The sequence below is a fragment of the Aricia agestis genome, chromosome 14, assembly GCF_905147365.1.
Source record: "Aricia agestis chromosome 14, ilAriAges1.1, whole genome shotgun sequence".
In the NCBI taxonomy this organism is placed as follows: Eukaryota; Metazoa; Arthropoda; class Insecta; order Lepidoptera; family Lycaenidae; genus Aricia; species Aricia agestis.
In genome coordinates, this window is record NC_056419.1 from 13258896 (window position 1) to 13403074 (window position 144179).

General features: G+C 35.6%; 2 protein-coding genes across 2 annotated transcripts; one reads left to right on the plus strand and one right to left on the minus strand.

Annotated features, from left to right (window-relative positions):
* The first annotated feature begins 4190 nt into the window (after positions 1-4190).
* On the plus strand, positions 4191-85011 carry LOC121733571. Its single transcript, XM_042123865.1, has 9 exons — positions 4191-4245; positions 30225-30485; positions 59167-59267; positions 65072-65268; positions 65758-65898; positions 67133-67332; positions 70271-70455; positions 75189-75312; positions 84763-85011. The coding sequence occupies exons 2-9, from the start codon at positions 30318-30320 to the stop codon at positions 84877-84879; spliced, it is 1233 nt and encodes a 410-aa protein (XP_041979799.1). The 5' UTR covers positions 4191-4245; positions 30225-30317; the 3' UTR covers positions 84880-85011.
* A 1542-nt stretch (positions 85012-86553) lies between these two features.
* LOC121733572 lies at positions 86554-91980 on the minus strand. Its single transcript, XM_042123866.1, has 2 exons — positions 90659-91980; positions 86554-86949 (listed from the first exon to the last, which is right to left on the minus strand). The coding sequence occupies exons 1-2, from the start codon at positions 91617-91619 to the stop codon at positions 86942-86944; spliced, it is 969 nt and encodes a 322-aa protein (XP_041979800.1). The 5' UTR covers positions 91620-91980; the 3' UTR covers positions 86554-86941.
* Between the last annotated feature and the right edge of the window lie 52199 nt (positions 91981-144179).

Below are 144179 nucleotides of genomic sequence, written 5' to 3' on the forward strand. Positions count from 1 at the left end.
ATGATATTTATTTAGAAAAAGTTCTTCATCGTCAACTTAATCACTGCCAATCCATACCTACTAACATTATAAATGTGAAAGTGTGTCTGTCTGTTTGTCTGTCTGTTTGTCTGTCTGTTTGTCTGTCTGTTTGTCTGTCTGTTTGTCTGTCTGTCTGTCTGTCTGTCTGTCTGTCTGTCTGTCTGTCTGTCTGTCTGTCTGTCTGTCTGTCTGTCTGTCTATTATGCTGAAATTCGGTAAGGAGATACTATGAGTCCCGGGAAAGAACGTAGGATACTTTTTATCCCGGAAAAATGTACGGTTCCCGCGCGATAAACGAATTTTGGCGAAACGGAGTTGCGGGTATCATCTAGTTTCTTATAATTTATTTTAATAACTTTAATATGGAAGTAGGTGATTTGGGTGAAAATCTTTTTTAATCCTTTGTATTTTTTTTTTAAATAAGGGGGCAAACGAGCAAACGGGTCACCTGATGGAACGCAACTTCCGTCGACCATGGACACTCGCAGCATCAGAAGAGCTGCAGGTGCGTTGCCGGTCTTTTAAGAGGGAAATAGGGTAATAAGGGTAATAAGGCGAGAGTAGGGGTGGGAAGGAAAGGGAATAGGGGAGTTTTCTGTGAGAACGAGGTATTTCTCCGGTCGAGCCGGCCCATTCGGGCCGAAGCATGGCTCTCCCACGTCTAAATTACGTGAGCATTACAAAAACAGAAAATTCCCCGTTTCCGAAAAGCATTACAACGCCACAATTAACTAATCAAGCTCTTGTGGTATGTGCATTGGAAAAAGGAGGGTATTTAATGTTTAATTAAATACATTTTTTCAGAACGAACAAAACTACAATTGTCTTCAACACAAGTTTCTCTAGGGATTACCTACCAAAGTACTAGAGTCTAGACTCTAGACCGACAAAGGGCGAAGGGTCCATAGATATTATTATTAATTCAAGTTGACGAGTGGCCCACTCAATTTCATCTAATCATCACATCTAGCGCCAAGTTTTTTGCAATCTCACAAATTCGTACTTAGCCAAGTCCTCGACAAAAACCCTATTTGTTGGGGAAGCTTATTTTGACAAAGGACCGTACACGGGCAATCTATCTTAATTCCCTGATTGGCGTTTAGGTGGCCTATCTTAGAGGAATTTATAGGGTGACAGCTCATACGCCCAAGACCGATACGATAAAGAACAGTTGCCCGGGAAATTTCAGCGAAAATGTTGGCACTTAGAAGAAAATTCCCGGCAATGATGAAGCTAAGTAAGTTAAAAACATTTAATACTTATTTGTAACACAATCGTTGACTGAAAAAGAATTTTAAATGAAATATTTGATTACTAACATTGTGTTAATGTAGTGGGAATCATAAAAATGCTGCTAAACACACAAAAATAAAGAAAATAAATTCTTTTAGCCATTCGGAAGCTTGATAATAAAAAAAAATAACAGAGAGGCATACTAAACGTTCTGGTACTTACAAACAGGTATTTAGGCATTACAAGCTAGACACCAATAATTATATCTATCCGTATTTATGTATATCTCTCTTTCATCATTCATCATAAATTTCATGTCATAAAAAGCCCCAACCACCCTAACTTTTATATCAATTAATGCCAAAGAACTGGAAGCTCCAAAACTATTTTAATTAAAGCAAAACATGCCCTTTTGCGATAATCATAATTTCCGAGATTTCCGACGATACGGCTAAGTTAAATATCTTTAGCATTCCTATTACCATATTTTACCTTTATGGCGCGCCCCGGGCAGGCAGATGATATACGTACGTATTAGCACTTGTAAATATTTTATATCTCGTATTTAACGTGTTTATGGTGCACATAGATTAGGACGAAGACTTTGTGAGCACAACAGGGAATTGAGAACCGCTCTACCATGAGTTTAAAGCTATAGTATTTATCGATACTCGATACTACGTAAACGCCTCTAGCGGTCATTTGCGGAACTAAAATCGCCATACTAAAAAATTACGTTGTCGGTACCGAGTATCGATAAATACTATATAGCTTTAAACTCATGGTAGAGCTACGAACACTTTGCAGCAATGAAAAGTAGCTTATATTCTTCTTCGAATTTTTAAGTATGTCTGAGCGAAGTTTTATCAAAATCAATCCAATCCAGTTTTTTCACCTTCACCAGCTTTGTACTATCAGAGAAGTTGATTCCTATGCAAATCGGGGACCTAAGTAGTTTGGTTGCGTTACGTCAAACCCAGCTGACAGATCACAATTAACATTGAATTGACATATTCGACCAAATAACGTTGGTCTTTCAATTGCATAGGAATCAACCATAGACTTATAATATATACTATCAACTTCCTCGATGGTACATTCCGAGAAAACATTTTCGAGATTAATGCCCGCAAAAAATGTGGCCTGATAACGCAGAATAAACTATCCAAAAATACATTTGCAAATTGTTTCTTGAGAGAATGACGATTATATTCATCCTTACATCCTCACAATTTCAAATGTCTAATTGTCTAATAAAGTTTATGTAATAGGAATAAATTTAAAATTATTTAAACTGTCTTTTCTAATATTATATGAGAAACAACACGACTATATTATTGTTATACAATATCCATATTATTATGTAGGCCTCTCGTATTTTAAGGAGGACCAATTAAGGCTGGCCGCATACACACTTTTCCCGCATACGATTTCCGAATTCGTTTTCCGTATTCGGTAATCCGAATGCATAGAATCAGTAGAAAATAGATTAACTGGCGCACACGTTGATTTTTTTCCGAACGGAACGAATTCCGCACGTACGTTTCAATTTCAAGCCCGCACGTTCCGTCGTGAAAAAACGAACGTTTGCACTTATTTCACGGAAATCTGAATACGGACAATGAATTCTGAAATCAAATACGAAGGAAAGTATTTAATCCTTATTATTGCCAATTAACATAAAATGAATGTAAAAAGAAACAACTCTGTCTTATTAATTTTAAAATTGAATAGCATTTACCAATAATATTGATCAATTAATTGAAATTTCAGTAATAAAGCAAATTATCTGAAAATTTTCGTACAAATAAAGCCAAATTTCAATGTGAAACATCCAATTATGGTATACAAAGGTATTTTTAACATTAAATTACTGTTTAAAATGAGGATCAATTACAAGAGTAAAGTAGCCAAGGGCCGTGTATGTTTATGCTTTTTAACCGATTTCCAAAATGGAGAAATTATTCAATCATTGGTTGATTCCGCTGTTAAGGATCGAGAAGATACCGAATAAAACGTTTACAATATATATATATATATATATATATATATATATATATATATATATATATATATATATATATATATATATATATATATATATATATATATATATATATATATATATATATATATATATATATATATATATATATATATATATATATATATATTTTTTTTTTTTATTAAATAAGGGGGCAAACGAGCAAACGGGTCACCTGATGGTAAGCAACTACCGTCGCCCATGGACACTCGCAACATCAGAAGAGCTGCAGGTGCGTTGCCGGCCTTTTAAGAGGGTATACGCTCTTTTCTTGAAGGTTTGCAGGTCGTATCGGTCCATACAATATGGCTATACAATATACTAGAAGGTGCAATTTATAACGGTAAAAAGCGTTACGTTATACATTAACGCTTTATTTTGAGACTTAAAAAAAGTATAGCTTTTGAGCGTCACTTATTGCCTCCTCGTTTTGGTATGGCCCTATCCCAAAATATTTTATTATACTAGCTGTCCCGGTAAACATTGTTTTGCCATTATATAAAGTATTTCACCCATATTATTTTATTGAAGTGACTAAATAAGTATGGCACCATGGCAACGTCCATCGCTATTCCGTCACACTAACAATGGTCGCGGTCAGTCTTGAGTTGTAATAATTTACTATTATTTATTCAACAAATGCACTTATCGATATAAAAAGTAGCCAGTAGCCGATTCTCAGACCTACTGAATATGCATATAAAATTTGGTAAAAATTAGTAAAGCCGTTTCGGAGGAATACGGTATCTAACATTGTGACACGAGAATTTTATATATTAGATAATTTCATAAAATAAACCTGTAATCCAGCTTTTAAAGTGCCAACAGGTGATGTTTTTTCACAGCCCTAATCTCGCTCCCTTATAATCTGCCCTCAGTCGTCAGTCGGTCTCCGTCGAGACCGAACGTGTGCTGTAGTGTTGTGTTTTTGGATTTGTGATATTGTTGTGAGTATTTTTTTTACCATGAAAATAGTATACAAGAAATTAATTTTACAAGGATATTTCTAATTTTTTTTTTATTATTGTTCTAGAATAGTTTATCAAATTTTTACTCCTTACCGGCTTTTTCTGGCAGTGTTTTTATACGATCAAAATTATTTAAATATTTTAAAATGTTTAGTCGTCTGAATTGAATTTATGAGTGAAAATTAATAAAGTTGTAATTTTAGAAATTATTCAAAACCGTCAACAAAATTAGGTAAGATTAAATACTTTGGAACTTAACACATAATATGAAATACAATACATTTTAAACATGTTTAAATTGTTTTTGCTTGCTGGAAAAACTTTTTTTTTCTGTTTCTTCGTAAAGAATTGTCTAGCTACAATAACATTTTAACGATACAATTATATGTTACTAGCTGTTGCCCGCAACTTCGTCCGCGTGAATGTATGTTATTAAATGAAATGAACGCCTCCGTGGTCTAGTGGTTTAGAGCGCGGCTCTTGACTCGGAGGTCGTGGGTTCGATTCCTGCGTTGGAAACATGTTATTTCCAAGTTTGGTTAGGACAATGCAGGTTGATCACCTGATTGTCTGATAAGTAAGATGATCCATGCGTCGGATGGGCATGTAAAAAGTCGGTCCTGAGCTGCGCCTGATCTCTCGCCGGTCGTGTCGGTCTTCCGTCCCACTGGGTTATGAGAGTAAAGGAATAGAGAGTGCTCTTGTGTACTGCGCACACACTTGGGCGCTATAAAAATACTCCTGCGTAGCTGGCCTAGTTTCAATGAAACCGGCCACCGTCACCGAAACCGGTGTGGGAGCTATTATATTATTATGTTATTAAAATCGAGATTTACAAAATTGACCACCCATCTACGACTATTTTATTTGGATCTACATTACACACGAAATTTTTAATGCAACACGAAAATAAACTATAATTATAAAAATTGTAACTGTACTAAGTATAGCTCAATTAATATTGGAATTTGTTGTGTTAGACTGTTGCCAATAATAATTATGACAAAAACGTTTGAAGGCACGGATTAATTTCGTGCTGTCCACGATCACCGTAGTATGCGACATCAGATTTACACTGTAGGTTGTCTAGCATTGTAGTTCTTTCGTCTTGGCAGAAAAAACTCTTCCAGAGAACATGATTCCAACATACTGCCTTCGGTCGTACGTATTCTACCATTTTTACATATGTGCTCGACCGATGCTAGTAACTTAGATCCGTAAAGTTTGACTTTAAAATTTCCATGGCTGGTACCGAATTGAGATACGCAGTGGTCAATATCCATCCAGTGTTTGGATAAGCGCTTACGAATATTAGGAAAAGTTTTAAAGATCGACCTTTGCTAGAATTGGTAATCACTAAACTAAACACACAACGACAACCAATGTCGTTGTAAATTCCGAGGAGTTTCTTCAATTCCATTACTTATTAAGTCACCGTTTTTAGGGTTCTGTACCCAAAGGGTAAAAACGGGACCCTATTACTATAAGTCTTCGTTGTCTGTCCTTCTGTCTATCTCCAGGCTGTATCTTAAGAACCATTATAGCTAGAGTTCTGAAATTTTTACAGATTGTGTATATCTGTTGCCGCTATAATAACAAATACTGAAAATAAAATAAAATCAATATTTAATGATTTTTTTGGCCTTTTTTGCTCGATACCAATAATTACAACAGGCAGGCAGTTGAAATTTTCACAGAATCCTTAAATATATGTGTTATTTAATAATTAATAATAAAATTGGAATATAATTAAAATTTAAGGGGGGCTCCCATACAAAAACACAACTTTTCGCCTATTTTTTCTCTATAACGGTACGGAACCCTTCGTGCGTGAGTCCGACTCGCACTTGGCTGATTTTACTGTAAACATGGTATCAAATTCGGGCAATCTATACAACAAAAAAAGAATTTTGAAAATCTGACCACAAACAGCAAAGTAAACATTAACTCCTCCTTTTTTTAAAGTCGGTTAAAAAAAAGTATCTAAGATGTTGACCAGGGATGTAAGGTATCATCTAGCCAAATTTCATTGAAATCAGTCCAGCGGATTCAGAGATTACCTCTACGATTTTATTATAAGTATAGATAAGAAAATGCTTTAAATTTTTATCAATCGTATTCATAATATTTTATACAACTACCTAATACCAACACAAAATAGTGAATTTATTACCTATTTGTTTTGATTTCCTACATAATAATTTTTAGTCAACCATTAAAATTATTATTATAAGATTTATAAAATTATTTAATAAAATATGGCAATTATATTAATATTAATATGTAATTACTAATTACTTTAGATATTATTTTTTGTACCCACCGTGAGTCAGTAGAGACTGACTTTGCATTTTGCACCTTTTAGCTTTGCCCACATTGTGCCTTTTTCTGTTCGTCAAGGGCATACGTTATAGCGCAGTCAACAGCGAACGTGAGGCATGCCCGCGACGCATCAAAAACTTAAAAAATGACAATATTGGCGTTGCGTTCCTTGACGCATTCAATTATTGAATGCGCCAATATGAAAGTTGCTGACGAAAATTGAAGATGAAAGCGCACAGTGTGGACATAGCTAATGACTCATGCTTAGTGTGCTCATGCTATGTGGTCTGCTCGGCTGACTCAAAACCAGGGCTTAGCAGAAAACCGGTGTAAATTATCGCTTACGAGATGTCGCCCACAAATTCGTTGCGCCATAATTCGTTTATTGCGCGGGAACTGTACATTTTTACAAGGGATAAAAATCTCCATCACAAATTTTATTACAATCGGTTCAGTGGTTTAAGCGTGAAAAGGTTATAGACAACATTTTCGCATTTATAATATTGGTATGGATATGTGGATAACGCCTCCGTGGTAGTGGTATAGAGCGCGGCTCTTGACTCGGAGGTCGTGGGTTCGATTCCCGCGTTGGAAACATGTTATTTCCATGTTTGGTTAGGACAATGCAGGCTGATCACCTGATTGCCTGACAAGTAAGATGATCCATTCGTCGGATGGGCATGAAAAAAGTCGGTCCTGTGCCTGATCTCTCGCCGGTCGTGTCGGTCTTCCGCCCCACTGAGTTATGAGAGTAAAGGAATAAAGAGTGCTCTTGTGTACTGCGCACACACTTGGGCGCTATAAAATTACTCCTGCGTAGCTGGCCTGGTTTCAATGAAACCGGCCACCGTGACCGAAACCGGTGTGGGAGCTATTATATTTTATTTTACTCTTATTATTGGTATAGATATTGGTAACTAAGGGGTTTTCCAATAAGGAATTGACTACTTTTTTCAAAATAAAATTAAAACCATTTGAGATATTTCAACAATTTCAGTATCGAATTGAAATACAATAAAAACATTTTTAATGGAACTCGACTTCGCTCATAATATGACGGGCTGCAAACGGGCCTGTTTGCAGCGATGATTCTTTGAACCCAATTTTGTATGACTTTACCACACATTTCGGCTATTTCGCGTTTAAATTTGTCTCTGAGCTCTTCCAACCGCGTCGGCTTATCCAACGACTTGCCGCAGCCCCTAATAAAAAAATCTAAAGGCGTTAAATCGCATGAAAGAGGTGGTTAATCGACTGGTCCACATTTTGAGCTAATACGCTCATCAAACTTGCTCTTCAATAAATCCATTGTAATTTATGATGTGTGGCTTGTGGTGCCGTCCTATTGAAACCTCATGCTGTCCAAGTCCATATCTTCTAATTCGGGCCAAAATAATCCTTAATCATAGCCAACCTGTCTGTCTGCTAGGGCAAGAATTATGATCGAAAATCGGAGTTAACGCTCTTAAAGTAGCGGCCACCGACTCCGAATTTCTGTTGTAAATTTTTAAGATTTGCAGACGTTGTTCTCGCATATGTATCTCGCAGGAAAACAAAGCTTTCCTTTATGTCTATATCTGTACTAAATTTGCACGCACCTGCTCTTCTGATGTTGCAAGTGTCCATGGGCGACGGTAGTTGCTCTCCACCATGGTGACCCGTTTGCTCTTTGCCCCTTTATTTAATATAAAAATTCATCAAAATTGGTCGATCGTGAATCCTTTTAAACAAATTACTCATTTTGCTCATGAAACTAAACTTTCTGCAATAGGTATAATTAGATGACCCGGTAAACTTTGTGTCACATTCCCCTTAATATGAACCTTTCCTGGAATTTTACGAATAATATTTTAAGACTAAAATTAGTCAAGTCGGTTCGGTCGTTCTCGAGTTTTAGCGAGAATAACAAACTTTAAAATTATGACGTTTTATTTTATATATTAAAGACTAGCTGTCCCGGTGAACTTCGTGTCACTTTAAAACCTTCCCTGGACATCTACGAATATTTTAAGACTAAAATTAGCCCAATCCGTTCAGCCGTTTTCGAGTTTTAGCGTTACTAACACAATTGAAAATCCATTTTTATATATAAAAGTGTTGTTTTTAGACTTTTTCAGGAAATTAAAATTTTTTTTTAGAATTTTTCTCTCCGTAAGAACCATCCTCGTACTTCAAGGAATATTAAAAAAAAAGAATTAGCGAAAACGGTCCAACCGTTCTCGAGTTTTGCGCTTAGCAACACATTCAGCGACTCATTTTTATATTATAGATATATTTCTTATCTGAAAGGTCTGATCCTTTTCACTTATATTTTGCTCCAATCAATCCCATCAAAATTGTTCAAGCTAACAATACCTCATATTTTACTCCGTACGTACTAACAACTTTATGCAATAACTAGATAACGCCCGCTACTTCGTGGCACAAAAAATCGTTTATCACGCGGGAACCGTAAATTTTCCGGGGTAAAAGTATCCTAATATTTTTTCCCGGGACTCAAAGTATCTCCATACCAAATTTCATTAAAATCGGTTCAGCGGTTTGGGGGTGATCGATAGACAGATACATTTTCGAATTTATAATATTATTATTAGTATGCATTTTTTATTCGAAACTAAATTCTAACTTCTCGAAGAGGGAGGTTTGTAGACACTTATGGTGTCGAACTTTGAACTTCGAACGTAAAGCGCTGTTTAATGACTGAGACATAACTGCCATTAGTTAACTAATTTTTGAACCGACTTCCAAAAAGAGAGTATAAATGTAAGAATATTTGTGAATATTTATTTATCATTTTGGAAATTGATGTTAGCTAGATGTTTTATTATATTTCCAAGTTTGCCAATAAGGGCCGCGTTACACCGGAGTGGCAGCGGCGAGGCGAGCACTTTCAGTTTTTTAATAGTAACCAACCCTTGACCAGAGTAGACAGAATGATAGAGTATGCCGACTTAGAACTGATGTTGAAATTTTTAAATATGACGTATTATGACGAAAATCGTCGCTAGGGTTGTTAACTTGTTACCTACGAATTTAAAAATATGACATATTCGATGGACGTGTTCCTCTTTGGTCATTTTGTTGTTTGTGTTTTGGCACATGCGATTAAAATTGTCAGAATCCAATTTTGAAATATTTATTCCAAATATTTAAAAATAAATTATATCAGCCAGCGCGAGGGACAATCCATTCATAATCCTAGTGAAACCTGACGAATTTGACAGATATTATAACCTGTCCGTTTCTTTGCAGTCGAACTACTGGTAGTTATGTCTATTGTGCCTTGACTGACCGATGATAACACATCTACATATAAATGAATATTACTATGTTAAAGCACACATCAATAGGCGTGATAGTTTTACCGTAAAGTGTACCACAAAAGTGAGGCTGTGGGATATACTAGGGCTCGCTTCCCTCGCCGGTGAAAAAAAGTATTCTTATGTATTGTGCAGGCACTTGGGATCAATAAAAAATCGGCCAAGTGCGAGTCGGACTCGCGCATGAAGGGTTCCGTACCGATACAGAGCAAAAATAGGCTAAAAATTGTGTTTTTTGTGTGGGGTTCCCACAATACACCTTAAATTTTTATTTTATTTTAATATTATTATTAAATATTGAAGTACAAATATAACAAAATAATGTGTGACAAATTCAAGTGCCTACCTCTTGCCATTATTGATATAGAGCAAAAAAGGCCAAAAAAATCACGTTTGTTGTATGAGAGCCCCCCTTAAATATTAATTTTATTTTGTTTTCAGTATTCGCTGTTATGGCGGCAACAGATATACACAATCTGTGAAAATTTCAGAAGTCCTTTAGATACTCTGTCTGTCTATAACGTCGTAACAGACGAACAGACAACGAAGTCTTAGTAATAAAGTCCCGTTTTTATCCTTTGGGTACGGAACCTTAAAAATAACTCGTCACGTGACACGAGTACGTAAAGGCTTCGTTAAAAATCGGCCACAAACACCAAATTCAGTGTACTGTATAATTTGCAAACAAAACAACATTTCATCTAAGCCTAAAGGTAAATCCTTTTCAAAGTCCTAACATATTGTTAGAGATTTTATCAATTTCGACCTTTCGCTGTTGGCTTTGAGCCTTTGAAATATGGCCGAACAATTTACTACAGTAATTTCCTATACTATACAACATATAAAACAATAATTAAATAATTATTGTTTTATATGTTGTATAGTATATACTTCGGTATTTTTCAACTCCTTGTGACATTTAATGTAATTAACCTATTTTAATTAATTTTAATTTGTAAATTGACCGACCAATTGATATTTTTATTTAATTCCATTTTCTATTAAAATATGACGATGTAATAAATTTAATTACATAATTTAAGTTTGACATATAAGAGTAAAAAAAATATTGACATATTATACGTTTTGTTAACTAATAACTTTAAGAATGATTTTATAAATTAATATTATTATTATAATTTGATAAAATGTTCATTGAATATTTGCACGTCGATTAAAGGAGTGAGCACACTGAGACGCGTAATACACGCGCGTAACACACGCGTAATACACTGGAAGCGGAAATCTGCTGCGCCCCGACACAGTGTGCGATACGCGCATCCGCTTGCATACAAATTGTATGGAGGCGGATTTTTGCGATGAGCCCCGGCACGCTGAGCCCCGGCACGGCCCGTCTCAGTGTGCTCACTCCTTAAAACGACAATAATATTATGTGAGACACTTTTAACATAATATTGTATCATCTTAATTTTTTTTAATGAAATAAGGGGCAAACGAGCAAACGGATCACCTGATGAAAAGCAACTTCCGTCGCCCATGGACACTCGCAGCATCAGAAGAGCTGCAGGTGCGTTGCCGGCCTTTTAAGAGGGAATAGGGTAATAGGGGAAGGTAAGGATGGAAAGGGAACGGAATAAGGGAAGGTAGGGAAGGGAATAGGGTAGGGGATTGGGCCTCCGGTAAACTCACTCACTCGGCGAAACACAGCGCAAGCGCTGTTTCACGCCGGTTTTCTGTGAGGACGTGATATTTCTCCGGTCTAGCCGGCCCATTCGTGCCGAAGCATGGCTCTCCCACCTCTCATGTATTAATGTACATTGTACACACCATAATATTATTGTTGCAAATAAAGATCATAATTTATTAGGTTTCATTTCGGAGCCTGAATTTGCGAAACGCCCAAAATGTTAGGACTCCTAGACTTCTGAGAAATGCGACCAAATTGGTAAATTTTTCATCTCAAGGGCTAAAGGGTTTTTATGGTCAATACCCTATTAGAAATGCTATGATTATTTTATGATTAAGTTTTTTTATTCTAAATTTATTGCATCAATGCAGTCTACAAATTGGTAAATTTCCATCTCAAGGGCTAAGGGTCAAGACTTAAGGGTTTTTATAGTCAATACCCTATTAGAAATGCTACGATTATTTTTGTGCTTAAGTTTCTTTTATTCTAAATTTATTGCATTAATGCAGTCTAATTATTTACATTGTACATAAGTTTAAGTACGAACAGTAACTACTAGCTATTTCACTTAAAGTCCATCCATACTAATAATATTGTATACGTATAATATACATTATAATTAATAACCAAAATGCACAATAGAATCTATAGCTTGACCGCTATAAAGTCGACCCTTGTAGCATACTCGTAGCATATGTAATGTTACTGAGTATAATTATTATATTTTATAGGAATTATAATTATGCACTTAAAATATTTGGCAATTTCCGGTACCTTTATAAACTATTTAATATGATTCTAAAAATTGATTAATATTGTTATAATTTATATTAAAATGTATAATATTTTATGAGATATTTGGAATATTTTAATTTATAATTTGTAATAAGTATAATGATTTTCTTGAACAGGAAACTGCTCTTCTATTGGTCAGATATTTTGACCAATCAGGAGCAACCGCCATTTTAGGTGGTCGAAGTAGAGGGGAAAATAGAGGGAGAACAGAGTCCTTCTCAAGAGATTCATTCTTTGTTGTGCTTTGGTACAGTAAAGTGATCCTTATAAAATTAGTGTGTGTTCATCTTGTTGTTTTATTATAAAATATAACAAGGAATAATGGAAGAAGTTAACACATACTAAATGTATGCTATGAGTATGCTACGAGGGTCGACTTTACAGCGGTCAAGCTTTAAGTACCGAAATATTATGAACATTTACTAAAATACGCAATATCTACAAAGTTCGATAAACGTCCGTTTAATAATAACAAATTCACTCACTGAAGTAAATCTTACCTAACCGTTTTACATTCTCAATCATCTCAAGCATTTTTCATCTTTTAAATATTAAAAATCCAATAAATCTAATTGGTTCAGTCGGGCACATTTCTATTCAGGCTAGATTTCTCGTGTCGCCCACAAATTGTACGTAAGCCCGCCTCTGGGGAGGCCCCAGTTGACTCGCTTTACTTTAATCGAAAGAAAAATAGGTAGTGTAAGTATGCCACTGAAAGCCACGTGAATACTGGAGTATGCGAATACTGAATTAATGGAATTCTCTGTGTATTTTGGTGGCGGGTGTATGCTTAGAATATTTGAGTTTTTGCGGAAACGTAGGAATCCTTGTTTGTTTTATCCCAAAGATTCCGAGATTCAGGATATAGCATAACATTTTTGACGGAGACAATCTTTATTCTAGAAAATGTTAGGTCATTGTCATGTAAAATGACTTCAAGCGACCCTAAAGAGCGAAGCGCATTCTACCGCAATAAGGGTGGGTTGCACCAACTTACTTTAACTGTAACTTTAACTTTAATGATAACAAAATGTTAAATGAGCCGTCAAATCCCTAGTAAAAGTCCATAATGGACGTCATATTTGACGATAACCCTAACTATAACAATGCAACGCCTGTGGTGCACAGTGCAACCCACCCTAAGAAGTAGCCTATCTCCCTGTTAAAAAGTATGAAAAATAGATATTATAAATATTTTTATTTATTTAACACTAGCTGTTCTGGCAAACGTTGTTTTGCCCATAATATTATTTTATTGAAGTGACTAAAATATTATAAGTAGGGCGCCATGATCGTCCGACCTGGTTTTCTTAGGCATTTTCAAATATTTAAGAAAATAATTGAATGCACCAATACGACAGTTGAATGAAAGAAGATGACGAAAATTTAAGATGAAAGTGCACAGTGTGGAAATTAATAGCTATATTATTATAGTATATCTAAAATCCCCCCTCGCCCGCGCACCCTCGCGCCGCCTTGATGACGCCCACTTCGCAACGGGCCGTGCAGTAGAAATCGTAATATTTTAATTTCGCCATAACTTCAAAACCTTAAGAGGATTCCACACCGCCCTTTTTTCCATACAAACGTTGTCCCCTGTTTCCTCCCTGGATAATGCTAGTGGAGTTATAATTTTTTTCCTGAATATCTACGGCCACTAATACAATGTCCCTATGTTTTCTTTTTTTTCATAATTTAATTATTAAATAAGATATGAACGTTCAAAAACCCAAAAAAATGGCCAGATTTTCCACTGTGTTCAAACGTCTAGAAAACAGATTTGGCTAGATTATACAAAAAAAGCAAAACATAGGAACACAGCTCAAGCCTTTTTTTAATCTTTAATGAAAAAAGTACTTAAATCGGTTAAGTTTTGGAGAAGGAATCAGGGGACAACGAATCGTTGATTTTCTAGATTTTCTGCAGTTGTCTCTATCGCTTTCTGCGGTATAGGCTTGAGGTAAGGGAGACAGCTATAGATATTACACGTACTTTTTTTTCATTTCTCTAGCCGCTGTTGTATCCTCTTAAGTCCAATTTTAATCATTCAAAGACCAAATATTATCTACATAAACTATACTTAGTGATGAAATAATTTAATTTGATAAGGATTAATAGCATGAGTAAAATAAACTCGTTTAAATGTAGACCAAAAAAATTCAAGATTTTTTAAATAAAAAATGGTTGTTGTGCCTCACTCGACATAGATAGGTATAGTGTGTCACGGACTTTTTTGTAGATATCTATAAGATCTACAACTAATTGGAACATTTTATGGTTCTATCTTTTATAGTTTAGGCAGCGTACGCAAAATGGGTAACTTTTCTGGTAGATTTTTTACACCTTGTGTCCGAAAAACCCAAATATCTTACGGAAACCTGTTTTTTCCAAAATAAAATTTAGCCTATGTTACTCGTGGATAACGTAGCTTTCGAATGGTGACAGAATTTTAAAATCAGTCCAGTAGTTTTTGAGCCTATTCATGACAATTATACAAACCAAAATATAATATACAATACAAAAGCCAAAGTATTAATCTACATAAATAAAAATGAATTAATTTTTTTTTAGTCTCACTAAATTTGGAGAACAGCTGAACCGATATGGCCAATTTTAGTCTTGAAATATTTGTGAAAGCCCAGGAAATGTTTAAATCTGAAAGAAAATGATACAAAGATCACCGGGTTAGTTTATAATTAGAAAAAAAAACATAAAATCTTACCGCACTTCAGACAACAATATAAACTACACCACAAATATAAGAAAAGGATTTTTTAACGTAAAACATGCCCTTTGAACAAAGTACAAAACAAATCGGATCCAGTAAACAAAACCGACCTTTGGCTTATCCCAATTTAATATCGAAACTTCCCTTTGTATTAACAAAAACCAAATACAAGTTAATTTTAGATCTAACGTCAAACATTCACTATATAAAGTATTGTTCGACCATTTAATTATTGATTCAGAATCGAATAGATTTTCGAGGGTATCAGCTTAGTTTGAAGTATCTATAGTCTGTCATTAAAGTGAAGAAATTAAAAAGTGGCAACATCGTAGTGTCATCCCTTTTTTCTTAGATTGATTTGAAAGGGATGACACTACGACGTTGCCACTTTTTAATTTCTTCACTTTTTTGACAGACTATATTTTTAATTCAGACAATACTTTTTTGGGTTAATGGTTCGTTTGTTTGTTTAAATGTGTGCTGTGCACTGCCTTAATGTGTGAGTAAAGCATTGATCATTATTTATTACTAGCTGTCCCGGCAAATGTTGTTTTACCATCATTATAAAAAGTATTTTGCCATGATTTCGCTAATAATATTATTTTATTGAAGTGACTTAATAAGTATGTCACCATGGCAACGTCCATCGCTATCCCGTCGCACAAACAATGGTCGCCGTCAATCTCGAGTTGTAATAATTTGCTAATATTATTTATTCAACAAATGCACTTATCAATATAAAAAGTACCCAGTAGCCGATTCTCGGACCCACTGAATATGCATATAAAATTTGGTTAAAATCAGTAAAGCCGTTTCGGAGGAGTACGCGGCCTAACATTGTGACACGAGAATTGTATATTATATAAGATTACTAGTTTTTATGGTCCGGTCAACGAACACGTAGAAATACGGCTATCCATACTAATATTATGAATGTAATAGTGTGTCACATGTGTAGGACATAGGATACGTTTTATCCCTGAGAAATGTACGGTTCTTACGCGATAAACGAACGGAGTTGTGGGCGTTATCTAGTAGGTACAGACTACATGAATGCGAAAGTGTACGTGTCTCTGTCCGTCTGTCTGTTACCTTACGTTTTTCTAAAGTTATTTCAGAAATAATAATAATAATATCTATGGACGTTCACACCACGTCAGTCTGGCCCCGTGCTAGGGCGTAGCCGAATGACTTGTGTTACAGGTACCAGACAACGGAAATATATTTAATACTTTTATACTATACATATATATTTTAAGGTTTTTATTATATGATACACATATTTAATACACATCCATGACCCAGAAACTTATGAAAACTTTTTGTTCCGTCGGCGGGATTCGAACCCGAGAGCCCCGGCTTGAGCTACCAACACGCCGGACACCGGTGACCGCGACAACAATTATAGAATAACAATAGATTTCCAAGAATCCGCGATCGAAGGATTAAAAGTACGAAATTATCATTTCGTGTAAAAAATTGAATTCTTTGTATTCTTATTTTTGTCCCAAGACAGTAACAGACTACAGTTACTTCTCCCTAGGGCTTGCTTGGATCAAAAGGATTTTTATAATTGTTGACCTTTGCCATTTCCGACAGGAGCTGAAGCGTTTTCCTAAGAACTTGCAAAATGCTTTTGCGCATATTCTGTATTACTTCCGGTAATTTTTTGTAACAAGTAAAGTCTCGCTAAATCTCGAGAACGGCTGAACCGATTTGGCTAATTTAAGTCTTGAAATATCTTTAAACGAGCAATTCTTGTACATAATATATAATTGGAATCTCTGAATCGGCTCCAACGATTTTCATGAAATTTAGTAAACTAGAGTTTGCCAAATGGTCGAAATTCGACAAGTTTTAAATGAAATCGGCCAAGTAGTTTGGACAAAATGAACAACCCAAAAACCTTTATTGTACAAAAGGCTGGAATCACCAGCTGGCAAATAACACAATAAATATTCAAATTGCCCTTTACATGGTCTTCATTACAAACTATACGCCTTTGTAACTTATCCTCGCTAATTTATTTATTAGTTATGTTAATTTAGGTATTAACGTTCCGTTGACTTTAGCAAGGTCGCGCTAACTTCGTTTACACAGTAAGCGTTGTGGCTTGAGTAAAATATTAAAGCTCATAATATTTTAAAGCGTCCACTTTTGCCATGGTCCAAGCTAAGAGTACAAGTAAACATAATTCATGTCATAAGGATGATGTCGTATAGTATCTTTTGTTTCGATACGTGTCTGTCTGTTTCCTCTTCACGTCGAAACTGGTGAACCGATTTTGTTGTAATTTGGTATAGTAATAATAATAATAGCTCCCATACCGGTTTCGGTGATGGTGGCCGGTTTCATTGAAAACCAGACCAGCTACGCAGGAGTAATTTTATAGTGCCCAAGTGTGTGTGCAATGCACAAGAGCACTCTCTATTCCTTTACTCTCATAAATCAGCTGGACGGAAGACCGACACGACGGCGAGAGATCAGGCGCAGGATCGACTTGTTACATGCCCATCCGACGCTTGGACCATCTTACTTCTCAGACAATTAGGTGATCAGCCTGCATTATCCTAATCAAACTTGGAAATAACATGTTTCTAACAGGGCAATCGAACCCACGACTTCCGAACCAAGAGCTGCGATCTATACCACTCGACCACGGAGGCGTTTTTTTTTTAAATTTAGTATAGAGATACTTTGAGTCTCGGGAAAGGACATATGATACTTTTTATCCTGAAAAAAGTACAGTTTCCCGCGATAAACGAATTTCGTCGTAACGTAGATGCGTCATCTAGTTTCATTATGTTTATTTATACAATTCGTTATCAACGAAGCTTATAATCTATATTGTGTAAAAAGCTCCTGAAACTGCCTCAAGTCATTGAAAAGACTTATAATGGGCATCACAATAGAATTATTCTGTATAAGCCCCGCTTTGTTGATAAAACAATGAACCCTTTACGAGTATTGTGTTTATGTCATTTGTTATGTGTTTTAATAAGCAGATTATTATATTATCTGTCAGACTTTTGCAATCGTTAATTTAATTATGAGCTTAGAATTTAAATGACCTTAATAAATATTTAGATTGTATGTTAATATTATAACTTACTAGCTGTTGCCCGCGACTTCGTCCGCGTTAGCATAGTAGATCGCATCCCAAGTACTTATTATATTTTATTGTACAAAAATATTCAATATACAGAATTGACTTTCTTACGATTTTATTATAATATAATATATAGATGTTCCGCGCGTAATCGCGCTTCGCTTGCGTAATTTAGGAATTTCACGCAACCGTACATTTTGCAGCTAAAAATAGCCTATGTCCCTTCACGTGGTCTATTCTTCATGTTTGCCAAACAACATAAAAATTGTTCCAGTAGTTCATAAGATAATAAGAAATTCCATATGATTTCCCCCGTTTTTTTCCACATTTTTATCTATTTCTTCGCTCTTATTAGTCTTAGCGTGATAAAATATAGCCTATAGCCTTCCTCGATAAATGGGCTATCTAATATTGATTTTTTTTTATCGGACCAGTAGTTCCTGAGATTAGCGCGTTCAAATAAGCCCTTTCATATAATTTCCCACGTTTTTTCCACATTTTTCTCTATTTCTTAGTTTCTATTAGTCTTAGCGTGATAAAATATAGCTTATAGCCTACCCCAATGAATGGGCTATCTAACATTGAAAGAATTTTTCAAATCGGATAAGTAGTTCCTGAGATTAGCACGTTCATATAATTTCCCCCGTTTTTTTCCACATTTTTATCTATTTCTTCGCTCTTATTAGTCTTAGCGTGATAAAATATAGCCTATAGCCTTCCTCGATAAATGGGCTATCTAATATTGATTTTTTTTAATCGGACCAGTAGTTCCTGAGATTAGCGCGTTCAAATAAGCCCTTTCATATAATTTCCCACGTTTTTTCCACATTTTTCTCTATTTCTTAGTTTCTATTAGTCTTAGCGTGATAAAATATAGCTTATAGCCTACCCCAATGAATGGGCTATCTAACATTGAAAGAATTTTTCAAATCGGATAAGTAGTTCCTGAGATTAGCACGTTCATATAATTTCCCCCGTTTTTTTCCATCAGGTGTCCTGTTTGCTCGTTTGCCCTCTTATTTCATAAAAAAAAAGATAGCATCCTCCAGGAGCAGGAACACCGTTGGGGTTTAGTGGGTACTGGGTAGTCCCGGGTGCGTCTTCCGTCCGCCCCGGGGAGTCCCAAATAGGTACTTCGGTGGTCCTCCCCAGGCCTCGAGGAAAAGCATTCCCCCAACGCAAAAGAAGGTGGCGGAACTACGTAATTTGGTCTTCTTATATGAAACCCAGCTTACCGATCATGACTAACATTGAGTTGACATAACCCGACTAAAATATGAATCTGTGCGAGTAGCAGTGCTGTTATCTCGATATTTCGTCACAACGAAAATATATTTTTAAACAATTCAAAGCTGTATAAACTCCGGTGAGCTATTTTGGTGGATATTCAATTTATTTTCAAATGAATATAAATTGACAGGAGAAATATTTCGTCGCTCAGGTCTAACCTAATGAAAACGGCGGCTTTCAAGGTGTCTCCTGGTATTAATTGAACCCGAAACTCTGGTGAACCGACAATTTCTAGAACGTTATTGTTACGAAGAAACGGCATATTCTGAGAATTATGCATTTTGGGATGCTGAGATTAAAGAGACAACGGACAATTTTAGTCCCTCGATCGCGGATTCTTGGAAATCTATTGTTATTCTATTGTTATCGCGGTCGAATTGATAGGTTAAATAACTAGATGTAACAAGCTAGCAGCGCGGGAACCGTACATTCTTCTGAGACAAAAACTATTCTACGTCCTTTTCGGAGACTTATAAGGCGACGCCTTGATAATTTGGCTGTAGCGATATCTGTTTTTCTCAGCAATGACTAAAGCTAAGAAATCAAAGTTCATTGTCAGTATTCATCATGTCTTTGTCTTTGAATTACCCATAGCATAATACGACTGGTCAACTTGTATAACACAGAATAATCAATCGAAAAGACCTCTGTAAAAAAAGTTTCTAATTTTGCCAACAGAAGAGAGTGATTTAAGCTTCACAAATTTGTAAATAGATTGTTTTAAGCATACATTTTAATTTGCCCATAGCTTATCTATACTAATATTATAAAGCGGAAGAGTTTGTTAGTTAGTTAGTTTGTTTGTTTGTTTGTTTGAACGCGCTAATCTCAGGAACTACTGGTCCGATTTGAAAAATTCTTTCAGTGTTTGATAGCCCATTTATCGAGGAAGGCTATAGGCTATATTTTATCAAGCTGATACTAATTATTTGAAAGGGCTTATTTGAACGCGCTAATCTCAGAAACTATTGGTCCGAAATGAAAAACTCAGCGATTGTAGCGTGACGAGGTAATAAACAGAAAGAAACAATTTCGCGTTTATAATTTTGATTGCTAATGCTACACACTACACTATTTTGTTTATATTCCGTTATATTTTCAACTTATCTGTGGCGTATAATTTAAAGTTATATTTCTGAAGGAAATAGTAAACACAGAAATACGTTTTTAAATATTTTCCTCGACGAGTGGCACTCATAAAATTTGGTAAGTTATACAGAACAAAATTTTGTTGCTCGTTTGTTACCGCGTCAGTCTTTTACGATGTCGAATAACTCCCGTAGTTAAAAAGTTGTAAAAACTTGCGGAAAAGCAAAAAGATCAGGTTGAGCGGCTCATTAAGTTTAGTTTGCCTTTTTGAAAAAGAAACAGGGGTCGTTTTAACCGGCAATGGTTGAACAAAAGTTGAGGTATATTAACAACCTATAAAAATAATATTATTGATTCAACTATAGTATAATATTACTAACTACTCATTTAATTTTATTGAGTAATACGTCATTAACGTCTGTAATATTATTTTCGTGATCACTGGTTAGGTTAGATTTTAGTTTTATAAGCAACTACCTAAGACAAATAATGTAAATATTTGCCCAATATATTATACACAAAGATAAACATTTCCTCTTTAAAGGAAAAGATAATTACAGTCGGCTTGTATTTTACTTCTTTCAATTATTCAAAGCACAGCTATTTTAAGCGTGGCAAACTACGTGACAAACTTGTATTCAAATAGCATTACCGCGATTTGCATAAATACTCTTTGAGTTACAAGATTTTCAAAGTAACTAGAGTTGTGTATGCGTTTTCCATGTCAAAAGCCTTATGTAATGCATTATTGCATAAGGTTGCATTAATTCATACTTCCATACTATTACTACTTTTAATATTATAAATACGAAAGTTTGTTTGTCTGTCTGTCTGTCTATTACCTCTTAACGCTCCAACCGCTGAACCGATTTTGCTGAAATTTACTTTGAGTCCCGGGAAAGGACATTGGATACTTTTTGTCCCGGAAAAATGTACGGTTCCCGCGCGATAAACGAATTTTGGCGCAACAGAGTTGCAGGCATCATCTAGTAGGTATGCTATATTGCTTTAGGGTCAATTTACATATCAAGTTTGGTCCTTATATTTCGCAGGCTAAAGCCTTTACCAGCTGTCCCAAAAAAGTGGACTTTATTTCCCAAGAAGTTTTTACTTCACCAACCAATAAAATAATTGAACCTGTCCTTTGTTTTAACTGAAACAACTGTATTTACACGTGTTAACGCACACACATGCATGAAACTACGCGCTTTCCTTCCTAGTTTTACTCACACATTAATAAACCAGCCGCACAGTTGTTAGAACTCTGTCTATACTTTTATTCTGAGCAGAGGTCTGCTCGTTCATTTAATTTAATATCTTCGAGTTTGTTACTTAATCTGGGCACTCCAGAGGCTTCTTATCAATTTCTGTGACGTCATCGAATCAAAAGGTGATCGAAGCCGTAGTAAGAGGATCAAAGAATTATTTTCAATATAAATTGTAACGAAATAATATTGTTTCACGCTGAATTTTGTGATGAAACGCACAGATATTTTCCTTTGAAGTAGAACAACGTAATTGGAAGTGATGATAATAATTTATTGTGTTGTCAGTTTTTTATTTTTAGCAGTATCGGTGTTAACTTTTATAAATGTTCGTGATTTCTGCATTATTTTATTCATTTCTGCATTTAAATTCAATTGTATTTTTTTTTCTAAGTGATTAATTGCGTGTTCACTGTTCATGTTCCGATGGCAGTATTGTAGGTCTGACGACCTTATAGAAGCCTACAGTTGGCTACTTCTGTTGAAATTTAGTTTGTTATTATTTTTAGCAATATTCCGCGAAATAAACTTCCACCTTTAAGAAATGAGTGAGTGTACGCATAGGCATGCGTACAGCACCTCCCTCCTCCCACACTGCCTATGCGTACACTCGCATGCAAGAACCTGCAAACACCACCACCACACAAGCAATAATGTTGGCAAATCCGTGCAAGGCCCCTCACCACCGTGCAGGTTGAAAACCTCGCCCCAACACCGGAGCATCCTCAGGATGTGGACTCTACTATTGCTTGTGTGGTGGTGGTGTTTGCAAGTTCTTGCATGCGAGTGTACGCATAGGCAGTGTGGGAGGAGGGAGGTGCTGTACGCATGCCTATGCGTACACTCTCTCATTTACTTAAAGGTGGAAGTTTATTTCGCGGAATATTGCTAAAAATAATAACAAACTAAATTTTAAGCTATGGATTTCCGCAAAGTAACGCCTGATTCCATTAACTACTTCTGCTGACATTCTGGAGTGTACCGTTGTATTTTTTAACCGTCAACTAATCACAATATATTATATTGGCTACTTTCTCCATAGAATTTAGTTTATTATGCTGATGATAATGATGATCCGTGCTGAATGATGTTATAATTAAATTTCGCGCTCTATGATTCGAAAAGATCATTAAAGCGGCTGGCAATGAGCGCGATAATAGGGGAGGCCCATTAATTGTTCCCGGAATGATGCTGCATTAACCGATGAAAGAAAATGTGTGCTCAGAGGAGGTTCTCCACTGACACATTGGTCTTAAAAGCTCGGGTGGTTTCGGCTAGTTTCGTATAGGTTCGGGATCTAGGTTAGGTAATTTTCGTTAAGGTTAGAAAAGTTTGTCTTTTTTGGAGAGATTTGTCTCCATTTAGGTAGTTACGGCACATGTTTGAAGAGTTTTTTCTTAGTTCAGGGAATTACAGAGAGGCAGAGAGGGAAAAAGCAACCGTGTCACTTAATGGTATGTGATAGCTGTAAAATCACCCATTATGAATTGCATTCCATAAAATTAGCTCTAGTTTAATAGCAGTTTTCTCGAAAGCCCATACAAAATTGATTTGCCCACGGTCTATATCTATTATGCCGAAGCATGGGTCTCATTAATAGTTGTTTCTGGAAATATTTGCCAACTTTGTGCTGAATTCCATTGTGCCTTTTCATGTCTCCTAGTGCGTGCATTCTTAAAGGTCGCTAGGGACTGCCGCATTTCAACGTTCGATTTTTCATTTGCATATTGCCTCGTTCTAGAATTCTTAGAACTTATTAATACAATAGAACTTTTTTCGAAGCAATTTTAACGATCGGCAACCGATCATGAATATTCAACTAAGACCTGTTTCATGAAAAATCCTGTTATTTAAGTTATTTTTCAGTGTCTCCAGAAATAGTTTTGTTAATGTGCGTAAAAATACATAAGAAAATATTTTTAGTCTTTTTAGATAACTCATTACATTGTGTAAAACAAAATATCTATTGATAACATTAAATTCTGTTCGATAGCTTAGGCGCTACTTTGTTCTAAACTTAAATAGTTTTAAATATAATCACAAAATTGTCTACAAATTGTGATGATATTATGAATAATATGAAGTTCAGAGATTCATGATTCCATTTGTCTCAAGGTTCATACCTCATACTGTTTCTTCAGAAAAAGTATACCTACAATAATTTCAGAATCTGAAAATACCGTTTCGTTTCACCGTCGGGCGCACACAGGGTAGTGTTTTCACTCAAGTGGTTTTTCATCTAATCACGCTTAACCATTCAACCGCCTTTCCGCATGCAGCAACAAATTGAACAAATCAATCGAATCAGCCCACGTTCGGATGAAATCCCATTAATCAACGCTTTAATGAGACGGGGCCAAGTGGAACAAACTCTTTTGTTTTCTAGGTTTATGCAACCTTTGTCTCGCGAACAATAATGTGGCCTAGATGATATCAATTTTTTTTCCATAAATAACTCGAAGCTATTGTTTTTATTTCATTCCGGGGAGGCTTTGTTCTCGTCATTTCCTGAAATTCGTTCGGTGTGAAGATCTGGAAATTTCTAGTGCACGCAAAGTTTTTCCAGGAATATAGTTAACTAGATCACACCAGCAATATCTATCAACTAAATCAGTGCAGCCGTTTTAGCATGAAGAGCTAACAGATAGACACACTATCGCATTTATTAAAGTTTCAAAGATATTTAACAATACTAGCTGACCTGGCAAACATTGTTTTGCCATATAAATTATATTTTCTAGTATCAATATAAAAAATTGATACAAACCTATTCTCAGGCCTATCGAATGTACCATCGAGGAAGTTGATTCCTATGCAATTGACAGACCAACGTTATTTGGTCGAATATGTCAATTCAATGTTAATTGTGATCTGTCAGCTGGGTTTGACGTAACGCAACCAAACTACTTAGGTCCCCGATTTGCATAGGAATCAACTTCTCTGATAGTACATACAAAATGTTATTAAAATATGTTGAGCGGTTTGGAGGAGTTCGCGCTCAAACACTGTGGCACGAGAATTTTATATATTAGAAAATTCTATCAGACTTCGCAGTCATCATCATCATACATTGTCCATTGAAATATTATGTACAAATTATTTTCAATTTTCAATCGTCCCTTGCAATACGTCCAAATTATTTTTAATTTTCAATTGTCTCTTGCAATACGTCCAAATTAGTTTCAATTGTCCCTTGTAATACGTTCAAATTATTTTCAATTCTCAATTTCAGTAAGATTTATTCTATCTCTTCCTTCACACGACTCTCCAAAGATAAAACAAAGAGAAATCCAAAGCACTGCATTACCGATTCGACGAAATGTCCGTAAAGCGGCGAATTACGCTTTCCAAGACACACCCTGTAATCACTCACTCCAGAAATGGCCTACAAAGTTCACCAAACTTCAAGCTTAGCCGCTAAAATGTGGCCTACATGCGTTTTGTCTAGGCATTCAAAGGATGCCTAACCTAGATAGAGGATTATAACGTGAAGCTAATCCTAGATCTAAAGCGTAAGCTTTTGTCTGAGGAAATAGTTACGTGAATAAAATATAAATTATAGGAGGTACTACCAGAGAAGATAATTCATAAGCAGATGGAGTATATGTATTTTAGTCGCGTTTTGTCAAACCAAGCAACAGATGACGACAAATAGAAGATTTTCTTACTGAAAGTTTTTATCGAATAGGCTTCGAAGCTACTGTAACGATTTGACTGAAACTTGGCACAGATCATAGAGTAGATCACGAAAAATAGAATGGGCTGAATTTGCAAAAGAAAAAAAAACAGAAACCGTATTGTTAAAAGCTTAATAATATTATTTATTGAGAAACCAATTTATTAATCCTTATTCTAATAGCCAAACGACGGGCTTACCAAATGTTTTGTTTGTTTTGCATATTTCTGTTTTTTTTTGTACCGGTCACTGGTCGTAGATATGGCAATGACATAACGCAATGCAATATGACTTCACTCTGAAGTGTTGCCATAACATTAGCCATTATTCACACCACGTCTATGCAAACTCAGTGCATAATGGCCGGCGCATCTGGCCGTAATTACTAACAGCATAAGCTCGTTGTTAGCTCGTGTCATGACAACCGCCGGCCAATATAAGCTAAGTGTTAGAAATTGTATCAGTAAATTGGACAACGACGTGGAATTGGCTTAAGAATTTTTTTTTTTTAATCAATTTATTTAAGGGGTTTTGTCGGTGACCGACAATGCCACCACATAAAGCTTATAAACAAATCAATCACAACATAAGATACTTATAATTATATATACTATCTATACCTAAATATAATATGGGTAGTATCTAAACCTTATGAGATAGTTGTATTGTGTTTTAGTATTGAAATAGTATTAGTTACTAGATGTTTTTGAAAAACTGTCGGGGAAAATAATTACCATCATAATCAGTTATAGGCCAGGGTGCATAATATACAATATGTATGCGTCCGCATGTACGCGCTATGTTTGTGCTTTGGCGACTACACCGAGAGATGACAAGCAAAATATGTATGTAAATGACAGTGTCGTTTTATTTAAATAAATCGTTACATCCATACTAATTACTAATATAATAAACACGAAAGTGTGTCTGTCTGTTACCTCTTCACGCCCAAACCGCTGAACCGGTTTTGCTGAGGTATGGATATACTTTGAGTCCCTGGAAAGGACATAGAATGCATACTTTTATCCCGGAAAAATGTACGGATCCCGCGCAATAAACTAATTTTGGTGCAATGCAGTTGCGGGCGTCATTTTATTGCCGAATATACAGGGTGTAACAAAAATAAGTGATAATACTTTAGGGTGTGTACGTGTTCCTTGTAGAGACTTCACTGTGAAAGTAGCAGCGCTGAAAGACGAAAAAATTTTTTCACTTTTGTATGGGCAAGGGCCCGAGCGTCACGAGTTTCCCCATACAAAAGTGAAAAAAAAAGTTGGTCTTTCAGGGCTGCTACTTTCACAGTGAACTCTCTACAAGGAACACGTACACATCCTAAAGTATTATCACTTGTTTTTGTTACACCCTGTATAAAATTCTCGTGTCACGGCTCACGGTGTGCGTGGTTGAACTCCTCTGAAACGGCTCGACAGATTTTCGTGAATCTTAGCGAGCATATCGGCTAGGATTGAGAATCGGACAACATCTACTTTTTATATTGATAAGTGCATTTGTTGAATAAATAATAGTAAATTATTACAACTCAAGACTGACGGCGACCATTGTTTGTGCGACGGGATAGCGATGGACGTTGCCATGGTGACATACTTATTTAGTCACTTCAGTAAAATAATATGGGCGAAATACTTTATATTTATGGCAAAACAATGTTTGCCGGGGATTGATTCTTCGATACTATTCACTTTCTATATCCGCTTTGCTCGGAAAAATTCGCTATCTGTACACTACACAGTTATAAACTAAGTAATTATGTTACCTTCTGAGGTGTGAATTTCTTTTCCTTTACTTATTTGAAGTACACCATAAACTTGTTTATGATAATAAACTAAGATTATTATCATAAAGAAGTTTATGGTGCGAGTAATCATTATATCTTATGCAGCAACGTTAGTGTAGTTCCTAAACTTGTATTAGGCAGAATATAAGAAGCCGTGTTATCCCAAAACATGAAATCGATTCAAAACAGCAATTTTAAATCCCATCTCTGTCGAAAAGCAGGTGTAATTAAAAAAACAACTACAAAATCAGGAAAAATCAAATAAAAGTTCTTTGTAACTGCATCTACAAAGTAACAATTCTTGTTTAGCCTTTTGCTATCGGCTTTCTACCTTTGCGATATTGAAATAGCAGCAATTTCAGTTGACAATGTACTGAGTTACAAAATTGTTTTCGACTTTACTGAAACAATTGTGGAGAATCAAATATATTGGCTATGGCAGTTCATACAACTTCTTTTGAAAGAGTAGAATAAAAAAATATACGTTACTATACCCTTTCTTAAAAGAGTGATTATTTTTTTTGGTTTCAAAAAGAACTTAAAAAAAGGATTACTTATTAGGAAATTAAAATTTTAAGCATCGTGGTTGAGGACTTGCTTATGTCCATTAATGCTAAAACCTTTTAGGGGTTTTTTCGATTGTTTTTGGCCATTAAAGCAACAATTTGAAGATCATTTCAGAAGTATTTGCTCCCATCAGTCACTCTGACACTGAAAAATGTTAAGCCATAACGACGAGGAACGTTTGGTGTCGCTTTTACAATCTTTTTTAAATTTCACCCAAGATGGTCACGATAAATTAGAAGTACCGAAACATTTCATCCAAAGATCCGATTTAGTGTAATATAAAAAAGTTTCTATGTAATAACAGGTACAGCTGATGACAGATCAACGTATCGGCCAAACCTTTATGGCCGTTCCCAATATTTGATCTATCTCTGGTTTTGCCCTACTAGAGATAGTAAGTAATAGCTCACAATTGACATAAAATATGTCTCTAATGTCTAATGTGAGCTATTCCTATCTCTAGTAGGGCCAAACCAGAGATAGATCAAATATTGGGAACCGCCGTTAGTGAGTTTAGAGCTTATCATCTTGAGGTTACATAAAGAAAAGATATTTAAAAATTGCACCAACAAGAAGTTAAATAGAGCATCACAATTTGAGTGCCCCGAATTTTCCATTTGAACGAAGTCAATCGTTCGTTTAGATTGAAACTAAGACAGTTATACTACGTAAACACTGTACAATGTAAAACCTACAATTATTAGAGTGTAGAGAAAAAGAAAAAGTGGAGAATGCTCTCCACTTTTTCCACATTTCCGCAGCACACATCACATCACAAAGAAACGAAAAAAAAAATCCTCATTAAAATCCATCAACTGATTACCGTCTGCGCCAACCCTACGCATATTGTTTAGCTACTCAGGCGTAAACACTTCGCTCCATTGTTACACCCGCGCGTGACTGAGGGTAATTCATCAGGCTAATCCATCAAACTGAACTTCGAATCACAAGCTTTTAAGCCTTTAAGTGAGTTCCGCACGCATCGCGTCGGATCACGTGTACGCATTTTTTCATATATTAGGGTTGTCACATCGAAATACAATACAGTATGTAATGGATAACTCTCAAACATTTGAAACTGCAAATATGGTTCTGGTTACTGACATAAAGTAGCTATGGCACCGAGGATGGTATACCGATTGGTCGCACCAGATTTATATTACTGATGTAACTAATCACCTATGTGATGTAAATACATAAATGCAGATTTACATTGAGTCAGTAACGTAACGTAACGTACGTAACGTGTCAGTGCACTACCATACCGTAAATTGATTTCAAGTTTTTTTTTAATGAAATAAAGGGGTAAACGAGCAAACGGGAAACCTGATGGAAAGCAACTCCCGTCGCCCATGGACACTCGCAGCATCAGAAGAGCTGCAGGTGCGTTGCCGGCCTTTTAAGAGGTAATAGGGAAGAGAAGGGAATAGGGGAGGGTAGGGAAGGGAAAAGGGAATTACACTGACTTAATGTAAATCTGCCATTAAATCGCTGCCATGTCTTCAAAAACAATTCCTATAATAAATCTATTTATTAGTATGACAAAAACAAAGAAAGTACACCGAACATTTTTTAACTCAGTTACTTTTCCATAATTCGTAGGATTAATCTTTCAATTTCAAAGTTACGGTTAGCGTTAAGAATTTGAATTCTTTTCATGAATTTTTATGGCCGAATAAATGTTTACTGATTTTAATTACTAATCGTTATATCGAATTAAGGCGAGGATAAACCCCAATTTGTTATTCCGTGACTTCCGTTTTACCTAGTTCCAATATAATAACGAAGTGTTAAAAAATATGAGATATAAAGCACAATATTTAAAATACCTTAAACCATAAACATTTTAATAAAACGTGATACTTTGGCTGTAATTAATTTACAAACTCACTTCCGATAAAAATCTATTTCATCGAAATATAAGTATTAACTAGGATAATTGTACATTTTATTTTAATAAATTGTTAGTAAATCTATATTAAAATGCCCTTAACCGAACAATTTTGTTTCTTAATATTTATTTCCAAAGATATTTAAAAAAAACATGAGAAATAGAGAAGATCCGCCCGAGTAACTGGAGTTTTATGCTAAGCTAAAATTAATCTTATTGCGATGCGTATACGCTTGGTCTTTGGTTGTGTGCAAGGTTATCGTTTTGGATTGAGATTAATCCCCGCCTTAAGCAAAAAGCTCTGCCGTAAATATTTAAAGTAGAAAATGAATATTATTTACATTTTTATGACCGCAATTATTAACTTTTGAATTCAAGCTGCTACTGGGAAGTGGGAACTGGAATAATTAAAAGTAAAAAAAATAACGATAACAATAAACAATTAAATCCTTTATTGTTTCAGGAAAGATGCACAGCAAGAAACGGCAAAAGAAAAGAAGGAAGCGAGTGCGGTGAAAACGAATATGTGACCTAAAGCAAAGTAATAAAGTCCAAAATGGCGAGACAGTTGAAGTCGAAAGATTTTCTTGTGGCCGTGTTGTTTTTGTGGCAGACTATAGTCTGCGATGGGCAGTGCCCGAAGTTTGCTGAGAAGCCACTGGAGACGAGGGTTCAGGATGCGCAGATAGTGTTCAGAGCAGTGGTGGTGGAAGCTCATAGACAAGTGAGTAGCTCTTGATACCTGCAGGTTTAGCATAACAGCATTAGAAACGGGAAAGAATTGACATACTGACATATTTTAATAGTCACTTTATCCATTCTTTTCAAGAAAGAAACCGCTGCAATGGTGACCATGCTAAGCTTACTGTTACTAAACTAGCTTCAGCATGCTTATTGTGTACTCTGTCTTGCTACTCTTCTCGGTGGGTGTAATCCAGAGAAATAAATCAAGATAAAACGGCTAAGCGGGTGTAGTACGCGTGTTTCAATCTTGCACAAGTGAGCAAGATTCGTTGAACATTCATTTAGTCAGCGCGTACGTCTCGATTTGATTACACCGGAGGGGTTGTGCAAAAATGCCACATTGTGCAGTGTTTAATTGTAAAAACAGAAGTACGAAAGTGAATCGGTCAAAAGGAGGTATTTCTTTCCACGGGTTAGTTATTTGTTCTAACTAAGCAAAAATTGACACGATCGATTCCATAGCAACGCACGCGCGTCGCCGTTCTATCTTGATTTATTTCTGTGGTGTAATCAGTCCCTTAGGATGGCCATACTGAAATACTTCTTTGCCTCCAGACGTATCTGTCATTTGTCCCAAAGATAAACGTTCTAGTGTACTAACTGTCGCACTCACAGACAAACATTAATTACTTAATTGTAATCAAATAAAGATTTTGACATAAGCCCCTTAAATTATCCGTCAAACTCTTCATTAAATTAAAGTTCAATCTATATATTAACCCTTAATTCACTTCCTGAGTCCCAGGGACTCACATCGAAATTTTAAACGGCCATAATTTAAAAGTCTTAGTAGCTAGTTTCCCCCACGTCTCAGTACCTTTGAGATATTTGGTGAGTTATTACGCCGAGTGAGTCCCAGGGACTCATACTAGTGAATTACGTTTTGATTATTTTTATACATTGTTTTGAAATGTTGATTTTTCACCGTTATTATAATTAAAATTATGTATGCGTTATTTTTATGTTGTACAATTGTAAAATGGCTCTAAAAAACATGACTTTATCAATCTAAGAGAAGACGGAGCAGATTCCATTCTGGAAGCCTGGCTTCAAGAAGATTTGAACGAAAAAACGAGATTCCTGAAGATGTGAGCCACCCTGAAACAAGTTAGCTAGGAGGGAAAATATGCCACTACAAAAAGAGATCAAAAACTGCTTGTTTGTGACAAAATGTCTGAAGCCGATATATTTTACTTGCTCAAAAAAGATATGCCGACGTATGTTTTAGATAGTGGTAGGAACCCACTGCACGTTTTTTTTCTTTGTATAGAAGCATACATTAAAGTTTATTTTATTTTATTTTATTTTGTGTACGTTTATTAGTTTAAAAACGTTAATTTCTTTTTAATTTTTAGAATATTTGCTGGTTTAGAGAAACCTTAAAAATATCATTCTTTTAAAAGACTGTTAAGTGCCTTTTCTTTAATTTTCAAGAGGATCTCAGAAGTTTGGTAAGTTTTGTTATTTAATCTTATAATTGACTAAGTACTTTAGAAGATTACTGAACAAAATGTTGATGAAATTTGTTTTATTTCATAAAAACATACATTTAAAATATGTGAGTCCCAGGGACTCATAGAAGGTATTTACGTTAGTAAATTTCACTTATAGTTTATATGGTGAAGGAGTGTATCGAGCTAATATTATTTTGAAATTATGCTTTTATCATACATTTTTTTAACAAATAAAACATTACACACACTACAACACACACACAAGGAAAAATGACAGATTTTTGATTGACAAGCCTATGCATACGAATTATACTCTTTTATTTATGGTGGAAGTCTGTTGACAACAAGGTGACAAATTGAAAATGGTAGTTTTTTTTTTACTGAATCTTAATACTATTAAACAATGCTTACACAGCCAGTCTGAGATCGGCTGAGTCCCAGAGACGAGAGTTGAAAAAAATATGATAGAGTCAATATTTTTTTACAAAATATAGGTAGTAGTACTGATGTTGTTGAAATTAAGGTCGAATTTCGACCATTGGGATTTACCTTCTTATTATAGGATGTATAGGGGGTTGAAAAAATAGGTACTTAGTCAAGATTCAACTTTGTAGTTCATAAGGAAACGGATGGGCCGTTTCCTTATGAACTTTAGTTAGAACTATTAAACTGCTTTCAACCAAACCGTTCAAATATAATATAGAAAATAAAATAGCGGTGCCCCGTCATTACAAAGTTTTTGATTACTTTTAAAGTTATTAAGACCTTTAAAAATTTAATCCATAAATATAATCCATTGTCCGACTAAGCATATGCCTACAATAAAATACTGGCGTAAGAAACAACGTGACTATAGTACAGAAAATATTCTCAAATTTAAAAATTGCCTTATTAGTTTAAGTTTTCATGATTTGTATACCACTGAGGACGCTAACCAAGCATATAATTATTTCTTGGAAACATTTTTGTTGTTTTATAATTTATGTTTTCCATATAAAATAATAAGAATACCAGTATATAGTAAGCCAACATGGTTATCTAGGGGAATCAAATTGGGTTGTAAAAAGAAAAGAAAACTATTATGGTTATATAGAAAATTTCCTAACAATGAAAATAAAATGAAATTTAAAAAATACTCAAAGACATTAAAGAAAATAATAAAACTAACTCAAAAAGCGCAAAATACATATAAAATAAAAATGTCTAAAAACAAAACGAAGTCTATTTGGAATATTATTAAACAAACTAAATTAAATTTACCTCGGGATAATATATCAGAAATTATAGTAAATGGCAACATGATAACAGAACCAAAGCAAATTTCAAACGCATTTAATAATTACTTCATAGACAAAATTGACCCCATCCCTGGACACGGCAAAAATATTACTAACAATATTTCATCTACAATGAATTCATTTTTTATCGCCCCCAGCACACCTAAAGACATACAGAAAATTATTCAAGGTCTAAAAAACTCAAAGAGTGTTGGTTGGGATGAAGTATCAACTCCTGTGATCAAAAGCGTTAGTGAAATAGTGTCTGATCCCTTAAGCTATGTCCTAAATTTGAGTATAGTATCCGGTGTATTCCCGGAAAAACTAAAAATCTCCGTCATCACGCCATTATTTAAAAAAAATGACAAAAAATTACTAAATAATTACAGACCTATAGCCTTGACATCCGTGATTTCGAAAATCTTTGAAAAACATATTAACAATCAGTTGTACAATTATTTAGAAAAATATAACCTACTATGTAAGGAACAAAAGGGCTTTCGTCGTAATATGGATATAAATAGGGCCATTTTTGATTTTCTAAAGATAGTACTGAATAATGTAGATAATGGAAATCCGATATGCTCTATATTTTGCGACATGACCCAAGCCTTTGATTACATTGATCACAAAATCTTAATAAAAAAACTTGAGGCATATGGTATTCGCGGAAATGCATTGAAACTAATAGAGTCATACTTATCAAATAGGAAACAGTGTACAAAAATAAAGCGAATAAACACCAAAACACTGCAGGAGGATGTGTTTATATCTGAGATGAGATACTTGATTTATGGCATTCCACAGGGTGGTGTTTTGGGTCCTCTTCTATTCATAATCTATATAAATGACTTCCCTAAAACAACTGACAAACCAATGACACTCTTTGCGGATGATAGTACCCTAACAATAGCTTGTGACATAATAAGTAATTATGAAAACGACATTAATAAAACTTTGACATATATAATATCTTGGCTAAACAATAATAATTTAAAAATTAATTTAAACAAAACTAGCATCATACACTTCACACAAAGAAAATCCCCTCCCGAAATTAATGTGCACTATAGTGATACAAAAGTTATCCGCGTAAATGACTGTAAATTTTTAGGAATTAATATTGATAGCAAGCTAAACTGGAAATCTCACATAGAAAAACTTAGCAAAAAAATTTGTAGCTGTTCTTATGCTCTTGCTCAGTTAGCTCCTATCATGAACACTGATGGAATATTAACTGCTTATCATGGCATGGTTGGATCTCTCTTACGCTATGGTATAATATTTTGGGGAAATTCGCCTGAAAAAGACGTAATTTTTAAAATGCAAAAACGATGTATTCGGGCAATGTTTGGTTTGCAGGTAACGGATAGCTGCAAGGCATATTTTATTAAGCACAAAATTCTATCACTTCCGTCCTTGTATATATTAGAAATGGTACTATTTGTTTATAAAAATCCTGAATTATTTCCTAAAACTTCTGAGGTCGTAAAAAGAAACAGGCGTGACAATGATAAAATATACACAAACAATTATAAAACGTCACTTGTTTGTAAAAGTGTATTAGGTATGTCATCCAAAATTTATAATAAATTGCCACTATCTATAAGAAAAAATAATGTCAGTATAAACATGTTCAAAAAATCTGTCAAAGAACTTTTAATAAGCAAATGCTATTATAACCTTTCTGATTATTTCAATGATAACAACAAAATAATATAAAGAGTTTTAGTTATCATTAATTTTAACCTAGACATTAGAAATTATTGCTATTATAATGAAATTAATGACATCACATACTATTGTTAATGTAATCTCGACTAATTGACAATTGACTTTATTATTATTATTATTTTATTAATTTTTTTTTTTTTTGACATTTTATTTTTATTACTTATTATTGAACTAATTTTGACACTATATTTTATTATCATTATTTTTTTAATTCATATATTTCTTTAACATTATTAACATTTTACTAATTAATGACCAATTTTATACCCATAGGACATTATTTTCATTAATTAATTCAATCTATTGACTTAAATTTCTGTATCTTATAACATTTTGGATGATGACCATCAAAAATATAAATAAAACATTTTATAAAGATGATTAATTACTCTTTAAATGACACTTAGCACTGTATTACTTATTTAAATTTGATTTTGTTATTTTGTCTGAATGTTTATATTTAATATTGTCTTACTCCTTTTAAGAAATTAACATTTGCATGCTAACAATGTATTAGCGAAGTGTGCTGGTACTGTATCATTTTGTCATCCTTTGTAACCACATTTCGAGCAAATAAAGATATTATGATTATGATTATTATTATGATTATAATGCTTCCTCGATAATTTTAAGAGTCGTTAAAATAATTATGTTCATTCAAGATTATTGCTCTTGTAAGGACAATTAGGAAACAATTTGAGCAATATTTAATATTACTCGTCAAATTGACTGAGATTGAGTCGGATGATAAATTAATAAATAATAGAACGGTGTTTTTGCAATTTTTCGTAGTAAGTGAAAGAAAACAACTATTTACATAGAATATTAGAATTATAAGATAGGTATCTTAGCGTGCTAATTCACGCTAAGACTAATACGATCAAAGAAACTCAGGAAAATGTGGGGAAAACGGGGGAAATATTAGAAGGGGTTTATCTCACAAACTACTGGGGCAATTTTTATGACAATAATTGGCACAGATATAGAGTAGACCACGTGAAGGGAGTAGGGGCATAAGCTATTTTTTATGGGAAAATGTACCGTACATTCCGTAAAATTCCTAATTTACGCGGGCGAAGCCACGCGGGACATCTAGTTTATAATAAAATTTAAATAAATTAAATAATTAAGGGGGGCTCGCATACGAAAGACACAATTTTCAGGCTATTTTTGCTCAATTGTGGTACGGAACCCTTCGTGCGCGAGTCCAACTCGCACTTGGCCGTTTTTTTTTTTAACTTTTGAGATTTGGGTCTATGAATATTTTGAGTAGGTAAGTATAGTATAAAAAACATTTTGAAATTCGGCCAAGTGCGAGTCAAACCCACACGAAGTCTTAGTAAATTAGAGTCCCGTTTTTTACCCTTTGAGTACGGAAACTTATTAATTATAATATCAAGGAGTACACTTAATTACCACTTATTAAATTTTTAATTGACTTCAAAGAGGAGTGTAAAATACAGCAAGATATTAGCTTAATATGACTTATTTTAGAAATATATCAGTATTATCCGTAAGTATATTTAATGTATAATATATTTTAATGTTATGAATGCGAAAGTGTGTCTGTCTGTTACCTCTTCACGCACAAACCGCTGAATCGATTTTGCTGAAATTTGGTATGGAGATACTTTGAATCCCGGGAAAGGACACAGGATACTTTTTGGCCCTGAAAAATGTATGGTTCCTGCGCAAATAGCGGTAAGTCATTGCTTCAACGTTTTCAGTAACAAATAAGTAAAAATAAATGAAAGCTAACATTAGAGAGGTGATAGTTTGTCAAGACCTATATAATATATATACTTATATACCAAAAATACCTGGGCTCATACCGTTTTTATCTTAATCCTATTTAAATAAATTCGGAGGTCAACTAACGGTCGTCCGAAACGGCAAAATCAATAGTTTGTGTTGTTTACTTGGATATACTTGTAGATTATGTTTATTATGTGCTACAAAGGAAGTAGAAAGGTATTTAATAATTCGATTCGGAAAGCATTTTTGCGACATATACTTTAAGGGATTACGCTTAAGAGCCTCAAAAAAAGATTTTTCGGTCAGAGTCATTTGTCACAAACTTTTGAGAATGAAAAATTTACCAATTCTTAGACCCGCCAATAAGCACACAAAATTTTAACACGATCGGTCCAGCCTTTTGGAGGAGTTTGGCTTCAAGGTCCGATGTCTTCTTCTGTCATGTTGTTTTGTGTGTTAACAAAGACAACCAGCGGGGCTAACATGGCGCTTTGGACAGTCATATAATGAATCATAATAATATGATTCATTTTTTTTTTTATCGCATAATGGTCAGTGCTGCTTGCAATTCATGTGACCTAGTAATTCGTACAATCGACATTCGTCAGTTTGACAGTTTTGACAATTCATTTGCTGAATTGATTGAGAGGAATTACTAAAATATGTGGCTATGTTAGCCCCGCAGATCTTGTATTTTGCTGTGCAAGTAGGTATCCATACCAATCTTATATCTTTAAACGAGCAATTCTTGTATATATATAATTGGAATCTCGGAATCGGCTCCAACGGTTTTCATGAAATTTTGTATATAGGGGGTTTCGGGGGCGATAAATCGATCTAGCTAGGAATCATTTTTAGAAAATGTCAACTTCATCGAATACCGAGCAAAGCTCGGTCAAATAGCTAGTATTATTATAAATGCGAAAGTATGTATGTCTGTTTGTAATCTCTTCACGCACAAACCTCTGAACTGATTTTGCTGAAATTTGGTATAGAAATACTTTGAGTCCCGGCAAAAAATACACTTTTATCCCGGAAAAATGTACGGTTTCCGCGCGGTAAATAAGTTATGGCGGCGTCGCGCGTCGTCTAGTATTTTAAATTTGGAGAGTTTAAGACAGTATGATTGCATTTCCACTCTCAGGACACAGTATAAATTTCCTGTGTCACCTGTTTTTAATATATTTAAAGTGCAATTGTCTGGCTGTTAGCCAACACCACCTAAGTCCGGTGCAGACACAAACTATGGAACATCCATCACAACAGATTTAGATTGGATTTGGATCGAGCAGGATTTAGTTGTAGAGGTTTTTGCTTGGACATGTGGGCAAGGTTTTAGTGTAAATACCTATTTAGAAAAGCGGATGGATAGCTTTGTTTAGGATTGAAAACTTCTCAGATACTTGGTATATTTATTTCATGGTTTAAAACCTTCAGGTTGTCACCTAGCTTACGAAATATTTTGCACCTTTACCTACGCGAACAAAATATTCCTTTTGTTATTAATTGTAGAGTAAAACTATTAGTATATTCTATAACCAAATGACCCGGTGCACTTCGTATCACATAATATAAACCTTCCCTGAAACATTTCAAGACTAAAATTAGCCAAATAGGTTTAGCGAGACGTAGCAAAACTTTAAAATAATTTTTATTATAGGTTTAGAATATGACAATACGACAAAAAGCAGGAATATTCACACTTCAAATAGCCATATTTTCATGGCTATTGCTGGACCGGGCATACAGCGCCATCTGGTGGATACGTTATAGCCGGCTATCCCGAGCATGAAATATAATATTGTTTTAACTTACACAGATTGTATGGACATAACGACTTATTAGCTAGCAGCATTAGTATTTTCCTGAGGATAGAAACATTTTATTCTCAAACTCAACTTTTTTATTCAGAATAAATTTTTGCAAATGTTCTCTGAACGTCTACATGATACCTACCACCGGTTCGGGAACTAACCCGGCGAGAAGAACCGGCTCGCTATTCTTTGCTCTCTTCTTGTTTACTTTTAAGCATTACAAAGCCAACCAAACAACACACACCGATCATTCCACAGCCGAACATAGAACCTCCTCCTTTTTGGAAGTCGGTTAAAAACAGGGTATTTCACAAGGATTATTACTTTGTTTTATATCAAAATGTACGGTTTTCGTAAGATCATAGAGTCGCGGGCATCTAGATCTTAGATAATATAATAATAATAAATAAATAATATTATGTTAAGACCCAATTTCACCAACCTCTGTTTGTTAAATCCTAACAAGGCATTACTTAACGGACCTTGGAAAATTAAACAGACTGTTAAAATACTTATGTCCCACAGTAAAAATGTAACAGCGGATTAGTAAATGCAATGTTAAGTGAACAACGACTGAACAACTATCAATTCGTTCATTCTTGTTATAAGGCGACGAAATTGCAATGTACAAGATTAATACGACATATTGTTTGCTGCAATGTGTCACTTTCTTCCATAGTAGTATAATAGTAGATAATGCGACCAAATTAAAATATCACTGATCGCATACATTTGTTACGCTATAATAGTTCTAATCAAAATTGTTTTATTTTCTGAATAAATTTAAAATAAATGTTTTCAGAAAGTCCTACATGATGCCTACCACCGGTTCGGGAACTAACCCGGCGAGAAGAACCGGCGTAAGAAACTCGCACGGGGCCCACTTTTTTACCAAAAAAAGTGAGAAAAAAATTAATCTTTTAAAATAAAGTTTACAATTTTGTAACTAAATATTATATACAATATCCACATACATAATTGTAAGTCCTATAATAATTAAGAAGTAGCCTTGCAAGAAGCCATCCTACTCCCAAGGTGTGCCATCGTTTATGAAATCATTGACCTTATAATAGGCTTTGGCACACAAACGTTCTTTAACTACTTTTTTAAATTTATTAATGGAAAGATTTTGAACGTTTTCTGGGATTTTGTTGTAAAGGCGTATACATTGACCTTTAAAAGATTTACTGACTTTACTAAGTCTGATCACCGGCATATCTAGCTTGTGCTTATTTCTAGTATTCCTAGAGTGAATGTCACTTTTAACTTTAAATTTAATTATATTTTTTCTAACATATATTACATTATCCAAAATGTATTGGGAAGCAACAGCTAGAATACCAATTTCTTTAAATTTATCTCTCAGAGATTCTAAAGCAGACATTTTATAAATAGAACGTATGGCTCGCTTCTGCAGCACAAATATTGTATTAATATCGGCAGCGTTTCCCCATAAAAGGATTCCATATGACAGCCTACTATGAAAATAACTAAAATATACTAATCGTGCCGTATCTTCGTCAGAAATTTCCCTAATTTTTCTGACTGCATATGCTGCAGAACTGAGCCTACCTGCAAGATTAACAATGTGAGGACCCCACTGTAATTTACTATCAAGTGTAATACCTAAGAATACAGTGTTGTCTACCAAATTCATCTTCTCATCATTTAATACTACATTGGTTTGAACTTGCCTAACATTGGGCAAAGTAAACTTTATACATTTTGTTTTACTAGAATTTAAAAGTAAGTTATTAACATTAAACCAATGTACTATTTTTGAGAGAGCACTGTTTACCTCGTCGTAGTTCGACTGTTGTCGCTTCACTTTAAAAATAAGTGAAGTGTCATCAGCAAAAAGCACTATCTCATTATTATTATCCTTAACTAGATAAGGTAAGTCATTTATATAGATGAGAAAAAGAAATGGGCCTAATATAGATCCCTGTGGGACACCTAATTCTATTTTGGTTCCTTTGGACCTTTTACTATTAACCTCAACCCTTTGAGTCCTATTTTTAAGGTAAGAAGTCAAAAGGCTGAGAGCAGAGTCTTTAATTCCGTAGTGGCGCAATTTCCTGATCAATGTAGCATGCTCAACACAATCGAAGGCTTTGGAGAGATCGCAAAACACACCTAAGGCAGCCTGCGACTCCTCCCAAGCCTCAAAAATACTGCAAAGAAGTCCTATACCAGCATCCGTTGTGGATCGACCCTTAGTAAATCCGTATTGATTATCATGTAACAAATTATTAGAATTAAAATGTACTAGTAATTGTTTTAAAATATTTTTTTCAAATATTTTACTAAAGGTCGGTAGAATTGATATAGGCCTGAAATTCGTGGGATCCGATTTAGTTCCGGCTTTGAATAAAGGAACAATCTTGCTATGCTTCATTAAGTCAGGAAAAACACCATTTTTTATACAGTCATTGAAAATCATTGCTAAATGAGGAGCTACGATGTCAATTATTGATTTAATAATTTTTGTGGACATGCCCCAGAGATCAGCAGTATTTTTAATACTCAACAATTTAAAGGTATCAATAATATCTCTGTGGTTAATTTCTCTAAACTTAAAATTGACATCACATTCCTTTACATTGTCTCTGAGTAGCTTTTCGGCAGCTTCAGACGAAGAATTTAAATTTTTTGTCGTTGACACCGGAATGTCAGCAAAAAACTTTTCAAAGACCGTCGCAACTTCTTGATCATTAGTAATCTTTTTATTTTCAAAGTATAGTTCAAAATCAGAGCTACGACAGGTGACATTTCCAGTCTCACCCGCTATTACCTGCCATGTTGTTTTGATTTTATTTTTAGAGTTTTTAATTTTATTTTTTATATATAGGGCTTTAGCAACTTTACAAACTTTTCTGAAGGTTTTTGAGTAGTTTTTAACATATGCTTTAAATACTTCACTATTGTTAATACACCTTTCATCATATAAGTCATATAATCTTTTCCTACTTATTTTTATTCCTTTTGTTGCCCAATTAATAAATTTAGTTTTTTTATTACTGTTTCTAACCGTTTTAGAAGTAAATATTGAATTAAATTGAGTTCTCATCACCTTAAATAATTTATTAAAAGCTTCATCAGAGCTATGTGAGCTGTCCAATAAATGGATATTTGAATTTAATTTACTTCTAAATTGCTCAATACGTTTTGTGGTCACAGGAATAAACACAAGATTTTTCTTCGCATCACTGTCACATTTGATATTAAAAGAGGCTATTTGTCCACAGTGATCAGAACTTAGCTTATTAATTATTTCTTTTTTGTCTGGAATAAGGTTAGTAAATATATTGTCAATACAAGTGGCTGTAGTCTCACAGACCCTTGTTGGTTCCTGAAACAAACTGTAAAGGTTATACGATTGAAATAAAGATGTGAATCTAACAGTAGTTGAGGTTAAATCTAATAAATTAATGTTAAAATCATCTTCTTAATTTACCAGGTTAATAATTATTATCTGTCAAAGCTGAAAACATGAACTTATTTACATATTTCGGTTTGGTAATTTTGATACAAGTTAGTATATTTGCAATGTCAAGGAAAATCCGAAGGCTGAATTTTTGGCAAAATTAAGAATTATTGGCAAAAGAAAAAAGTGAAAATAAAGAATTATTCATAACTATGAAAATAAATAATTAAGGACGTAGCGGAAACATGGCGGAAAGACTCAAAAGTCAAAACAGATTCTTTTATTGATATTGCATATTATTGTCTTTGAAAGTTGTTATTTTGACTCATATAACAGCCTGTCAAATATTTAACGGACCTCCATAGCAGGAATTAAATTTTACTCCGTATTAGGTGATTTAACATGACATTAGGGCATGGTGGAACGCTCGATAGCTCTAACAGGCCATTAACTGATTTAACAAGCCATTATTTATTTAACATTGCTTGATGAAACTGGGTCTAAGGGTGGGTTGCACCAGAGGCGTAGTTAAAGTTAAAGTTAAGGTTTAAGTTATGGTTATAGTTAAGGCTAAATTTAGCTTTAACTTTAACCTTAACTTTGACCGGAGAAATTGACAGAGACAGCTGGTCCAAGAAGGTTATAAATGAACGGGGGCACTGCTGGTAAAGGAGAATTGTCAAAAATGGCGTTTTTGTATGATGACAGGACAGGGTTAGTTCCTTTTTTTCGCCACGTGCATTTAAAACCTTGTCGAGCATTATGGTTATGGTTAAATATGGCGTCTTGATGGCGTCAATTTTTTACTTAAACCTAAGATTTGACATTTTGTATTGTAGTTAAAGTTAAAGTTATAGTTAAAGTTACAGTTATAGTTAAAGTTAGTTGGTGCAACCCAACCTTAGAATATTATGTTAATGTTTATTTGTATTACTATCCTTGTTTATACGTATTATACATAAACACATTTAAGAAATAAGTTTTATCAAGTTTCATCGATGATTTTGATAGTGACCTGGAGCTTGCATACATACAGTGTGTAACGAAACTAAGTAATAATACTTTAGGGTGTGTATGAACTATAAGTCACTTTTATAGAAATTTCAAATTATTACTGTAAAAGTATCAGTGTTAAACTTTTTTATACTTGTATTGGGAACATCATGACGCTGGGGCGCTTGCCCATACAAATCACAAGAAAATTTTGCTCTTTCAGGGCTGCTATTTTCACACTGACCTCTATGTAAGGGACACTACACATTTTAAAGTATTATCACTAAGTTTTGTTACACACTGTATAATCCCATACATTTTTTGTTCCTAACATCCCTCTAGAACAGCTATCCCGGCCCGCCAGGATTTTATTTGTGGCCCGTGTGCTGTTAAACCAGTTTAAAAATCACGCCCACCGGCAAAATTATTTTTTAGATTAGAATATTGAAGAAAGTTATTTTTTTCACCCTAAAAAAAATGTTGCAGCCCGCGTTACCAAGTTCAAAACATATTTTGTGGCCCGTATGAAAAAAAGGTTAGGGACCACTGCTCTACAAACTATCAAATGCGCATTGACTCAATACCCTGTATGAAAAAAATATACATACTAGCTGTCCCGGCAAACGTTTCTTTGCCATATAAAGTACTAGCTGTTGCCCGCGACTTCGTCCGCGTGGACCTCAGTTTATAGCGCGCGATGTTCAAACAACAAAATTGGTGTCAAAAGCTTTTATAAAAAAACCCTGGTACCCCTTAAATCAAAACACCCAAAAACAGCTGTGCATTGTGCACATAACTTATTTTATTTTTTTAAATTAAACTTTATTTATGCCAAATTTTAAAGTATATTTAGCCCCCCAATTACACAACTTCACCCATAAACTATTTATCATTGATAGGTTGAAGGTTACGTCACTCAGCAGTGCATAGATAAAGTACAAAGTTATAATTTAATAAAGTTAATAAAGAAATGACAATCGAAAAAACCGAAAACTGAATGTAAGATGATACCACCTCTTATAGAAAGACTTTTGCGCAAGCGTCAGCGCGATGTAGGAGACGGCACGGCGCCATCTATTATGTATTTTTGGAAGTAACTTAATTTGAACAAATTTACGGATTTTTACCCCCTTACAACCCTTTTTTCCAGTTAAAAAGTAGCCTATGTCCTTTCTCAGGCTTTAGACTATCTGTGTACAAAATTTCATTACAATCGGTTCGGTAGCTTAGGCGTGAAAGCGAGACAGACAGACAGACAGACAGACAGACAGACAGACAGAGATACTTTCGCATTTATAATATTAGTATAGATTTCGCCCGTATTATTTTATCGAAGTGACTAAATAAGTATGTCACCATGGCAACGTCCATCGCTATCCCGACGCACATACAATGGTCGCCGTCAGTCTCGAGTTGTAATGATTTACTATTATTTATTCAACAAATGCACTTATCAATATAAAAAGTACCCAGTAGCCGATTCTCAGACCTACTGAATATGCATATAAAATTTGGTTAAAATCAGTCAAGCCGTTTCGGAGGAGTGCGCTATCTAACATTGTGACACTAGAATTTTATATATTAGACTAGCTGTCCCGGTGAACTTCATGTCACTTTAAAACCTTCCCTGGCCTTCTACGAATATTTTAAGACTAAAATCAGCCCAATCCGTTCAGCCGTTTTCGAGTTTTAGCGCGACTAACACTTTTGGAAGTCCATTTTTATATATAAGAAGAAGACTAGCTGTCCCAGTGAACTTCGTGTCACTTTAAAACCTTCCCTGGACTTCTACGAATATTTTAAGACTAAATTCAGCCCAATCCGTTCAGCAGTTTTCGAGTTGTAGCCCAACTAACACATTTGGAAATCCATTTTTATATATAAGATAATCAATTTAGATTATGAAAAGCTTTAACCGTTATAAATGAACTCGCTATTAACGCTAGCCCACATTAGTTCATTGTTAAATGAAAACCGTAACCGAATTCGTCGCCAATAAATCAAAACCAATTTCACACGTAGATATTAATTCCACATGAAATAAATGTAATTTGATGTCAAAGGTGATTTTGTACAATCAATTATATTAATGCAATATAATAATAATAATACTTATTAATAGAGATAGTTGTTCGGCAGAGCGTCCATGGCCTAATGGGTAGTCCTTTGGTTCGCACTCGTAGAGGGTGCAGGTTCGATCCCGGGTTGTACCAATGAGACAATTTCTGATTTCAAGTACATAATACGGGAACTCATACGGTGAAGGAAAACATCGTGAGGAAACCCGCCCATAGTTGATCCCAGACGTACTGACTAGTTCTTTCCTCTGTGACATAGAATTGACAGAATGCATTTTTTGTGCGACGGGTAGTTTTTATTATTCGTAGGCGACGGGATAGCGATGGACGTTGCCATGGTGCCATACTTATTCGGTCACTTCAATAAAATAATATTATAGGCTAAATACTTTATATGGCAAAACAGCATTTGCGGGGACAGCGACATACAAGATGACTCGGTGAACTTCGTTTCACTTCCCTCTAAATAAAAACCTTCCCTGGATTTCCATGAATGTTTCAAGACTAAAATGAAATCGGTTGAGCCATTCTCTAGTTTCAGCGAGCTTAGCAAAGTTTAAAATTAATTTTTATTTCAGTAGTAGCTGTCCCGGTGAACTTCGTGTCACTTTAAAACCTTCCCTGGACTTCTACGAATATTTTAAGACTAAAATCAGCCCAATCCATTCAGCCGTTTTCGAGTTTTAGCGCGATTGACACATTTGAAAATCCATTTTTATATATAAGAAGACTAGCTGTCCCGGTGAACTTCGTGTCACTTTAAAACCTTCCCTGAACTTCTACGAATATTTTAAGACTAAAATCAGCCCATTCCATTCAGCCGTTTTCGAGTTTTAGCGCGACTAACACATTTGAAAATCCATTTTTATATATAAGAAGACTAGCTGTCTCCGTGAACTTCGTGTCACTTTATAACCTTCCTTGGACTTCTACGAATATTTTAAGACTAAAGTCAGCCCAATCCGTTCAGCCGTTTTTGAGTTTTAGCGCGACTAACACATTTGACTTTTATTATTACATTTAATGATATTATTTAAATTATCCTTGGTGCGAAAAACAATACAAAGATAGCAAAAAAGGATATGGGCGCAGAGCCCATAGACGGCCCTAAATTAAATAAAAAAAAATAAAATAAATAAAAAAACACATTTGAAAATCCATTTTTATATATAAGATGTACCTATAATAGATTTTCAAAATCGTTTAATAAAAACTTAAACAAGTTTCATATTATTATTTAACAAATAATATCTATATATATAGTAAAATATTATATTAATTGATGTCGTATTCTCTGTAGACTAATAAATTGTTGAAAAATATTTAAACGGCGAAACGTATTCGCTCACGTTAATTTATACATTTCAACAGCAATAACTTTAATCATCCCCATCGGAAAAGCAATATTTAATTACGTAGCGAAATAATACGGTTCGCGCAGACGTGCTACTTGCGTATAGTTCTGCGACTTGATACATACAGCAAGCAGTCTTACCCCTGAAACTGATCATAAAGTTAATATACCTAGCGGAATAGAGCAACAATCTCGAGCTGTCAAACGAAACCGAAATTGATATTTTACGTCTGTGTGTAAAAATTTGTTTACGTATACACTTGTACGAGTACAAGCATCTTTCTAAGAGATTAAATTGTCAACGTGCCGATTAGTGCCGACTGGACGTCAAACAGATGAAAAAATTGGCTCTGCTGACATGTATCACACGTCTCTTTTTACCACGCAGTGTTACTGATAGTCTATTCTATTCCGCTAGGTAAATTGACTTGTTGAAACTGATACGATTTTGAGTTAAGAGTCTGATTAGTTCCAAATTTAGACGTGGGAGAGCCATGCTTCGGCACGAATGGCCGGCTCGACCGGAGAAATACCACGTTCCCACAGAAAGCCGGCGTGAAACAGCGCTTGCGCTGTGTTTCGCCGAGTGAGTGAGTTTACCGGAGGCCCAATCCCCTACCCTATTCCCTTCCCTACCCTCCCCTATTCCCTTTCCATCCCATCCTTACCCTCCCCTATTACCCTATTCCCTCTTAAAAGGCCGGCAACGCACCTCCAGCTCTTCTGATGCTGCGAGTGTCCATGGGCGACAGAAGTTGATTTCCATCAGGTGACCAGTTTGCTCGTCTGCCCCCTTATTTCATAAAAAAAAAAATTAAGCCGCAACACGATCGTGCGCTAGTATAGCTGTCAGGAGTGGGAAAGCATTTGAGATCGAATTAGTTCCAAATTGAACCGAAGCACGATAAAATATGTCGGAATATGCAAATGCTGTTGGGATCGAGCTGATTCGATACTGATTCTGTCAGGAGTAAGGCAACTGGCCAGAAAATGATATTTTTATTTTGCTGGCGCGTGTTAGTTTATTTCAAACGCGCGCTGCACCAATACGCGCGAGTAAACGCACACAACATAACTAAAGAGCGCAAACAGTTTAAAAAACTCGCATTTAGCAAAGCAATATGAATTATTTGAGAACATCTGAAATTGTATTTTTATTCTTATGCAATGGGCATTGTCCAAAAAAAATCACATGTACTTTTTATATTTTTTTTCGTTAAAATAGGGTATTTTAAGAATATAAATTAAATAATTTTGAAATTCATTGGCTAGTTTTTTCTAAATAAATTTTTAAAGTTTCGGTCTGACGTCATCATCGGCGGCCAATAATTGACCTCTGCAGTATGTTTTTTCCTTTCAATCTTATTTATAATGGCTGGTTCGTCAAATGCAAGTTCTCATTATGTGAAAGCTGATACGAGAAGCTTATCAAAAGTTTGAAACGTAATGTTGGTCGAATTTATTGCTAATTTAACGCCATTGAAGGTCAAACAAAGGTTAAACATATTTGTTCAAAAATATAAGTAACTAATGGGTATTTTTTTCGTTTATATACAGAAAAACGATCACTGACCTTATTCCTCGAAATGTTTTTGTAATGAGCAAAATTAAAAAAAAATTGACAATCCCCATTTTCCCCATCCCCATGAAATTTAGACGCATGCAAGTTACACGTCAAGCCTGAGTTTAATAATATTATAGTCACAACAGGAGCGCAGGTTCGACTCTTTCAAAGTATTTAATATTTTATCATCAAAGTTTGTTTTTCTATTAAATGAAATTCACAAGTGGTATATATTATACTTGGCTACGTCTTTTAGCTAACTGACATGGCTACTCATGTTCAATCTTATATTTCTTCTTCTTATATATAAAATTCTCGTGTCACAATGTTAGTAACCGTACTCCTCCGAAGCGGCTTTACTGATTTTTACCAAATTTTATGTGCATATTCAGTAGGTCTGAGAATCGGCTACTGGCTACTATTTGTATTGACAAGTGCATTTGTTGAATAAATAAATAATACTGACGGCAACCATTGTTTGTGCGACGGGATAGCGATGGACGTTGCCATGGTGCCATACTTATTAAGACACTTCAATAAAATAATATTACGGGCGAAATAATTTATATGGCATAACAACGTTTGCCGGGACAGATAGTAACAATAATAATTTCAAAAACTAAAAAATACGCTTTTTTTTTATTTTTAATTTTTTTATTTTTATTTCGCATTGATAATGGCTCATAATAATTATACGTATCCAAAGTTCGAATTAATTAGACTACAGCTGGAGATAGGTAAAATCGTGCTCAAATATTCCGTTACATACATAAAGCCAAGCTTGTACAATTTGTACACTCTTGTAGGAGGAGTAAATTAAACACAGAATATAGTGTCACTCTGCACTGCCACTCGACTGGCTCGTGGATGACAGAAGAAGTGATCGTCAGACCGAAGTCGAACGACCACCACTACTCTCCCCACTACCTACCCAAGTAGGCGGGGCATATCTTTATTTATCAATACACTACAAAGCTAATAAAAGCGTGTTAAAAATCGCGGTCGTCGGCTATAGCGACCAGTGGCCCGTCTGCGGCGTACACAATACGGCTCGACAAAAACTTGTAATGGCACGTCGTAAATTCAGAAAGTGATTTCGTCCGAATCCACAATCGCAATAAATCCGAAACGCGAAGCCTTACTCGTTACACGTGGACCAAAAACTAGGCTCTCGTGGCTTCTACTTATTACATAGGTCTTATACTTAATATTCTTTACATAAGCCTGTGCTATGCGCGCGGAAACCGTACATTTTCCCGGGATAAAAAGTATCCTATGTCATTTCCCGGTACCTGAAGTACCTCCATCTTTTTTTATGAAATAAGGGGGCAAACGAGCAAACGGGTCACCTGATGGAAAGCAACTTCCGTCGCCCATGGACACTCACAGCATCAGAAGAGCTGCGGCCTTTTAAGAGAGAATAGGGTAATAAGGGAGGGTAGGGATGGGAAGGGAAGGAAATAGGGGAGGGTAGGGAAGGGAATAGGGTAGGGGATTGGTCCTCCGGTAAACTTACTCACTCGGCGAAATACAGCGCAAGCGTTGTTTCACGCTGGTTTTCTGTGAGAACGTGGTATTTCTCCGTTCAAGCCGGCCCATTCGTGCTGAAGCATGGCTCTCCCATGTCTATCTCCAAGTTAAGTGGTTTGGTCCTGAAAAAGTGACAGACAAGACACACTTTCGCATTTATAATATTAGTATGGAAGTACCTACGAATAATAAACATCTGGTTAAAATCATAACCCTCCTTTTTGCTTCGCTATAGTCGAGTAAAAACTAGGAAGTATGGGAATTAGTTACGTAAGCCTATGTAAAACAGAGAAAGGTGATGGCGCCAAAAGGCTTACCGAGGTAACGGGTTAAATATTTTATTACTCTTGTACTATTAAAATAATCGATCCAAAGGCAAAAGTCGGTCCTACGTAATTTGGTTGGAAAATGTCAAGTCAATGTTAATCGCGATCTGTCGGCCGGATTCAACATAATCCTACGAATAATATAGTTTTAATTATTCGTAGACATAATCAGACCGAAACGTAGGTACGACATATTCTGAGAATTTATTTTGTTAGCATTACTGGATATTGCCAGCAAAATTTTCGCTTAAGGATTGACCTATTGCACACAAATACGTAATTAATACTATCCTTAGTATACCTACTATGTCCTTGCCCAATCTACGATGTAATTATTAGGCTTTTATTAAATAAGTAATATTATGTTTGAAGAACATATACTGTTTGGCGACCTTTTTTTATCAGAGAAGGCTTTAAAATAACTCTAAACGCAATTTTATATTGTACACAGGGAAAATTTCATACAAACTTCAAAGACACTGGTATTGATCAGGTAAATACAGGCTAATGGCGATTCTGTGATTCGTAATTGCGATTCGATTTCATGTGAATAAGTAACGAATTCGCTTGAGTTCGATTTGTTATTCTTAGAATTAATAATGTAAAATTGAAATATTATGCTCAATATAACTACTATGCCCAACATACTAACCGCCTGTCATGATGAAATAGTATATGCTATATGATGAAATAGTAACATATCGATATTATAATTTTTATGAAAAACTTTGCACAAAAAAATCAGTCCAGAAAATTTCCACCCGTTTTTTTTTTCAGTATGACTTATGCAGCGTTCCGTAGATAATACAGTAATTCATTACTACGAACAATGAAATTATTATTGACGAGCTTTAGCCCGCGGCTTTGCTCGCGTTAATAAGTATTATTATATACAAACTTTCATTCCCTATTTTAACCCCTTGGAGGTAGAATTGATCAAAATCCTTTCTTAGCGGATACCTACGTTATATCATCTACCTGCATGCCAAATTTTAGCCCGATCGGTCCAGTTGTTTGGGCTGTGCGTTGATAGATCACCATGTCAGTCAGTCACCTTTGAGTTTTATATATATTGATGATGTCTTCACGAATAGATAACAGATATGACATAGACATTGAATAAATACATCCCTCTATTTTGTCACCCTAGATTTTATGCTCGCAGTAATCAAAAAAACTCTGAATCTGACCTTGAGAAGCTTTCACTAATAAGGCTTGTTAGAGTAATGTCGATTTAAGGTTATTCGAGCCCGCTGTACAATTTGAATACGAATTAGGGGCGACGCGAAATCACCTGCTTTGAATAATTCTGAATACGTCTAGTTAATCAGAATATAAAACAAGGGCATAAATTACGTTGAAATCTTTTCTTAAACAATTACTAGAGCTGGTAGTGTCCGCTACATGAGATGATATTATGATAATAAATATTTTATGTTTACAGTACTTGATGATGCCCGAAATCTATACTATTATAATATTATAAAGCGGAATAGTTTGTTAGTTTGTTTGTTTGTTTGAACGCGCTAATCTCAGGAACTACTGGTCCGATTTGAAAAATTCTTTCAGTGTTAGATAGTCCATTTATCGAGGAAGGCTATAGGTTATATTTTATTACGCTAAGACTAATAGGAGCGAGGAAATAGAGGAAAATGTGGAAAAAACGGGGGAAAATTATTTGAAAGGGCGTATTTGGACGCGCTAATCTCAGGAACTACTAATCCGATTTGAAAAATTCTTTCAGTGTTAGATAGCTCAGTTATTAAGAAAGGCAATGGGCTACATTTTATCACGCTAAAACTAATAGGAGCGAAGAAATAGAGGAAAGTATGAAAAAAACGGGAGAAATTATTTGAAAGGGTTAATATGAACGCGCTAATCTCAGAAAGTACTGGTCCGATTTGAAAAATTCTTTCAGTGTTAGATAGCCCATTTATTGAGAAAGGCTATAGGCTATATTTTATCACGCTAAGACTAATAGTGGCGAAGAAATAGAGGAAAACGTTGAAAAAACGGGGGGAAATTATTTGAAAGGGCTTATTTGAACGCGCTAATCTCAGGCACTACTAATCAAATTTCAAAAATTCTTTCAGTATTAGATAGCCCATTTATCGAGATAGGCTATAGACTATATTTTATTACGTTAAGACTAATAGGAGCGAAAAAATAGAAAAATGTGAAAAAACGGGGGAAATTATTTGAAAGGGCTCATCTCACGAACTACTGGAGCAATTTTTCTGTTATTTTTCACAGACTTATCTGTAAGTAAGTAAGTAGACATCGTGAAGGATCATAGGCTATTTTGTGTGGACTAATTTGTCTGTGAAATATTTAATTTACGCGGGCGAAGCCGCGCGGTCACGACATCACGCGTCGGCTGGACTCATTTTGCTGAAATTTGGTATAAATATACTTTGAGTCCTGAAAAAGAACATAGGATATATTTTGTCCCGGAAAAATGTACGGTTACTGCACAATATACTTTTATGATTTGCGCGTAAACTATTCAATCTATTTTGATGGAATTTGCTGTGGAGATACTTTGAGTCTCGGGAAAGGACAAGGAATACTAATTTTGTCTCGGAAAATGTACGGTTCCCGCACAATAAACTTTTATGATTATCGCTTAAACTATTTAACCTATTTTATGAAATTTGGCATGGAGATTGGAGATACTAATTTGAATCTGGGACAAGGAATGTTTTTTGTCCCGGGAAAATGTGCAGTTCCCACACAATATACTTTTCTGATTTGCGCGTAAACGATTCAATCGATGTACGGGAACAACTATTAAAACTAAAGTCCACGCGGACGAAGTCGCGGGCAACAGCTAGTTTCGTTATAAAAACTATCGCAATATGTCAAAAGTGGATAAAAATGGTCGTCATGCTTGACATAATATTAATTATTATAATTTTTTAAAAGCGGAAGAAATCGAGATACGACAGAAACTTTTCCTCCAATGTTTTTCCGGTAAAACTGTCAAAATTTAGATTATCTCGTTTGTCTACTGACGGTGTGCTAGCTATGCTGCTCTATTTTAATAGACTAAGAGCCAGTCCACACGGTGCGTTGCGTCGACGCAGCGCTGCCGTTTGACGCATAGGCGGCCACACGGGCGCTGAGTCATTGCAGCGTTATTACGAAGCAATCTTAACGTCAACACCCCCTCCTGCTTCGTCTCAGGGGCTCCTGTCCGTCATGACAGGTGTGCGTTGCGACGACGCAGCGCGCCGTGTGAACACCTTGGTTATTTGTACTTATGTCAAACAATGCAACTGCAGCGCTGCGTCGACGCAACACTGGCGCAACGCACCGTGTAGACTGGCTCTTACCTAACCATCGCCCGATATGAATATATTGACTTACTCTAATTGCCTATAATAGAGACCCCAATCTCTGCCATGCTGACCCTTCTAGGGAAACCCCATTTACATAAACCCATTACCGTTGCTACCTTCAATTAGTAGGTATTTATTGCTTTATTCTATTAACTGTTACTGCTTTAATTATTGCAAAAAAGGTTATAACTCCCAAACAAAAATCATGGAACTACGTTGGCCCGAAATTTATATCACGAGATCCGTACATTTTGGCCGCACAGTAGATAGTGGAGTAGTGGATAGTGGATACCTTATTAGTAAGGGTGTTTTTCGTATGAATGTTGCCCGCCTTCTGTCACTTTATAGACGTGTTTCCTGCATGTTGTCACCAGCATGCGGACCATGCGAGGGTGAGAACACGCATGACAGGAAAAGCGCCCTAATATTTAGGGAGGGGAAGAGGGGATTTCGTGACAAGCTCGAGCATGTCAGATTAAGCTTGTATAGGCTTCCGACATAATATATTATGTCTAGTTATCATGGTATAGAAATCAGATTTCTCACGTGGTGGCGTAAAAAAAGTTATTTTCTAATTTTGAAATGTCATCGGATCTGTCAAATTAAGGTATGTTCAGTATACCCCAAAGAAGTTTTCATATAAAGCACTGACGATTCAAAACATGTCAATTGACATAACACGTTTTATCGAACGCTTATGTCAATTTCATACATTTTGATCGGCAATTCTATAAAGAAGCGACAAAGAAAACATCTTGAATAAAGGGTCTAAGTGTAACTGGTTGTTTCTTTTTTCAAATAAACATATTTTATGTTATATTAGCAAAAAGCTCATTATATCAATACGAAAAACTCAAGTAATTTAGATAGGAAAACACAATAAATAATGTAATAATTGAGCTATCGCGTGTTTCTGATTCAGTGATGAATCGATAATTATCGACAATGAAACTTTGGTCATGAGGTTATTTTTGGTAAAAATGAGTAGGAAGATCACCTGATTGCAAATAAAGAACTGATGCAGAACTGATTCAAAGTGTTAAAATTCTGTTTTTCCGGCTAAAATTGAAAAAATTGAAAACCCCTGAAGTAATTTCAAGGCCTTAAAAGATAATTTAAAGCTGCGCTCCCACCAAATATGTGTTGCAAGGAATGTGTTTTTATTTTTAACCCTCAATTCACTAGGTGAAATTTACTAACGTAAATACCTTCTATGAGTCCCTGTGACTCACATATTTTAAATGTATGTTTTTATGAAATAAAATAAATTTCATCAACATTTTGTTCAGTAATCTTCTAAAGTACTTAGTCAATTGTAAGAATAAATAACAAAACTAACCAAACTTCTGAGATCCTCCTGAAAATTAAAGAAAAGACACTTAACAGTCTTTTAAAACCATGATATTTTTAGGGTTTCTCTAAACTAGCAAATATTCTAAAAATTAAAAAGAACTTAACGTTTTTAAACCAATAAAGGTATACGAAATAAAATAAAATAAACTTTAATGTATGCTTCTATACAAAGAAAAAAAAACGTGCAGTGGGTTCCTACCACTATCTAAAAGATACGTCGGCATATCTTTTTTGAGCAAGTAAAACATATCGGCTTCAGACAATTTGTGCACAAATGAGCAGTTTTTGATCTCTTTTTGTAGTGGCATAAATAGTAATACTTTCCCTCCTAGCTAACTTGTTTCAGGGTGGCTCACATCTTCAGGAATCTCATTTTTTCGTCCAAATCTTCTTGAAGCCAGGCTTCCAGAATGGAATCTGCTCCGTCATCTCATAGATTATTAAGTCCCGTTTTTTAGAGCCATTTTACAATAGTACAACATAAAAATAAAGCACACATAATTTAAATTATAATAACGGTGAAAAATCAACATTTCAAAACTTTAATGTATAAAAATAATCATAACGTAATTCACTAGTATGAGTCCCTGGGACTCACTCGGCGTAATAACTCACCAAATATTATGGTATGTACGCACTCATCCTCTCGGCACCATGTCGCCCGCTTCACTACATGAAGGTAAACTTGACGGACGTGGGGGAAACTAGCTGCTAAGACTTTTGAATTATGGCCGTTTAAATTTTTTATGTGAGTCCCTGGGACTCAGGAAGTGAATTAAGGGTTAAGATCCAATAGAATCGCTGCGCTGAGCGAAGTCACGTCATAAAGCGATTCTATTGGTTCTCAAAAACACATTCCTCGCAACACATCTCTGATGGAAACACAGCCTAAGTGCCGGGAAAATATCCGGTCCCCACACCATCATCGTGTTAAATAAAGAACTATCATATTACAGAAATTATCGTCGTTTGTTCGACATTTTAGTTTCCTTATTGCTCTTTGGCTTGTTCCACGCCAAATGTTCATTTGCGAGATTGGCTCAGCATAAGAGGCTATTTTGTTAAGCCGAACGGCGGAACTAAATGAGCCTATTGATCGCGTGGGAGCCAAGTTGCTTGTACTATTCACATAATATAAAGATACACAGTACAGTTAGAAGTGTCTTTGAGCTTGGTCATCGTCGTCACAAGTTTTACAATGGGGATTGTCCATTTTTTTTTAATTTTGCTCATTACAAAAACATTTCGAGGAATAAGGTCAGTGATCGTTTTTCTGTATATAAAAGAAAAAATACCCATTAGTTACCTATATTTTTGAACAAATATGTTTAACCTTAGTTTGACCTTCAATGGCGTTAAATAAGCATTGATACATTTGACCAACATTACATTTCGAACTTTGGTAAGCTTCTCGTATCAGCTTTCACATAATGAGAACTTGCATTTGACGAACCAGCCATTATAAATAAGATTGAAAGGAAATTTAAAACACTACAGAGGTCAATTGGCCGCCGGTGATGACGTCAGAGCGAAACTTTAAAAATTTATTGAGAAAAATGACAATGAATTTCAAAATTATTTAATTTATATTTTTAAAATACCCTATTTTAACGAAAAAAAAAAATATAAAAAGTATATGTGATTTTTTTGGACAATGCCCATTATTACTATTTGACTGTTTTGGTCTGATAAATCGTTTGATATCATGCTCATGTATGAATAAATGATGTCCGTAACTCCGTTGCGCCGAAGTTCGTTTATCTCGCGGGAACCGTACATTTCTTCGGCATAAAAAGTATGTTATGTCTGGAGATTCATGTGAAGGAGCTATTAGGAAATATATCTGCTATTGCTATATTTCGTATAAAGCGATCAAATTGAAGCGATTTTAATAACACTAGAGATCGCCTAATGGTCGAAATTCGACCTTACTTGCAAAGACATTAGTACTACTAAGTACCTATATTTTGTAAAAAAAATATTGAGTTCATCATAATCTTTTTCAATTTTTGTCTCTGGGACTCAGCTGATCTCAGACTGGCCGTTTAAGCATTGTCTAATAGTATCTAAAATTAAATAAAAAAACAATAATCCATTTTCAATTTGTCAACTTGTTGTCAACGGACTTCAATCATAAATAAAAGAGCATAATTCGTATGTTTGCTTGTCACTCAAAAATCTGTCATCTTTTTTAGTAGTAGTGTCGTAGTATGTGTAACGTTTTAGTTGTTAAAAATATATATGATAAAAGCATAATTTTAAAATAATATTAGTTTGATGCACTCCTTCACCATATAAACTATAACTGTGCGAAATTTCATGCACCTACGTTTCCCCATTTTTCGTAAAAAGGGTTACAAAGTTTTTCTCTCACGTATTAATATATAGATTTGGTATGGAGTTAACTTGATTAACGAATAGGCTACTTTTTAACATTGAATTGACATGATCCGACCAAAATATGACGTTGGTCTGTCATCTGCCTAGGAATCAATTTCCTCGATGGTACCAAATAAATAGTTATTAACGATTCTCAAATTAAAAACGTCTCAAACGATGACTTTTCACAAAAACGAAGCCAAACACAAGCAATAAAAGCCAAATAAAAGAAAATAATATAACGTGTATTCGCGACCGAGGACTCATTGTGGGATGAATCCCGAAATAAATCAAAGCCAACTTGTCCATGACATGTTATCTTGATAAGTTGCTGTGATACTGCGACTATTACGTAGCGATAGAATCGGTTGCTATCATTCTTGGTGGAATTGTCTTCAATCTTATATATCTTATATCTTTAAACGAGCAATTCTTGTATATATATATATATATATAGTTGGAATCTCGGAATCGGCTTAATGATTTTCATGAAATTTAGTATTTAGGGGGTTTCGGGGGCGATAAATCGATCTAGCTAGGTATCATTTTTAGAAAATGTATTTTTATTCGTGTTTTATCGATAATCGATAAACTGAAAAATATGACTCTTCCTGACATCTATTGGCGAATAATAATACTATTTTGTGAGCAACTAATTGCTTTAACGACACAACAACAGCTAAAGCTATTCCAGCAGATGGCGTTGTTAAGTAACACGAAGTCTATGAGTATTTGCTATACCGAGCAAAGCTCTGTCATCCAGGTACTTTACTTTAAATTACACTGCGAAGTTGAATTTACACGTCATGTCTAAAGTGTATGGGATTTGACATAAGACTCGATTTATATTTTGCCTCCGCGTCAACGATGGGTTTGGTCGTACGAATAATAAAAACTAAGGAAGTCGAGTAACTGTGTAAAAAGTTTGTCCACGAGTCTACAAAATGTGACCCGAATACATGCATACTTTATGCATGTATTCGGTACACAATTTTGTGTAAATATAGAAATGACAATTAATGTCAACGGCTTTATTTCGTAAAGAGTGCTAGTGTTTCGTTGCTATTGCCATATTTCAGTGTTGCCAAAAGGTACCAAAATCAAAACGATTGAAGAATGGGGGTTACGTTTCCTTAGTTTTTATTATTCGTAGGTTTGGCCACTATACACCGAGTTGATAAGCAATTTGATAGTAAGAGAGATCGTAGACTCGATCGCACAAAAAGTCTATCGTCTGCGATCTCCCTAAATGACAGCGGCGCAACGAAATAAATCGTTACATACAATAATTGCTTGTGAGTTGTGATCTCATTGTAAATCAGCCAAACCGCTCGTTTGCGCGGATGCATATCGAGATAAGGATTTTTTTGTTATCCTTTCCATTAAAAAAAAAACGCCTCCGTGGTCTAGTGGTACAGAGCGCGGCTCTTGACTCGGAGGTCGTGGGTTCGATTCCCGCGTTGGAAACATGTTATTTCCAAGTTTGGTTAGGACAATGCAGGCTGATCACCTGATTGTCTGACAAGTAAGATGATCCATGCGTCGGATGGGCATGTAAAAAGTCGGTCCTGCGCCTGATCTCTCGCCGGCCGTGTCGGTCTGCCGTCCCACTGGGTTATGAGAGTAAAGGAATAGAGAGTGCTCCTGTGTACTGCGCACTATAAAATTACTCCTGCGTAGCTGGCCTGGTTTCAATGAAACCTGCCACCGTCACCGAAACCGGTGTGGGAGCTATTACTATTATAATATATTATTATCATTTAAAATGTTAGTATAGCAAACGATTGCTATATTTCGTAATAGTGTCTTTACATGAATCTCCAGCAGAATTATTAGAATCGAAGACAATCTCAAGTGTATTTTTATATACCGTAATCCAGATCGGTGATGAAAGCTAACCAAAATAAAGGCCATAATATTAGGTTAGGTTGGGTATTACCTTTTTGGCTTGTTAACTATTTTTATGTGTGGTTTAATATTTGGCACTTATAATATTACTTTTAATACATTATGAAGTAATCTTTATTTACTTTTAGGCTTGCTAGCTTGGCTTGCTATTTTCTGCAAATTAGTTGTAATATAATAATATCAATTTCTGTATAAGAGAAATACATTAGACTTAATTATATCTGTGAGATAAGTCGTGGATAGCCTATCCGGCACTTATCAGTAAGTGGTGGAATGCCCTTAGCATAGCAACGATTAAGCTCTTACTGGGATCAAAATATTATATAGCCTAATAATTTTTCGCTGCATATTCTGAAACTTCCTTTTGTCCACAGAGGCGGACACTAGACTTGGCGCTGGTGTCTATCTACCATGGGGGGTTGGAGCTGGCGTCCGTCAGTCAATATGCTGGGTCACCCTACAACACTACAGACAGGTAATTAGTAATTACTTGATAAGTGTTAACTTAAGGGTCCCACACATTAATAGTCCGCCTACAGGCTCTGATCCGCAGTCTGCCTGACAGCCATTGACCGTCTATACAAAATCTACAGAAACGTCAGGGGAACTGTGAGTATGTCGTCTTTTCCGATTGACTACCAGGCGACGGCCTGCCGGCGACCTGTTAATGCGTGGGGCCCTTTAGATACCAATATTAAAGGGTCAAGGTTGTGACATTCTAAGTGGTAACCTATGGATCTACTGTCTTGTTTTAAGAGCCTATGCTGTCACACTACTGGGAAAATTCTTATCACAAATTGTTCATTCATCACTCTTTAACTGTCTTAATTAAAAAAGAAATATTTAATATTCACCAATAGAAAGTTACGTTAATAATAATCTGTGAGTGTCATGCAGGGCTCTGTAATCTCAAAATGTTGTAAGTAAATAAAATTTTTACAAAATCATCTAGAGTTCAACAGGAGATGAAAGTTTTTATTTGAATACTATTTCACTGACAAGTATGGGGCAAAATCTACTTGTTAAATACAGTATAAAAAGCCTGTGATATCTATTATGTGCTATTTTTTATCACGGAAAATTATTATACTGTTCGCTGTTCGCGATAAACAAATTTCTGTGAAAACAAAGTTGAGTGCAAAATGTAGTTATTTTTAAAATAATAATATATTGAACAAATCCATCGTACATCGTACTTAATGTATTTAAAATGAAAAATTGGAACATAAAATAATTACACGTGAAATCGTATTTCCGTCGGTAAAAATCATATCAGACGAAATGATCCTGTCGATGTAGAAATTATTTTTATAATAATAAATCCCGGTGTTCCGTCAGTCGTAAAAATAATGTGGATATTTCAAAGGGAAGAATAATATTCCGAGATACCGGGGTGTTCCCGGGGTTTTCGGAGCATTGAATTATGAGTTGCCGGTCATAAAGTGGAATATTAGCTGTTAATACTGTATTAAAATTAGGTCTGACCTGTCGTAAAATATTTTATGAATACTGTGATATTAATGTGAATTTTTTAAAAAAGATTTTTGAAGAAAAAAATACTCATTTTATCTCTTTCTATCTCATACAACCCGTATTTGAGAGATACTGTATTTGATTTAGTTCTTGTTTAAGTATCATTTTAAAAACACTTTAATATAATATTGTAGGTAGGTATATAAATTATTATAATACCTCTTTAATTTGATTGTGGTTTTACAATGTGTGCATCAATATCTTCATCTGCAGACTTCTTCCAAACGTTAATAGTGAAATCATTTTATTTAATACTTTGCCTGCAAAATTGTTTAAAGCGCAATACCAATTATAATATACCGTACTAGCTGACCCGGCAAATGTTGTTTTGCCATATAAATTGTTATTTCTAGTATCAATATAAAAAGTAGATAACAACTTAGGTTTAGGCCCTATTTATATATAATAATATTAGTAAATAATGTTATTTCTACGCATTAAAGAATCTTTATAAGATACTAGCTGTCCCGGTGCACTTCGTATCACTTTAAAACCTTCCCTGGACTTCTACGAATATTTTAAGACTAAAATCAGCCCAATCCGTTCAGCCATTTTCGAGTTTTAGCGCGACTAACACATTTGAAAATCCATTTTTATATATAAGATTATAACACGTGCCATAATATATTAAATCAAACTTTCACAAACCGTACAAAAATACTTCGTAACTTGGATGATATGAGGAAAGTTGGAAGATATTTAATTAAATATTTCGCATTGGCGTGAATGTTACTTTTGTATGAGCCTTCACTCAAAGTAAACTCGAGATAAACTCGATTTGCACTGAGCAAAGTTGTAACAGAAATTGACATTAAGTTCAATAAGATAGTTTGTAAGAAGAAAGTTGTGAATCTTTTACAGATAAAGAAAATACTTTATTATATACTCGTAAATATATAACAAGATGTCGGTCACAGCTTTGTTTATGAACAAACTAGATGTCCCGCGCGGCTTCGCCCGCGTAAATTAGGAATTTTACAGAAACCGTACATTTTCCCATAAAATAGCTAATGTTAACACCCTTCACTTGGTCTACTCTATATCTGTGCTTAATATTGCCATAAAAATTGCTCCAGTAGTTGGTAATTTCTTATATTTCCTCCGTTTTTCCCACATTTTCCCGAGTTTCTTCGTTCGTATTAGTCTCAGCGTGATAATATTTAGCCTATAGTCTTACTCGATAAATTTAAAATGGGTGAAACGTGAAATACTTTATATGGCAAAGAAAAATTAAATTTAAACTTCGAACTTTTATACTTAAACTTAAACTTTAACGTGGGAGAGCCATGCTTCGGCACGAATGGGCCGTCTCGACCGGATAAACACCACGTTCTCACAGAAAACCGGCGTGAAACAGCGGTTGCGCTGTGTTTCGCCGAGTGAGTGAGTTTACCGGAGGCCCAACCCCTAACCCCTACCCTATTCCCTTCCCTACCCTCAACTATTCCCTTCCCTTCCCTACCCTCCACTATTATCCTATTTCCTCTTAAAAGGCCGGCAACGCACTTGCAGCTCTTCTGATGCTGCGAGTGTTCATGGGCGACGGAAGTTGCTTTCCATATTCAGGTGACCCGTTTGCTCGTTTGCCCCCTTATTTCTTAAAAAAAAAAAAAAAAAGAACTTTTGAGAGCATGCAGCGTTAAGTTTGCCACTATGTTTCGATATAATACAATTATTATTGTTATAAAACATGGCGACTTAAATTGTGTAATTTTTTTGCTATGAAGAAGTCGCTTTGCATTTTGAATTATAAGAGCGACCGCAGTAAAGTAAAAGTTGTACAATTTAGTTGGATGCAATGTGCGAGCTCTCATAAGCCGCCATAGCTAACAGACATACTATACGATTTAGTCGGTCAACTTGAAATTGTAAGTCTGCGGGGACCCTAATACGTCCCACATAATGCAAGGTACTCGTTAACAGTGTACACTATCACAAAATCTTTACGATACCACTGTGTTAGTCATTTACAATTTGGCGGCCATCCAAGTTGGCGTGCCAGGGTTTAGCGATCAAGTCTGCGGATTGACTTTTAATTGGCACGGGTTTGTCCAAAACATACTCCAGTTTCGGAAATGTTCGGACAATGGACACGTCGTTGTTTGCTTTGCATCGCGGCTTCGCTTGTTCCTTTTTCCTCTTGGGACACTTGTGTATGTCATAATGTCCAAAGATTACAGAAAAATTTGAATTTGGAAAAATTGGAAAGTTAAACAGAGATATGTTTTCATTAAATCTTTCTATTACAGCGCTCGATAGCGCTGTAATAAAATAGAACTGTGGTTTCTCTTTAGAGTAATTAATGTATCTAATATATAAAATGCTCGTTTCACAGTGTCTGTGCATGAACTACTCCAAAACGGCTCAATCGATTTTGATGAAATTTTGTATGCACATTTGTTAGGCCTGCCGCCTGAGTGACTTGATAAAAAGTAGATAGGTTTGTATCTACTTTTTTATTGATACTAGAAATATTTTAAATGGCAAAACAATTTTGCCGGTTCAGCTAGTAGCTATATAATTTTAATTAATCTAACATATTAAAAAGTGTATTTGTTTGTTAACTCTTCACGTTTTTGATGAAATTATGTGTGTATGTCCAGGTACTACTTATAGTTTTTATCACAGAAAAATGTATGATTCTATGCCACAAATCTGCCGGAAAAATCAAATCTATAATAACTTACATTTTTGTTGAGATAATTAAATATTAGAAGGTTCAAAAATAGACTAGGATCACATAACAAAATGAAGTTTTATTAATGTTTCAATCTACGAGACACCTGTGTAATTGTTCCGAAGAAGCGTCGTCGTACAAAATGTAATCCATACAAATATTATAAATGCGAAAGTATCTCTGTCTGTCTTATGTATAATATTATAAAAAATCCAGAAATATATCGATGCAATGAACATTTTAGTTCTAATACGATTCAACAGATGGCGTTTTATTTTTTACTTTATTGTAACATAGAACTAATCATACTTATTAGTTACGAGTAGTATGTTTTTGTTTATAGTTTTTAATACGTTAGAATATTATGTTTAATAATATAATCACTTGGTATAATAATAATCAATCTATCTTATAGAACTCCTACTGCATTTCTAATATATGTGACAAGTTGACAACAGAAGGCGCTCTAAAATAAAGGAGTACGAGTGTACCGTGCTGGCCTATATTCCATCCAGAAAATATATCAATGCAATCAACATTTTAATTCTAATATATGAAAACAGATGGCGTTTTATTTTTTACTTTATTATTGTAACAGAACTAATCATACCTACTTTACTATATAATATTGTTTTTATTCATAACTAGCTGTTGCCCGCGACTTCGTCCGCGTGGACTTTAGTTTATAGCGCGCGGTGTCAACAAAATTTGTGTCTAATTTAAAAACTTCTTAAAATCCTGGTAAGTGGTACCCCTCTTAGGGCCGCGCTACACCGGAATGGCAGCGCTGAAAGTGCTCGCCTCGCCGCTGCCATTCCGGTGTAGGGCGGCCCTTAATTAATCAAAATACCCAAAAACAGCTGTGCAGTGTGCACATAATCTATACTAATATTATAAATGCGAAAGTATCTCTGTCTGTCTGTCTGTCTGTCAGTCTCGCTTTCACGCCAAACGCCAAAAGTATCTCTGTCTGTCTGTCTGTCTGTCAGTCTCGCTTTCACGCCAAACGCCAGAACTACCGAACCGATTGTAATGAAATTTTGTATACAGATAGTCTAAAGCCTGAGAAAGGACATAGGCTACTTTTTTACTGGAAAAAAGGGTTGTAAGGGGGTGAAAATGCGTAAATTTGTTCAAATTAAGTTAGTTCCAACAATTCATAATAGATGGCGCCGTGCGTCTTCTACATCGCGCTGACGCTTGCTCAAAAGTCTTTCTATAAGACGTGGTATCATTTTACATTTAAGTTTCGATTTTTTTCGATTGTTATATCTATTCTACGGTATTAAATAACTCAGTACTTTATCTGTGCAGTGACGTAACCTTAAATCTATCAATGATAAATAGTTTATGGGTAAAGTTGTGTATTGGAGGGCTAAATAAGCTTTAAAATTTGGCATAAAATATAAAGTTTAATATAAAAAAATGAAATACTTATTGTGTGCACACTGCACAGCTGTATTGATTTAAGGGGTACCAGGGTTTTTTTATAAAAGCTTTTGACACCAATTTTGTTGACATCGCGCGCTATAAATTGAAGTCCACACGGACGAAGTCGCGGGCAACAGCTAGTTTTCAATATATTTTTAATTAACAAGGATGGCAGAACTTAAAAATATCAGGTTGAAATTACTAATGGGTTCGTTCATACTAGGCTCATGTTACGATGTTTTGCAGTGAAATATAATATTTTGTAATAGGTTTTAGCACAGAATATATATTATTAGTTGTACCATTTTCTGCGGCGCAAGCAGGCTCTCTACTTGTATAAACCATAGTCGCGGCATCTCTGTCCAAAAATCCGGTATCCCCGAAGTTACGGTAATAGCAGCCAATTGCGAAACATTTCCCGTCAGACCTTCCATCGGCTTCAATTCACTAGAACCTTCATTCTTTATTGTCACGTATTTGTAATAAAAATATTTAATTTTTAAGACAAAACCCGATCGGCGTCACGTGAGCGTCACCAATGTAAGAGTGTCTCTAGTCACTCATTACAAAGTTTTTTTTTTTATAACTTCGTTCCATCCGGGTGTCCCAAGTTTTAACTTTAACATTTCTCCCTCTAGACAGGTGAACCTCAAAGTTCCATCTCAACTAGAAGTCTGCTTCAACTGGACTCAGATCGAGCTGGTGGTGTTCACGAGGGTCAGTGACCCCGTGGTAGACCTGGAGACTACTCCTCCTGACGGACCTTGGCTGGAGGCCACCAGCGCGGCTGTACCATGGAGCCTGGGTGTCGATATAGCTATATGGAACGCTGTAGGTTAGTGTGTGTTACATAAGATTAGATTTAAATATTATAATCATTAATTAGTGTTAATTTATACTTCATGCGAGTTAATGAGATACTCGACACATATTATAATAATTGACAATCGTAGTTACGCAAGAAAATTAATATTGGTCCGGGTTCCCTGTGACATTTTTTTAAATTACTATCAAGGTAATTTTTTGTGAGTAGCTTCATTTTGATAAGACAAACAACAATTTTATCTGCGAAAAATCTCGAAAGTGGTAGCTAACAGAGATAGAATGGACTTCATACTTTGATTTGATGGTCCTAAAATATGGATTGTTTTATTTATAGGATGAAAACTCGGTTTATTCATAACAAAGATTGACAAAGTACAGAATATGTATAATTTGTTTTTATTATTCTTACTGTAATTGATCATTATTTTAACAGATAGCAAATAAGGGTATTTAAATTGATGATTACCAGAAAGCAACATTAACTATCCTCTTCCCCCAGGTTGGGCCGGATGGGGTGAGTGGGGGGTGTGTTCTCGGACCTGCGGTGGGGGGAGGCAGGTCAGAAGGAGGTACTGCTCTAGAAGCACCTGCGAAGGCTTCGGCGAACAGTACCGAGCCTGCAACGCGTTTGACTGTGAAGGTAAACGACCTTGCTTTGCTTGAAATGGTCGAACTGTTTTACAACCATATTTACAGAACTTATTATGGTGTGAAATCAAATTCAGTATTGTTTTAAAACTAAACATAGCGAGTATAGCCTTATTTGTTAGGCTTTATTATTGGAAAACACTTAGGGTAGGTTGCACCAACTAACTTTAACTATAACTGTAGCTTTAACTATAATTTTAACTATAACTACAATGCAAAATGTCAAATCTTTGGTTAAAGTCAAAAATGGACGCCATAATTAATCCTTTGATCGCGGAATCTATGTGGCCGCTTGGGATTTTCTCTCGAGCCTGTAACACATTTTTTTTGTATTTATAATTTTTTGTAGGGTATTAATGAAATATAATGAAAAATAATTAGTTACAAAATAAAAACATACTCGTAGTTATATTTATCATTATGTTTCATCTGTCATTGCCATTCAAACAAAATATATTGCCAAAACATTAAGAAATTAGATATATTATAGCATTAAATAGTTCTTCAATTTATATGTAAATTTAATGACTTTATTACAAACAGACTAAAATTGTGTGTTTAATTCATATTCCAATCTAAATATTGAGCTTTGTAACAGTTGGAATGGAATCTAAATAATTTGGTGACTCCGTTTAGTCGAGTTATAACCTAAACCTTTAGGTTTATGTAAATAATCTATTTTCCAAGTAGCATTTTGAGAACTGCTTAAATTCTTGTGTGTACCTAAGAAGAATAATTTATGGAATCATAAAATATTATATAGTACGAAATAATCTGGAATTTTACTATTTTATTGCAACACTAGATTACTCAAGCAACTCCGTTGCGCCAAATTTTGGTTATCGCGCGGAAACAGTCCATTGTTTCGGGATAAAAAGTTCTCTAGTATGTCCTTTACCGGGATTTGAACTATCTTTATACCATATTTCAGCAAAATCGCTTCAGCGGTTTGGGCGTGAAGAAGTAACAAAATGCTACTTTATAACATAGGCTATAGGTTTTATTTTACTACGAGTATGCCACTAGCCTCGCCGCCGCCGGCGGCAGCGCTAGTCGTCACACAAAATATATCAGTGTATGTCATAAACTAGTATTTTATTTGAATTTTAATCGGTCGCGGTCGCTCGCGGCAAAGATCCGAAAGCCACCTTTAGATGTATGTTTTCTCGTAGCACCAAAACTACCCACCTTACACTTAAATTGCATTTTTTTTTCTTTTTCCCCAGGCACAATCAACCCCCTAACGCCGGGAGCCCGACGCAACTTCCACCCGGCGCAAGCCCGCTGGGGCGCGGTGGCAGACAGACCGCACGCGTTCAGCCTCACCCCCAACTCGTACATATGGATCGCGTCGTCAGAGCTGTTCCCCACGGGCACCTTCCCCAGGGAGTTCACGTTGTTCATCTCGCTTAGGCTGCGACCTGAGGTAAGAAAGAAGGGTCTGAAACGACGAGATAAGATGAGCCCATGGGCGTACCCAGGATTTCAGCTAGGGGGGGCAGCTCATACCTTCGAGAAAATGATTGGTCTGGTTTTATATTGAAACAAAATTATGAAAATTGAATTTTATTTATCTGACTTAAAAGATAATATTTTATTTCCAACACTTCATTTTGCGCAGAGTAGGTAACACGTTTCTTATTCCCATTTGCCAGAAAATTTACGTTTATTTTGTCTTCCAGGGGGGGGGGGAGGGGACTGCTCCCTCTTGCCCCAACTTGGATACGCCCATGAATGAGCCATAGCTCGTCTCATCTCATCGTTTAATCGTGATATAATGTTTGAAATGTCAGTCATAGTCGCACCATAATATATGCTTTTAATGATATGAAACCTCGCACATTCGTCCGCATCGCACGCGCCGCATTTTGTGTACTATGCAGTTATATGCGGCGCGTAGGGTGCAGACAAAATATGTGCGGTCAGTTCAAATCGTATACAATCGATTCATAGATAAAGCCCACTGTTTTGTGCGTGTGAACTTTATTTAGTAAGCGTGCAAGAAAAAAACACAGGCACCATGCAAAGACTGTCAACAAAATAATTGTGTCTTCTTTTATGGAGTTCCTTAGTTCGTTTTTAGTGTGAGCCGTCTGTAACATCAAAGAAAGTAGAACGAAATATTTCAATTGTAATTTAACCCTTAATTCGACCCTAAATAGCGGGCTATACGTTTACTTTAAAAAATTCTAGCTCGTAAATTATTCCATATTTTAATGACATTTCTGTATTATACTATTAAAAAACTCTTCTTGTTTTTATAAAAAAATATTATTTTATATGTTTCAAAGAAAAATAATATAAAAAATCGAAAAGTGTCAACCAAAGTCGATCGTTTGCAGGATACGTTTTTATAAGATATTATAACGACTAAACAACCTTATTTTTCAATGCAATATTACCTTTGTGGAGTATACTAAAAAGCTTCTTGATTTTTGCATATCCAATAAAGTTCATTAGCTTAGAATCTAACGCTTTATCGAGCTTTTATCGAAAAATTGCTCTCCTTTAGCGCAAAGTGTAAATTTTTAAAAGAAAACCGCATGTTCTAGAAAGCGGTTGCTTCAAAGAAGCCTTGCCTCTTTAAATTTCCAATAAAATATTTACTTTAAATTATAGGAGCTTGCCATTTTTGATGAGGCAAGCCATTTTGTTTTAATAAGTTTTTAGAACCTAGCTTAGGATATTTTCTTGTAATTGGGTGAAGCTTTCAGCCTTGAGACGTGAATAAAATAGCTGATGTTATTTCTCTTTTGATGGCATTATCCTTTATTATTTTGATGGCATTATCCTTTATATTATTTTATACTAGTACTGTCGTGAATGATATTATGCAATTATTGATCTTTTTTTTATGAAATAAAGGGGGCAAACGAGCAAACGGGTCACCTGATGGAAAGCAACTTCCGTTGCCCATGGACACTCGCAGCATCAGAAGAGCTGGAGGTGCGTTGCCGGCCTTTTAAGAGGGAATAGGGTAATAGGGGAGGGAAGGGAAGTGAATAGGGGAGGGTAGGGAAGGGAATAGGGTAGGGGATCGGGCCTCCGGTAAACTCACTCACTCGACGAAACACAGCGCAAGCGCTGTTTCACGCCGGTTTTCTGTGAGAACGTGGTATTTCTCCGGTCGAGCCGGCCCATTCGTGCCGAAGCATGGCTCTCCCACGTAGATTTATAATGTTTAACATCCATTACGATTCTACAATGCAATTTATAATAGACACTATTGCAATGAATTCAACCAAACCATTACACCATGTAAATAAACATAGCCCAATAATTATGTTTATTTACATGGTAAAATTAACGTACTCTGTTGCTCAGTCAACCACAACAATGCTCAAAACGGAGATCATGGATCAGATCAAGCCGAGGGGACAAAGTATAATTTATATATTATAACAGCTAGCTGTTTCGGCGTTGTTTTGCCATATTATGGCAAAACAACATCTGTCGAGACAGCTAGTTAGTATTTTGCCTATATTATTTTATTGAAGTGACTAAATAAGTATGGCACCATGGCAGCGTCATCGCTATCCCGTTGGACAAACAATGATCGCCGTCAGTCTCGAGTTGTAGTAATTTTTATTCAGAATTTTATTCAGAAGACTATTATTTATTCAGAAAATGCACTTATCAACATAAAAATATGCATATAAAATTTGGTAAAAATCAGTAAAGCCGTTTCGGAGGAGTACAGTAACTAACATTGGGATACGAGAATTTTATATATAAGATAAACAATATGTAAATAAATAAATTTTCGCTGTTTAGTGCCATGATACAAGCTCTTCGGAAACTTACGACAGGGCCAACCTTATTAACGGAAACGTCCAGAAATATAGTGTGAATGATTTATAATAACGTTACTTAGACTGGCCATATACGGACCGCAAGTTGCAGTCGGGACCAACTGCTCTATAGTGGTCGCGTTGAAATTTGTACCGACCGCTCAAGAACTGTTCGAGCGGTCCGTGTATTGCGGATATGAATTTAAAATGGAAACTGCAGATCGCCGTACGGCAACCGCATTTTGCAGTACGGTAGGTTTTGATTGCAAAAAGAGGACCGTCTATGGTCAGCCTAAGACTTGGTCGGTTGGTTCATATGGCATAATCCTGCATTTTTTTTTCACACTTCGATTGACGTGTGAATTTTCTATACACATTATATGCACCACTATTTATTCGATAAGATGTATATTGTATACTGCAAAAAATGTGCAGGAAACATGTAGGATCGTGTCGTGTGAAGCTGACCCTAGGGACGGTATTATGCAATGAAACCAATTATTCTAGGAATGATTCATAGTAACGCTATACCCAGGGCTTATGTTATGTTATAAAAGCCTATCTTTGTTTTAGAGTGGCGGCTACGGCCAGGGGACACTTTTCTCTCTCCGCTCCAGACATCGGACGGGGACATTTCTGTCCCTAGAGCTGGCGGGGCGGGGCGCGGCGAGACTCGTCCACGCGGGGGCGGGGACATCCCGGTCTATATATTTAGCTGTCCCGCTATACGACTTTAGATGGCATCATATTGCTATCAGGTAAGGATTTTTGGATGAAATAATAATCAGAAAAGTAATTGGATAGAACGGTCATAAAGTCAGAAGTCTAGTTGTAAAACCTTATAGGTTTGGTAAATCAAGTGTTTTTTATCATGACAGCTGTTCTTATAAAAAGTTATTACTTTTATTAATGGACTCCCAAATAAATGTATCCTTTACACGATAGCTGATTTAGCGTCATCTTAGAAACGCGTTTTTTTTTGGTCGCGTTTTGTCAAACCCAGGCCCCAGCCAACACACGACGACTTACATTAAGTTGATATAATCCGACCAAATGACGTAGGTCCATCAGCTGCCCATTAATCAATTTCTTCGATGGTACAATGCTCATTAAAATATTATGTGTATTTCCACTTTGTAGTAGTTTTTTTTAGACTTTGTTCTAGTTTGCACTGGATTGTCATTGTCGTATTTTAGGCATTTTTTTTTTGCGAATAAATCCAAAAGCTTTATTTCTGAAATAATTTCAGGAATTTCTGTCGCTAACCTAGAAAAAGTATCGCGTATTTAAAACTGAATCCCACTAAACCCTAGAGGGAACGCTGACGCAATTTACCGTCGCTATAAATTATCGAAACTTTTTATACCTGACTAACTCCGAGCTAATCTGATCGCGCGGATCATTGGATCCCGTTTTTGCCGGCCACTCCATCGGCCGGAGAGCTCATTTACCGCTGACGGATTTGAAACTTATCTGATACTAGATGTCCCGCGCGGCTTCGCCCGCGTAAATTAGGAATTTTGCAGAAACCGTACATGTTCCCATAAAAAATATTTCCCCCGTTTTTCCCACATTTTCCTGAGTTTCTTCGGTCGTATTAGTCTTAGCGTGATAATATAATATAGCCTATAGTCTTACTCGATAAATGATCTATCTAACACTGAGATAAGTTTTTAAATCGGACCTGTAGTTCCTGAGATTGACGCGTTCAAGCAAATATACTCTTCAGGTTTATAATATTAGGTAGGTATAGATTTTTTTTAACTATCGCTTGACAAACTCGAGTCTCGATCTAAAAGAATATGAAATGGTATAATATGGTTGTGATGATGATGATGATGAATGTAATTTGCATAGTAGCATATGCTTTCTGTTCTTAAAACAACGTCGAAACTCCCAAACTTGTATCTATAAAGAATCAGGAGTTCTCTCAGCACCTTCCGAACCACGGTATACCAGGTATATCTCGGTGCAAAATCTTACTTGTTGGTAGCATATGTTTAGAATACTTCTCACGAAACCGAAGTCACCACATGTTTCCCTATAAGTTTTGAGGAGTTCCCTCGATTACTTACGGATCCTTCATCAGATCACCACTTTTGTGAATATAATACCAAATTAGGATGATACCCTATACACCAAAAGAAAAATTTTGAAAATCGGTTAACAAACGGCGGAGTAATCGTTGAATATAAGAAAACGAACATAACAGCTCCCCCATTTTGAAAGTCGGTTAAAATTGTAGCCTATGTGTTATTCTGATGTATAAGCTATATTATTGTAAAGTTTCATTAAAATCCGTTCAGTAGTTTTTGCGTGAAAGAGTAACAAACATCCATACATCCACACATCCACACATCCATACATCCATACATCCAAATAAAATTTCGACTTTATAATATTAGTAGGATTGATTACATAGTGTATAATGTATATATTGAGTATAATATACAGGGTGTAACACAACTAAGTGATAATACTTTAAAGTATGTATGTGTCCCCTTTTAAAGAGCTTACTGTGAAAGTAGCAGCGCTGAAAGAGTTACTTTTTTCACTTTTATTTGGAAAAATTCAAGACGCTCGGGCGCTTGCCCATACAAATAATACAAAAATTTTGGTCCTTCACCACTGCTACTTTCACAGTGAACTGTATCTTACTAACTGTATCGTATATAAGGACGCTCGGGCGCTTGCCCATACATATTATGATACAAAAATTTTGGTCCTTCAGCACTGCTACTTTCACAGTGAACTGTATCTTACTAACTGTATCGTATATAAGGACGCTCGGGCGCTTGCCCATACATATTATGATACAAAATTGTGGTCCTTCAGCACTGCTACTTTCACAGTGAACTGTATAATAATATAAGGGATACATACACAACCAGCACCCTTGTATTATCACTTAGTTTTTTATTACAGCTTGTATACAGGGTGTAACAAAAACAAGTGATAATACTTTAGGGTGTGTACGTGTTCCTTGTAGAGAGTTCACTGTGAAAGTAGCAGCGCTGAAAGACCAATTTTTTTTTCACTTTTGTATGGGGAAACTCGTGACGCTCGGGTCCTTGCCCATACAAAAGTGAAAAAAAAAAATCGTCTTTCAGCGCTGCTACTTTCACAGTGAACTCTCTACAAGGAACACGTACACACCCTAAAGTATTATCACTTATTTTTGTTACACACTGAATAGTAGAGACTCTAGATAAAATATACTGTTACGGGTAGAGCACGTGACATGCGCGTTTTCTGTTGTAGCATTTCGGAAAACATGCGACGCTTAATACGCGCGCGCAGAATATACGCACGCCTAAACGATCAAAATATAATAAAGATATCAGGCAACGGCTGAACATAATATTACAAAATACTTAAAGCTCTAGACGGCTAAAATCGTTTCTTTTAGTACTGACTACACCGTAGCCGATTCAAAAAGACCGACACAAGGACGTGTATAAAGTTAATGTGTATCTAAATTTCATCATATCATATCAGCCTATAGTCGTCCACTGCTGGACATAGGCCTCTCTCAATGAACGCCAAGATGACCGATCTCCTGCTACTCGCATCCAACATGGGCCTGCAACTAAGCGGAGATCGTCGTATCTAAATTTAATATAATTATTTTAGTATAAACTTTTATATTATCTTGTGACAATGAAATTCAAATATAGTTTGTACTATTAGAGAAGTTGATTCCTGTGCAAATCGAGGACCTAAGTAGTTTGGTTGCGTTACGTCAAACCCAGCTGACAGATCACAATTAACATGGAATTGACATATTCGACCAAATAACGTTGGTCTGTCAATTGCATAGGAATCAACTTCCTCGATGGTACATGTCAGAATTATTCATATCAGCAATCAGCATGCTACGTCGCTCGTAGAATCTTGCTTTTTATTTTTTTTTATTTTTTTATGAAATAAGGGGGCAAACGAGCAAACGGGTCACCTGATGGAAAGCAACATCCGTCGCCCATGGACACTCGCAGCATCAGAAGAGCTGCAGGTGCGTTGCCGGCCTTTTAAGAGCGAATAGGGTAATAGGGGAGGCGAAACACAGCGCAAGCGCTGTTTCACGCCGGTTTTCTGTGAGAACGTGGTATTTCTCCGGTCGAGCCGGCCCATTCGTGCCGACGCATGGCTCTCCCACGTATAAGCACGTATATATATATATATATATATATATATATATATATACGCTTGAATCTACGTCGTAGCTTAGTTAATGGAATCAGGCGTTACTTTGCGGAAATCCATAGTTTAAATTTAGTTTGTTATTATTTTTATCAATATTCCGTTTTTCGCGGAATATTGCTAAAAATAATAACAAACTAAATTTTTTATATGTAGTAGCTTGCTACGAATTCGTAGAGCGTTGCTACGGCGTAGCTTCGTGGCATGACTTGACGTAGATTGTCCTTAGATTTGTTGATTCAGAATTCGAAATTGGAAATTATCCCTGGAGAATTCTTTGATAGTATATAATAACCTCTAATAACCTCTTTTTCCATTAAAAAACTAACGCTAATCGTATAATCAACAAGTTTTGAAAAGCGCAACATTCTATTTTCTACTAAGTTAGCTATGAATAGGGATTTCTATCGGCATCCACGATTGAATCGCTTTGAAGTCGTTAATCAGTGAGCCAGAAAGTTCTTTCATCGCTTAATGTTAGTTTTAATTAACATAACTTAGTGCATAAATATTTTAAATAATCTCAAAAGAATTGTATTTTAATTCAAGTTCTGAATGCAGCGGGTAATATTGAAATAATGGGAAAATAATTTATTAGGGTTTAAGTCTTTTTTTTACATAGGTATTCATTAGTATTTGCTATACGTGGGAGAGCCATGCTTAGGCACGAATGGGCCGGCCCAACCGGAGAAATACCACGTTCTCACAGAAAACCGGCGTGAAACAGCGCTTGCGCTGTATTTCGCCGAGTGAGTGAGTTTACCGGAGGCCCAATCCCCTACCCTATTCCCTTCCTTACTCTCCCCTATTCCCTTCCGTTCCCATCCCTACCCGCCCCTATTACCCTATTCCCTCTTAAAAGGCCGGCAACGCACCTACAGCTCTTCTGATGCTGCGAGTGTCCATGGGCGACGGAAGTTGCTTTCCATCAGGTAACCCGTTTGCTCGTTTGCCCCCTTATTTCATAAAAAAATTTAAGGAATACCCGATACTTTATTTTATGCAATTTTCTTCAAAGTAATAGCTTTGATAAGATTAAACAAATAAACAATTTCATGCCAATATAATATTATGACTTTCAATATGATTTTAATTTGATGCCAGGCTAAATGTTAATTTTCGAAATCATTTTGTCTATGTACCAATACATTAGACTGTGGTGCTTGTGTCACTGATTCAATTTTATTAACAAAAATGTCAAGATTTGGTTGCTTGGTCAATTTCGTCAAATCCCATCTCATGCCAACTCATTCGTATCGAACTAACCAACCAATCTATCCTCCCCCCTCAGCGTACACGACGACAGCACAGTACGCGTCCACGTGGACTGCCGGTGGCTGCGGACCGACGTGCTCGGCCGGCACGCGCTCGACACGCCGCGCGACGCCGACCTCATCATAGGATACCTGTTCTCGGTGAGTGTACCTGGTTCCCAATACGTGTAGCTGTTCTTGGTTAATGTCACGATTATTTGGAAGTGTAGCGGTTCTTGGCAAGTGTACTTGACGTGGCGAGAGTAAGCTCGACGACATCACGGTACGCGACCACGTGGACTGCCGGTGGCTACGGACCGAAGTGGTCAGCCGGCACGCGCTTGACACGTCGCGCGACGTCGACTTCATTATAGGATACCTGTTCTCGGTAAATGTAAAAGTTCCCGATAAGTGTAGTGATTCTTGGTGGTTCTCGGTAAATATACTGGGTCTGTAGTAGGAAGTGTATCTGGTTCCCGACAAGTGCAGCGGTTCTTCTCCCAATAAGTGCTCGGCTGGCACGCGCTCGACACGCCAAATGACGCTGACTTCATCATAGGATACAAGTTCTCGGTAATAGGCTTGATGACCATTTTTTTTCTTGTTAGTAATTGAAAGACCCTTAAAAAATAGAAACATCGCTGAAAGAATGACTGTGATAGCTTAAAAATTCACCAAGATATGACAATTGAAACATTTCATAAAATAGACCTGCCCGAAACGCTCCATACAAAGTGCTACGAAAGACTGACGTCACTCTTTCGTAGTTTGTACGCATCGGGAGGGATTTTTGTTCGATAGGTATTTTAAATATTGCGTTTATTGAAAGTGGTTTATAACAAAAGTTGCTTTTAATTGCATAAGTTCTCGATTAGATACAAATATTAAGAAATTTAACTAAAAAAAAATTGTCTTGATTATCTAACTTTGAAGGCGCATAACAAAAAAAATTTAAAATGCTATCGAGCTGTTATTTTGGGAACACTTATTTTTCACCGTGAATTCTTTATTTTATTAACAAAATTCGCTAATCTTTGACCTTGTCATCATCCCTGTTGTACAACATGTTCTTGGTGAGTGCAATGGTTCTTGGCAAGTGTGCCGGGTTCCCGGTGAGTGTAGCAGTTCTTGGTAAGTGCACCTTTTCTCGACGAGATATACTCGTTGCCGACGATTCTAATTCTTCGAATGTAGGACAACTATAAGTATTCAGGCTAATTAATACACAAGGGCGTTAAAATTATTCTCAGTAAGTGTAGTATATTGTTCACTAAACTCAACCACAAACGCAATAAGTCTGGTAACTCTCGGTACATATAAATGTTGACTACAAGTGTGAATATCTCCGTGAAAGCTTTCTGGTATTAATATTTAAAGCTAATTTAGTGTGTAAAGACAGCTGAGGTTCCTTGTAATCGTACCTAGTGGTTCTTTGGAACTTAAATTATGTGAAACAATATTATGCTCTTAGATCGAAATTCAACAAGAATCTTTAAAATGGTAACAGTGGTTACATAATACATAGTCTATAATTTATGAGAATAGCTGTAAATATCAATTCTATAGAAACGTAAAAGTCTGTCTGCTACCTCTTTACACTAGATTTTAGTATAATAGTTTGAATCAACGAAAAAGGTATAGGATAATATTATTATTATAGCCAATCGTTAGTTTCCGCGTGAAAGACGACTTTCAGTGAAATGAAATCGTTTAGTCATCGGTCTATGTCACATAATATTTTTCATCATAATTGGAACGAAGTTCGCGCGTTCGGCGTAAATGAGGCTAGACAGAACGATATTTGACTTTGACACTTTTTATTAGTACCTGCATGGTAGGGGCAGAGGGCGTTGATAGTATTCCTGTGCGTCAACTAGATGGCGTTTTTTGACAATAAACAGTGACGTGTTGTTAGTATTTCTGGGCGTCAATAGCTGGCGTTTTTTTTTAATATCTTTTTTGAGTGTATATTATGTACATGAGGTTTTTTGAACATAAGAAATAACTTCGTTCCATTCGCATGTCCCGTGACACCTCTCAACTTTAATTTATATCGTGATTAATCGTTACTTTCCTTATTTTATCAAATATTTTCAATATTAACGAGCGAAGTCACGCGTGGAGCCAATCCAACGCTTGGGATACGGTTAATATTGATTTAGGCTGTGTAAATTCCCTAATATGTCGTTTATTCATATTCCCCATTCCGCGTAATTGAGTTTAGATGTAGGATTATGTGTTCGGGAATTTATTGCGACGTTCCGTGTTATGTGAACATTTTATGTCGACGACTGTGTAATGTTTGCGCGAAGATGTTTTATACGATATCCTTAGTGATGTAGATTATGAATGAGAAATTTTATAAAGACGATCGTATCGACGATGCCTATAGCTTTATTAGATAACGAGCTTTTGCCCGCGGCTTAGCTCGCGCTAAGAAGTATTATTATAGACAAACTATAAAATAGGGGATTTTAACCCCTTGGAGGTGGAATTGATCATAATCCTTTCTTAGCGGATGCCTACGTCATAATATCTACCTGCATGCCAAATTTCAGCCCGATCGGTCAGTGGTTTGGGCTGTGCGTTGATGGATCACCATGTCAGTCAGTCACCTTTGAGTTTTATGTATATAGATAGATTAAGATGATGTCCGCTACTACATTGCGACAAATATTTTTCCGGGATAAAAGTATACTATATCCTTTCCCGGGACTCAAAGTATCTCCATGCCAAAATTCAGCAAAATCGGTTCAGTTTGGGTGTGAAGAGGTAACAGACAGACAGACACACTTTAACATTTATAATAAAAGTATGGAGATCGCCAATTATTGTTGCGAGGCAGCCATGGGCGACCTACTTTTCTCCGCAATAAAAAAAGTCTAGTGTAAAGAACATAGCCTTAAAAAATCAGTTAGGTGTCCTTATTTAACACTAGGCTCATATCTGATAGAGGAACTATGTTTACATCTAAAGAATTTGAAAAATTTTGTACTGATTCAAAAATAAAGCTTATTCTAAATGCAGTTTCCTCTCCACGTTCAAATGGTCAGGTTGAGAGGTATAACCAAACGGTGCTAGGTTCCTTAGCCTCTTACACTGATAAGCTTGGCGAAACTAAATGGGATCAGGAATTAGGCAGAATTCAATGGGGGCTGAATAACACATTAAATAAAGGGATTGGCAAAACCCCATCTGAAGCTTTATTTGGTCGAACATTAAATCACGCAATGAAAATATGTTTAGCTATCTTTTCTTAGAATCCCGTGATCCTAACCAAAGTATTGAAGATATTAGGTCAGAGATAACGGAACACATTGAAAAAGATCAAGTTAGTCAGAAACAACGTTTTGATAAAAATAGAAAGAGTCCTACCATATATAAAATCGGTGATCTAGTTAGAATAAATAAACAAGTGCCCTCGAAAGAAGGCCAAAGTAGAAAGCTTTTACCCAAGTTTTCAGGTCCTTGTAAAATTACGAAAATTCTTGACAATGACAGATATGAAGTTTCCACTATACCGGGTACAGAATTGGGAAAACGCAAATATAGTAACATTTGGGCAGTCGATCAAATAAAACCATGGATAAACATACATATCAATAAAAGTTCTAGTTCTGATAGTGAAGAAGAATAATAAATGATTTGAGAAAAAAAAATAGTAATGAAGTCAAATGAATTGATTTATATTATTAAAAAGTCAAATGAATTTATTTATATTGTGAAAATAATTATTAATGGCTTGAAGAACTTTCCAAGTCATTCATTTAAATTATAGTTGGACTTGATGAACTTTCCAAGTCATTTACTTAAATTATAGTCGGACTTGATGAACTTTCCGAGTCATTTACTTAAATTATAGTTGGACTTGATGAACTTTCCAATCCAACTGTAGAAATATATTTTATTATACTTGATGAAAAGTAAAATAAAATATACCAATACCAAGTTATATCATTATTATTTTTCAAGATATACATAATATAACACTTGATGAATTTTCCAAGTTGTATTGTTTTATTAATATATCGGGTGGAATAGATGAACTTTCCTATCCACATTCACAAAGTTTATTATGATATATATAATTACAACAATATTAATGTACACTTTTTAAAAATATATATTTAATAAATCACGAATAATTAAGTTTGTTGATTTTGAAGTACACATTTTAATTGTTAATTTAAAATTTAATTAGTATTTTATTGCATGTATAAAATTATAACTTATTTGAAACTAATTTTATTGTTACTCATGAATTTAATTTAGGTGAAATTACATGATTATCAAATTTGTTTATTTCTGTATTACTTTTTATGATATTGTACACGATGTATAAGTTTGAGGTTAAACTTTTTGTCAGTATGGCCGATTGTTAGAAACTGTTTATTTTTAACACTTCCGTTGTATTTATTTTTAATAAAACATCCGGTACATCCGGTGTAGATAATTTAATATTAATTTTAATAATTTTTAGTTAGAATATTCTGTAACTGTTGCATTTATGAATAACTAGCTGTTGCCCGCGACTTCGTTCGCGTGGACTTCAGTTTATAGCGCGCGATGTCAACAAAATTGGTGTCAAAAGCTTTTTTAAAAAAAAACCCTGGTACCCCTTTAATCAAAACAGCTGTGCAGTGTATACATAATATTTCATTTTTTAAAATTAAACTTTATATTTTATGCCAAATTTTAAAGCTTATTTAGGCCCATAATTACACAACTTTACCCATAAACTATTTATAATTTATATCATTGATAGGTTTAACTTTTAAGCTTTTGTCACTGCATAGATAAAGTACTGAGTTATTTAATAACGTAAAAAAGTAATAACAATCGAAAAAAATCGAAACTCGAATGTAAGGTGATACCACCTCTTATGGAAATAAGTCTGGGCAAGCGTCACCGCGATGTAGGAGACGCACGGCGCCATCTATTATGAATTTTTGGAGCTAACTTAATTTGAACAAATTTACGCATTTTCACACCCTTACAACCCTTTTTTTCCAGTAAAAAAGTAGCCTATGTCTTTTCTCAGGCTTTAGACTACCTGTATACAAAATTTCATTACAATCGGTTCGTTAGTTTTGGCGTGAAAGCGAGAAAGACAGACAGACAGACAGACAGAGATACTTTCGCATTTATAATATTAGTATAGATTTTGATAAAGAGATAATTTCCCGTGCACAGGAAAAATTTGCAATATATACCTACAAAGAAAGACCATACAGTAAGGTTTGGCCTATTCTTTTTATATCGCATACAGCTGCAGCCCTACGGAGACAGGTGCGATAGAATATAATACTAGATTTGAATATATGGGGTGTGACAAAACTAAGTGATAATACTGTGTATGGATTCCCTAGACAGAGTTCGCTGTAAAAGTAGCAGCACTGAAAGAGTGCCTTTTTATTATGTAAGGAAAAATTCATGACGCGCTCCTACTTTCACAGTGAACTCTAATATACAGGGTGTAACAAAACTAAGTGATAATACTATAGGGTGTGTATGTGTTCCTTGTAGAGAGTTCACTGTGAAAGTAGCAGCGCTGAAAGACCTTTTTTTACTTTATGGGCCCATCGCCCCAGCGTCATGAGTTTCCCCATACAAAAGTGAATAAAAATTTGTGTCTTCCAGTGCTGCTACTTTCACAACGAATTCTCTACAAGGAACACAATATACACATCAAGTATTATCTCTATGTTTTGTAACACCTCGTATACATATTTAAAATATCATATTCATAGATGAATAAATAAACTTAGGTAGTTATTAACCCATCAATCTCCACGCGGCAGCCAGCTGCCGCATAACAATTGAAAATCTATTGTGTCTGCGATACCCACGATGGAGGTGTTAAGTTTATAAATAAACTTAATTTAAGACCTTCAAATAAGTCCCTAAATTAATTATAGTCTATTCAGTATTATGTTTGCTCATCGAAGCAGATACACCAAATCGTCGGAATCAAACGCACAATATCGTCAACAAACTCTGTTTCGAGGTAATTGCTTATTAGGCTCAATTACGTATTTAATTAGCTGATTAAATCCCATTCACTGGGGGAAATAAATGGTGAATAGATTTCATGAATGGCTTTGTGTATTAGCTGTCTATTAGGAGTATATTAGGAGCAAATTTGATCTTTGATATCAATTACGCGACTATAAAGGTGCTCCCTCCTTCGTGCATTCGCTTGTAATGTAACGTTACAGAGTCGAGCATTATATCAGTGAGGGAGGAAAACCGAGCATTACAATGCGCACCTTGTAATAATACCATGTGTAATATCTTGATACAACTTGTAAGATCAATGCTACGTGACAGCGAAGTCAGCTTGCAATGCAAAGCTCGAAGTCGAATCTATAACGTTACACCTTAAGACCATTTTGTTATAGGTAAATTATCTGTGCTAATTGGACGCTGTTAAGCATTCGTGTACTAACCCACAGAAAAATTACGTATTGAGTTATGAATGCAGTTATGTTCTTTAGATGATTGAGAACAAGACTGCATTCAAAATTTAACAACAAAAAAAATTGTGGGATAGGACACTAATGCTTAACAGCGACCAATTATAATGAGCAAAAGTTTGTTTTGCGTTGAATACTGAATAGGCTCTGAAACTACAAGACCAATTTTTATTATATTGGGCACAAATATAGGGTAAGCTACGAGAAAGGCCTTAGAGAGATTTCCGATAAAGGTCTTTTTTTGCACGAAAATATACGATTACTGCGGGATATACTGTTCTTAAACGCAGGCGCGGTCGCAGCCTGAAACTTGGGGGGGGGGGGGGGGTCACTCACTAGTCACTACAATATATTTTTTATCTGCGCCTTCGGACGGTTCTGGGTGGGAGCTGTCTAAGGTCGGACGCAGTGGTGGTTAGGGGATAGCTAGAAATTTCCTGTTATTATTTGGCAAGTTTTTGTTTTGAGATTTTTCAATTTGACCTTAGATTTTGGGGGGTCATGTCCCCTGTGAATTCCCCCTTCGGACCGCGCCTGATTAAACTAGCGCAGCACCTTCTAGTATTACAATCTCGTATTCGGACGTCTATATTGCTTTAAGATGGCCAAGCGCACTATTAGGTATTAGCAGAAGTTGGTACTACTAATACATTATATTCTGTGGCTGTAAAGTCACCGTAAAGTCATAAATACCGTTAGGTCGCATTATTATTAGCGTGGTTTTTAGGGTTCCGTACGTGGGACCCTATTACTAAGACTACGATGTCTGTTCGTCTGTCCGACTGCCCGTCTGTTCGTCTGTCTGTCCGTCTGTCTGTCTGTCTGTGTGTATCCAGGCTGTAACTCAAGAACCGCTATAGCTAGACTTCTGAAATTTTCACAGATTGTGTATATCTCTTGCCGCTATAACAACAAATACTAAAGACAAAATAAAATTAATATTCAAGGGGGGCTCCCATACAAAAATACAAAATTTTCAGCCTATTTTTGCTCTATTGTGTTACGGTACGGTACGGTACGGGACTCGCGCATGAAGGGTTCATGCGCGAGTCCAATTTGGCCGATTTTTATTAAAAGCCGACATTATAACTCGCAATACAATTTCATCAATTGCAGTTTCACTAATTACAAATTTTCATTTTCTCCAAAAATTTCCATTTATGGACGATTACATTTTATTCTAAAACTCTAAGTAATGAAGTTTTAAATTAAAAGAAAGGTGGTTTCAGTATAGTAGTGATTTTTAAAAGTGTTCTTGTACGGTTTTTCTTGCGTTCAATAATTCTTTTTGAATTTCAACCCATTTTAACATCATATTTTAACATCATAGTTTTCAAAATAGTTGATGTCAGAATATCCTTTGTTGTTATAAAATAACTGTGGCCGCCATATATGCACCTGAGCTTCCTTTGACACCGCGTTGTTAGTATTAACATATTCACGTCGTTATTGTCATTACAAAGATGCCTTTTGCATATTATGAATACGGTGGGAATCACAAAACTGATGTAGAGTTTTAAAGTTTGATGGCATTGCTCTGACTGGCGTTACAACTAGATTTTATTTGCAAAATGTATTGTCTTTTTTATTTGGAATTACATTAAAAGGACTTTCTTTACGAATGAACCTTGATTTTGAATACACGTTACCTTTACAATATGTAACCTATCTTGCCATATCGTCAAACACTTTGAATTGATTTTATTAGTTACTAGTCTGTCTTTGCGAGTCTGACGTATGCGGAAAAATCTGCAGCCTCACATTTAAGCCTATGTCCTTTTCAGTGGCTATAACTGTAATTGACCCAAATTTCATCAAAACGTATCCACTGCTTAACCGTTAGCGCATGATATTAATATACGACCAATATAAAGGATAATATTATCATGTTTATAATTTGATATTTGAAAAGCAAAAGTTACCAAGCGACAATACATACATGGCGCTTAGTAATTTTAGCCTTTCAAGCGTTAGATTATTTACGCAAGCATGACAAAAATGTTTCACGAGGGGAAAATAAAATTTGCGGTGAATCTACAGTCATGAATAAAACGCCTATAAAATTACGCCTAACGTACGGCATGGTGTATTTTAATAGCAACAAACATTACAGCGTAAACACTGGCGTGCAAAAAAGCTCCACATTGTTTTTCCAAAACAACAGAAGTAAAACTCAGGAAAAAAATAGTAAACTTTAAAAGAAAGCTTTTAAAGAATTCAGAAGCAAGTTAAATAAATTTAAATCTACATTATTATAATAAGACCCCATAAAATATTATATAAAGGATTCTTCGTTTTGCAGGCTTACGTAAAATTAATGGTTTTCAACAAGTCCCTTTTTATTTTATATTCTCTTTTATACCACTACATCATATTAAAATATTGTACATTTATTTGAAACAAGAGTTTAAAGCGGTTGCTTTTAACAAATAACTGTAGTAAAATTGCACCGTAAAAAGCCGTTTTACTGTAAATGGTTTGTCAGTATACGTTAAATATTTGTTGCAGTTATTTAACATAGTACTTAACCAAATTACTAGATGTTGCCCGCAACTCCGTTGCGCCAAAATTCGTTTATTGCGCAGGTACCATCCAATTTCCGGGAAAAAAATGTCAGAAGTCCTTTCCCGTGATGCCACGGTCAAAATCAAATTTTAGCAAAATCGGATCAACGGTAGGGGTATAAGGAGTTGACAAACAGTATGGATTGAATGCACGATCATTCCACTGGTAGTATGGCACAAAATTAGTTCCCGAACCGGTCGTAGGCTAAATGCAGGACGTTCTGAAAGTATTTGATTCAAATCTCTTTAGAAATGAACCAATTTTTTAATTTTATTTTATACTGTCCCGGTGAACTTCGTGTCACTTTAAAACCTTCCCTGGACTTCTACGAATATTTTAAGACTGAAATCAGCCCAATCAGTTCAGCCGTTTTCGAGTTTTAGCGCGACTAACACATTTGAAAATCCATTTTTATATATAAGATAGATAAACGTAGTTTTACCGAGAATAATTACCGAGAATTATCAAGATCTCTGATGGTCACGCCGTACAAAATAATATTACTACTAAAAATTACCTTACACAATATTACAATAATTATTATAGTAAAGCTTTATTTTCTTTTCAACAGGGAGACTTGGAGCAGATGGTTCTAGTGCCAAAGGCGGGGCAGGCGCACAAGCAATGCTCTAACCAGATATTCGGACTATCACCTACTGTGACAATGCAGGACCGACAAAACGGTTAAGGTAGTAACAAATATCTTCGCTGTGAGTTGAAATGGAACTTATACGAGTAATATGTTGGTTGATATGTCGCGTGATGTACGAAATGATTAGTAGAATATCATTTTGATGTTTTATATCTGTGCTCATAACTATCTTATAACTATCTTATTTTGTTGTTTTTTTTTCGAATGAATACAATTAAGTACTACTAGCGATACTATAAATATTATATCAGGACAAAAATGTTGAATATTATAAAGATAAAAACCCCCATTTCCTACCTACTAAATCCCAAATATATTTTGTCTTGAAAAAGATGAGTATTAAAGTTACAGCAATAACATTTTGAAAACTGTAAAGTACTTATTAAATAACACTAAAATAATATTGCTCTCGGAATTTTGTGTATTAATAATGTAAGATTAATTATTATTTACTAGATCTTGTATGTAAGCTAAAATCATTTATCGTAAAATATAAAAATTAGATCATGTAAACTCGCGCAGTTTTTTTGGCCTAAAGTGTACATACGTTCATCTTCATTGTAACTAAACATTTAATATTAATAATTGTGATAATAATTTCAGTATTGTGTATTAAAAGCCATATTTTCTAGATTGTATTAGACTCATTGTTTACGTGTTGTTTTCTTAAATAATGAAATTATTATAGTATTTTCGAAAATAAGTATTAAAATCGGCCAGGAATGCGGTTGGTATATTATGCGGGATAGCATCCAAAAAGGTTGGTTTTGTTCGCGATTTTTATCATAATTGAGGACTGAGATAGTTTTTCTACTTCTTACTGTGATCACAAAAAAAATGTAATTTGTATGGTGTCCAAACAGCGCACTTAGTGACAAACAATAATAACTCGACGTCATACAAAATTTTCGCTTACGTGCTAACGGTGAAAAGTGACACAATCTCATGCTGAAGGGGCCATGACTCGAATGAAGTGTCGAGCTTGGTCGCAGCTGTCTTAAGATAGCATTCGAATTAAGACGACCGCGACGAGAGACCACGACCCGAGACGGCGACCGCCACCCTGTTGCAGGTCGCGGGGCGAGAGCTACCTACGAATCTACGCGACCGAGTGGTGCGACCCATAAGAAACTCGTAAAAATTTCGTCATCGTCCGAAGAAAACGCGGCCATTTTGTATCTGTCGCGCCACTGCACTGCCTTGTGAGCGACTGGGTCGCGCGACGCAAGTCGCCGGCAGGCCATGCCCACACGTCGCGCGACTCGGTCGCTTGCATCCGTCAGCTTCCTATTAATTCATATAAAGCAGTGGGTCGCGGTCGCCGGTCGCGGTCGCATGTCGCGGTCTCGAGTCGCGGTTTCACGTAGCGGTCTCGCGTCGCGGTCGTCTTGATTCGAATGCTACCATTACCTCGAGTATTAATATAGTCGCAATTGAAGAGACATTCAACTTTCAAGACATGATTTCATCATCATTTAACTCGGCTGGATTTCTCATCAAACCTTTACTTTTTTAAAGCCATAATATTGTATATTTAAATAGATTTACTTACATAGCAACTAGACTGCAAGAATATGTTTCTATTATAAAAGCGATGTTTATATTCAAATGATAAGTAAATAAATTGTAAATGATATTTATTTTATTTCTATTCCCATCTTCTGAGTATATATAGGATTTGGGTCAGACATATTAATAATAAAATGCCACTTAAATTTCAAATTATAACTGTATTTTAATCAATCGTCTAACAGAGTTAGATATAGTTCTAAGATTAAGTAATCTATTGTTATATAATTTCTAATTTACACAAAGTAATTAGAAAGATTAGAGTCAGGGATAAGCTAGCAAGATACAACTAGTGCACCAAGCCTCGCCAGAGCCGAGACTGACTGCCCAAGGCTCGCTCCGCCATTTATAACGACAGACTCAGTAGTGGGGAGAGTGGGGAGACTTGAAGAACCGGCTATGACGTGCTGGGTGCAGGTGTTGTTTACACAAATTCTTGCTATAGGCGCGTACGGTGGTACAGGCGCCGTCACGGCCATACTGACATGCGTGCGTCCTCGCACGCGCCTTATCCCATATCTCTGTTACATCAGTTACCTGTGGATACAATAAAGTATAGTTCGTCAATCCTGACATACACTAACCTCATTATTACTAGTCACTGACATAAATTTTGGTCTGGCTCAAAGCCCTGCAAAACCATAACAATCAGTAATTTCTGCTAGTCCGGAATTTACATTCCCTGTAGCCATAGCCATTGCGATTTGCATTTTTTTTCTTTCAGATTAAACCTCTTTTTTTTTTTACATGTGCCCTGCAACATTATTGGACCGGCCTTATTTCACTACTTAAGCCCTTCAATAATGTTGGACTGGCCCTTATTTTTTCTTTTATGACTCATTAGGCCTATGAACATCTGCTTGTACAACTATATTTAGGTGTTCAGGTTGTACAGTGTATACAGTAGAGTTAGCTGGCATAGTACCTGAATTAGCAGACATAGTGTTTGAGATAGCTGATACTGTGTCTGAATTAGCTGATATTGTGTCGGAATTAGCTGACATTGTGTCTGAATTAGCTGACATTGTTTCTGAGTGAGCAGATATGTTATCTAAGCTAGCTGACATGGTATCCGAGTTAAACGATACAGTATCAGAAGTACTATGCAGGATTTCAGAATTATTTAAATTATTTAAAGGGTCATCAATTTCGTGAACAATATTTTCTGAATGGTCCGCCGTCACGTCGTCATCACTACAGTCTTCGGCAATCTCAAGAAAATCTGAAAGACCTCGAGGTACTTCTCGTAAATGTTCGTGGGAAAATTTGTATATTCGATTCGAACCGTTAATGTGTTTCAATTCATAGCGATCGTTGTCTAGAATAGCAACTATTTGAAATGGGCCTTTAAATTTTCTATTTAATTTTGTTTGGTGTCTTTCCTCAGATTTTACGAAAACAAAATCGCCTATTGAGAAGGGGCGTACTCTTGCTTTGCCTTTATTAAATCGGATAGTGTCAGCCTCAGAGCATTTAGTAATATTATTGGAAGCGCTAGAACGAATGTCAATAAGGTTTTGTCGGGATGTCTCCTCATCACTTGTATTATAACTTATTCTACTGAGCCCTTAGGAATGTCCTTGAATACCAAACATCAGTTCGAGTGGGGTAAACTTTGTGACTCTAGAGCGTGTACTATTAAGGGCTAATTGAATCTCACCTAATTGATCTTGCCATGAGCTACTGGAATCACATTCTATTATGGTTAACAAATTTTTTAAGGTACGCATTATTCTTTCAACCTGACCGTTAGCTCTACTGGTTCCTGTGGCGATGAGATGTAATTGAATATTATGTTCCTTGCAAAAATTCTTAAATTCAGCGTTATCATAAGAGCGACCTCGATCGGCTATGATTCGTTTTGGTGCACCAAAAAGATTAACAAAATTTTTAACTGCCTTAATGGCATGAAATGAATTTAAGGTAGTAACATGCTTTAATACTACAAATTTTGTAAAAGCATCGATGGCCACAGAGCAATATTCTTTTCGTTCGCTTTTTCCACTTAGTTTGCCTGACAGGTCCAAATGGACTGTATGCCAAGGGATGGCTGGTTTTGGAATTGGATGCAATCGGATCTGTTGGGCACCAGAAGGTCCTTTAGAAGCCTTGCAAATAACACAAGAGTCAACATATTTTTTAACAAATTTTGCCATATTAGGGAACCAGTAGAGGTCATACAGTTTATCGAGAGTCTTTTCATACCCAAGGTGTTTCAATTCATTATGAACATGGCCAATTAGGGTCCATGTCAGAGATCTAGGGATTATGGGCAACCATTTTGAATGTTTTCCTCGTTCAATTTTTCGGTATAAAACGCCCTGTCTTATATCGTATGTGTGTGATATTTCGGTGGAAAAATTATTAGATCGTAGTTGGGTAATAGTATCCAGAATTTCGGGATCCCGCTGTTGCTCTACCAGCAACCATCCCTTTTCTAATTCTGTAAAATTAACAGTTATTGGAGCATGTTTTTTTGGAAATAATTTGTCTTGTGCAAAATTACGAGATAAAAAATCGGCATGAGCCATATTTTTTCCTGCTTTATAAATAACTTCGAAATCATAAGATTGAAGGATAGCCCACCATCGGTGAACTCTTGGGGTTAAGTCCTTTTTTAAAAATGAGGCTTTCAAGGAATTGCAGTCAGTGAAAACTGTGAATTTACGTCCATATAGGTAATGCCTGAAATGTTCCACGGCTTTAACTACTGCTAGAGTCTCAAGCTCATACGAATGGTAACGACTTTCTGCATCACTTGTTCGATGACTAAAATAAGCTACAACATGAGGTAAATTTTTAACTTTTTGAATTAGCACTGCGCCATAACCTTCACTGCTAGCATCTGTATGAAGCTCTATTGGTAAAGTAGGGTCAAAAATTTTGAGAACAGGTTCAGATGTTAAACAATTAATAATAGTTTTGAGAATTTTATCGTGATGGGGTTCCCATGTTATTTTACCTTTACCTGCAGCGGTTAAGGGATACAATGGCTTTAACAGTTTTGAGAAATTTGGAATAAACTGACGAAAGTAAGAGGCCAAACCAATTAACTGTCTAACTTGCGTTACGGTACTTGGGGTCGGTAATGATTTTAAAGCTTCTATTTTACGTGGATTTGGCCGAATCTGTCCTGATGATATAACGAAACCTAGATATTCGATTTTAGTTTTCATAAAAGAACACTTATGAAAATTGAAAGAAAATCCAGCTTTTGAGAGGGTTTCTAGTAGTTTATCTAATCTGGCTAATCCTTCAACGATAGATTCCGATGCAGAAAGTACGTCATCCATATAAACGAGAATTCTATCGTCATTAAGTTTCTTAAGGGTATTATTTATAGCTCTCTGAAAGACTTGTGGAGCATTTCTAAGTCCAAACGGCATTTTTAAATACTCGAACTGCCCAGTAGGTGTAACAAATGCGGTTTTTTCGACGGAATCTTGATGAACTTTAATTTGGTGGAAGCCAGATGCCATATCTATGGTGGTAAAGAATTTAGCTCTATGTATCTTATCTACTTGGTCACTAATAAGTGGAAGTGGATAACTATCGGGTCGTGTATTTCTATTTAATTCCCTATAGTCGACACACATACGATCGCTACCATCTTTCTTTTTTACTAGCAAAATAGGGCTTGCGAATGGTGATGAACTTTCTCGGATAATTTTAGCATCAAGAAGTTCCTTAATTTTTACGTTAACAATTTCTAATTCGGTTGGAGAAAGTCTGTAGGGACGCCTATGGACTATTTTATTAGGATCAATTAAATCTATTTTTAAGACACCCGTATTAACTTGTGTAGTTGGCAAATTATCAATAAAGTGGTCTGAGTACTTGTTCAATATGTTAATCAAGGTTTCCTTGTCATTACCTGTTAAGTCAGTGTCTATAGACTGGAAATTATTACTACCAAGAGTTGAACTAAAATGACTACTTTTGGACCTATAGAATATCAGCTTGTTATTACTAACTTCAACAGAAACACCGTCACGCAATATATCACGTCCCAATAGAAAATCTTCGCTCAAGCATTCATCAGGTAGAACGTGAAATAATACATCTAAGGGAAAATTTTGAACCTGAATTTGACATTTCACTTGTAAATGAGAAATTATGTTATTGCCGCCTATGCCTCTCAGAGTAATTTGTTCACGAAATCTTTGGCCCACCAATAACTCACACTTAGTTTGACTTACGAGACTACATTCTGATCCTGAATCAAAAATAAATGAAAATTTCATACCATTCGTTTCTAGGACACCATGTGCAGTTTTACAGCATAAGTTGACTTGCTTGATACCCGAGGAGTCGTCTTCTTTTTTCGTATACCGCTTGGGGCAGCCACTGGCAATATGGTTGGAGTCTTGGCAGATGTAGCAGTAGCTCTTTGCTTTTGAAGAATCCAATTTAACTAAAACAGAACCATTTTTATTACTGCGTAGTCTGCATTCACTGCCCCGATGTCCAGTTTTCCCACAAACATTACAAGCGCCTCTAAAAGGACGGAACTTTTTCCGTTCTACTTCAGTCATAGAAGAATCTTCATGAGTTCTTTTAAGTGTAAAGCTTCGTAGAATCCGAAACAGTTGATATTTGCTGTTTATAATAGCTGAACTCAGTTCGCGACATATTTTGTCGTTGCATTGAGATAAAACTGATATTGCAAATCCAGTTGTAACATTTTCCGGCAAATTTGTGTTCGGAATTTTTTCTATTAGCTGCCATAGGCGCATGCCTGCTTCAGCTGGAGTTTCATCGTTACCAAGGCGAAACTTAATGACTTGATCAAAATAATCTTGCATCATCATTGGTTTTGCAAAGTTCGAAATTAATATTTCCCGAATGCTCTGCCAGGTCATTTGATTAGGCTGTATTTTTGTGAGACATGTCGCGGCACGACCTTTAAGACAGTGGGTAAGAGCAATAATCAAATCAACGCCTTCTAAATTTTTCTTCTCAATAATTATGTCATTTAAAGTGCACCAATTGGTTATGTCTGAATCGGTTTCATCCGGGTCAAATGGCACCAACTTGATAGGTATTGATGAATCCACAGATTGAGAATTTAAACTATCTGCAATTTTCTTAAAAATGGCTTCCATGCCAGAAGAGAAAAGAGACATTTGCTGTTCCATTAAATTAACGGAACCCGGGTTGTGGGGCGGATCCGATCCCACTTCTGATATAGGATTTGGGTCAGACATATTAATAATAAAATGCCACTTAAATTTCAAATTATAACTGTATTTTAATCAATCGTCTAACAGAGTTAGATATAGTTCTAAGATTAAGTAATCTATTGTTATATAATTTCTAATTTACACAAAGTAATTAGAAAGATTAGAGTCAGGGATAAGCTAGCAAGATACAACTAGTGCACCAAGCCTCGCCAGAGCCGAGACTGACTGCCCAAGGCTCGCTCCGCCATTTATAACGACAGACTCAGTAGTGGGGAGAGTGGGGAGACTTGAAGAACCGGCTATGACGTGCTGGGTGCAGGTGTTGTTTACACAAATTCTTGCTATAGGCGCGTACGGTGGTACAGGCGCCGTCATATACATCAAACAGTGTTTGTAACTGTCACTTGTTAAAGATAATAATTAATCTTCGAGATAGAACACGTAGTAACATAGTATGTAGTTAGCTATCGAGTATGTTAACCATAATAGAGGAAAAGGTAATCCTCCAGCGTGATTGACTTATTAAGATTAACTGAGAACCTTGGTACGAACAAAATTGTAATAAAATCGACACAAAACGAATATGGGCGAAAAGCCCATAGACGACTTATATTATTGTAATAAAAAAACTTAATAAAGGTGTAATTTAAGTCTTTGTTTGAAAAACTTATCAATATTTTAACACTTACTATTCAGATGAATAACAAAACAAAGTTAAAATAGTACCACACCAAGGACTAAGGAGTTTTCACGGAATTTATTTTCATGCAAAAGAATTAATATTTTTCCAATCAGGCTACCTAACGCAAAACCTCATATTTTTCAGGAAAGAAACGCCTCAGGACTTAAAATATCACAAACAATCACACAAACAATCACAGATTGTATCAATATTATGATACCTCTACGAATGATAAACAAACTAAAGAACACATCTATGATCCCGCGGCTTCAAGATACTGTGAGTGCGTGCGGCGTAGATCGGAACGCAAATAAATTATTGATGAATCTGCGGGTAGTTGAATAACTTTATCGAGTTTGACGTCTGTCAACTCAGTGTACCCGTGATCATGTCCGATGGAAAGCAGCCCAAATGACGGGATTAAGAAAAGTTCTCGGCGACAAAATATGTTGGTGATTGATTTTAACATATTAATATGTAGAAAATCACTATAATAATATTATGATGTCTAAAATAATAGGATATATTACTGCAATATTTTTATGCTAGAGACAGCACAGTAAGCAAAATGTTTTGTTTGACGTTTGACGACGTCCTGATATTCTGATATGATAATATGTGTAACAATATGTTGGATTTTGGTTGGATTGTTTATGGATAGTGGCGCCATCTGCGCTGAGCTTTGTATAATATTAACCAACTTAAATGTACTGTTGAGAAAGGAATACCAACAAAATGTCAAATTTAGAATAAAACAACCTTCATTACATATGAAGGAAATTAAACCGAATTGTTATGCTATGATTGAACTAATGACAATAATAACACTCTAGATAGTATCAGCTTTCGAACAAACAAAACTAGATCGAAATCGGTCCACCCGTTTAGATGCTACGATGCCACGGACAGACAAACACAGAGACAAACAGACGGATAGAAACTTCAAACTTATAACACCCTTCTTTTTTGTCGGGGGTTAAGAACAACGATGCTGCTAAATATTAATTCCGCCGACTGTACCTGACATGTGTCGGCATCACGCGGAAATAATAAAACACACTTTCATCTCTCCCGAGAACGCTATCCTATATCCGATTAAGTAGGTGACTTCCGGTTTCCTCTTCCTCCCGAGTTCCTTTCGGCAACCCAACCCCTATAGAAACTTCAGGTGTTGTTTGAGGAGTTTAGTTAAATAATAGTATTATCCTACCCTATAGTATTATTAAGATAACTTTGTATCTCCGTAAAGCTGAATGGATTTTGATGATATTTGGCAATTAAAAAAAGTTATAAATATTAATATTATGTTCGCCGCTTCCTACTCGAACATGTATTAAAACCATTGAGGTTTTCAGATAAGCCCAAACTGTAAACACCTCTCATGCTAAATACATGAAGCTGCTATGCTACTAACTGAACATGCCAACAAAATTTTCTATTAGAGAAAATTATTCTTAGGCAGATGGTATACTTACATAGTCCAACAGATGCCACGATCTATTGGTTGAGCTGAAAGAATATTCAACAACATAACACACTGTATAATAATATGAATAAATTTCCCGGAACGTACAATATCTGACCCGATATACCTTTAATACTAAGCTAAATATACCTTTAATATTAATTAGCTTTGTCCACACTGTGTCTTTTTCTGTTCGCCAAGGGCATGTGTTATAGCGCAGTCAACAACAAACGTGAGGCATACCCGCGACGTATGCTCTCTGACCGTATCCAAAAAACAAAAATGACAACGTTGCGTTCGTTGACGCATTCAATTATTGAATTAGCTAAAACGAAAGTTGAATGAAAGAAGTTGAGGACGAAAGCGCATAGTGTGGACATAGCTATTGGGTAAAGCAGAGAAGAAAGCAGAAATAGAGAATCGGCGTCGCGGCCACGACACGGGTGGCATTTTATTTGGATGTTTGTTGGTTGCGGTCGCGTGCTACGAAAATCGGAATGCTACCCATAAAGGATAACTAAAGTTCTAACGATTCACTCTACGTAAACGTACCCATTTACGATATTACACTAATATCGTAAATGGGTACTTTTAAGAGTTTTATGAGAGATTTTTAAGAGAGATTAAAACTACCACTTCCATAGAGCGAGTTATGAAAAATTCAAGCGGCCGCAAGTATTCCCAAAAAATAGAAAAATATTTCCTCAAAAATACGGTTCACCCTTGTCTAGTGAGATGGAGGATGTGACAAGTGAAACATTGAAGTGAGCGAACTGATTTTGTATTCAGACCGTACTTGTTAGGGAAAAATAGAAAAATGAGCAGGCGAAAAGCGGTATACAGATTTTGATGAAATATTCTAAGACACTTTTTATAAATACCTACCAACACAATAACCACACTAATGCTATAAATAAGAAAGAAAGTTATAGTCGATACGTCTGTCTGTCTGTTTACTGTTCGTACTAAAATTACTGGTGAACCAATTTTGATGGTGTTGAAACATTTTAATTCCTGAGTCTAGTTCTAGATCGGGTCTGGGTCTGGATCTTTAAGTCATACTAAATTTTTGTCGAGTAATTTATTATATACGGTACAACAAACTATGCAAGAATGAATTTGCGTACAATATCTAGTCTTTACCATAAATTGAAAGGAAATAACGTAACTAACATATTTTGTAACGTGAATTTAATTTCCATGGTGTCAGTTTTTAAACGAACAATTACAAATACATTTAAAAATAATAGTAAAACATTGCTAGCCACTTGAAGTAAGTTTTAAGCCGCAATGAAACTTACAAAGTGTTCCTAACTTCGGCACTAAAAATGAAGTAAAAATGAACAAAAGTGAACTAATTACGTTGACCTAATTGGCTCGAAATATTAATGAGATTGGCATTTTTACTTCAAATCAAAAGTTTGAAGTGGCAACTTAAAGTGAAGGGCGAAGAAGTTCTTTTGTTTGGGACCTCTTAGTAATAATAATGAAACCAAGGACAGTCTGGGCTAGCAAAAATGTCGTACTTTAAAGAAGGTAAGTAGATAGGTTTTTAGATAAAAGCATAGTAGTACGGGAGCCATAGAACATTTTTTTTATTACTTCCAACTATATTTTTTTTGAGAGTAGATTCATTTTGATAAGATAAACAACATTTTAATCTGCGAAAAATCTTGAAAGTGGTAGCTAACAGAAATAGAAAGGATTTCATACTTTGACTTGATGGTCCTAAAATATGGATTGTTCTATTTGTAGGACAATATTACTCTTAAATTATATTATAACGATTAACCTATCCATATACAAAAAATCTGCTTGTTTGGGTTCCGTTTTAGGGTACAGCTGCAGTCAACCAAGTTTTGTTGATTACAGAACCCTGTAACGGAACCCTAACGAGCTGATTTTTTGTATAATTGATAGATTAATCCATACTATTCAAACTAATATTATAAATACGAAAGTGTGTATGTCTGTCTGTCTGTTACCTCTTCACGCCCGAACCGCTGAACCGATTTGGCTGAAATTTGGTATGGAGATACTTTGAGTCCCGGGAAAGGACATAGGATACTTTTTATCCCGGAAAAATGTACGGTTCTCGCGCGATAAACGAATTTTGGCGCAACGGAGTTGTGGGCATCATCTAGTAGTCATATAATTTAAGAGTAACATTGTCCTACAAATAAAACAGTCAATATTTTAGGACCATCAATTCAAAGTATGAAATCCTTTCTATCTCTGTTAGCTACCACTTTCGAGATATTTCGCAAATAAAAATGTTGTTTGTCTTATCAAAATGAAGCTACTCACAAAAAATTTGCTTGATAGTAATAAAGTTCTAGGGCTCCCGTACTTGTAGGTATTAGAGCGAGCACTTGAATAGTCTTACATACAACTGTCTATCACAATAATTCATTATGATATTTATCACACATAAAAAGTATAAAAATCTTATTAAATCAAGTAAAGAAATGTGTCAGGGTGATAATACCTAATAACGTTGTCTTTGGAAATATGATACTATTTGATCGATTTTGTTCATACATTTCAACTGTCTCGCTCTTATTTCATAACTAATTCGCCATCTCACTCATACGTACGAAAATGTGAAAAGCTTGGCCAACTAGATGTGTGACGTCATCCGCGACCAACTCGATTTTAAGGAAATTCTAGAAGGAAACAAAAGAACGCGTGGAACACGAATGGAACACGCATCAAGACGCTTCATAATATGACAATTATTATTCTTGTTCGACATCAATATTCGAACTAGACGACACGTATTTTTTCAAAAATTGTAAATCGAAGAATAAACGTTTTGTTGTTGTAATCTGTAGCATTTTTATTCGAAGAAAACACTTAACAGATTTCGTTTGAACAAAATACATCTAATACATAAACTTTTATCCAATAGGGTCGAGTAATTCCTGCAGCTATGGAATATCAAAAGGAACGATTATGAAAAAGCAAACGATGCCAGCTATTTAATTAAATGTCGACACAACAAAGCTTTAAGTTTTCCTTCTTCATTACAGTCATTACGGGAAATTATTTTCCGCCTCTGAATAGTTTATAATAACTAGATATTGAAACAGCTGGAAGTGTTACTGAGTGCTGTGGAATTCATGGAATTAAAGTGTTTCTTCCAATGAGTTTCTAAAATACTAGAGTAGCAATGTCTTACAAAAGATTCTCAGAAATGCGTAACCACTTTTTTGTTCAAAAGACAATGTCAAGTCATATATTCGTTATGTCATTATGTATGTGAGATATGCCTGCAGGCATCTTCGAAGTGGCAACGCGTTGCTGCCGTAAACTTCCAATCTAGTTACGTTAGTAACATAGAATATCATTGGTTTCTTCATAGTATTGTTAAATTAATTTTTCCTACAAAACTAAACTTCATGTTTTATAAAATATAGCTTTATGACAATTATGTGTTTATTTTTAGCACTTATGTGCTATAGATACCAACTCTTATATATAATTTAAGTTCTTGTATTCTTTACAAGTTTACTGATAACGTGCAATTTGTTTATTGCGCGGGAACCGTACCTTTTTCCGGGATCAAAGGTATTCTGTGTCCTTTCTCGGAACTCGAAGTATCTCCATACCTAATTTCAGCAAAATCGGTGTAGCGGTTTGGGCGTAAAGTGGTTAGACAGACAGACACACTTTCGCATTTATAATATTTGTAAGGATAGTCATTGATCAAACATACGATTTTTTTGTAGATATGGACATAGTTACTACAAAGCTATACAGGCAAAATAATAGTGTTGCTAATCACACGCATGAAATTGTCGATAAAAATTTTAAATACGAGTTTCATGATATTTTTTATTCGCACGGTATCACCGTCTTCGTTATCTTTAAATAGCTGAGAAGTTAAGGGACAGAGGGGTAATGTACTCAATAACTTGCCAATTCAGAAATGAGAGAGCGAGGTTGGCTATCAGCCAGAATTTTATATGGCAGATACAACATTTATGAATAGGAATGTAGATAGTGCTTTCAGTAAATTGGTAACTCAACAATATGGTTGTTCTTGACTTTATTATACTATTCGTAGTTTTGGACTAAGTGATTCATAAAATTAATTATATTATTCAACTTTATCACAGTGTTGCCAAATTATTGTGATTTGTGAGTTGGTTGTCTTTGCTTGGAATCCGAATTATGCATTATGCATGATCTTCCTTTGTGGCGGCCAAATTTATCCCATAACACTCACATTTTGATCAATGATTTTTGTACTCAAACGTAAGAAAAACAAATCTTAGTTTTTCATAACAATAATATTTTATTAAATACTAGCTGTCCCGGCAACCGTTTCTTTGCCATATATATTAAAGTATTTCGCCCGTGACTAAATGAGTATGTCACCATGGCAACGTCCATCGCTATCCCGTCGCACAAACAATGGTCGCCTTCAGTTCCGAGTTGTAATAATTTACTATTATTTATTCAACAAATGTACTTATCAATATAATAAGTACCCAGTAGCCGATTCTCAGACCCACTGAATATGCATATAAAATTTGGCTAAAATTAGTAAAGCCGTTTCGGAGGAGTACGCGGCCTAACAATATGACACGAGAACTTTATATATAAGATAAATGAAGATGTTATTCACTTTTCTCAGTTTTTAATCTCACTTATTTAGAGTGACATAATATGACAGACTGCCAGTTTTTTTAAGGTTTTTGACTGTAATGTATCTATCCAATAGCTTTGTATGACAACACTAGTATTTTTTATTCGCACGGTATCACCGTCTTCGTTATCTTTAAATAGCTGAGAAGTTAAGGGATACTAGTATGAAATAGATAAACTCCTGTCAAAAAACCACAAAAACCGGGAAATTACAGTTAAAATTTATTTTCACCCTTAAATAAGGGTGAAAATAAATTTTATTTTATTTTATTCAGAAAACTAACAGTTTGCAAACAATTTCAGTAAAGATACAATTATAAAAACATAGAGCCAATTATAAAGTTTTCACAAATAAAAGTAAAGTAAAGCAATCATAGATAACATGCACAGTTGCAAGTCTAGGTGACTTGATCATAAAAATAAGCATATAGAACAGGAACTGAACTTTTAACAAGAAATGAAATGTAAATACATTTCATTTCTCAGCAATAAACCTCAAAACACCTTAATAATGACCGAAAAATGTAAAAATAGTCACGACTTATCGTTTTAAAGCTGGTAATAGTGTCATTAGCATTCTGACCGGTATCGTTACTGTGCGCCTGACGTGGCATAGCTCACTGCAGATATCGTGTCCCCTCACTAGTCTGGCAAGCAGCCAGTTAGTGATGTGCTGTTATCGATAACGTTTAATATAATTACTTACTTATTTTATAAAAATCTAAGCAACATCTGTCAAGCAATTTAGCTCACTTTTTTGTCTTTTTACTTGCTAAATACTCTGCTTTGCTGCTACGTAATATTTTTACAAGTAATCAAGGCATATTTTAATATTAGCATGACTGCTATAATTTATTTAAATATATCTTCAAGCTTGTCCAGAAACATCTTTAACACATTTAAACCATTATTAATATTTTAACCTTATGAAATATCATAATATTAATATAATGTTATAAAATATTATTGTGAAAATTATATTGTCTGTAACAAAAACATTTTTATCGTCACAAATTTTATCGACATAAAACTTTCAGATAATTATAAGAACATCACTAGTAGTAATATAACCTCAAAGCAACTGTGTGAAACGATAACAGAAAGTGGGCGTTAAAAATGGCATAATATTTTATGTCCACATGGACAATTCCTTACTTCACTACGCTGGTGCATTCAGATTTATTTTAAAACTTTATATTTTGCTGTGCCGAGGAACGGAAGAAATGGAGCGCAGTCAGGTGGACTGGTTCGAGACTTGTTCCTTGACCTGCGTCTATTTTGACTTTTTGAATGGAAAATATTTTAATGAAGCTACGCTAAAGCGTCGTTTATCCTGATTGAAAATTCGTAAGACGGGAAATAGTAAATTGACAACGTTTAGGTTAGCTTACTAATCGACGAAACAAAACTAGATGTTGTTTCACGCTGGTTTTCTTCAAAACTGTCATTTATGTCGAGCTGGCCCATTCGTATGGAAAACTAATTTCGGTAATTGTTGAAAATTACAGTTACAAAGACCTACCAAAGACTATTAATTTGGAGTATTTGGCAGTGAGCCTTGAAAAATTATTACTTAGTCAAAAACAAAAACAACATAAATAATTTATGTTCCTCGAAATGTAAATTAGACATTGCGCCTAATGGCGAAATTGTTTAATGACTGAGAAAATGTAATGGGAGGTCATGGAAATCCTGTGATGTATCAGCCCCTTGGATATACTTTAAAGTGGGAGTTTGGGGTAATCCAATCGCGATATTAGAAAAGTTACAAATGCTACTAAACTAGATGGCAGCCGCAACTTCGCTGCGCCAAAAATCGTTTATCATGCGGGATAAAAAGTATAATATGTCCTTTCCCGGGACTCACAGTATCTCCATACAAAATTTCACCAAAATTGGTTCAGTGGTTTAGTGTTAATGACAGTTGCCGAGAGCAAATGAAAGAAAAGTATGGCATATAATAAGCTATGGTGATTCTAGCTCTAACTTAACTTAATTATTTTTAATACAAATTATTTTTTAAAGCTGGTATTTTGTCTATGATCTCTCTAATCCAACCGCCCCGATCGTGCCGAAGTATATCCTAACAAAACAAGCGTGTGAACTTCTTGGATATTAAATAACTTTTCAAAGCAAAATGTATGGAATATTTAGGACGAACCTTAAGTATTCCGATATTACAGGAAATTGCCTCGGCATTTTTAGATGAGAATTTTTAATAATTCACAAGTAATTATAAGAATCCAAGCCACTAAAGGGTAGGAGAATAACTGGAATAAAAAAAATTAACTCAAAAAAACTTTTCTTTTTTTTTATATTAAAACTAGCTGATCCAGCACAAATTGTTCTGCCATAATATACGTTTTGGAAAATAAACTTTCAGAGAGACTCAATGAAGATTTTCTGACCTAACGAAGAGTTGTCTTTAGCTATGTCCACACTGTGCACTTTCATCTTCAATTTTCGTCATCAACTTTCATATTGGCGCATTCAATTATTGGATGCGTCAAGGAACGCAACGCCAATTGTCATTTTTGAAGTTTTGGATACGGTCAGAGCACATGCGTCGCTGGCAAGCCTCACGTGCGCTGTTGACTGCGCTATAACGCATGCCCTTGATGAACAAAAAAAAGGCACAGTGTGGACATAGCTATTCAAGACCTTGTAATGACATAACTTTTTCAGAACTTCCAGCTTTAAGACAAACTTTGATGGCACTATTTAGGATTGTGTGCTGTCAAGCGCTCAAAATCTCAACAAAATGGTCGAGCCGTTTTGGAAAATTGCGATAAGAAATACCGCGACACGAAAATACCTAGCTTTTTTAAAAAGCTAGGTTGAAATATTTCAATGAAAATTTCTAAAATAGACACTTTATTTTCTCCTTATATAATTTTAGTCGGAGGTTTCTCAGCTAAATTACACTTGTTACGCTGAGATTAACCCCGGGATTCAAGCTTTTTCATCCCCAACTAAACATTCTGCGGTAACTAAATCTTTCGACTTCTGAAAACGTCAAAATTCCACGTTAAGCTAACATAGTGGGGCTGTTCCCACTATGTTAGCTTAACGTGGAATTTTGACGTTTTCAGAAGTCGAAAGATTTAGTTACCGCAGACTGATCGTCTTAAGGGTCAATTCAGACCGCAACGCGACGCGTAGATGCAATTGATAGATTTCAGTTGCGTGAGACGTCTTGAAAATCTGTCAAATCCATACAAATTAATTGATTGTAGAAGTATAATATTATTATATTGTTCCATCATATTTTTAATGGGTAAATTATTACGTATATTTTTGCGTGATAATAATAATTATTAAAGGTAAATAATTATTATTATCACGCAAATATTATTACAAAATAATATAAGCCTATTGCAGCAATAGTATTGCTATACTATTGATGAATGTCTATTGTTTTAATATTATTTATTATGAAAATACTTGGAAAGATAAGGTTGGGAAATATAATATGTTTTAACATTTTTTTTTGTTATCCTATACTATCCCACTGCTGGACAACAATATAAAGTAATTTTAATTATTGTTAGCAACCGATGTCTAACGATACTTATAAGACCCATTCTGGACGTGTACTTGTTAAATTTAAGGACATTCTAAATCTTCTGGCTTGTGATGTAACGCCACGCAAATTCATATTTCATCCTGAACGTGTGAATAAGCTCCAAAAATATGCATTTTGTAGCACCAAATTGTAAAACCTGTTTCTCTATTATTTGAATTTAGAAGTAACATCAAATAATAGAGCTCCAGCATACGTGGGAGAGCCATGCTTCGGCACGAATGGGCCGGCTCGACCGGAGAAATACCACGTTCTCACAGAAAACCGGCGTGAAACAGCGCTTGCGCTGTGTTTCGCCGAGTGAGTGAGTTTACCGGAGGCCCAATTCCCTTCCCTATCCTCCCCTATTCCCTTCCCTTCCCATCCCTACCCTCCCCTATTACCCTATTCCCTCTTAAAAGGCCGGCAACGCACCTGCAGCTCTTCTGATGCTGTGAGTGTCCATGGGCGACGGAAGTTGCTTTCCATCAAGTGACCCGTTTGCTCGTTTTCCCCCTTCTATCATAAAAAAAAAAAAACATAAAACGGAATTTAAAGTTTATTTCATATGCTTTTATTTAATTTATAAAATATGCTTTATTCATGAGCATGTGTACAAAGATAATAGGTACAATATAAAAACTTACCACCGTGTAACATGCATGAAATTTTGTGTGCGTATACTATGAATCCCCGGAAGGGACATAGTTCCCATGACGGAAAAAATGCACATTTATCTCGCAAACAACGCATTTAAGAGCAACAAAGCGTACAAAATTTACTTTTAGGGAAAACCGCAAACAATAAAATTGCTTTTCTCAAGAAGTTGAGAGACTGTATTTACTGAAGAGTAAATACAGTAAACTAAACTAATATTTCATGATAGCGCGGACATTAAAATTGGCCGAAGAAAATGGAAAACGCCGCTGACAGCTTGATTTGTGCCACGCAATATCGCCACCGCAGCGTGTGCAGCAAATACTGGGAATTATGGGAAATATACATGCATTAAAACCCAGAATTATGGGAAGTATACTACTATTAAAACCCAGAATTATGAGAAATATCTTTATATTGTTATATTAAAACTCATAATAATTATGAGAAATATCCTTGTATTAAAACCGGAAATTATTGACCAAACAACCTTCAGTTTAATCGTACTGAGATGGGAAAATAATGGAATTAAATGGAAATGGAATTAACATTACTTCTGAGAATCATTAATATAAGCTTTCTGGTACCACATTGTTATACTGTTGTTTGACTTGTTTCATGTTGAAGACATGTTTTAAAACTTTTCTTAACAATAAACAGCCAACATATTTTTTTTATTATTCATTTCTGAAACTACTATTGTAGCCGACTAAACATCGCACAATTCTGAACCGCGCTTTCTAATTTCCTCTGATAGTTCGAGGTTCAGAAAGAAATTGTCCAAAATCTCCTCGCTTGGCTGTGGCTCTCAAGGATAAAATATATCCTTGAGAGCCAGAGAGTTGTGGAAATCCACAACGTGTTTTTGTATTTATAAATAATTGTATTAGCATTAACTTTTGTCGGATTAGCTAGTATTAAATTATAAGATAAAAAAATCTGACATCGTAATTTAAAGCCAATGTATTTTCCAAACAAAAACGCTTTCTAAAAAACAGTCGTGATGCTCGAAACGAAATTATCCATCAGGCTAATGGTGTCTGGAGGCGTATTAACAAGATTTATATACTCAGTTGTTTACTCCGAACTGCGAAAGTACGGAATAACTTACGTCCCTATCAGCGCTGAATGTATGTGAGTGTGATATTTTCACAAGTAGTGCCTAATTTAATAAACAAAAGTTTTTCTTAGACTAACTTAATAACAGTATTTTTTCCAGTGTTACTAATGTACTCTTTCACTTTACCTACGTTATTTAGCCGGCTTATGTCAAGCCCCGTAGACAGATGATCACGGCTTAACTACGTACCCTTTACTTGCCATTGACCATGCCCATGGATCAATATTCTAATGGTACATCCACAGTATCATTAGTAATTATTATACTTGAAATATGAAATCGTGAATATCTGTTAATCTGCGAAGCAACAAAAATGTGAACGTTTCCTTCAACATCTACATAAATTACTTATGTCAGAAGTATCGAAGTGCATTAAATTATAGCATGCCGGATTAGACCAAAATAAATTAATTTTCCAAAAGAATCAACATCTCGAAACACTTTAACCTTTTCGAATCCAATGTAAAACAGAATAACAAGCTGCAATCTCGAAAAAACATTGCTCCAAAGCGCATAAAATATCCCAGTCATAATAGGTGTCAGCGATTCTTTATCAAACATAATATTTCAGCAGAAACCCCGCGTAGACTAAATCGTGAAGTACCAATTTGCATAATCCGTATTTCATTGTGCCAAGTCGGATTGTTAAACACGGCTTAGGAGTGACCGACTACATACTATTATGCTATTCAACATCGCTATTGCTTGTTTTGTCCGACCCTATTGTCAAATTTTACCCTTGAAAATGGGTTGAAATAGCAAATAAAAGTCAGATAAATGAAGTTTGTTATCAAAAGTAAAATTTCTCGTATAAGACGTAATCATTTTATGTTTTAGGACTGTTAAAAAATTATTGTTTTTGTAGCCGTTCCAGCAAAAAGTTTGACGACATGATTGGAACTTTATAATATTTCCAACCCGACTTTTTGTGTGACACATACGTTGCCCTATAATTGGGATCAGTATGTTTTATTTTTGTCTTCACAAGATCGGTCACTGATTATACCTCGATCGTGGGAATGGCAGACACAATAGATTTTCAATTGTCATGCGGCAGCCGGGTGCCGCTTGGGGATTAATGGGTTATAATTGGACATTTGCAAGCACCGCTAAATTACTGCGATCAAGGCCTCTATCATGAGCTCTTAAATCCATTCTTTTTACGTCCTTATCTGACTGTATAAGGACGTAAAGTGAATGGATTTAAGAGCTCATAATAGGGCCCCAAACATATTATGTGCACAGAATGACACTTGCGCCAGTATTTGTGTAGGCACCCATCTCTTTTTTCTATCATCATTTGTGTCCATATTCCTTGATCTCCCAACGTTTACACCTATGGAGTATGGCAACAGAATTAAGCTCTTGCAACACTAAAATTCACACATCATCCCTTAATAACTCCGAAAATGAGTAAACCGTTCATGAATATAAAGATGTCTCCAAATCCATATAAGCCAGAGGCTTCGACGGCTATATATCACATTAACGCGTCCTGTCCTGAAGAAAAGCCTGGCTTCTCCATGATTTATCACCGTCCACGCTTCTTGTGATAAATCTAATGATATTAACACCTCCAGGATTTGGGTTATGAAATTATGATCGGCCCGGGACGAACCTTAGTCTCCTTAGGAATTTAAGTCACTTACGTTAGGATGTAGGATGCTGCTATGAATTGAGTGTAGCAGAAATGATTGCGATGATGATCTCTCGATTTTCCTTATAATAGAAAGTCTAGAATTTTTTTATCATACCTTTATTTTTTAGCATTACAGATTTAATATTAGCAGCATAAAATATAGTTTCGGGTGTCCACATATTAGAAAGTTCGTCTGTCTGTTACCTATCAGCTCTTAAAAGGCTAAACAAATATTAATAAAATTCGGAGATACTTTGGTGCTTTGAGTGTTGCGATGATGACGGGTTTGTAAAAGTGGAGAGGGAGAAGAAAAAACCCGTCGTCCGCAACCATCGCGGCACCGCACCCGAAGGACCCGAGCAGCTGTTGCGGCGTGAAACTCCCGCGACGCTGCTGTACGAGTCCAGGCTGCACTGGTCCACGACGGTCGAGCAGGTCGTGGACTACATCAGGAGCAAGACCCACTTCGTCTTGAGGGTCGAGCGTTTGGACTCACTTGAATTCACTTTGTGGCGGGCCACAAAGTGAATTTTAGCTCCTTTGTGGCAAGAGTCCCAACGCATCATCTACCGACATTTTGAGAAGGAGAAGTTCTGGCCGATTGGATTCGTCTACAGGAGGTTCCGAGGACGATTTCCGAACACGTTGCGCCCCACGTCGCAGACAATACGTGTTTAGTGTTAGTGTTTGTTTTAGTATAAATGTTATTAGTAGAACAATAAATATTTTTCATTTTCATTTTCATTATAAAACCACTTGCAAGAACTCATAAAACACTTCCAAAAATCACAGCTTTGGTGACAATATTACTTCACATTTCATGGTCTAATTAAGACGTTAGCATCAACAGAAGGGTCTCGCAGAGCGAGGAGTTTCCTAAATTAGTCTGGTTACTTTACTACCATTTTCACATCATCTCGAATTTCACCTTTATCACCCGGTGTCATGGTGCAAATTGCGACGCAGCGCGATGTTGGTTAGTTATGGGCTAACTCACTAAGCTTGTTTTCAAGTCTGGAGTCTCTTGAATGGCTTATTTTGATAAGACAGTGTTGAAATTAATTCTATAGCGAGGTAAAATTAATTTTATACATGCGAGAGTTTATGTGTCTATTCCTCTAATGAATGTTTCGTGTTAGAGTAATTTCTGATATTGGCTGAACTCAGTTGAGGATTTCATTTCACAAATTATGTTTTAAGGAGAGTAGAAGTTTTGTTTTGTATGTTGCCTGCGGCTTCGTTCACACAAGAACTCGTTTATCATACGGGAAAATGACATTTTCAGACACAAAAACTAATAACAGAGTAGACAGAATTATAGAGTATACGGACTTAGAACTGATGTTGAAATTTTTAAATTTGACGTATTATGACGAAAATCGTCGCAGGGTTGTTAAATATATTTTGCTAGAATTTAGTTAAAATATACTTTAATTTATAATAATAAATTATTGAATCTTCTATTATATCATATTAATTTAATGACGTACAATACCAAATTAAGATCTAGTTCCATAAGATTAGCAATTATGAATACGTACAATATTTTTCAGACATAAAAGTTATTTTGAAAATACAACAGACATGAGTTAAGTAGAAGGTTTGTCTATTGTGCTAATAAACACGCAGACTACAACTTATATTAAGATGACGCTGCGTTAAAGTGAAAAAACCATGTTGGATATGTTTTAGATTAGGCTTGCTTCAAAACAAGCAATGGAACAGCAAAAAATGGAAAGGGCGTAACAACGTACAAAATGGTTTTGGTCGTTTATTTAAAAACCATAAATACATTTCATATAAGCTATGGGCAAATTAAAGTGTATGCTTGAATCAATCTATGTACAAACTTCGTAAGCTTAAATCACTCTCCTCTGTTGGCAAAATAGGAATCCGTTTTCTTACAGAGGTCTTATTGATTGATTATTCTGTGTTATAAAAGTTGACCAATCACGTTATGGTATGGGTAATTCAAAGATAAAGACATGACGAATACTGACAATGAACTTTAATTTCTTAGCTTTAGTCATTGCTGAGAAAAATCAATATAATATGGCTCTAGCATTATCAAGGCGTCGCCTTAATATATTGTTACGTGCTTTCCTAGGATTCAAAGCATTTCTATAACTATCAAAATCGATTCAGGCTACAGCGTGAAGAGTAGATTTACTTTCGACTTTACAATATCATAGAAGCATGAGTTCTATATAACATTTGTTTTATACATTACTAGATGACGCCCGCAACTCCGGCCAAAATTCCGTTGCACCAAAATTCGTTTATCGCGGGGGAACCGTACATTTTTCCGTACCTAAGTAAATATTGAATGCCCGAACGGGTTAACTTTTGAAACCAAAAGATTACCAGCTGTCCGGGCAAATGTTGTTTTGCCATATTTCGCCCATATTATTTTATTGAAGTGACTAAACAAGTACAGCACCATGGCAACGTCCATCGCTATGCACTTATCAAAAAAAAATAACCAGTAGCCGATTCTCAGGCGTACTGAATATGCAAAAAAATTGGGTAAAAATCAGTAAAGCCGTTTCGGAGGAGTACGATAACTAACACTGTGACACGAGAATTTTGTATAAAAGATTATGGATATAATATGAGTATGAGTTCCATAATACAACTTTTGCTTTATTTTAAATTTCATACATTATAATTTACGCATTGTTTTCTATATTTTCCACAATCAATTGGCAATCAAGCCACGCCTCAACAATGTAATTTAAAAAATCAATTAATGTACTATTGACTATACAAAGGCACATTGTGTCGCTCTCAGGTTCTGAGGGGTTTTTAATTTATGTTTTTCCCACAACGAGCTCCCAATTATTTCCCCGCAATATTAATCTGAATTCCGCAATATTTTGTATAACAATGATTTATTTTCTCTCCGTTTCTTCGGCCAATTAAGTATAATTGCTGTCGTCTAAGATTCGGCGATTCATAACGTCGATTCTTTATCATTTGAATGAATAACCTTTGTTATTCGGGCTTTTTTCATTAACTGAGATTATGATTTGTTATACTTATTTTATAGTTATGATCTATGACCTTTGGAAGCAGCTACGAATCGGATTTGCTTCAATAAATAAAATATGATTTTGGTGCTTGAATGCTGAAGTATTATTATACCTCTCACTTATAGAATTTGCCTATCATGCCCTTTAAAATTCGCCCAGACGTTAAAAGCGTGTCTGCTAGGGTTGATTTTTTCAAGTATATTATGACTTATTATGACTTTTTACAATTTGCCCTCTTGTTTCAGCCTCAATAGGGTTTTAGGGCCATTTTGACATTTGAGCTTACTTTTTCGTCTATGGAGATTTGTCCCACATCCTAGTTTTCGCCATAAAATGGAATACTTGTAGTATTTTTTGTACTACAATTTTTATTAATTATTATTGTACGCTAACCGAAATAGTCATACAATCTAGAATTGCAGAATAACGCGTACATTCGCAATTTCCAGTGAAATAAATTATTTATTGTGAATAATTAGCGGTCTGTAATAATTAATTAAATAAATTATTAATTACACTTACAACCAACCCATATTTCAAATAAATAATTAAACTCTGTGTTAGCTGCCTGTAGGTATGGCAGTTAAGGCCCATCCACGCGACTTTTTTTACGATCGTTTGTATCGATACAAACGCAAGTTGAACGCTTATCACACGCAAGGAAGCCGACACATTTTAAACTTTATATCTGCCAACTGAAACTGAAAACGTGCAGAAGACGAGCGCGTCAGAAACGCGCCTGCGCGCGTCGTCAGTCCGCTAAAAATACGTCGTGTGGAAAGGCCCTTAGAGACTTAACCACAACAATTACTGAATTGGTTTTAGTGACATCTTCTGAAACAGCTGAAAAGATTTCAAGGTATTATAAATTATTAATGCCCATTCTGAGGTGTGTTTGTGTTTTTATGTATTCAACAGCATTGTTGACGTTAGCGCTAATGAATAGATAAACTTCAGTCAAAAAGTCTTAGAAACCGGGCATAAGTCATGAAGAAGTAAAAATTTTAAAATCTATATCCATACTAATATTATAAATGCGAAAGTGTAGCTGTCTGTATGTTACTGCCTCACGTCCAAACCACTGAACCGATTTTACTGAAATTTGGTATGGTAGGTATGTTGAAAATGATATATAGGATACTTTATATCCCCGAAAAATGTACGATTCCCGTGTGATAAGCAAATTTTTCCGCAGCGGAGTCGCGGGCGTCATCTAGTATATGATATATAATACGATTACAGCCACATAAACAAATGTTTGAGCAAAAGAAAACGAGGGCAAAGTCTAAACTTTGCCTACTAATAAATTACATTTTATAAGCCCAAAAATGTAGATCCTAATAAATCATCGTAAAATGCCTAGAAACATTTTTTTCTAAAATAGATATTGAAACTAACTAGATTGAAATACGAAAAGCTGTATTTTTACAATAACCTGAGGAATCCAAGATTCTCATATTATCAGGGCCCTTTGAAGATTTCAGACCCTTTTATTAAATTGATCCTGTGTCATTGTGAGCACTTTATTTTGACCTTTATGAGTTTTAGTGTTACCATGTTATTACGTGACATTCAAAAACCATAAAGTTAATATACCTAGCGGAATAGAGAAACAAAGGCCTGAGCAAGAGAGATGTCACTATCAGTAACAATGCGTGGTAAAAAGAGACGTGTGATACATGACAGCAGCACTGTTTTTGACGTCCAGTCAGCACGTACCGCACGTTGTCAATTTAATCTCATAGAATTCATGTTCAATCATGCTTGTGTAAGTGTATACGTACACATAATATTTTTACCCACAGATGAAACCAATTTCGGTTTCGTTCGATAGCTCGAGATTGTTACTCTATTCCGCTAAGTATATTAACTTTATGTCAAAAACCTAATTATTGGGATTTTATATTAGTCACTTTTCTATACAGGGTGTAACAAAACTAAGACGTAATCATAATTTAGGGTGTGAATGGGTAGGTACCCTATATCGAGTTCTCTGTGAAAGTATCAGCGTAACTTTTTTTACCATTGTATGCGAAAATTTATGACACTTGAACGCTGGCCCATTACAAACCACAAACAAAAACTTTCAACGCTGCTTTCACAGTGAACTCTAATATTAGGTATATTATTACGTACTTTCCTCAATGATATGAAAAATGAAAATGATACTTCGACCAAATCGGTTTAGCATTTTAATCTCAAAGAGATTCGTATTGTCTTATTACGATGAAGAAGTTTTTTTTTTTTTTTTTTTTTTAATCATGCTCTTGTCCCTGATTTTTATTCGAGGGATTTATGTTCTGAATACAATTTATACTGTCCTATGTCTACACACTTATCTCCTATTTCAATTTTCTGTTCTGTTAATACTATTTACTCCTTTTATTATTTTAACACAATATAGCAAAAATTCTTCCCTATTTTTCTTATCTTTTACAATTTCCTTTATGCTATCAACATTAATTTCTAATCCTATTTTCATCTCCAGATCATATTTTGGCCTCGAGTATATTGGGCATTCTGTTAGAAGATGTGGTACATCTTCTATTTTACTAGGGTCACACCTGCACGATGGGCTCTCTTTGCACCTGAAGCGGTACAGATATCCAGAGAGCCGATGAAGAAGTTAAGTTAGGTTAGGTTAGCATGGATTTCACGTGTAGCTATATTAACCAGATGATGCAGTAGGTAACTAGGTATGTTACAAAGTTTGTAATTATAAGGAATAAAATAAGTAATTTGTCTTGATGTTATAAAATTTTGTTTAATATTGTAAGAACTAATTTTTAGTTCCTTACGTTAAAATAAAAAATAAAAATTTTATTTTATTTTTATTTATGTACCATGAAGTTCCTACATAAGGAGGATGCATGCATGATAGTTGCAGGAGCTGCCACATCATCTTCTTCTTCCACTCACGTCTTTAATAATTAATCTAATGTTAATTTCTAATACACGAGGAGTGAAAATATCCTCCAAACCGTCTCACATAATTCATGGATGGCCCATAAAACGTTAGTAATTACTGTAACTATTGATATTGCCAATTGATATTATCAAGTATTAATAAATCAAACAGTAGACCAGCTCTGTAATATATTGTGTTCACAGATAGGCGACATTATTAGGACATGCGTTAATATTCAAATGTACACGGTTCGCGTAGTGGTGGGAAAGCAGGGTAAATATCGATATAGAAAAAATAAGCTGCACTCAGGGAGTGCTGGTAGAGTGAAAAAAGAAACCACAAAGGTACGCAAGAAACCGTAATACTTTACTTTCCACTTTGACCCACTCCCCGATCGTATCGAAGACATAGAATTAGGACTCAGGATGAAATTTTGCACACGCTCTGAGTTCTGATGACAATACATGACTAGCTAAGAAACTTTATTACAAATCTAATATGGCGGACTCCCCAAGATGGCGGACAGGATATTTGAAATGCACCCCCATGATATAGGTGTAAGAAAACTTACCAAATATCAAATGAAAGGGTTTGCAGCTGTCAGGAATATTAAATAATAAAATAAAATAAACTTTATTCTGCCACCTTTAAATGTTACACATAAACATTACACAACATATATTATATGTTGTGTAATGTTTATGTGTAACAATCGATAAAAAAAAACGATTTGACTCTAAAGTTAAAACATACACTAAAGAGAAATGAAGATAAACACTGAAAAACCTATTGTATTAGCACATTACTATGGCAGTGTAACACCCAAGTGAACAGAAAAGGAGGCTCAGGTTAAGACGACATTCAAGGTCATCCCTGATCTTCCGTGGACCCCTTATTTTCGGGCAGAGGACAAGCAGACGGAAGCAGTATTATAATATAACAATATAGTAAGTAGTAGACAGGATATATTGTGCAGATAACTATAATAAATACATTCCAATATAATATTTAACTAGTGAAAGATACAGACAGATAGATACATATTTTATAGATAACAGTTTGTGTGCAATGTATGTATTATTAAGTACACCAGTAATATAATATTATATTATTTTATTAGTGGACTTTATTAGTGGAAACTTGTTATTGGCTCTCAGTTTTGTAATAGTTTTAGTTATAGTTATTATTATGTAGCTGTAAGTTTTCCTAAGAAAATAAAAATAAATAAATAAATAAATACTATATGTTTTATATTATTCATGAAATAAGAAATTTTTTTCATAAATGCTACTATACATACACCAAATTGTGTACATTGGTACATACAATACAATGTAAATACAATACTATACAGTTTCATATATTATGAAAAAAATTGTCACGTATCTTAAATCCAAAATGGTGGTCATCCAAGATGGCAGATTGGCTAAAGCGTGTTTTTTAGTTTTTTAAACTACATATTATTTTATTTTTGGTCGCGATTATTTATATCATTTTTGGTTTGCGATCGCTTGCTGTCGGGATTGGAAAGCCACCATAGGAAGTTCAAGTAGAAAAAACGCGTACTTTTTTCGACATTATCATAATCTTATTTTTATCGACACATCCTATATTGTATCGACAACTTGACAAACACACCCCTCACTAGTTGTTATGTCAATATCAAATTCAATAAAGGATTTCAGAGGCAATAATATTACCATCCCTGATTGATGATATTTATGATCAGAATTAATTTATTTTCAATTTCATTTCATCTGTTGAATACAGCGTTGAATACTTGTTTTTTATTTCAATATTGGCATATTTATTATTAGTACGATTAAGAGGGACTTTTATGTAATTTATTGCAATATACGTTAATTCTTTTAATATTAGCAGCGGTGCGTTTTTGAAAAAGTGGGTCAAAATTGAATTTTATTTAGTACTAGATGAACGCCAGCAACTCCGTTGCCCCAAAATTCATTTATCGCTCGGGAATCGTAAATTTTCCAGAATAAAAAGTATCCCATGTCCTATTCCGGGACTCCAAGTATCTCCATTCTCTATACCAAATTTCAGCAAAATCGGTTCAGCACTTTAGTATGAATACAAAAGGTATTACGTTTTAAATAACCAATTTAGACCTGTAATAGCTTTGAAACGTGGTGCTGCAGATCCTCTGCTTTAACGTTATTTCCCACCGATTTTCTATGAGGCCACAAGTATATTCGTGTCAAGTATAGCTCTCTGACAGCAAAATGTAACAAGTCATTCTACACCAAGATACTCGTTGAGTAAATCCTTGTCTGAGAACAAAAAGATTGTGGTGACATACTATGGGTAGGAAGATAGTGAGGTTCAAAGTTCACCACACGTCGCGCGTCACACATGTATCGTCTCAATTTTCATCGCTATCGTTTTGTTTATGTTTTGTCTCTATTGTGCTAATATGTATCGTCCCTTTCTAGTCTGTAAAATTTTGTATATATAGCCGTAAGTTTCATGAATAAAACACTTCTTCTGATCCTACAGTCGAGTTATCATTTACTCCTGTACCAAAGTCGCAACATTGGTGACCCCGTACTGAAAAAAGAACAAATAAGCAGAAACTATGGCCGAGGAAGCATCGAAAATCAGAAGCGAAGAAGAAACTCCGGCAGCCGGATCATCGAGAAGTACTGAAGAAAATCAACCTTGTCACGAACTCTCCGCCGTATCCGTACAGTCAAGACTCCTACCATTTTGGCGCGAAATTCCACGAGCATGGTTTATACAATTCGAAGCCGTCGTCGAACCTCTCAAGACATCGGACGACATGAAGTTCCGCTACGTTCTTCAACAGCTGCAAAACACAGATCTCCAGCATCTCACTGACATCCTCTACAACCCGCCTAAGAAAGACAAATACGCAACGATCAAGAACCGCCTGCTCACCGTCTACGAGAAATCAGAAGTCCAAAATTTCCAGAAGCTCATCAGCGGCCTAGAACTCGGCGACCAGAAGCCTACACAGCTGCTCCGAAGGATGCGAGAATTAGCAGGCGGCATGATCACTGAAGATGGTCTAAAAATAGAATGGCTCAATCATTTGCCGCCTTACATACGTTGCGTGCTCTCCGTAAACAATGAATCATCACTAGACACACTCGCAGCGATGGCCGATAAAATGATGGAGTATTCCGGCGACAACAACACTATTGCAGCAGTCTCGTCGTCGTCTGCACCATCAACCAGCAGAGAAAATAGCGTCATAGAAATGATGTCCAAGAAAATCGAAGAGCTTACCATTCAAGTGGCCGAACTACATACTCACTCATCGCGGCCGCACTATCGCCGTCCCTTGCACACGCGCGCGCGGTACTCTCGCTCCCGGTCAAAGTCCGCGCGCCGAAGGCCTGTAACGAGAGACGAAACGACATGGGAATGTAAATATCACTTCCGATTTGGCGATAAAGCTAAGAGATGCGAATCGCCATGCTGCAGAAGGAATAAAACGTCGGAAAACTAAAATCGACACCGACTGTGGCGGATGTCGGTGTCCCCAAGACGACAAATCGCCTTTGTGTCCGCGATCGCAACACTAACCAATGTTTCCTCGTGGACACGGGCGCGGATATCTCCGTGTTAGCCGCCACTATTAAAAACAAGAAAAAGGAAGAGGGTCCGTACACACTGTACGCCGCAAACAGCACGAAAATAAAGACATACGGCGAGAAAACTATCACACTGAACCTGGGGCTACGAAGATCTTTCACATGGACATTCATCATCGCCGACGTCAAGACATCGATATTAGGAGCCGATTTTCTTCGCCACTATCAACTGCTAGTCGATTTACATAAGAACAAACTAATCGACAGCGTCACAGAATTATCAGTGAAGACTATAGAAATCGCAAGTTCCGTCGACAGTATTCGCCTGTTGATATCCGAGCAGGCATACCACGACATACTGAAGCAGTATCCGGACATTCTTCATCCTTTTTCACTCAAGAAGCCCGTCAAACACGACGTCGTCCACCACATACAAACTACTGGACCGCCGCTCTCCGCCCGTCCCCGCCCGCTTCCGCCCGACAAATACAAAGCCGCCAAAGAAGAATTTAAGCGAATGATGGAAATGGGCATCTGTAAACCTTCAAATAGTCCCTGGGCGAGCCCGATGCATATAGTCCAGAAAAAAGACGGCGGATTACGAGTGTGCGGCGACTACAGAAGACTGAATACTGTAACGAAACCCGATCGCTATCCGATACCTCGGATTCAAGACTTCACCTACTCGCTACATAACAAGAAGATATTTACGAAGCTCGATTTAAAAATGGCCTACTATTGCATACCTCTTGCGAGCCCAGAAGACGCACAGAAAACTGCGATAATAACCCCGTTTGGTCTGTACGAATTCACAAGTATGCCATTCGGGTTACGAAACTCGAGTCAAACGTTTCAAAGATTTATGCACGAGGTACTCAGGAATATCGAAGATTGCTTCTGTTTTGTGGACGATATCTTACTGTACTCAGAAAACGAAGAGCAACATAAGAAGCTACTACACGAAGTACTACGACGCCTTAACGACTACGGCGTAACGCTGAACATTGAAAAATGTCAGTTCGGCGTTAACAAAATCGACTTTTTGGGCTACGAAGTATCCGAGGCCGGCATAAAACCGACAGAAGAACGAACATCTGCAATTTCGGGTTATCCAAAACCAAAGACGGTAATCGAACTACGACGCTTTCTAGGCATGATCAACTACTACCGTGATTGCCTACCACAACAAGCGAATCTTCAACACGAACTCAACAAATATCTGCACAACGGGAAGAAAAATGACAAGACATCAATAGACTGGACGCCCGCCGCCGAAGAGAGTTTTGAAAAATGCCGCCAAAGCATTTTACAAGCTACAACACTCAGTCATCCGATACCCAGCTGCCCGCTCGCTATCATGACCGATGCCTCCGACCATAGTATCGGCGCCGTACTACAACAACGTGCGAACAACATTTGGAGACCACTGGCCTATTTTTCAAAAGCAATGAGCGCTACGCAACAACGGTACAGTGTATATGATCGCGAATTATTAGCGATATACACTGCCGTAAGACATTTTAGAAGATTAATAGAGGGCTGCGAAGTAACAGTATACACGGATCACAAGCCTCTCGTGTACGCGCTTACAAAGAGTGCGAGCAGTAGCGACACACCGCGAAGAGAGAGACAGACGCATTTCATAAGTCAGTTCTGTTCGGCGATAAAATACATACAAGGAGAAGAGAACACAGTCGCCGACGCATTATCGAGAATCGAAGAAATAATTTGCCCCTCTACGATCGACTTCAATAAACTTTCCATCGACCAGAGCAGCGACAAACAATTACAGAAGCTAAGACGCCAGGAAAACTTAAAATTCGGCGAAATAAGTCTGCCGGGACTCGAACGACAGATAACATGCGAGTTATCTACTTCGACGCCTCGCCCGTACCTGCCGCAAGTGTATCGCTACGCCGTATTTAAGTCACAACACGACTTAAGTCATCCCGGCGTACGAGCAACGAGAAGATTAATTCAATCAAAATATTTTTGGCCGTCGATGAATAAAGAAGTCACAGAATGGGCGAGAACATGCATCAGCTGTCAGCGCGCTAAGGTTCAGCGACACGTCGTCACGCCGCTACAGCGTTTACCGCAGTCGCAGCGTTTTGAAAATATACACATCGACATAGTGGGCCCGCTGCGCTTATCTCGAGACTACAGATACTGCGTCACGATGACAGATCGATGTACGAAATGGTTGGAAGCAATACCAGTACAAGAAATCACAGCCGAAGTCGTAGCCAAGGCATTCTACGACAACTGGATCGCTCGTTTTGGTGTTCCCTTGCGAATCACTACAGACCAAGGATGCCAGTTCGAGTCGTCGCTATTCAGAACTCTACTACAGAAGTTTGGAATAACAAGAATACGAACTACGGCCTTTCATCCACAATCGAACGGTCAAATAGAGAGGTGGCACCGCACTATGAAGACAGCACTAGTGGCCCGCGGAGCATCGACGCAGTGGACAGACGAGTTGCCGACTGTACTTCTCGGCCTCCGCACGGCGCTCCGCGAAGACACAAAAGTGAGCCCTGCGCTTATGACATACGGAACTACGCTACGAGTGCCATCCGATTTCTTCGTACCGTCAACATCAAAAATCGAAGATGCAGAGTTTGTACGAAAACTAACTGAAACGATGGCCACGTTAAAACCGCAACAACGCTCCTGTGAAAAAAGATCTACGTTCATTCACAAAGATCTATATACATGCAGCCATGTTTTCGTACGAAACGACACCGTACGAGCCCCGCTGACACCACCGTATGATGGACCTTACGAAGTATTGAAGCGCAACGAAAAATATTTCAAGATACAATTGCCGCTTCGAACTACAGTCGTATCGCTCGATCGACTAAAACCGGCGTATCTCCTTAACCAAGAAGCATGTGAATCGGAAAATACATCAAGTACGCCGTCGCCGCCGCAGCCGTCGCAGCCGTCGCAGCCGCCGCAGCCATCGCAGCCGACGCAGCCGCAAGTTCGAGTCACAAGGTCCGGCCGCATTAGCAAACCTACGGTGCGTTTCACTTGAAGGGGGGTAATGTGGTGACATACTATGGGTAGGAAGATAGTGAGGTTCAAAGTTCACCACACGTCGCGCGTCACACATGTATCGTCTCAATTTTCATCGCTATCGTTTTGTTTATGTTTTGTCTCTATTGTGCTAATATGTATCGTCCCTTTCTAGTCTGTAAAATTTTGTATATATAGCCGTAAGTTTCATGAATAAAACACTTCTTCTGATCCTACAGTCGAGTTATCATTTACTCCTGTACCAAAGTCGCAACATATCAAGCCCGAATGGTCCTTAAGTGTGAGGCCATGATGTTACTTTGCGTAGCGGTAAGCTACGATGTGTCGCCGCAACAGCATTTCGAATTCATATTCGCACAATAATAAAAAATATATTATTGCATTGTGTTGTCGTACCTTGCATTTTTAGGATTTTTTATTTATATTTTGCTAGAATTTAGTTAAAATATACTTTAATTTATAATAATAAATTATTGGATCTTCTATTATATCATATTAATTTAATGACGTACAATACCAAATTAAGATCTAGTTCCATAAGATTAGCAATTATGAATACGTACAATATTTTTCAGACATAAAAGTTATTTTGAAAATACAACAGACATGTTAAGTAGGAGGTTGAGGCGTTGCGCTGTCACCGTCTTGTATTTTGTTGTTCGCTGCAGCAACGCAGCTATGTGGCGTAAGCATTATTCCTGTAACGCAACGCTGGGGGGCTGTTTGGCCCCGCTCCAAGACGAAGATTACTCAGATGATGGATATCCGTATGACCGATCTTTTCAGATTTTCCCTTCTGATGGCGTGGCCACTTGAAGGAAAAATGAGACCACTTAATAAAAAGTATTGATGTGGTTTTCATGATGTTTTGCTAGATATCGTATGATTATGATACTCATTTATTATGTTAAGCCTTTGTACTACTCACTTTTTCAGGGTTTTTCACATTAAAAATATTGCGCTTTCTAAAACATAATAATCATGTAAATAAACACAATTATAATGTTATAATTAACGGTATAAAAAAGCACGTACCAACGTGTTGTGAGTTTTGTGTGTAAGCAAAAAAAAAATCCAAATATTCGGATTGCGTTATATGAGAAATTCTTTTATATTCAAAGTCTCAAACAAAATAACAAGCTTCAGTTATAATATAACGGACTAAGCACATTTGACCCCGATTGAAGGTATTTCGTGAAACGCTGAATGTACAGAATGGCGTGCGCAATCAGAATTTTTTGCCAACCGAGATGAAATTTTATGCTTAGGAGTATCATACTTAAGTACCTGGATTTTTCGCACCTCTTAAAGATAAAAGGATGTATTTTAATTTATATCTACTAGATTAGACTACGCCCGTAACATCGTTACGCCAAAATTCGTGTATCGCGCGGGATACATTTTGTTGAGATAAAAATTGTCCTATGTCCTTTTCTCCTGGAAAGGACATAGGACAATTTTCCCTACCAAGGGACCAAGGAGTCCCTACTCCACACGCAGAAAAATCAGCTTAGAGGTTTGCACTTGAAATATTACACTGTAAATACACTTTCGCATTGGCGTTAGTCGTTACACATTCGTGCCCATAAATTACGCGGGATCCCTACATATTTGAAAAAAAAAAGGTATCCTTTGTTTTTTCCGGAATTTAAAGTATCTACATAATATGTATCAAGTTTCATCAAAGTCGGTTCAGTGACATATTTCTAATGTTTGTAAGGTAGGAAAAAACAACTACATTAAAGCCCTTCCCCTACGGAGATTCCATAATTTACCGTATTTAGAGCCTTTTAAACTCATAATTTGGAAGCTACAAAGTTAAAATAAAACTACAGCAATAATCTTCAGTATATCAACATTCCTTTCCCCGTTTTAAATTTTATATTTTTGTTTATTATACTCATGATATTAGCTTCCAAAGTAATACCAATTTATTAAAATTGAAGCATCAGCATCTCCTAGTATTTACTAATTACGTTTATTTGAAACACACGACACAATAGATAGATAATTTCATTAACTACTTATTCCCCGTTTGAATTTTTTTTAGATCCATTTTGAACTGAGATAAGTAAAAAAACAGGATTTTTGTGCGATCTCGGCAACGCGTCAAATGTATGATCAATGTCGTTTGCTCGGGGATGGCCTTAAGTTGCAGTTTGTAGTCACTCTTTTGGCGTAGTTTGGTTCACCAGCATTATATTAAGTATTTGAAATAACACATTATAACTTGGCATGAGACTATATTAAGAGGAGTCCACACCGCCGTTTTTCCATACAAACGCTGTCCCCTGTTTCCTCCCTGGATAATGCCGGTAGAATTATGATTTTTTCCTGAATATCTATGGCCACTTTTAGCATGTCCCTATGTTTTCTTTTTTTTCATAATTTTATTATTAAAAAAGATAAGAACGTCCAAAAACCTAAAAAAATGGCAAGATTTTCCTCTGTGTTCAAACACCCAGAAAACAAAACTGGCTAAAATATACAAAAAAAAATAAAACATAGGAACACAGCTCAATTCTTGCCTTAATTCTTAATGAAAAAAGTACTTAAATCGGCTGAGTTTTGGAGAAGGAATCAGCGGACAACGAATCGAAGATTTTCTGTTCTTTTATTAGAACTTTTGTCGTGTTGTCTCTATCGCGCTCTGTGGTGGGAGACTTGAGATTGGTGAGACAGTAATACATTTTCAAATACCTATTTTCAATTTCTCTCGCCCCTGGTGTATCCTCTTAAGTGTTAGGCTTTGCGGAATAGGCTTTTATTAGATTTTAGACTTGAAGGTGTAGAGGCAATTTTCATTATTTATCGCATGTAATAAAAATGGTATCAGCCAAGTTATAAAATGTAGACTAAGATATTGGTTTCGTTATTACAGAAGTCCCACGAGGTAATAATATTATTTTAATATACGGGACTATTAAAAAAATCTTTAAGCATGGTTTTCAACTTTGTTTTATGGCACGTGACCGAATTTTTAAGTAACGCCGCCATCTTGTTTTGGCCCACGTCAAAACTTTAACCAATCAACAACGTTGTTCTAAAGATAAACTCTTCGAAAACCTCTGAAAACCCGAGCATAATCTACGTTTATAATTATTTATACCAATACTTCTTAATCCATACTAATAATATAAGTGCGAAAGTGTGTCTGTCTGTCTGTTACCTCTTCACGCCCATACACTATAGAGCTGAACTGATTTTGCTGATATTTGGTCCTATCCCGGGACTATCTGTAACTCCATAGAGTTACAAATAGTCCCGGGAAAGAATAATATTAAAGAATAACTTTTATCCCGGATATTGTACGATTCCTGTGCGATAAATTAATTTTCGCAACGGAGTTCGAAAGGTACCTATAAGGCAAAAGTGGAAAAATAGTCATCTAGCGTCTAAGACATCTAGCGTCCCTACGCTAGATGTCTTTTAAACGACCTACACTCTTTTTCACCTCTAAACAAAGTTCTCATCTACGTCATAGAAAACTATCGAAGTTTCTAGATAGTTCTGGCTACGTGTATCAGTTAGTGAGTTTTTTTTCGGTTTTATTGAGTTAACACATTTTGCCCTGTGGTTAAACCGTTTGTACCCGTATGTACTATCTTTTTTCACAATGTTTCAATCTATATTGTATGCTGAATTTGTATCTGACGTATCTAATACAATACGATAGTTAAAAAGTTGGACGTATCACCCGTACCTACTTTTTAGCTTTCAGTAGATAAATAAAAAACATAGTTATAGATTTTAATAACTGTATCGGCTTTCATAAATTAAGCAGTTTTCAGGGCTCAATGTAGCTATTTAGCCACTCCGGGCAAATTTCATTTTCGCCGCCTTTACATACAGAAAAACATATTAGTTATGGGCTAGTCTTGTTCGGAGATAATAGGGGGAATATTTTAGTAAAATACAAAAATATTTCTCCTAACCAAACGTGTTGTTGGATTAATCTAACTTAGGTGGTGGATGGCTAATGGCTATGTTGGAAGATATATGTAATAGGAATAAGTCAATTTTGCCGCCCCTCATTTTTGCTGCTCTAGGCAAATGCCCGTCTCGTCCTCCTTAGATCCGGGCCCTGGCCCTTAAAATACTTAAACCAAAAAAAAGGCTCATATCATCAATATTAATAAACATTTATTTGCTGGCTATGGATCGATTTAGATGGAGACAACAGATTCAGAAACTAAAAACAAAGACTTATTTTATTCTAATTTACCCTATTACTTATATCCATTACTTATTTCAACGTAGGAATAGAACTGACGACCCCGAAAATCTAGATTCAACTATTTAAAGGAGTATAAATCTGACGAATGGTTCAAACAAAATTAACAATACGTGTTTAAATAAAAATTGTTTTATTTCTGAATAAATTTGAATCAAATATTTTCAGAACGTTGAACTACATGTTGCCTACCACCGGTTCGGGAACTAACCCGGCGAGAAGAACCGGCGTAAGAAAGAAGAAGTTTGGACTCTTTTATTGTTCGCACGGGGTTTTTTACTACAGAGAGTTAAAGTCTCATATACTATAAAGCCACTTTAGGATTAACTGACTTAAATATCAAGTGTACATGCTTTGAAGAAGTTGAGACTTTCTGATGCACCAATATTTTAAGATAATTTATCTTAATATTATTATCAGCTGTTTTAAACTAAATTTATCTGACAATATAATATTCCTTGTATTACAAGTTGATAAATTCAATAGAATCGGCAGAACCTTAAGAGGATTCCACACCGCCATTTTTCCCATACAAACGCTGTCCCCTGTTTCCTCCCTGGATAATGCTAGTAGAGTTATAATTTTTTTCCTGAATATCTACGGCCACTAATACAATGTCCCTATGTTTTCCTTTTTTTCATAATTTAATTATTAAATAAGATATGAACGTTCAAAAACCCAAAAAAATGGCCAGATTTTCCACTGTGTTCAAACGTCCAGAAAACAGATTTGGATAGATTATACAAAAAAAGCAAAACATAGGAACACAGCTCAAGCCTTTTTTTAATCTTTAATGAAAAAAGTACTTAAATCGGTTAAGTTTTGGAGAAGGAATCAGGGGACAACGAATCGTTGATTTTCTGGATTTTCTGCAGTTGTCTCTATCGCGTTCTGCGGTATAGGCTTGAGGTAAGGGAGACAGCTATAGATATTACACGTACTTTTTTTTCATTTCTCTAGCTGCTGTGGTATCCTCTTAATGGAGTTCGTTATTGTAACTTTATAAAAGTCCGCTTATAAAAGTTATAAAAGGTAAAATTAAAAAGGGCTGGAATCCGTCACATCGCAGGAATTAGGGTTGACAAAAACTGAAACGCCGACCAGAAAAACTGTTTATACTTTTTTTAGGAAATAAACAAAGTTATGGTGTAAAAAATTTATACGTGGGAGAGCCATGCTTCAGCATGAATGGGCCGGCTCGACCGGAGAAATACCACGTTCTCACAGAAAAGCGGCGTGAAACAGCGCTTGCGCTGTGTTTCGCCGAGTGGTGTGTCCACCGGAGGCCCAATCCCTTACCCTATTCCTTTCCCTACCCTCCCATATTTCCTTCCCTACCCTCCCCTATTCCCTTTCTATTTTTATACGTGGGAGAGCCATGCTTCGGCACGAATGGGCCGGCTCGACCGGATAAATACCACGTTCTCAAAGAAAACCGGCGTGAAACAGCGCCTGCGCTGTGTTTCGCCGAGTGAGTGAGTTTACCGGAGGCCCAATCCCCTACCCTATTCCCTTTCCTACCCTCCCCTATTCCCTTCCCTTCCCTACCCTCCCCTAGTACCCTATTCCCTCTTAAAAGGCCGGCAACGCACATACAGCTCTTCTGATGCTGCGAGTGTCCATCCATCAGGTTCCATCAGGTGACCCGTTAGCTCGTTTGCCCCCTTATTTCATAAAAAAATGCGCCTGTCTGTTACCTCTTCACGTCCAAACCGCTAAACCGATTTTTCTTAAATTTGTATTGGATATAATTTTAGTCGGGGAAAAGGAAAGTTTTTCAAGGTAAAGGACTCTTATTTTAAAAAATTCTGCGAGTTTGGCGGGTGTTATAGTATTACATTTTTAACTAATACATATTACATAAAATCATAATATTTATGTAATATGTATTAGTTAAAAATGTAATACTATAACACGGGCGTCATCTAGCCGTCTTTATTGTAGCTGACCTGACAAGAGGGATATAATTTTAGCCGCGGAAAAGGACAGTTTTTCATAATAAAGGACTTTTATTTTGGAAATTTCTGCGAGTTTGGCGCAACGGAGTTGCGGGCGTCATTTCGCCGTTTTTATTGTAGCTGACAACCCTAAAAACTATAGGGCTAATCGTCAAAGTTTCGAAGTGTCGAATTGTGCGAGTCACCCCGAAAATGAATAGCCGAAGGTTCAATATTATACGTAGCGATACGGCGAGAAGATCACTATAAAGTATTTATAGTTTTGGGACTTGGATTTTAGGGTCCCGTTAAAACATAAAAAAATCGCAAAGGACGCCTCACAAAATATGATGATACATTTTTACAAATTATTAATACACTAATAATATTATACTGATAAAAGTTTGTGAGTTACTTTTTGACTTTAAAGTCTGTTACTTCTTGACGGAAAAACTAGTGAACAAATTTTGATCGAAACTTGTCAAAAGTAACAACATTTTTAGGGGGGTGTGATTATAATATAGAAAAAGAGTTCTGCGAAAAAACGCGGAACGGCCTATTTTGTCTATAATAATTGTTTTTTAATGAATAATAGCTGTTTACGTATTTTTATAACCAAAACCACACTCATCATCATATCAGCCGGTCTATAGTCGTCCACTGCTGGACATCGGCCTCTCTCAATGAACGTCAAGATGACCGATCTCCTGCTACTCGCATCCAACATGGGCCCGCAACTAAACGGAGATCGTCTTCCAACCTAGTTGGAAGTCGACCTATACCCCGATTTCCTAGCCTTGGTCTCCATTTCAGAGTAAGTTACCACACTACTACCGATTTTTTGCAAGTCAATGACAAAATATGACATTTATTACAGTTAACCAGAAACAACAGTTTTCTCTCAATTCGAAACGTTTACATTACCGTTCAAATACTCCTGTACATTACACACACTCAAAGTTGAAACTAAAACTATGATTCATTAAGTTTTAAACTGCGGAACCATTTATAATATTCGGCTCTAACTTTGCGCGGTTCGCAGTGAAGTTCGAACATTATTACTTTTTGATGTTATGAGGTCGAAAAGGGCACTTTACTATAAACTTTCCCTTTTTATATGGCTAATAAAGTATGAACTTCCGAACTGATACGAGATGCTTTTGTAGCGTGGCTATTTAACCTGATGTTAAGTGCTTGCAGAAATATATTTTGTAACTACATGGTGACGGCAGCATCGTTAAAAATCTTCCAAGTGCAAGTCGGACTCGCGCACGAAGGGTTCCATTTAAGAGCGAAAATAGGCAAAAAATTGCATTTTTGTGTGGAAGCTTCCCTTAAATATTTAGTTTTTATCAGAATTAAAATTTTCAAAAACTTTATGAAATGACTGACGTAATGAAAACTGGTCAAGTTAGATCTAATCTACTCAATTGTTATAGCAATTGTTATAGTTATTACATAAAGCAAAGATATAGACTTTATTATTTTTTCATAATGTTATTTGGTTCCTTTAATACATAATTTATACATCTCGGACCATCAGCGCGTGCGGTTGACGTAAGACTATCAGCCATAATCTTGTCTGTGTTTAGTAAGTTTAATTTAACACACGTCAGAGTTAGTCTTTTCGATTTTCCATAGAACTTGGCACTCATTTAGATCTCCATTCTTTTTAAGGTGAAGTCCATAGACAAGCATAATGTTTGTATTTAACTTAGCTCTTCTTTTTCACATATTTTATGTTTTTGGTGGGATAAAAGATGACAGATGCATTCAATTCACAATTGGAAACCACAAAGCAGCTGATTGGTTTCACAGGAACCATTCAAGTTAAGCCATTATTATCGCCACCGCTTCTACAGGCAAAGTGGACTGACAATGCTATTGGCCACAAATTAGGCACCATTGTACTCCTAAGTCCTAGGTTACCTAGGTAATGGAGTCGCTATATCGACTGATTGTTAAGGTTAAATTTATGGAAAATCTAGTAGATTTTATAGGACAACTTAAACATGATGCTACAATATCCGTACTTAATATTATAAAATGCGAAATTGTGTCTGTATGTCACCTCTTTGCACCCAAACCGCTGAGCTGATTTTGCTAAAATTTGTTATGGAGATACTTTGAGTCCCCGGAAAGGAAATATGACACTTTTTATCTTTAAAAAATGTACAGTTCCACTGCGATAAACAAATTTAGTTATTATTATACTCACATAGTACTTAGGTGATATGGCATATCATAAAAAACGTAGCAAAAAAATTAGAGACTCATGTATGAAAGCATTGTTACATAATAATATCACATAATATTATGAAATATATAATGTTAATAGACATAAATTACATACATGGTGTATATTACTAGACTTTTTATTCATTTACATAAAATGTTAAATAACAGTGTCAAAAAGTTAAATAACATTTTGACACTTTAAAAACCTTGTCAAGTTTTAATTTTTAACCGACTTCCAAAAAGGAGGTGGTTATGTATTGAATTATTCTCGTTTTGTTTCAAATAACAGAGGTCAAAAGTCCTGAACACTTTTGTAAGAGTACTGTTTATAGAAATTAATTAATTACGGTTATAAATAAAACGTAGTTTCATATTCCAATAACCTTTTCATTAAATAATAAATACTATAGAGCCTTATTTCATGGAACCGATATGGCTTACAATGATATTACTAGACTGATTACATAGCCGTATTAGGGAACACCAATCTTTGATATTATGTGTGTCATCTGTGAATGTTTCATAGATAATAATATTAATCATAATATTCATATACCTAGTGTTCAATAATTTACAATTAACAGATCTTTAAGGATGAAAAATGGAGATGGATCTATCTGTTACTAGTTAAGGGTACTGGATGATATTAAAATTTTGTATATATAATTGTGATTTATGAAACTGGCATCTTGTAAAGTGTCACTGAAGTGACACTTTACAAGATGGTGAAATGTCACCATTTTGTAACTTGTAAGTTGTAACTAAAGCTTCGAACAAGCCTACGCGTCAGTGACGCGGGCGGCGCGGCGGGACGCGGGACGCGATACGGGAGCGTCTGCAACGCGAAACTCTGCGCGTCTAAGGTGCGAACGTGTTGCGAACCCTCAAAGTTCAAACTTCATTTGTTAAGGCCCTGTATTCCCAGAAACGGACGATTTTCAAGATTTAAACTGTGTTAGATCCTTAACTAACACATTTTTTTTTTTCAGAATTGAAATTACTATATATCTACTGTCACTTTTAAATCTTGGAAATCGTCCGTTTCTGTGAATACAGGGCTTTAATAAACAGTCACTGAAGACGCGCTTCTTTATTTGGTGTAAATGTTAAATTGTTGTGATAATAACAGCCCGATACTTTACATCAGAGTCGGACGGACGGACATGAGGGTTGCGAGGTGCTAAGCATGCTTTTGATTTGGAAGGTGCAGAGGAATAAAACACGTCCACAATGGTCAAGTCGACTTAATTTAAAATCATGACACACTCTATCAAAACGTAAATAAATCAAAAAATCATAATCTAAAGAGTCATTGCGGTCGCGCAGGTGTGCACAGCGCCATAAGGTTAAATGGGCATTGGGCAGCGTCCGCCACGTGGACCGTGATAGACGCTCTTCGCAGTCGCTTTGGTCGCGTAGGTTTGGTCGAAGCATAATGAGTTATGTAGAAGTAATAATTATACATCCTTGTAGTATGCATTACTAAGTAAATGTAATTAAATTCTTGCGTTTTTTAATATCTAGTTAGTTTATCTATATATTAATACGTGAGCCAAAAACTTTGTATCCCTTTTGACGAAAAATGGGGAAACGTAGGTGAATGAAATTTTGCACAGTTATAGTTTATATGGTGAAGGAGTGCATCGAGCTAATATTATTTTGAAATAATGCTTTTATCATACATTTTTTTTTTTCACAAATAAAACATTACACACACTACAACACACACACTAGGAAAAATGACAGATTTTTAAGTGACAAGCCTATACATACGAATTATACTCTTTTATTTATGGTTGAAGTCTGTTGACAACAAGGTGACAAATTCAAAATGGATTATAGAATAGAATAGAATAGTATATTTATTTCCAAGAAATTTGTAACAATGGTTCTTATAATTAGTTATAGTATCAAAATTTCTGCCTCACTGGCGTGGAAATATTGTCTTATTTTAAACATTTGATTTAAATCTTATATTATTCTAATGAGCATGCAACCGTCGCTATTTAACTATTTGAAAAGATTAAATCATTAACATATTTTATCATTTTATAACATATTACTAGATTGAACTCATTTCATTATCATTGTCTTCATTAAAAACCTAATTACATTATATGTCAAAAAGAATTAGATATTACATATGTATAATAATTATTAAATTAATCAGGTCCACAAGAATCACATACATGTCGGAATCATTTCATACTACACCGATAAATTAATTCTATATAATGTCATACTACAAGTTAAATAAAAAATAAATAATATAAATGTCATAATTTCTTAAAATGTAATCTGGATCGAATAAATTATTGTCTTATATTGTCACATGCCTATTCTATATATTAAAAGTAAATTTAAATTTATTTGTTACTGCTATATCGTCAAAGTATTCTTGTACTGAATAATAGCATTTTTCTAATAGTCATTCAAATAGCGCCTTCTTAAACTTAGCATAAGTATTATTGTCATTTTTTATATTGTCTGGCAGGTTATTGTATATTTTAATCGTCATACAGTAAGCGTTTTTGCTATTTAATGCTGATTTTTGTGTTGGTATATTTATTTTGTTTTTATTTCTTTTGTTTCTGGTTTCTTTATTGCCTTTATTTTCAAATAAAAAACTATGCTTCTTTACAAAAAGACAAGATTCTTGTATATACAAACACGCTTATATAGTTTATTAGTATTATAGTTTTTTTTATTGAATCTGAGATACTATTAGACAATGCTTACACGGCTAGTCTGAGGTCAGCTGAGTCCCAGAGACAAGAGTTGAAAAAATTTGATAAAAAATAATAGGTAGTAGTCCTTATATAATGTCGTTGAAACTAAGGTCGAATTTCGACCATTGGGCGATCTCTAGTTTATATTAAACGCGCCTCAAAAACTACACTTTAATAAACATTAAACATATCTCAGTTTTATTAGGTCTCGACATGCATATGCACATTGTAATAATATGCATATGACTTTTGGCAATTCTAATACGAGCGCAGCGTCCCATGTGCAATTGTTTTCTCTAAGTGGCAGTAAAAAAGAATGGCATGGTCGTTAGAGTGCTCCCGTTTTGTATAAACTAGAACCAGCTTTTACCTGTGACTATATTATAAGGTTTAATTCTATTTAGTTTTTTTTTTATGTAGGCTCTAAGCCTTGATTGTTGTGATTTCTAAGACAATAATTATACTATGCACTCGTACTTGGTCATTTCGTCTATTTTTTTGGAACGAAGTTCTTTATCACGCGTTGCGAAAGGGGACTAGACGGAAAAAGTTGTAACGACATGACACAAAAGTGTCGGTATATTACAATTACAACTAGAGCAAAAATGCTATAGTTGTAAGCCGTGCGGTAGCGCGTGTTTCTCTCTCTGTCTCTGTCTCTCTCTTTTTTTTTAATAACTTCGTTCCATCCGGGTGTCCCTTGGCACCTCTCATTTATTTATCAAAGGTCGCTTTAACATCATGGACCGGTTATTCGCGACCACAACAAAGTACATTACAAAAAACTTAAATACAAAATACATAAATCATTTAGATTTTAATGTATGTTTTATTTACCAAAAGCTAAACAACACAAAGACGCCATTTCCAATTTCGTATCCTGCATAATGTCCGTTAGCCGTTTTTCAAATTCTGAATCCGCGGTTAAGCTTCAATTACAAAGGAATACCGGCACGGTTAATGTGTTTAGCCATTAGCCAGAACCTCCCCATTCGTTCGGGCTCAGAGACCCCCAAATATATGAAGCGATGGCTTAAATTAGATTCCCATTTTATTATTGTGATTACGTTGAATGTGATTTAAGAATAATTGATTTTTAAGGAAAACTACTACTTAGTGTAAGTACTCGCATACGGTTTTGCTCGATCGAGCAATCATGTAGAGTAAAAACCACGGCTCGGGCTTTCGTACACACATTCAGCATTGCTCGATAGTTTTACTCCTGTTCTAAGGAAATTAGCTACGAATAATAAAAACTAGTGTTAAAAAAATTGTCAAGCCGGCTCGATTCGAGCCTTCAAACTGGCTCGATGCGAGCCTTCGAGCTGTGAGTTTTGCGGTCCACACGGTGGTTTTTGCTCGATTTCGAGTAAAACCTACGTATAATAAAAACTAAGGAAAAGTAACTCCGTCAAAAAACATGCTCCACAATACTCGTCAAAAAAGTGTACCTTAGGTACACATTTCAATACATTTGCAATATTCAGGTGACCTTGAGCGGTACTAGGCTGACGTTACATGACAGATCAAAAAGGAACCAAATTTAAAACGGTAATAGTATGGGAGTTATGATTCCTTAGTTTTTATTATTCGTAGAGTAAAACTATCGAGCAAAACCGTATGTGAGTACTTAGCATTATAGGTATCCTTAAATTGTAAACTTTTGACAGGAGTATACCCGGTTCATTAAATTGTGAGGTTTTTACAGGAGTTTAATAATGTAACAACTTTCTTTTAGTGTTTCTGATAGGCTTACGTAAGTGAAGTAAATACCATTTAATTTGAAAACACCATTACTATGGAATTGATAAACTAAAAAAAACACTTCACGCATTAATATTATTTTACTTATATAATTGTACTTAATCTGGGGGCACGGCCGTGTCCCAGCCAAGCTTTTTAGCAAAGGCACGGCCGTAACATACTTTTCTCGAAGCGGTTCGCGGCTATTTCACACCCCCTTTATCTTCGATGTTAACAAAGCTAGGGATTCAGAATTTCGGTCACTAGTTGCAAGTATTAAAACTAGCTTAACCTCCAAATTGCATGAAATTTCGATAAATAGTTTAATAGTTACGGATGGTCAAATTTACTGCATTTTGTCACTCACTGACTGACAGATCATCAAAATTCTAAGGTACTTCTAGCAGACTTAGAACCTTGAAATTTGGTACCCGGATTGGTCTTTATTCACAATGAAAGGAAAAATTATGAAACCGGTTACCATTATGGATATAGAGCAAAAAAAGGGAAAAAATCGTGTATGTTGTATGAGGCCCCCTATTAATAATTTATTTTATTTTAATTGGACTATTAGCTTTAATAGCGACACCAGAAATACATAATTTGTGAAAATTGCATTTATCTAGCTATTGTGGTTCTCGAGATCCAGTCTGGTGACATAGGGATGCACGACGGACAAACAGCGAAGACTTATTAATAATAGCTGATAATAGGGTCCCGTTGTCATCCTTTGGGCAGGGAAACCTAAAAATTGAAAAATAATAGAAAAATATAATACTTTATCAAATACAAGAAAAGATTTTTATGTTTGTAACTTTGCAAGAACAGTATGAGTTTGGACTGTATATTTATTTTACGTACAAAAGGCTTTTATGTATTTAATTAAATAGTGCTAATTAAATAACAAATAGTATTAATAACGTTAACAATGAAAGAATAATTAAATTCGATTAAAATATAAATGTAATCAGTACACTCCTTACTCGCTCGATATATGAGCTTTAAGTTATCACATGAGATAAGGTGTGCTCCTTTCCTGCGAGGAACGTCGAGAGTCGAGACACTTGCATCAGTGCTGCTATGTGTTCAACGGTATTGCTAAAAATGACCACCTTCAAGTATTATAGCTTAAGATTCAATAATTATATATATATATATATATATATATATATATATATATATATATATATATATATATATATATATATATATATATATATATATATATATATATATATATATATATATATGAATATGATAATCGACTCAGAACTCAGAAGTATTTACGTTACGTTGCCCACCTTTAGAACTAACGAAGCCTCAAAGAAAAAATATAGAGGAGTTAGAGAATGAGTGCTAAGCTAAGTACAAAAAAGTTATAACGTGACTTGAAAAGAAAAGAAAAAAAACCTTAAAAAAAGAAATGAAATCCCACCAAAAACATGAAATGTAAAAGGAGTCTAGCAAAATATTGAATAGCCATTCAATACTTCTGTCGTAAAAAGTTTTCAGATCACATTCAAGCCAAGCCTTCAACTTATTTTGTAATTTAAATCAACATTTAGTAAACGTATCAATAGATTTCTTTATTTTATAATTATTATAATGGCTTGGCAATGAGCACTAGTGAAATAATCAGGGACTAATTGGATTTATTGGGTACCATCGGCCACATGCGTCGTTAACTCGTTACAATATACTAAAACACTTTGCGCTTGCCATCTGTGTAAGTATGAACTCCTCCAAATATTATGCAGTTTTATATTTGTTTCTCTTGTGCTCATTGCCAGGCCACTATAATAATTATAAAATAAAGAAATCTATTGATACGTTTACTGAATGTTGATTTAAATTACAAAATAAGTTGAAGGCTTGGCTTGAAAGTGATCTGAAAACTTTTTGCGACAGAAGTATTGAATGGCTATTCAATATTTTGCTTGGCTCCTTTTACATTTCATGTTTTTGGTGGGATCCATTATTACCAGATAGAAGTTTAATATTAATTCACAATCCTTATTTTATTGCTGTACTTGAATAATTTTACCAACAATAATAGTAATAACAAAGAAAACAATAGATTTGTATTATGAAGCTTCAGGAATTAATAAGCCGACATGTTTGTGATGGAGCCTCCATTGTATTAAAATGAAATGCATTACAATGATGAGAAAGTAACTGGAATATGCACAGAACAAACAATAATATAATTAAAAAATATATTAAACGAAACGATGCAATGGTAGAAATAATAAGGGGCGCTGAAATAGGTACCATCGAGAAAATTGATTCCTAGGCAGTTGACGGACCTACGTCATGTGGGCTTATGTCAATTCAATGTTAGCTGTGATCGGTCGAATAGCTATGTCCACACTATACACTTTCATCTTCAAATTTCGTCATCTTTTTTCATTCAACTTTCGTTTTGGCGAATTCAATTATTGAATGCGTCAACGAACGCAACGCCAACTGTCATTTTTAATAACAAAGCGAAAGTTTTGGATACGGTCAGCGGGCATGCCTCACGTTCGCTGTTGACTGCGCTATAACGCATGCCCTTGACGAACAGAGGAAGGCACAGTGTGGACAAAGGACCAAATTACTTAGGACCGCCATCTGCCTACGAAATAGGAATCAACTTCTCTGTTAGTACATTTTTCGGGTTCGCTTAACGCGACCAAATTACTTAGGACCGCCATCTGCCTACGAAATAGGAATCAACTTCTCTGTTAGTACATTTTTCGGGAAACAAAGTATTCTTTGTCAATACTTGTGTTTTATATCATGTGCCTATTTTTGTCAAAATTGTACTTATAAAAGCGTAAATGTGCGGCGTTTGTCTGTCTGTTTCCTCTTCACGCCCAACTTTTTATCCCGGAAAAATGTACGGTTTCCGCGCGATAAACGAATTTTGGCGCATAAGTTGCGGACATCATCTAGCTTTTCATATTAGTATGCACTATGCATTGTTGATATTATTAGTATACACTAGCTGTCCCGGCAAACTTTTTGCCATAAAATGATTTTCCCTGTTTTTCTGCTTTTCTCTTGAAGTTTTTTCTGATTTTTTTTTATAGACCTCACGAAGCCCTCCTTTCCAACGAATGCAAAACCATGGAAATCGGTTCGTGCGTTCTGGAGTTATAGCGTCAGGAAGGAAAACCCGACTTATTTTTATATACTAGAGATCGCCTAATGGTCGAAATTCGACCTTACTTGCAACGACATTAGGACCACTACCTATATTTTGTAAAAAATATTGGCTTCATCATAGTTTTTTTTCAATTCTTGTCTCTGGGACTCAGCTGACCTCAAACTGGCCGTTTAAGCATTGTCTAATAGTATCTAAAATTAAATAAAAAAAAAACCAATAATCCATTTCCAATTTATCAACTTGTTGTCAGCAGACTTCAATCATAAATACGAGGGCTGCTATTTATGTATCCGGAATTAAAAAAAGAAACAAACATATATCATTTAATATGGTTTTATTGCTTTTCAAAATATTCGCCGCGATGATCGACACACTTTTGCATACGCTGGAACCAATTTTCATAGCACTTTTTCCATTCTGATTGAGGTATCTCCAAAACGTGCATTTTGAACGCATCAACAGCCTCTTCGCGGCTCGAAAAACGTTGACCACGTAATTTGTTCTTCGCGTATGGAAATAAAAAGAAATCGTTAGGTGCCAAATCAGGGCTGTACGGCGGATGACCAGTCTATTCGATCTTTTGACCCTCCAAAAACTGAGTTGTTTCAGCTGAGGTGTGACAGCTAGCATTGTCGTGATGTAATATGATTCTGCGTTGTCGGTTGTCCTTTCTTATTTCTTCAAAGACTTCTGGTAAACAAATGGTCGTATACCATTCAGAATTAACCGTTTTACGATTCTCTAATGGCACTGTAGCCACATGTCCATTAATTCCAAAAAAACAGGCGACCATTTGCTTCAAAGTACTTTTTGCACGAGTAACTTTTGTTGGTTTCGGCTCATCTTGGAACACCCACACCGTTGACTGTTGTTTAGTTTCGGGGTCATATGCATAGATCCAAGATTCATCACCTGTGTAGATATTATAAACGGCTTTTGACGTACCACGGTTGTATTTTTTTATCATTTTTTTGCACCAATCGACACGAGCCCGTTTTTGATCGATTGTCAAGTTGTGCGGAATCCAACGCGAACATATTTTTTTTACAGCCAAATGTTCGTGTAATATCTTATGTATGCTCGTCATACTTATGCCTAAGGACGCCTCTATCTCGCGATATGTAACATGACGATCACGCATTATTAGTTCCCGCACAGCATCTATATTTTGTGGGACAACAGCTGTTTTTGGGCGACCTTCTTTATTTTCATCCGTGCGCATAGACCGCCCACGATTAAACTCACTGTACCAGTGATAAACAGTGGTTTTTGATGGTGCTTCATCTCCAAAAGTTGCGGTGAGTTGAATAAAGCACTGTTGTTGATTTAGCCCACGCCGAAAATCGTAGTAAATCATTGCACGAAAATGTTCACGCGTTAAATCCATGGCAAATGAAGACACGCAATTTTCAAAATGACGCCACAATGGAAAAATAATTGACAGTCACATGAAACAAAATGTATTCTTCAACCAAAGAGTTCTATTTTCAAATGTTGTAATTACTTTTTAAATATTGTTCTTGTAAGTGGCCAGTTCCGGATACATAAATAGCAGCCCTCGTAAAAGAGTATAATTCGTATGTGTAGGCTTGTCACTCAAAAATTTGTCATTTTTCCTAGTAGTAGTGTCGTAGTGTGTGTAACGTTTTATTTGTTAAAAATATATAATTATGATAAAAGCATAATTTTAAAATAATATTAGCTCGATGCACTCCTTCACCATATAAACTATAACTGTGCGAAATTTCATGCACCTACGTTTCCCCATTTTTCGTAAAAAGGGTTACAAAGTTTTTCTCTCACGTATTATTATTAGATTAGATTATGTCTAGTGTAGGTACACCCGTCTCACATTTCATCTGGAAAAATGATCGTATCAATCTCGAATTCTTCTTCTTCAAATCGAAAATCAATACGGTTTTACTAAGGGTCGTTCCACAACGGATGCTGGTATAGGTCTTCTATGTAGTATATTTGAAGCTTGGGAGAGATCGCAGGATGCCTTAGGTGTCTTCTGTGACCTCTCTAAGGCCTTCGACTGTGTCGAGCATGCTACATTGATTAGGAAATTACACCACTATGGCATAAGGGACTCAGCACTCAACCTTTTGACATCTTACCTCAAAAATAGGACTCAAAGGGTTGAAATCAATAATAAGAGATCAAATGGAACCAAAATAGAATTAGGTGTCCCACAGGGATCTATTTTAGGCCCATTTCTTTTTCTCGTCTACATAAATGACCTACCTTATCTAGTTAAGGATAATGATAATGAAATAGTACTTTTTGCTGATGACACTTCACTTATTTTTAAAGTGAAGAGACAACAGTCTAATTACGACGAGGTAAACTGTACTCTTTCAAAAATAGTACATTGGTTTAATGTTAATAATTTACTTTTGAATTCTACGAAAACTAAATGTTTAAAGTTTACTTTGCCCAATGTACGGCAAGTTCAAACCAATGTACTATTGAATGATGAGAAAATGAATTTGGTGGACACTACTGTATTTTTAGGTATTACACTAGATAGTAAATCATATTGCTAAACTCGCAGATAGACTCGGTTCTGCAGCATATGCAGTCAGAAAGATTAGGGAAATTTCTGACGAAGACACTGCACGATTAGTATACTTTAGCTATTTTCACAGTAGAATGTCATATGGTATCCTTTTATGGAGAAACGCTGCCGATATTAATACTATCTTTGTGCTGCAGAAGCGAGCTATACGTTCGATTTACAAAATGTCTACATTTGAATCTTTGAGAGAAAAGTTTAAAGAAATTGGTATTCTGACAGTAGCTTCTCAATACATTTTGGATAATGTAATACATGTTAGAAAAAATATATGTAAATTTAAAGCCAAAGGAGACATTCATTGTAGAAACACCAGAAATAAGTACAAGCTAGATTTGCCAGTGATCAGACTTAGTAAAGTCAGTAAATCTTTTAAAGGTCAATGTATACGCCTTTTCAATAAAATCCCAGAAAACGTTCAAAATCTTTCCATTAATAAATTTAAGAAAGTAGTCAAAGAGCGTTTGTGTGCCAAAGCCTATTATAAGGTCAATGATTTCATAAATGATGGCACATCTTGGGAGTAGGATGGCTACTTACAAGGCTACTTCTACATTATTGTACATGACTTACTATGTATGTATGTTGACAGTGTATAATTTTAAGTTACAGCATTGTACATTTTATTTTAAAAGATTAATTTTTTTACCTCACTTTTTTTTGGTAAAAAAAGTGGGCCCCGTGCGAGTTTCTTACGCCGGTTCTTCTAGCCGGGATAGTTCCCGAACCGGTGGCAGGCACCGTAGCTAATATTAACATTCTGAAAGTATTTTCTTAAAATCTACTCAGAAATAAAACATTTTTATTTTATTGGCCCTTGCCCATACAAAATGAAAAAAAAATCGTTTTTCAGAGCTGCTACTTTCACAGTGAACTCTCTACAAGGAACACGTACAGAACCTAAAGTATTATCACTTATTTTTGTTTCACACTGTATAATAGTATCATACAAGGATGTATATTGTATAATATTATAGCACGGTACATACGAGTATTCTTATTACATTTTATTTTACCATAGAAATCTTCATGTATTTTTTTTCTAATTGAAGGACTTTATCGTAAACGATAATGCCGTCCTTATAGGTATTTAATACAAATTAATTAAAAATTGAAAATCAACAAATCAGCCTCATTTTAAACATACTATGTAGTCTAGATATATCTCTTAAACATCTCTGGGGTATTTAAGAGACATATCTAAAATCTTATATAATATTTTAGCAGCCTCAGAAGATGGATCAGCGAAGATACTGTTAATACTGCCTACATTATAATAATCACTATTGAGACGCGACCTCAAGTCTGCGCCCCGGACACACTCCGTCAGTATATGGACAATATCATCTTGTGTATTGCAGATCTCACATAAGGGATTGGGAGCTTTACCCATAAGAAAAACAAACTTCTTTGACGGAATGTGCCCGGCGCGCAGTCGTAATGGCTCAGTTAGGTCCTTTCTATTCAACCCGCATTGACCGATCCACGTCCTGTAGGTGCTTAATTGTGGTTGGATAGTTGCGTACCAAATACCTTTTTCTTTGGATCTTTGATTGAAGTACTCCCGCTAATCTTCAAAACATTTCTTTTTAATATATGGAAAGAAGTCGCAATACAATTGTTCCACGTCAATCGGAGTACCGTCAGCGATGGCTTCTCTGGCCAACCTGTCTACAATTTCATTAGCCTCGATATTAATATGCGATGGAATCCATTGTATGGCGACTTCTTTCCCATTTCTTCTCAAGTTTAGAATGTCCTCCATGTATTTTTTTAGGTTTAAGAAAAACTAAGTGATAATTCTTTAGGGTGTGTATGAGTAGCAGCGCTGAAAAAGTAACTTTTTTAGCTTTTGTTTGGACAAAACCATGATGCTCGCGCGCTTCCCTATACAAATCACAAAAAATGCTCTTACAGTGCTCCTATTTTCATAATTAACTTTTTTAAGGGACACATACATGATATCCTTAAAAGTATTATCACTTTGTTTAAATACATTACAGCTATAATGTACATATTTTATACTAGACAGTTTTGCATTGTGCGTTGAACCTTATTTTACGTAGGTTTTCAGGACAAGTTTCTGTTTACGCCTATTAATCATATTTAATTATAATATTGTTTAATTATCGTAATATAGTAATTTCCTTTTTGCAAAAACTATATCGAGTATAAACTATATTTAAAAACATAATTTGAAATCGTAACCATTTCCACTGACATTGCAGATGCAAAATTTCACGGCAAACGTAGCTCGCAATTTCTATCGATTTGATAGTGAGTGAAGTCGGGAAGTTGGAAACGTCTCGGCGAAATGTTATTGATAAACCTTAAGTACATTTTTAACCGCATGCGAAAACGAAATATCTTTACATGGCGTCAAAGTACCTTAGATATAATGTTAGAAAAGTTTAGGTATAGACTCCAAATCAGAGTGATAACTCTAATTGCCACATTGAGAGACAAATATTTAGTAGCCGGCCCCTAGACGAGCACATTTATTGCGCATTATCACGTATTGTGTAATATTATTGACTGTCTAGTGTTGATATTGAACATCGCGCGCCTTCAATCTAGTTGTCAAATAAACTGTTTAATAAAATTGAAGCGTAAAATTGACAATACAATAATTGATCGTCTAGGAGCCGGCTTACTTAACTCTAATAAGATGAAGATTCTAACATAAACCACATACATTATCTGTCGACTGTCAAACTCTTTGTTAAATTAAACGTTAGTCATCGTTAAATGTCTCTGAGCATAAAGTTAATACACCTAGTGGAATAGAGAAACAAAGGCATGAGCAAGAGAGATGTCACTATCAGTAACACTGCGTGGTAAAAAGAGACGTGTGATACATGACAGCAGTACTATTTTTTTTGACGTCCAGTCAGCACGTGCCGCACGTTGACAATTTAATCTCATAGAAATCATGTTCAATCATGCTTGTGTAAGTGTATACGTACACATATTTTTACACACAGATGAAACCAATTTCGGTTTCGTTTGACAGCTCTCGATTGTTGCTTCCGCTAGGTATATTAACTTTATGGTCTCTGAGTACGGCAGTTAGTAAGGTTTTTTCGCCGTCGTTACTAACCGGCTTAGTAAAAATATCGATATCATAATATTAATACGCGAACGAAAAACTTTGTAACGCTTTTTACGAAAAATGGGGAAACGTAGATGTATGAAATTTTGCACATTTATAGTTTATATGGTGAAGGAGTGCATCGAACTAATATAATTTTGAAATTATGCTTTTATCATAAATTTTTTTAACAAATAAAACATTACACACACTACAACACACACACAATTGTGATAAATGACAGATTTCTGAGTGACAAGCCTATACATACGAATTATACTCTTTAATTTATGGTTGAAGTCTGTTGACAACAAGGTGACAAATTGAAAATGGATTATAGTTTTATTTTTTATTGAATCTTAGATACTATTAGATAATGCTTACACGGCCAGTCTGAGATCAGCTAAGTCCCAGAGACAAGAGTTGAAAAAAAATGATAAAGTCAATATTTTTTATAAAATATAGGTAGTAGTCTTAATGTCATTGAAACTAAGGTCGAATTTCGACCATTGGGCGATCTCTAGTTATATAAAATATGCAAAAGTGTGTTTTTCACGATTAAACAACTACCTATTTTGATAAAATTTAATATACATTGGATACCGGAAAAGGAGAAAGTATACATTTATGCCAGAAAAATGTATGGTGTCAGGACAATTAACGAATTTTGGAGAAACAAAATTGGACACAAACATCTTAACGATTGTATAGTCATTTATAAAATCTATACATCTATACATATAAATAAAATTGGAGTGTCTGTTTGTAATATTAAAATAACCCTTTTTTACTACATGCATTTATTATGAATATTTAGACGGTACTTACACCAAAATAACAATTTTTAGAATTTTTGTCTGTCTGTATGTCTGTCTGTTTGTTCCGGCTAATCTCCGAAATGGCGGGACTGATTTTGACGGGACTTTTATTGGCAGATAGCTGATGTAATAAGGAGTAACTTAGGCTACTTTTTAACCGACTTCCAAAAAGGAGGAGGATATTTTTTACTTTTTTATTTTTTACCTATGTATTTTACATTTTGTTGACGCGGACGAAGTCGCGGGTAACAGCTAGTCGTAAATAAATTTATTTCATGACTTTACAAACCTGTTCATTTTTTTTACTTTTTCTGCTATCCTTATACAGTGCAATAGGCTTCTTGTCGAAGTAAAAAGCGAAGCAAAAAGTTTACACTCGATCGTCTATCCTATTTCCAAAGAAAGATATAAATATATTTCAGAGTATTTTCAAATTGTATGATTCCAAACAAAGTCTTTGACATTAACAAGGACTTTTAACCCCGTTTAAGTATTGGAGATAAGTTGACTAGACGACAGTCGTAAAGAGAATCTTAGTTTACTATCTTAATTTTGTCGCCCGATTTGATGACGATACTAAAGGCCAATTTATACTTAGCGTGTAGCTAAGCGAAATTGTTACAAAACTTTACTTTTTTATCAATGTAATGTACTATCAGAGAAATTGATTCATAAACATAATATTATGAGATACCTACGTAATTTGGTCGGGTTATGTCAAGCCCAGCTGACACATCACGTCTAAAAATCATTAGACGTAACCCGACCAAATTATGTAGGCCCGCCCTATTCTATCTATAAGGGTGGGCTGCACCAACTTACTTTAACTATAACAAAATCAAATGAACTGTCAAATCTCTAGTAAAATTCAATAATAGACGCCATATTTGACAGCGCCTCTGCTGGGTTGCACCCCCCTAGTCTGAGTAAAGTGGAATTACGATTCGAAATTCGAACGCAAACGCGGCGGCTTGCTCTTAAAACTGTGGACATACTTGGCTATTAATTATTATAATATTATCTTCATTCCAGTATGAATAGTCGATTTTTATCGTGCGATTTAACGGCACTGTCTCAATCATCGTTAAACATCTTCGACTTTTTACGGAATCGGATCCATTTCCAGCCGGAAATAGGACGTGCCAAACGACTTGGGCTGCCAACTTCATGATAAATTCAATTCGAAATTTCTAGAGCTCGAGCGATATTAAAGATACGGCTTCGACAGTAAAAAATGTATCACGGTAATCGTACATTTTGTAACGTTAAAAGCTAACAATATCCTTCCACGTGGTTTATTCTATGAATGTGTCGGTCAACTTCATGACATTCAACGATGAATTCGATTTGAAATTCGTACATTTTCTCGCAAAAAAAGTATACTAACATATCCTTCTACATAGTTCGTAGTCTATTCTATATATTCTAATGTCTTTACATTAGATATAGAATAGACTACGAACTCTTTACATTAGATATAGAATAGACTACGAACTATGTAGAAGGATATGTTAGTATACTTTTTTGCGAGAAAATGTACGAATTTCAAATCGAATTCATCGTTGAATGTCATGAAGTTGACCGACACAAGTCATAGAATAAACCACGTGGAAGGATATTGTTAACTTTGATAAAGATCAATTATCATCAAAACCGGCTCAGAAGTTTTGACGCCAATTCGATGCAAACTAAACACAATAAGAATAATATAATAATAAATAATCAGAATACAATTCGATTTTTTGAACAACAAGAAGGCTTTTTTCGTACCTTTAACCCTAAAAGTGTGAAGAGGACCAACAGACAGGCTTGACTTTCACAATATTATATTAAATTGTGTAATAATTAATTTTATTATACTGTTACAACTTACCTAACAATCATCGGGGTACTTACTTTAGTATTTTAATTTTTAGGAATTCAGAAAAAGTTAATTTATTTTCATCCCTAATATTAGTCTACAGCCCAGACCCTACGCATCTAGACTCTCAGTAATTATGTAAATTTTATTTCATTGATTTAATTATTATCCTAAAAGTAAAAATTTTTACGTGTTTTAGGAGCCTATAACAAGTTATGAAACGAATACTGGTATAATAATGTAGCTTATTTTTTCTTTTTAATAAGCCAGAAGTATAACGTTAGATTCGCACGGCCCAATCCTGCACGTTTTTTTGCAGTATTACGTCTTAACGAATAAATAGTAGCGCATACCATCTATAATATAGAACCATTCACACGTCGATTGTACTGCACGATTTGTTGCAGTACAATCGGCGTATACTGCAAAAAAACGTGCAGGATTGTGCCGTGTGAACCTACTCTAATTGTCTAAACACACTAGGCCGAAGTTACGCGGCGTAAATCCCGCATGATTACGCCCGCAATTTCAAACGCATACAATATAGGAGTGAGCACACTGAGACGGGCCGTGCCGGGGCTCAGCGTGCCGGGCCTCATCGCAAAAATCCGCCTCCATACAATTTGTATGGAAGCGGATGCACGTATCGCACACTGTGTCGGGGCGCAGCGAATTTCCGCTTCCATACAAATTGTATGGAGGCGGATTTTTGCGATGAGCCCCGGCACGCTGAGCCCCGGCACGGCCCGTCTCAGTGTGCTCACTCCTTATACGGACGGAACGCAACGTAATAGTGTGTCATCGATGATTTAAAATACATTGCGGGCGTAATCATGCGGAATTTACGCCGCGTAATTTCAGCCTAGTGTGTTTAGACACTAACATGGCGAATACGATGTTGTCGATCTATAAAAGAATATATTAGAGCTAGCACGCACTTGACGCACTACGACTTTTTGTCACTTCATGACACTTCATAGGTTTCATTTTGCTCTACTAGCAGCGGCAGCATAGATGTCGGTACCAATGTCGGTAGAAAATAAATTATATCTTGGAAACTACCAGAGTATTTCACCGATGTTTCTATTTTTGAATGGTCCTTTGATTGTCAACAAAAAATAGTCATCATGCCCATTGTATGTATTTATATAAAACGTTTTATAATAGGTTGTTTTCTTTTCTTTTAATTTTTAGAATCTGCACCAGATGGCGCGACGATAGACACTTATAGATTTTCTACTCCCTACTGATCTGAAGTTAGTTGCAGGTTACCGTCATTAACATCATATTGGTTGTATTTCTAAAAAATATCAGTATACTGTCCAGTGTGACGTAAATCAAAATACCTTAATTCTAGTTTCCATTAGCATAAAATTAACATTAAGAAAAAAATATTATGTATTTATACATTTACATGTATTTTTATGTTGCTTTTTGCTTTGTCTCTCTAGTATAAATTTCACGAAGAACATAAATCGCTTAGGCCAACATAAAGTTTAGGAAGACACTGACATAATATTATAATATTTGTGAAACTGAAAATTGACAACTGAAGAGGTTTTGGCGGGCATGTCACTTTGACACTTCTACTTTTTATTGATGGTGTAGTTTTATTGTTTTTCCTAAATTGTGTTATTTGGGTTTTTTGATGTGCAATATTGGCAAAATATTATATCATTGAATATGAATCGTTATATTATGTCTGCACTTGCGTGCACAAGATGTTGTCAAAACCAAAATTTGAAACTCCTGTGACATTTGGTGTGAATGACGATAAATAGGGCTATTTCTTACATGAGTTCCAACTAAAACATAGTTATAATAATTACTTTATTACCCTATTCATTGGAATATTATTGCGTCTTT

What these genes read in the sequence shown, in the direction of transcription:
- LOC121733571 (XM_042123865.1), top strand. Translation starts at nt 30,318, where the DNA reads ATGGCGAGACAGTTGAAGTCGAAAGATTTTCTTGTGGCCGTGTTGTTT. An exon ending in AGCTATATGGAACGCTGTAG is followed by an intron (nt 65,269 to 65,757) that starts GTTAGTGTGTGT and finishes CTCTTCCCCCAG; the next exon opens with GTTGGGCCGGATGGGGTGAG. An exon ending in CAACGCGTTTGACTGTGAAG is followed by an intron (nt 65,899 to 67,132) that starts GTAAACGACCTT and finishes CTTTTTCCCCAG; the next exon opens with GCACAATCAACCCCCTAACG.
- LOC121733572 (XM_042123866.1), bottom strand. Translation starts at nt 91,619, where the DNA reads ATGTCTGACCCAAATCCTATATCAGAAGTGGGATCGGATCCGCCCCAC.